Source organism: Mixophyes fleayi, chromosome 11 (genome assembly GCF_038048845.1).
Source record: "Mixophyes fleayi isolate aMixFle1 chromosome 11, aMixFle1.hap1, whole genome shotgun sequence".
Taxonomy (NCBI): Eukaryota; Metazoa; Chordata; class Amphibia; order Anura; family Limnodynastidae; genus Mixophyes; species Mixophyes fleayi.
Window position 1 is genome coordinate 13287774 of NC_134412.1, and position 128677 is coordinate 13416450.

At 40.4% G+C, this 128677-nt stretch overlaps 5 protein-coding genes across 12 annotated transcripts; 2 read left to right on the forward strand and 3 right to left on the reverse strand.

Annotated features, from left to right (window-relative positions):
* Positions 1–8035: 8035 nt before the first annotated feature.
* Positions 8036–21991, reverse strand: LOC142107961 (interferon-inducible GTPase 5-like). Its single transcript, XM_075191635.1, has 2 exons — positions 21963–21991; positions 8036–10383 (listed from the first exon to the last, which is right to left on the reverse strand). Exon 2 carries the CDS (start codon positions 10358–10360, stop codon positions 9179–9181), a length of 1182 nt encoding a protein of 393 aa, XP_075047736.1. The 5' UTR covers positions 10361–10383; positions 21963–21991; the 3' UTR covers positions 8036–9178.
* On the forward strand, positions 20449–32356 carry LOC142107960 (interferon-inducible GTPase 5-like). 4 transcript variants are annotated; one of them, XM_075191632.1, is made up of 3 exons: positions 21020–21047; positions 29806–29846; positions 30620–32356. In XM_075191632.1, the coding sequence occupies exon 3, from the start codon at positions 30642–30644 to the stop codon at positions 31842–31844; it is 1203 nt and encodes a 400-aa protein (XP_075047733.1). In that variant the 5' UTR covers positions 21020–21047; positions 29806–29846; positions 30620–30641; the 3' UTR covers positions 31845–32356. The 4 variants fall into 4 exon arrangements, with proteins under 4 accessions (XP_075047731.1, XP_075047732.1, XP_075047733.1 ...); XM_075191630.1 differs by lacking the exons at positions 21020–21047; positions 29806–29846 and adding an exon at positions 20449–20496; XM_075191631.1 differs by lacking the exon at positions 29806–29846 and having other exon boundaries at positions 20966–21047.
* Positions 32357–45175: 12819 nt separating this feature from the next.
* Positions 45176–100150, reverse strand: LOC142107749 (interferon-inducible GTPase 5-like). 4 transcript variants are annotated; one of them, XM_075191344.1, is made up of 2 exons: positions 100064–100150; positions 45176–48462 (listed from the first exon to the last, which is right to left on the reverse strand). In XM_075191344.1, the coding sequence occupies exons 1-2, from the start codon at positions 100089–100091 to the stop codon at positions 47258–47260; spliced, it is 1233 nt and encodes a 410-aa protein (XP_075047445.1). In that variant the 5' UTR covers positions 100092–100150; the 3' UTR covers positions 45176–47257. The 4 variants fall into 4 exon arrangements, with proteins under 4 accessions (XP_075047445.1, XP_075047447.1, XP_075047444.1 ...); XM_075191346.1 differs by lacking the exon at positions 100064–100150 and adding an exon at positions 58400–58428; XM_075191343.1 differs by lacking the exon at positions 100064–100150 and adding an exon at positions 57909–58180.
* On the forward strand, positions 61767–63173 carry LOC142108011 (interferon-inducible GTPase 5-like). The gene has a single exon (XM_075191704.1). It carries the CDS (start codon positions 61780–61782, stop codon positions 62980–62982), a length of 1203 nt encoding a protein of 400 aa, XP_075047805.1. The 5' UTR covers positions 61767–61779; the 3' UTR covers positions 62983–63173.
* An 11521-nt stretch (positions 100151–111671) lies between the features above and the next one.
* LOC142106761 (interferon-inducible GTPase 5-like) lies at positions 111672–119614 on the reverse strand. 2 transcript variants are annotated; one of them, XR_012679781.1, is made up of 3 exons: positions 119529–119614; positions 112591–115311; positions 111672–111840 (listed from the first exon to the last, which is right to left on the reverse strand). XR_012679781.1 is itself a non-coding variant. In XM_075189762.1 (2 exons), exon 2 carries the CDS (start codon positions 115284–115286, stop codon positions 114084–114086), a length of 1203 nt encoding a protein of 400 aa, XP_075045863.1. In that variant the 5' UTR covers positions 115287–115311; positions 119529–119614; the 3' UTR covers positions 111672–114083. The 2 variants fall into 2 exon arrangements, 1 of the variants encoding a protein (XP_075045863.1); XM_075189762.1 differs by having other exon boundaries at positions 111672–115311.
* Between the last annotated feature and the right edge of the window lie 9063 nt (positions 119615–128677).

Below are 128677 nucleotides of genomic sequence, written 5' to 3' on the forward strand. Positions count from 1 at the left end.
ATTTGTGAGAATAAGGAAAAGTGGGAGCTTGAGCAAAGAGCTGAGCCTGTGTACAGCTTACTCCAACTGGAGTCCTCCATACAATACAGTGAGTATTTGTGTGACTACAATACAATACAGAGCAACCTAGTGGCCACCATATAATACAAAGACATTTTTGTGACAGCTACACAATATCATCCTCCTCATCATTAATTAACACCTCCTCAAAATCATTAACTCCTTCACTAGCATCATAACAATCCCATTATCCCCTTTATAATAATGAACCCCTCATACCCATATTAAACCCCACATCATCATTTATTTTTATTCATAGTCACTAGCCACCTCAGCCCTCATCAAAGAATTCCATCTTAATTAACTCCATTGAGATCAGTAACCCCATTGACTCTCATAATCATTTAACTAACCACCTTATTCTCAAGAGTAATTTCCCTCAGTTACAATCATTACTCCTTGTACTGACATGTTACTTATCCATTTAAATCCTGGATAAAAACACTACTCTGGGTTGCCGTTACACTTTGCGGCCATAGGGGGAAGGAAGAAGCCCCACCTCGGAGAGAAAGGGAGTGGCCACCAAGGAGGAGGTAGGGGCTGAGCATTGCAGCAATAGGCTGCATGGCCCCTATTTTGAAAATGAGACAAGAGGAGGGATTAATTTGGCTCAAGCCAGACCCTGAAGATTCTGGGCAGCCGCACCTCTGGGCAACAAACAAATAAATCCTTTTATTACAAGAAAATGAAAAGGAAAAAAATAGACATTAGGCAGCTTCTAGATAGCCCCATGATGCCACTGGTAAACTGGAAAAGTCCTGTTAATATCTATGGCCAATCCGCCGCTGAAAACATTAAAAATACATGCTAAAATAAAAAATTTCACCTTGCTGAGCCTCATTTCTGTCTTTAATATTTCTTTGTGCATGCGCTGCCACAGTGGCAGTGCATGTGCAATAGTCACAAAGGGTTCAGCTCCTCCTCAGAGGTGATGTGAAATCCCAGAACTTTTGCAGATGGAAATAACTGTGCACCTCTCCACATAATAACAAATGCTCCTAAAATTGTACTCTCCACTTCTTTTTGTCATTTCAATATGATGAAATTTTATTTCTGCATTGCTCTGAAATACAAAATGCCTATTCTCTTTTTCTAAGAACACCTGTGCTCCACCCAGCCCTTTCTGAATGTGCAAACTACTGCTCCATCACATCTTGCACCTCACCCATAAGTGCTTGGGTAGAAAACGCCAGCGCAATCCGAGCCGCAAGATGAATTCAAATACCATTTTACACTTCATAAAATACGTCCTATGAATAAAGAAAACCTGTCACCAGGTCCTTTGATGTTATTGTGTTGCTTTACAGCATGGAGCCTCCTGCAGTATAGATAACTGAGGGCAGGTAATTGGCTCAAAGGCATATATGTGCCCAGGATGTTTTAGAATGTGCAGTTTGGTGCACTGCAAGGGTTAATATAATGCAAGTTTGTAAGTTGTAGTTTGTTAGCCAAACAGAGAGGAGTTGCCTGAGCTGGGGAGGTTTAATAAGCGTAAGCATAGACTGGTTTCTCTCTCTTGGTACTGGAAATCTTTAGATGGTAGGCTTTTGTGGTTTGTTTCCTTCAAAGTAATTTTGATTGTATTTTAGTTTTGTACTTGCTGTCTGATTTTATTTTGCTTTTTCATTGGTCTAGTTTCCTTCTCCTCTCCCACTCTGTCCTTCCCTTTATCTATATTTCTCCCTTTTACCCTGTTTTCTTCATCTCGTCTCTATATCCACTACATTTTTCTCCCACTATGCTCTGTTATAAACGCAGTCATGCCCCCCCTCATTGAGGCACCTGCCAGTCCCCTGTCTATATTCCTGGCTCATCCCCCATCCTACTTCCCCCTTCCCTCTGCTAGTAAGTGGGTGGTGGGCATCCAGCATGTCCATCGGTTTCTCCACGCGCTAATTGTGTTGCGACCACTCTCAGGTGGGGTACGCATACCCGATGACTAGCAGACCGACAACAATGTGAGTGACATGAAGATAACGATGAGGAGGATTACGACGGTGACTATATATCTACATATCTTAATGTAGATGTGCAGCATTTGCGACAAGTCTTGTAGCCGTCACGTGACAATTTCGATGGAAGACAAGTCGGCCTCTGGTAAGCACTTCATCCCAACTGCTGACTTCGCAATTGGCGCTTTTAAGGCGGGAGTGGCTGGACCCCACACCTGTATAAGGTTTTGTGGCGCCGGGTACAGTCAATGCCACCTTAAAATCAGCAATTGCACTGTCAGCAGTGGGAATGAAGTGCTTACCAGACGCCGACTTGTCTTCCATTGGAATTGTCATGTGACGGCTATAATACCTGTCTTAAATGCTGCACATCTACAATGAGGTATGTAGATGTATAGTTACCGTCGTAATCGTCGTCATCGTTATCTTCATGTCGCTCACATTGTTGTCGTTGTGGTAGTCATTGTGAAAATACCTATCACCGCCCCACTCACCCTGATAGCTTCCAAGCTTCCAGCCTAAGACCCCCCCCCCGTGATGCCTGCTTTCCACAGCATCTCCATCGCACATGTTATGATGCCTCCCTCCCTCCCTCACTTTAAGCTCCTACTCCTGCAGCTCTGCACCAGCCAGTCACTTCCTGCTGGTGCCTGTCAGTGTGGCTGCTGCTGCTGCCTCCATTCATCAACCACACATCACTGTAGCTCATCCTTGGATAGTGAGGTATTTGTGGGTTCTAGGGATGAAGCTCAGTGGTCACAATAGTGGTGCAAGAAGTATGAGATTGGGCAAGAAGGTGTTTGCTGGAGAGGAGGTGGTGCACTGTGCTAATAAAATAGTTCTCCGGACATTAGGAAGAGAGTAAGGGACAGGATCCACGTTGGGAAGTTTGTGGACTTATTTTCTACAAGTTAACCCGTGCATGATACTCATGCATTCTAGTCAAATCAAGCTACTTAAGGTGTTAAAAAGGTTCTTGTCATGCATTTGGGCCTAGCCCAGGCCTCCTCAGGGGAAGCGCCCTTTTTTAACGTGGTTTTGTCCACATGTCACCACCTCATCATTATTCTCCATCACCTCATCCTTCATCTTCATCACCACATCCTTCATCAAGCTACTTAAGGTGTTAAAAACTCCCCACTGTCACCCCCGGCAACCACCAACCACTCCCAACTGTCACTTCTCCTTCAAGAAATATATAGGTCAGTGTATAACTGTGCCCAGCAGGTGGCGCTGCAGCTTGGTTTTTTTCCCCACACACGCCACTAGGCATTTATATAGTAGATTGCTAGTATTGCCAAAGACGAACTGTTGGAAGTTAAAGTGAGAAGGGGATTATGTGAGGAGGCCTACAGAAATGAGGTTAATTGGCTGGATGGTATGTTAGTCTCTGATGCATGTTACTTGGAGACCTGGCTTGTACATTAAGGCATTCTTGTGCCAGGTGTTGAGGGATCTGTTGGTCCCCCTTGCTAAAGATGTTTCAACCTTGTTATTTGGGGTGGGCACCAAGTGGCTGGGAACAGCTGGATAACGGATTTGATTGGTCTACTCTGTAGGTAACAGGAATTACAAAAGGTATGTTGGCTTTTAAGCAGAATCTTGAAACAGTGATATTTATTAGAAATTCTTATAAGGAAAGTTACATGCTAGTTTAAGGTACTAGTGATCATCCAGAAGTTACAGATGAAATTATAAACAACATGGTCAAACATCGCTCTTTGTAAACAGTTTTGCAGCGCTAACCTGGCAGGAACTAATCCAGCCCCCTGATCCCAGATGGCACCACAGCATCTAAGATATTAAATCCGATGTTTACTATCAAGATGTAATATCCTCTAGACTTGAGATAACGCAATTTTAAAATTTAACAAAATTTACGTCAATCTGTGATCTCCTAAATTACTTGCATCCTGTGTCTTAAAGAGATAGGCAACCTAACAGTAAGTTGATCCCCTCCTGTGCATTCAGGCTAAAGGATGTGTTGGTAATTCACAAATGAAAAGGCCTAATTAGCATGAGATTAACATGGTATTGCCTGCCTTAAGCAGTTGTAAAAACAATTTTTTTCCAACATGGCTTATTTTTTTATACAGCACATTATCAAAAATCAGTACATTTGCAATGATATACAGTGACGAGCTGCACTACTATATTAATTAAATTTATACAATAAGTTATCTATAAGTAATCCAGCCACATATTCCTTTCTTTCTTTTACTTTTTGATGTTGCAACCAAAAGATAAATCGGGTAATTCTGAAGGGTAAGCTGCAGATCAATAGGGATTTTAGTACACTGGACACAATTAAACTGACCTTTTGGACATTACTTCTTAGGCTATTAAATGTGCCAATATGAATATATACAAATACTTCCTACATAACCATGACAAATGCTCCAGGAATGTTTTCAATGCCTGGATGTTTAAGTTATAATAAATAAAAGAGGAATTTTTCTTGGTTCTGGTGGATGGGTGGAATGCATTCCTTATCCCTCTCCACACTTAACTCCTGCAAGGACAGGAGGAATGAGAGATAGAGAGATGTTACAATTGTATATGATGCAGAACTTTCTCACAACATAGAATTAAAGCCTCAAAAACAAATTAAAGTGAATTATACTTACATGAAAGGTGTTTGATGTATTTTAAGAGATCTTCTAGATTCTATCAAAATTTATGTTACTATACTTTATATATATATATATATATATATATATATATATATATATATATATATATATATATAAATGCACTCTGTGGAGTGTTGCTGAATGTTTGTCAGGTGAGTTTGCATTTTCTTGTACCTAACACAAATGACACAGAGGACACACACATAGGCTCTCAGATTTATATAAAAGAACCCTGGGTATATTTATTAAAGGTTTATGGGTAGTTGTAAAGGCATAAAAGGGGTATAGCAACAATAGAACATTTGACATAAATAGTAGAGTCCAGCTACAATAATAAACCACTTTAAAGGCAACAGTGTTGTATTTAGAAAATAGAGTAGAACAATATCAATTGTAGATAACAGAAGACAACAGATAAACTGACAGTCAAATTAAATCTCAATTGAATCAACACAGTGGATTTATACACCTACAATCCTAGTCACAACCATTCCACTTACAGCTGGGTGTGATTGGATGGAGTATGTTGAACAATATAATCATGGTTACTGTTTTACTACTCTACACACTGGAGCGCCCACTTGTCGGACAATAGCGCACAGATGTACAGCTTGATGCCGGCAAGCACTTATACCACGCATGCACGAAGAGGAGATGGGACTCGGATAGACAATTCTGCTGGAAGATCCCTGGCTCAAGCCACCCCCTTCCTAGGGGAGTTAAGGACCAGTTTCATCTTCGTGAAGCAAGCCGCTAAAGACCTCCCAAATACTGGGGTATGTGCACCCACAGACCTGTAAGAGTTTTCCTACTATAAATTAGGCACACAGGTGCTGTTTTCTACATACTTTATGTTTGGAATTATTCTAATATTATTGACATCATTTTGGAACCATTGTCGATTTGAACTGGATTGCTGACTGCATTATTTCACCGCTTATTAAAGCAACTGATCCAAACCACTATGCCATACTAAGAACCTAATATCTTTGGTTTTGGCTTCTTGTGAACTAAGACCATAGCTTGCTGGACCTATATTGAGAGTCATGTCTGTGGGACCTGTAAGAGTCTATCTACAACAGTCTTCATAACTTTATGGGGCATATTCAATTAGCTTTCCGAAAAATGCGCGTTCTTGCCGGTATTACGGTACCGCATTAATGCGGATTTTCGTACGCAACCCTATGGGCTGCGAACGAAAATCCACGTTATTGCGGTAACGTGTATTAAGTTTCGCGGCTGTTCCGGCGCGTTACCGCGAATCGGAAAGTTAATTGAATACCCCCATATGTGTTTTACTTTCTAAAGTTAAGGGACCCACCTCTCCAATCAGGTTATCCCTTTAGGCTGCGTATACCTTCAGTAGGGAATGGAAGTTTATCCCATCTATTTACTTTACATAACACGGAGATCTTACTTTTCTTGATATGTGAGTCAGGTGCAGAAATTCCTTATATGACCAGAGTGACATGTGAGAGAAATGTGACAATTGATGGAAATGATAGTGGACAGGAAAGGGCATATAATAGAGGAGCTGGTGGGCCAAGAGTGGATTGATGGAGAAAATCTGGTGGGCAGGGAGGCACGTGGGACAAAAGATGGTGGGCATGGGGTGACATGTGAGAGACAAACTGATGGGGAGTGTAGCATGTGTAAGATAAGCTGGGGGACAAAGGGTGGTATGCAAGAGAAAAAGCCAGTGGGCCGGGGGTGATGTGAGAAAACAAAAATGGTTTTAAGGGGGTGGCATGTGAAAGAAATTTGGTGTGCAGGGGCAATGTGAGAGAAAAGCTTGTATGCAGGGGGGTGACATGTGAGAAAATTGGAGGGCAAGGGTAGCATATGATAGAAAAACTGGTGGTCAAAGGGGCATGTAATAGAAAATCCAGTGGGCATGGGATATGTGAGAAAAGAGTTGGTGGACAGGAGTTTCATGTCAAATTCTATATTTATATATTTGAAGTCATAAATATTTTAATTTTGCAAAAAAACCTGAAATTCCATTTACAAAAAAACCCAAAACAAAACAGTGAATCCTTAATGGACGTGTTCCTTGCTCAATACAGTCATGCTAGGCCATTATATCCTGTGGAGATCAAATTGTGTGTTACCACTTCCGCAAGGTGCCAAAAATGTTGTCTCTTCCATTTAAAGATCTGTGTGTGGAATAAAATATGACATTGTACAATTTTCAGCTTCTTGTGTTTTATTCCCTTGCAAACCAAAAGAAATACATATGTGGATATATTGCTTTCAATTTTAACAATTCCGGCAAAATGTTGCGTTATTAGAAAAAAACTGCCAGGGTGCCATTATTTTTGGCCAATTTACTTGAATACATTTTGATTGGAATAATCTATATTTCAACTTACTTGATATATAGAGACTGTTGTCCAACTCCAATATATTACAGCACTAACTGAATGTTCATGCCAACAGAACCAAGAACATTAAAATGATATAAAAGGTTTTATTTACAAAAAAATAGACACTTGCGCATAACATAGGTCATCAAGTTTCAACAGTCTGAACGCCCTCTAAAAAGTTTTTCTATGAACAAAGCTTTACCAGAGTACTGAGAAAGGATTGGTTTAAAATAATGACAAGTCAATCTCTCTTAAATCTGTGTATCTCATTCGTCCATGGTCTCATCTGGGCTGGTATGGTTTACTGCTGAGCACTCTGGGAGATTCTTCTTGAGCTGGAATTCTTTGTCTCTTCATTAGAGAAGTAGATAAAACCAGTTATCCTTATAACACATGGCAGCTAATTCTCAAATCTATATATATATATGTATAAGGACATCTAGTGCCCTCTAGTTTCCTCTTAAAAAAGACATACATTAAACATTTACAGAGGATAATAATTTTATTATTAAATGTACACCTAATTAACTTCTGTCAAATACAATTATCTTTAACAAATATTAGCCAAGTATTAAAATAACAGATCTGCAGGAGGTAATGGTTGAAGAAATTCAGCATCTCGCCATTCAAAGACTTGTGAAATACACTGTTTAGCCACAACATTAAAATCACCTGCCTAATATTGTATAGGTCCCACTCGTGTCACTAAAACAGCTCTGACCCCTCGTGGCATGGACTCCACAAGACCTCTGAAGGTGTAAGTAACAAGGTGGGGCCTCCATGGCTCTGACCTGTTTTTCCAGCTTGATCAGATTGAGATCTGGGGAAGTCAACACCTTGAACAGTTTGTCATGTTCCTCAAACCATTCCTGAACAAATTTTGCAGTGTGACAGGGCACATTATCCTGCTGGAAGAGGCCACTGTCATCAGGGAATAATGTGGCCATGAATGGGCATACTTGGTCTGTAATAATGTTTTAGGTAGGTGGTGCGTGTCAAAATGATATCTACATGAATGTCTGGATCCAAGGTTTCCAAGCTGGACATTGCCCAGAGCATCACACTGCCTCCGCCTCCTTCCCATAATGCCACTAGTGCCATCTCTTCCCCAGGCAAACAACACACATACACCCGGCCGTCCACATGATGTAAAAGAAAACGTGATTCATCAGACCAGACTACTTTCCATTGCTCCATGGTCCAGTTCTGGTGCTCACAAGCCCATTGCAGGTGTTTTTTCAGCGGTGGACAGGAGTTAAAATGAGAACTCTGACCAGTCTGCAGCTACACAGCCCCATACGCTGTGATGCAGTGTGTTCTGACACCCTTCTTTCAAAGCCAGAATTAACTTTTTTAGCAATTTGTGCAACAGTAGATCTTCTGTGGGACTGGACCAGATGGGCTTGCCTTTGCGCATCAATGAGCCTTGGGCGCCCATGACCCTGGCACCAGTTCACCGGTTGTCCTTCCTTGCACCACTTTTGGTAGGTACTAATCACGGCATATTGGGACCACCCCACAAGACCTGCCATTTTGGGAGATGCTCTGACCCAGTGGTCTAGCCACCACAATTTGGCCCTTGTCAAAGTCTCTCAGATCCTTACGCTTGACCATTTTTCCTGCTTCCAATACATCAACTTCCAGAACTGACTGTTCACCTGCTGCCTAAAATATCTCCCCCCTGACACGTGCCATTGTAACAAGATAATCAATGTTATTCACTTCTCTTCGCAATGGTATTAATGTTGTGGCTGATCAGTGCATAACCTAATCATATCGACATATATCAATGCTTCTAATCTGTACTTTAAGGCTTTCTGAAGATAGTTTTGTCTGGACAGATGTGGCCAAGTACTGATAAAAATTCACTTAGAAGGAACAAAAAAAAAAAAAAGGACGTACATTTAAAAAAAGATGGTTTACAATGTTTCATGTGTTTGCAAATTTAATTAGTAAAATATGGAGACATGGATTTGGGAATGGTGGCAGCTATGATATTAAGGGGGCACGAATAAATGTAGATTATGCATTGGTAACATTAGAAAAGTTTCTCTATCATGCATTAGTTTTCTCCATGCTTAAAAATTTCAAATAAAGATATCATAATTGTGATTAAAGTGTAATAAGTGACAATAGGATACAAGTCAAACATTTCTTTATATTGCTTCTAAACAGCAATTTCCAAAACCTTTCTGAGAACTCTCACTACATCCTCTGCCATCTCTTCCAGAAAATCCTGTAACATCTTGTAAATGGCATTAAAGGAGATGCCACCAGCAGCTACAGTACCAATCACTGGAATCCAGCTCAATACAATTGAAGCCAACATAAATGTTCCTGCACTTTTGGCTACAAGTGATGTAACAATGTCTTTGTTTATCTCTTGTAAAACAAAAGGGGATTTGATTACAGATTTTAACACTGCATCATCTATACCAAATGTATTGGCTAAGTTTTGGAGAGACTCTTGATCCAGACCAAAAGCCTTTCGATATTTTTTCATAACTGTCACTAAGATGTTGATATCACAAGCGACAGATAGACCAGGATTAGGGACTGCAGCTGCTACTGCACCCGAGAGTGTGGCCAGTTTCCAGATCTGACTCTTCAGTTCTTCTGTTTTCCTCTCAAGTATCGGCATACAAACGTTGTGCAGATTGAGTAGGAAAACATGTTTCTTATTACTTGAAAGTTCCTTTATTAGAGTTTCTTTCATGAGATTGAAGTCATACTTGTCCAGTTCCAGGCAAGACAACAGAAACACACGTGGCTCTTTGATTCCTGACTCACAAAGATTTTGGATGCAGTTTTCCCGAATCGCTTTCAATATTCTCTCTTTGTTGTATGTCATTTTGTTACGTTTTTGGCTGGCATACAAGTCAGCATCAATTTTTGATCTCACAAAGTAGAACTTCTTCCCCATTGCTTGAATTTCCTTTGCAAGTTCTGCATTATTGAGCCTGAAACGTTCAGATGCCACGATAATGAAAAAGTCATATTGATGGAAATTGACTTTTTGAAGATAAGTCTTTGGCTGGAACTTAGAAGTGCCCACCCCTGGTAGATCCCAAAAGGTCACATTTTTATAATTTGGATGAGTATAAGGCATTGGCTTCTCGGTACATTCCACAACTCCTGTTTCAGCAGCACCATCATCATCATCCTCTAGCCCACGGATGGCATTGATGAAAGTTGACTTTCCAGCTCCTGTCTCACCTGTTACTGCAATAGTCAGGTGGGTATTTTCTACATTCTCCAAGGATTTACGAATTGCTTCAATGGCTTTGCACAGGTCACCTTGCTCTAAACCAGCTTTTATTTCTTCCTGCAGGTTTTTATCAGAAGCCATCTTCTCTGTTGCATTTAATTTTTCTTAAAAAGAAGAATGAAAACATTAATAAGGCTATTCAAAAAGAGATTGTAAGATTCCACTACTGGCATTTCTGACTTTGGCTCAGCTGGAGCAAAGTAAAGTGTAATTCACTCATTTAACTTCCATTACCACCCCTAAGCTGACGACAACCACATCTATATCTCTTCACCTTACCCCTCTCCTTCTGTAGCATCTCGTGTAAGCAAGTGTCTTTCTGCTATCTCTGCATGGATGTTCCAATGCTATCTAAAGCTAAACATGTCCAAAACAAAACTAATCTTCCCTCCTCCCAGAGTCACCACCTCAATTCTCCCTCATCATCAATAGCACCACAAATTCCGCAGTAAGCCAAGCCAGCTGCCTTGGTGTCACACTTGACTCCACTCTTTGCTTTATTCCTCACATCTAGACTCTCTCCAAGTTCCGTCTACTACACTTTAACACATTACCAGAATATGTCATTTTCTTACTCAACATGCTACCAAAACCCTTATCCATTCTCATCTCCCGTCTAGACTACTGCAACCTACTGCTATCTGGCATTCCTGACACCCATATAGCCACACTTCAATCCATCCTAAATGCTGCTGCAAGACTGATCTTCCTCTTTCACCACTCCATAGCTGCTGCACCACTTTTCAGAGCCCACATTGGCTCCCTGTGTCCTCTAGAATCTAAGTCAAATTACTCACCATTACTTACAAAGCCCTTAACACCACCACCCCTTCATACATCTCAAACCTCATATCAAAATACTCTCCCTCTTAGATCCAACCTGCACCTTGTCTCATCTCTGGTAACCACCTCTCACTCTCGCCTACAAGACTTCTCTTGTGCTGCTCCTCACTTATGCAATTCCTTACCATTCCCATTTAGGCTTTCCCATAGCCTTCAAATCTTTAGACTCTCTCTGAAATCTCATCTATTTTTAGAGTTTACCTCACAACTGTTCCAATCTCCACTCTGAGCCACACTCGCTCCTCTTGTTTCAGCTGTACCCCCAAGGTCCTCCATACCCTTTACTTTCATGCCTGTATTTATTTTGTCTACCTTGTATGACCCTGTTTTATGTATGTCCTGTCTTCCCTACTGAATGGTGCTGTGGAGCACTGTGGCACCTTTCAAATCTACAATATTTTTTATAATATATATATATATATATATATATATATATATATACATACACACACACACACACACACACACACACATTAACCCGTGCATGATACTCATGCCTTCTAGTCAAATCAAGCTACTTAAGGTGTTAAAAAGGTTCTTGTCATGCATTTGGGCCATAGCCCAGGCCTCCTCAGGGGAAGAGCGTTACTTCCCGACGCAAGCACCCTTTTTTTAACGTGGTTTTGTCCACATGTCACCACCTCATCATTTTTCTCCATCACCTCATCCTTCATCTTCATCGCCACATCCTTCATCAAGCTACTTAAGGTGTTAAAAACTCCCCACTGTCACCCCCGGCAACCACCAACCACTCCCAACTGTCACTTCTCCTTCAAGAAATATATAGGTCAGTGTATAACTCTGCCCAGCAGGTGGCGCTGCAGCTTGTTTTTTTTTTTTCACACACACACCACTAGGCATTTATATATTCTAGATATATCAGCGAGGGGACAACAGGACTGTATATAATGTGTGGCAAAAGGAGGGGCTCATGTTAACCAGCCTGCACCTCATTTCTCACATATTGGGGACTGTATCAACAAATACATTTCTAGCGATCTAGTGTCTCCCAGAACCCCAGGGCACTAGGGGAGAGGGGTAGTGTCCCATTACTTGGGGGTAACTACCCAGTGTTTATATGCAATGGTGGTGTGCTATGTTAATGTCTATAGTAGTGCCATAACATTGCTACCATATTGATATTTGTTAATTTTAACCCAATACGTGCTTCTGTTCTCTGCGCGCAATTGCACAATTTTACAATAAATAATAGGGGCCTGTTACATATCTGTGTCGGGAAGCGTTTTTGATAATGTTTTTGAATATTTGTGTCAGGTTTGTATTTAAAGTACAGCCATTTTCCCCTTCACTCCTCCCTGGCAGCCTTTACTATGATTCCATTTTGTTTCACTAGAGACAAGTAAAACAAAATCGCCTCCCCCCAGAGTATATAAGCCAGCTTCTCTGCTTCCTCTACATATTTTTCTGTTGCTAGCTAGACAGCTCAACTCGGAGTTTGTCGTTTTCCCACACTAGGCGTACCTGACTTTCATATTACATCGATGTACCACTTGTGGGGTTAACTGAAGTCAGGTTGGCAACCTGAGGACTACCGAGCTGCTAGCTCTGGGAGCAGCTTTGGTAACTACATATTATTCTGAAAAATTGCACCTTAGACTGCTGGTGGCAATGGGACTCGGAACAGCTACAAGCAGCAATCCCTGTTCAAATGGAGAGCACAGAGTAAGAGTTTAATGAAAGTCTGTCAGAGAATGGTATTCTACTGGTACATTAAAACATCCTCAGGAGTCAGGAGAAAAGTAAAGAAATACCTAGTTTTTTAATCTGGGTATTGTGAGAGTCCTTTAAGGGATGAGAGTCCTTTAAGGGATCCTATGGACATGAAAGCAGAAAGTCTGTTGAAAGATTCATGTTTTATCTCGAACCACATTAAAGTCAGAAATGGCAATAACCTCAATAGTCAGGGTCTTAATTTTGTGGGGTGAAAACCTCAATACAGACACCCAGGGGAAAGAAAAAAAAAAAAAAGGTTGCGATTATGCAAAAAGACAGTTCCTATGTGAAGCATCTTTGGAAACTATTGTTTTATCTGCAAGAGCTATGGAATCAGCAGCAGTAGCAAAGAAGGCACTATGTGTATGCCATTGGATAGCAGATGACGAGTCAATGAAAAGTCTGGCTACCTTCCATTTGAAGGAGTTCTTCTTTGGAGAGAAATTAGATATTATGATACATACATTATCTGATGGGAAACCAAACAGATTACAGTAAGATCACAGAACTAGATATTTTCCATCTTCATTGTCTCATCAGCAGTTCAAGGAAACAAAGAGTTATAAGGCTGGGTACACACTACTGGCTTCTCAGACAATTATCGTGCCAATCACACGATAAACTACTGTTTGGCCCGATATTACTTAAGTGTGTACACAAACTATGAACGATCATTCCGAAGCTCATCGTATCGTTTCATTTGATTTTTAAAACGTACTAAAAGTCTCGCTCAGCGATGTAATGATGTCCATCCAGTTAAGTGGTGTGTACTCACGAGTAGGATCTCCATAGGGTTTAGAGTCATGATCTTTTTAGCTGATGGTTACGACAGACGAAGAGCACTTAAGATAAATCTTTCAAAATGTGTATCGTGTGCGCACATGAATCGGCAGGCTGATTGGGACCTTTTCAGTCATTGGTAAAATCGTTACGGATATGGTATCGAGAGAAATTTAGTATGTACCCACCCTAAACCGGGCATTCAATATTCTAGACAAAATTTATATGCTGCACCAAGACATTTCTTTCGGCAAGAATATGGCAAAGCAAATCACAACAATGACTATGGTCAGTAGCAGCACCCAATAGCATCAATAGGGTGCAGAATTTTCATTTTTCAGGAGTGTTGACCCACTCCATCTCAGATCAGTGAGTTTTGGACATTACAATGAGGGGTAACAGAATAGATCGCAAAGGAAGTTTCTTTATTCATTCAGATAAAAAAAGATGAGAACTAAAGGAAACTACATTCTCTATATCTGGTCACAGCCATTTCTATATTCTTGTCTAGAACACAGGAGTTCTAGAAAAAACCCCCAGAAGAGTTTGATATACCTGCAGACTATTAAAAAGTATTTCTAAACAAGCTAGGTCCAAATGGATCAGAGATGTGATTGTACAGGCATACAAGAGGAGTGGGAAGACAGTACAAGAAATATTGAAAGGCCATTTAACAAGATCAGTATCTATATCTTGGGCAAAAGAGGCCTCGGCTTAAGTAACAGTTGTGCAAAGCAGCAAGATGGGCACCTTTCCATACCTTTTCCAGTCAATCACCTTGATCATACCTTTCAACCGTCGTGATTTAGGGGGGATAGTCCTGATTTGAGGGGTCTGTCCCACCATCTCGATCGGACAGCTTTGAACCGAGAAAGGCATGGTAGAGCACCTGTGAACAGGAGCCAATGGAGGTGTTTGGAGGGAAGGAGAGTGTGGCCATTGGGACATGGCCATGTCCCCTGTTTCAATGTTGGAAACCCAAATGTTGGGAGGTATGCCTTGATGTATTGTCACTGGCTAATCATCATCATCATCATCATCATCATTTATTTATATAGCGCCAACATATTCCGTAGCGCTTTACAATTGGGGACAAACGTAAAACTAATAAACAAACTGGGTAAAACAGCCAAAGAGGTGAGAAGGCCCTGCTCGCAAGCTTACAATCTATGGGACAATGGGAGATTGACACATGAGGTTAAGTATACATTTTGCATCATGGCCCAGCCAGACTGCAAAGGTAAGGTGACTCATAAGCTAAATGATCCTGTCACACAACAATGTTGGTCCGGGGGTAGTTGTCTTCTGTGAAATTGTGTAACAGGCTAAAGGTAGTGAGGTTAAGAGGGTGGTTGAGGAATATTATAAGCTTGTCTGAATAGGTAGGTTTTCAGAGAACGCTTGAAAGTTTGTAGACCAGAGGAGAGTCTTATTGTGGGAGGGAGAGAGTTCCATAGAGTGGGTGCAGCCCGAAAAAAGTCCTGTAACCGGGAATGGGAGGATAATTAGTTCATTACTACCCCCCCCCCCCCCCCTCTATGTATTGTTTGTGTTCTATCCTATAGTAAAGGCAGCCATTGAGGAGTGAAGGGGAAAAAAGGTGAATTATCTTCTCATTACTTCCTTTTCCCAAAAGTACTCCATGGCAGCCAAAGATATTCCCACCTGTCTCTAGCTAAACAAAACTGAACCACTGCATAGTAAAGGCTTTTTTGGAGGAAATTAAATTAACAATAAGATAATTCCATTTTCTTTTTATCAGGAATAAAAAAATATTCTGCAACACTGGTTAACCTGGTCTAATTGCTGATTAACCCATTAAAAGTTCCAATGTGTCTGACTATCCATCAACATGTAAGTGCAATTCTTATTCTTCATCTACTGAAGTATATCCTAGAAACATTGAACCAGCCATATTACCTTTAAGATGACTGACAGTAATATTTGATCTGTGAATTAACTGCTTGGGAATTGCAGATGACAATTATGTTCCCTTTCTCCAGCAGTCCAAAGCAGAAAAAAAAAATATGTTTTACAATAGTAATTTTGTCAAATAGGCACTTGGTTCTCTGGGCAGAGAAGGCAAGAATAAGGATGAGAATAACCAGTTTTATTACAACAAGAGTTTCGTACAGCGCACAGAAATCTTCAAAAGTTACAGAAAGTAACCTTTTTAGACATATTGGGCCTTTCGTAACATTGGACAAATTTGTGTACAAAACATACACTTAAAATATGCAGCACAAAAATGGCACATTTACGTGTTTATTCAGAGTATCCTGTATGGGCCACTCAGCTTAGTAGGATAAAGGCATATGCTCCAGACAATGCTTTTTACCAGTATGATACACTATAAGGGTATCACAATGTGGCTGCACATTACATACACCAGACATCATCAGCAGTTGAGCTTTGTCCACATGGGTTTTTTTTTTCCGCTTTGGATTAAAAGCCTAAAGAAAGAGTATTCCTGTGGATTTGGATGATTAAATATTGGTTATTGAGGGATTGTAATTTTACTGCATGCACTGGCAGCCATGGGTATCCTGACACTTGTAGAACACAAGCGCCAGCATACCCATGCAGTTTATGGCTACCAGGGCTTGCTGGGACCAGTAGCGAGACATAACAAAATGCCTTTTTTTTTTTACCATTTTTGAAATTATTATCCCAGCATCCACTGCCTAGGGGTGTTGGGAGGAGCCCCAGTGCTATCAGTACCCGCTACAAAATTCTCTACTATGTGTGACCAGCACTGCCTGTCATAGCCTGGTGCTGGTTGTGGTTATCAGGGAGGTCCCATGCTGCTCGTTCCCCCCGTACTAACAGCATCCAGCCCAAGGTAGGAGTACAGGTGCTTGATTCACTTTGGGGGGAGGGCACGCATTTTTATATATTTATATTAATCTTAACACTGCAAAGGTCTGTGCTGATAATCATCATCAGCATAGATCTTTGCACCAGGGGTCAATACGCCTCCTAACAGGGATGTCTGCAATGGCATCCACCTATGTTGTATATTGCAATTCCATGAATAAGCATACCCTGAACTGTCCTCTGGGTGGTCATGTGATAGGGGTAGGAGGGGGTGTGGTGACACCATTGAGTCACCGTAGCCCCGCCCCCTGCTAGGAAATGCCAAAATTCACAGCATTTCCTGGCATGGGGCGACGCTTAATGACACAAAATTGCATCATTAAGCCCTGCCTACATCACCTCCAGGAGGAGGCCCTACTCTTCCGGGGGAGCTCCTCAAAATTAAGGAGCCTTCCAGAAATTCTGGGACAGCAGGGATGTATGGAATACACCTTTAATACACTTGGCTAAAGTTTGCCCAGGCCTTCCCTCCCCTGTCTGGCCACTCTAAGCAAAAAAAAGTCACAAGTGTTTAATTCGTTCAAATCAAAATATGGACGTATGGGTATGCATTGGTTGTGCGTATGCGCAGTATGTAAATGACCATTCTACACTTAAAAAAAAAACGACATGGGTCCACCTCTGCATGAGGCCCAGTATGTAGAATTTAAACATAACATTTTAAACTATGTAAGGTAACATGCTCTGTATAATGACATACATAAAGTGACTTGTGCTTCCTGATTATACAGATAACTATAAGTGTGAGGCATGAGATTTTGCCAAATAAATGTTAAACATTTATAATAAAACTCGCAGCGAGTGCGATGTTCCTTAGTGTACATTTGGAAGCCATATTATTCATAGTTGCCTACTCTCTCGGAATGTCCGGGAGACTTCTGAATTTTTGTGAGTTCTCCCGGACTCCCGAGAGAGCAGGCAAAAATCCCGGATCCACCTTTCTCCGTCGTTGAAGATGGGTGGGAGCGGGGCTAAACATGTCATTGTGACCCCGACCAATGCTGCGATTGGCCGAAATTGCATAGGATTGACATGGGCAGAGCCTAACGGCACACTACGCGTGGTCACGTCCCTTCGAAGGACCCCCTCCCGGACAACTGCCTTCAAAAGTAGGTAAGTATGATATTATTTCACCAGTAAACAAGGCAAAAATGCATCATAAGCACTATAGACATTGTTTTATAACATTTGGGAAATCTTTTGATTTTACTCACTTACAAAAACTCTAAATATTAGTCATGATCCAACTAATTTTTTTTGCACAGTGACTTTAAAAAATGCAATCAAGTACAACAGTGATTAATGTTAAAGATGTAAATATATATTTACTCATGTGCGATTATTGCATTTTGCCATATGAAATGTTAGAAGACATGTTTTCTTTTTGTCTCTCCAAAGTCAGAAAAGATAATTGGAGAAATGTTTTTACCCTGCAGATGAACCACTTGTTGTCTTGGAACATTGAACAGACTGTAGCTCTGCGTTATCCATTCTACTTAAAGTCTACAGAGTTCTTATTAAGCTGCAATAATTGGGATAACCACTGCATTGCAGCAAAGCACCAACCTCTATTGAGTTAATATTCACCATTCTGTGTTCTGAAATAGATTTCCTGTTCTCTATAATTTCCTATTGAAATATGGAAACCAATACAATTGTAGCGCTATGATGGGTACTGATGGTAGTCTGCAGTACTTTCGCTAACGCAGGAGATGTCTGTGATATCTCCTGTGTTAACACATTGATCAATGCCAACGATATTAATTTTTGCCATAATCATGCAGACACAGACATGGGAACAAACTGCTTGACAAATAGACCCGATGCGTCATGACCTGTGTAGGAGGACAGCAAACTAATAGTTATGGTAAAATGTAATTATGGACATATAATAACTTTGCATTTCCCTACTTTTCTTCCTCATCCAATCTGTGTTCAGTGCTTTATAATCTTCACAAGTTAACTGAAGAAAAGTAACTGAAGTGATCCCCATAGAATTTACTGAGACATCAGGTTTTGGCCGAGTGCCTGGCCCAGTGTAATGTCAGTGTATATTAAAGACAATTTCCAGGAAGAGAGTGTAGTGTAGGGGAAATTGCTGCTGCCTATCCCAAGTGTAGCAGTGTTTATGTACAACAAGAGTAGAGGAAAACCATGCAGAGCTGTTATAGTCTAACTTATCCTGTGTTTTGACAACGGAAACCAAAACTTTCAACTGTTTACTAGTATGTTAAAAGGATACTCCATCATATTCATTTTTTAAGCAGTTGCAGATGATTTTTGTTTACAAGTGTTTCATATAAAACATTGGAATTTGTAAAACAGACAGATGCTGAAACTAACAGGAGCTGTTCATGTGCTATCAGTACTTTCAATTTGAGCTGTTTTCACGGCTTACAAAACTCAGCATAGCCACTGAAATGGATCTCTGAACCCCCCCCTGCAGGACATGCTGAGAGCAGACATCAGTATTCAAAGCGAATGTCAGACGGCCCATGGATGTAAGACAATTGGACAAGCTGCGTTCATTGTCTGACTACTGTTTACTCTGAACACTTATGTCCTCTGTCTGCAGTATTTTCAGGAGGTTCAAGGATTCTATTTGCAGCTCTGGTTAGACCAACAACAGATTCACTCATGGTGGGCTGAGAATTACATAACATGAATTATGCATTTATTAAATGCTCATAGAATGATGGTTGGTATGTTTTAAGACAGTGTTTCCCAAACCCAGTCCTAGTGCATGTTTTCCAGGTCACAAGTGACATAATTAGGACCACCTGTGGATTTGTTAGATTGTATCAGCCAGTAATGATTACACCTGTGCTCCAGCAAAGAGATATGGAAAACATGCACTGTTAGGCAGGGCCATCTTAACAACATTATGGGCCCCCGGGCAAAGCAGTGCACCGGGACCCCTAGATATAGATATATAGAGATAGAGATAGATAGATGTACTTGCTCAGTGACCCTTGAAGGTTTTTTTTGCAGGTTTTTTCTTTTGCAGGATTATTTATTCTCATTAAGAGCTGTGCCTATGGGGCCCCCTTGCCCGTAGGGCCCCCGGGCAGCTGCCCATCGTGCCCAATGAAAAATATGGCCCTGCTGTTAGGGCTCCCTGAGGACTGGGTTTGACAAACTCTGTTCTAGGGTACACAGGAATAACCCAGGGGCTGCGCTGTTCTATCCAGCAGGCTATGGGTGGATATTCCTCTAGCATTTCTTAGTGGTGGAGCATTTCCAAAGCAGATGGGTGGGTTATTTTGTTATAACCTCAGACAAGTATAACTCTAATTGGGGCTGAAAAAAAATGCTCTCCAGATAGAGGGTATTTTATTGAAATTCAACCCCTCACTGGGGAGCTAATTTATTACCTGGATTGCATAAGAAGACTCAGGTTAGATCCCCTAACCCTACACTGGAAGCTATTTTGCCAATAAAATCCCCACCCCCATATTTTGCCAGGAAGCAGGTGATTCTTATGAAAGTATTGGACCACTACTGCATTGGTTTCAGCACTGATACTAGAAGTATCAGGTTTCTTTCATTGGATTCCAAATGCAATGTCCATCACTGAGCCCCACAGCCTAATAAACGGGAAATATTTTTAAAGAGACACAGGGGTATATTTACTAAACTGCGGGTTTGAAAAACTGGAGATGTTGCCTATAGCAACCAATCATATTCTAACTGTCATTTTGTAGAATGTACTACATACATTCTAACTAGAATCTGATTGGTTGCTATAGGCAACATCTCCACTTTTTCAAACCTGCAGTTTAGTAAATCTACCCCACAGAGTGGTGTTTGTTAGCTCAATGGAAGTTGTGTTTTGCAGCAATAGAGTGGTTGTCTGTATTGCACCTTAGTAAGAACTAGTTAGTCTATAATTAGAAAGTGAAACCTAACCTGCCTATATAAAGCTTGACTGACATTGCAAAGCTACAGTGTGATCAAGAGTCTGAGACTGGTCCTCCTGACAGGTAAATGATGGTTTTTAATAACGATTCTTTCTGGGATATAAGAGAAGAAAGTCTATTTTATAACATTTCAAATGGGTAAATATAATAGTTGCACAAAAACAAATCTAACTTGACATATATAGAAAGAACACAAGCAAACGCATACAGGTTACAGGGGCTGATATTAAAGTTACTCTGCAAGGAAAATAGTTCACTTTTTTTCCCTGCATCTTATTAAATAAATAATTTTCCTGAATTTACAAAACATTGCATGTAGGGTGTTTTGCTGGTAAAATAAACAATGAAATTGCTGCAAAAAAGTGTACTAAAAACATTGCACTCAATCCTGGCTTTATTGTAAATATTTATAATTTATCTGGTAAAATCTCAATATTCTGAAGGGAAATAAATTAACAGTGTGTTCTCTGGTCAAAAAGACATACCGCATATAATATGGGACCTATCGAGCACAGGCCTATTTCCACACAGCTGTCCATCAAGCCTATTTAAGGCTCATTTGGGTATAGCTCACAAGCCAGTCTTTGTTAGCTGTGAGCTCCTATACCTGGGAGGTGAGTGAATTTGATTTTAACTGCATTTTAATGGTTTTTAAAGCATATAATGAGGTGTCCTTGAAGCTGTGATGCAGGCTTAAATGTGTTGATCAAAATATGCACTAAAATCTCATGTTTTTATTTTGCTAGATACACACAGATATGCAGTATTAAGGATAAGTGCTGACAGCAACTGGCTTTTTGTTTTGTATACATATATGGGCATTTATATTGCTACGCAGCTGCTACCATATATGACGTTGGATATATTGAGTGCAGGCTTTTTCTATGGTTTGGTCTCTTCTAGCAACATCTGTTAAGTGAGTGGACACAGGTAATATAACTTGGTGCAATGCAATACGTTGGGCCCCAGCATCACTATTACAATATAAAACTTTTTATTTATACTCCTTCACTCCAGCACAATATTTGAGTTGCAGATAACACTAAAAGAAATACCTACGTCTGCTTCTTCCAGCACATATCTTAGTCGGAAAGCAATATGGTTGCATCACGTACGTTTCCACATACTCCTCCTGCCCAAAGCTTACACATGTCTCAGGATGTTGTTAGGACTGTTCACATTTCTTCTTACTCCTCCTGTGCAAAACTTAGACTGTGGATGTAATCACACTATTCTGTTGCAGAGTTTACATTTTAGCAAATGCACCCGCTTCCGCACGTAATATAACTGCATTAGTGTACAGAACCGCTTACATACCACGTCATCCTGGGTATTGTGGTTTCACACATCCACTTGTATGTCAGTCTCTCCCTGCTCTGTCTGCAGGCATGCTTTAACCCCTGTAACACTGTTAACCATTTTCCACATCTGGGACATCTGCTCAATCCACTTATAAACACTTCCCTTGTCTTAGTGCAGCTCTCACATATTCTGTTCTATTTCTTTCCCCCAAGTAATCAGTTACTCACCCTCCGCTGCTGTGCGCTCTCTGCACTTTCTGGGATCCTTCCACTGAATGGAATTTGACCCCCTCTCCACCCAGTGCACTCTCAGCCTTGCTTTGTAAATCTGACACTCTCACTAGTATCTTCTTGCAGCCTCATCACCTCTTGTGCTATAATTCCCTCTCTGCCCCTCTGGGTCACATTACATACTGCAGCAACCCTCCCCATAGGGTCTCTTACATGCTCTCCCCTCCCTAGACATGGGGACTCTATGGGGCATATTCAATTAGCCACGTTACTCGCAAAAGTAACGCGGTGCAAAAAGTATTACCGTCATTACGGTAATTCTAACCTGGATTTCAGCTCTCAGCTCCCTGAGCTGCGAGCAGAAAGCCGGCATTAAAGGTACCGTAATAATGGTAATTATGCACAGTATTACCGTAATAGCATTAATAGTGCACAAGCTGCGTTACTTTTGACAGTAACGTGGCCAATTGAATATGCCCCTATATGGCAGATCCTACAGGCTGCCTCTATTAATTGGCTCGCTCATGCTTTGTCAGTGACCCGCCTGCTTTGTTGGGGACCCCTTTTTTTTTCTCTCAGCGGCTCTTTATTATTATGGGGACTTCTTCCCCTTCTTGTGGCTGTCTGGATTTGGACTCCTTCCCCTCTCTATATGCAGACACGCTCTGATGTAATTGCCCCCTCAAATCTGTCCCACTTCACTCATATTCTCTCTGTCATGATGTACTTTGATCCTCACGTTGGCAGCCCATGGACCTTCTACCAAATTTGCAGAGGGATCTCCTCTCCTCCTCATCCTTAAACAAAACTTTTATGTATTACTGAATTGTTTTCTAGTCATCTTAAAGGGGCATTAAACCAAACTTGTGGAAAAAAAAAAATGCTGAAAAACTCCGATTATCTCTAAATATTTCCTACATCTTTCTGAACTTTCAGTAATTATTTTTCCCTTCTCAATAATAAATTTTGATATGGGTCAATCTACCACCTACTAGGGTCCCCACAATGCATATATACAATAGCTTGGAACTCGCATCCGGCACTGCCCTGGTCTTCCTGGAGCAGGAGAGATTATATACAGAGGCTGTAAGACAGCTGTTGATTTAAGGAGTTTCTGCTTCTAATCCAGGTATCAACTTGAGCAGCGCCAGAAGGGCGTAACCAAGGTCTAAGCTATAGGCGAGTGTTGTATATCCTCACCAAAGTAGTAGTATTGGAAAACATGGGGACTTGACCAAAATCAAAGATAAGGTGCAAAACTAAAAAATTTGTCAAGGTCATATAAGATTCACAAAAGAGGTGTACTACAATTAAGTTTCATTTTGCAGAAGTGTATCTAAATGCCCAAGATGCCAGCTTACATTCTGCCCTTTGGTGCAAAGAATTGAGAAAACTTCAGCACTATCAGAAATCAAGGCACATGTAGACTAAAGAATATTTTGCACTACACCTTTGCATTTTTTTCACATGGTAAATGGCACCCTCTGTAAAACTGTTGCACACATAGTTGCTTACTTCATAACATTAAATATATTTTAATATCTCCATGGTAGATATTCACTTAACACATTTCCAAAAATGTATGTATGGAATTTTTTTTTTTTTTTTAAAAAAAAAAAGATTGCAAGCCAGCTTGTGAACTGTTATCATATTGTCCTCTCAAATTAAGAGAACTACCACACAAAGGGCTAGATTTACTAAGCTGCGGGTTTGAAAAAGTGGGGATGTTGCCTATAGCAACCAATCAGATTCTAGCTGTCATTTTGTAGAAAGTACTAAATAAATGAAAGCTAGAATCTGATTGGTTGCTATAGGCAACATCCCCACTTTTTCAAACCCGCAGCTTGGTAAATCTTGCCCAAAGTGTATTGGGTTCAAAAGCATATGCCTCTAAGTATATTAAATGTTTGTAAGATTGCTTAATTAACCCATGAAGAGATTCAAAACACATACTGATCCAGCTTCTGTGTCCAATAATTAGAAGACATGTTGTATGAAAAAACATTTTTATCACAACAGATAATTATTCATAAAACAGGCAACAATTTAAATTCGGGCGGTTAGTGGGTCCCGATGTTAGTAAATATACTAAATAAGTTTGTAGACAACGCGTACATTTTGATTATATTAAAAATGCAACAACTCACATTTCAACTAAAATTACAGCCACAATAGTCATCTGAGAATGTTATTCAAGTATCCTAAATTCACAAAGAGACGACTCATCATGATTGTTCGCTGATTCAGTCCAGTTTGCTAAATACAAATGTTAAATCTCAAAGCAATCCCCAGTTCAAAAGTAAGATGTCGTTGTGTACAAGCATGATGACACTGGATATAAGTCATAAATGACCATTGAAAACCATGTATTAGAATTAGGGATGTGCACCGGCGACTTTTGAGGTCTCGTGTTTTGTGTTTTGGATCCGGATTTTCGTTATTTTTGAGGTTCGGATTTGTCTCGCAAAACACTTGACGAAAGGTCTCGGTTCGGATTTAAGGTATTGGATTCGGATTTTTTTTGAAAAAAACATAAAAAGTTTAAAAATCAAGTTTTTGGGCTTATTTTCACTCCTAGGCTATTATTAACCTCAATAACATTCAATAACAAGCATTTCCACTAATTTACAGTGTATTCTGAACACCTCACAATATAGTTATTAGTCCAAAACGTTGCAAAAAGGTATCTTTCTGGACTGCGTAGAGGAGTGGGTCACCACAATATCTTAAAAACCCTGAACTTTTATGATTCGCACCAATAATTGTACCTGGACTGCGTAGAGGAGTGGGTCACCACAATATATTAAAAACCCTGAACTTTTATGAATCGCACCAATAAATGTACCTGGACTGCGTAGAGGAGTGGGTCACCACAATATATTAAAAACCCAGAACTTTTATGAATCGCACCAATAAATGTACCTGGACTGCGTAGAGGAGTGGGTCACCACAATATATATAATAAGAAAACCATCAACTTGTTTGATTCGCACCAATAAATGTACCTGGACTGCGTAGAGGAGTGGGTCACCACAATATATTAAAAACCCTGAACTTTTATGAATCGCACCAATAAATGTACCTGGACTGCGTAGAGGAGTGGGTCACCACAATATATATAATAAGAAAACCATCAACTTGTTTGATTCGCACCAATAAATGTACCTGGACTGCGTAGAGGAGTGGGTCACCACAATATATTAAAAACCCTGAACTTTTATGAATCGCACCAATAAATGTACCTGGACTGCGTAGAGGAGTGGGTCACCACAATATATATATAATAAGAAAACCATCAACTTGTTTGATTCGCACCAATAAATGTACCTGGACTGCGTAGAGGAGTGGGTCACCACAATATATTAAAAACCCTGAACTTTTATGAATCGCACCAATAAATGTACCTGGACTGCGTAGAGGAGTGGGTCACCACAATATATATAATAAGAAAACCATCAACTTGTTTGATTCGCACCAATAAATGTACCTGGACTGCGTAGAGGAGTGGGTCACCACAATATATTAAAAACCCTGAACTTTTATGAATCGCACCAATAATTGTACCTGGACTGCGTAGAGGAGTGGGTCACCACAATATCTTAAAAACCCTGAACTTTTATGAATCGCACCAATAAATGTACCTGGACTGCGTAGAGGAGTGGGTCACCACAATATATATAATAAGAAAACCATCAACTTGTTTGATTCGCACCAATAAATGTACCTGGACTGCGTAGAGGAGTGGGTCACCACAATATATTAAAAACCCTGAACTTTTATGAATCGCACCAATAAATGTACCTGGACTGCGTAGAGGAGTGGGTCACCACAATATATTAAAAACCCTGAACTTTTATGATTCGCACCAATAATTGTACCTGGACTGCGTAGAGGAGTGGGTCACCACAATATATTAAAAACCCTGAACTTTTATGAATCGCACCAATAAATGTACCTGGACTGCGTAGAGGAGTGGGCACTGGGCACCACAATAAAATATATAAAAAACCTTCAACAGGTCTGCATTACACTACACATACGGCTGCTCCTCCATCCTCTCCATCATATACATGTTGGAGTTTTAGCGTGTGACAACCTCTTGTTTTTGATAATGTCAGTGCATTTTGAATATTTTTCAATTTGCCCCACACCACTGAATGTACTTTATCTATGATACGCATCTATCTATCTTGACTGCGTAGTGTGGTGGCCCCGGTACACAATTTGGTACCGAGGCCACAATATAATTAAAAAACCCTCCACGTGTCAGAATTCCACCAAACAAGTATCTGGACTGCGTAGTGGGGTGGCCCCGGTACCCAACTTGATACCGGGGCCACAATAAAATAAATACACCCTCCACGTGTCAGAATTCCACCAAACAAGTATCTGGACTGCGTAGTGGGGTGGCCCCGGTACCCAACTTGATACCGGGGCCACAATACCTCCTCCAAACATGCTACAGACAATTCGTCATTGAGATCCCATTAAGTATGTTAAAGACAGACAGGGTCCAAGTGTTATTAGTTGACTTTGTAAAGAAAAAAACTGTCCCTGTTGCACATAGTCGTGCAATGAAGACTTACTTTTTCATTTAAAGGCACGATCTTTCAAGTGTAGTGTTTGTAAGTCTAAGTCATATTATACTTTTGGTAAAATTGGTTTTTTTTTGTTCCTCTTTATGTTAATTAATTAGTAATAGAATTAAAGTAGGAAATAGAATTAAATAGAATTAAAGTAGGAAATAGAGTGGTATAGAGTTGTAGTGTGGTATAGATAGAGTGGTCCACACAATATAATAATAAAACCCTCAACTGGTCTGAATTCCACCAAACAAGTATCTTGACTGCGTAGTGTGGTGGCCCCGGTACACAATTTGGTACCGAGGCCACAATATAATTAAAAAACCCTCCACGTGTCGGAATTCCACCAAACAAGTATCTGGACTGCATAGTGGGGTGGCCCCGGTACCCAATTTGATACCGGGGCCACATTACCTCCTCCAATTTCCAAGTGTAGTGTTTATAACATCTTAACACTACACTAATTCTAGCATGTCAAAACCTCTTGTTTTAAATAATGACAGGGCATTTAACTTTTGATTTAATTTATTGAATTTGTTGGCATTTTCTTTTACTTTTTGAACATGGCAAACGACTGTTGAATGGTCACATAATGCCAAAAAAAAAGGTGCAAGATGGAATTGTCCTTGGGCCCTCCCACCCACCCTTATGTTGTTGAAATAGGACATGCACACTTTAACAAACCAATCATTTCAGCGACAGGGCCTACCAAACAACTGTGGCTGAAATGATTGGTTTGTTTGGGCCCCCACACCAATAAAACAATTCATCTCTCCCTGTACAAACTAAACAGGCTCTACTGAGGAAAGATGTCGTCCTTATCCTCAACCTCTGATTCCTCTCCCCCTACAGTGTGTACTTCCTCCTCCTCACACATTATCAATTCGTCCCCGCTGGACTCCACAACCACAGTCCCTCTGTACTGTCTGGAGGGCAGTGCTGTACTTCATTGAGGAATTGATTATTCATTTTTATAAACATCATTTTTTCAACGTTGTGAGGAAGCAACCTCCTTCGCCGCTCACTGACCAGGTTCCCCGCTGCACTAAAAACTCTTTCCGAGTACACACTGGAGGGGGGACAACTCAGTTAAAAAATAGAGCCAGTTTGTACAGGGGCTTCCAAACTGCCTTTTGGAGTTCTACCACGTCACTACCTCTAGTTAATTTAGATTGCAAGGCTTGTAAATATAAATACTTTGAAGATAAAAAAAAGCAGGCTGCACAGACTGTGGAGCTAGAAAGTGAAATTAAATGGACCACGTTACTTTGGTGGCTATCTATGCCCCCCCCCCGCCCTACACTTGTAGTTGAATATAAATAAAGCAGCCTGCATAGACTGTAGAACTAGCAATTCAAATATACAAAGAAATGGACAAAGGCAGTTTGGTATCTGTCTGCATCAGATCCCCTCTCCACTAGGAGTAAAACAGAAAACTTTTCAGCCGTTATATAATCTAGAATATAAATAGAAATTGAGAAATGCAATTTGGTATCTGTCTGCATCATAATCATCAACATCCTCCTCAGCGCCAGCTACATCAATATCCTCCTCCCAGTGCACAACATTCACACCTTCATTAGCCAAATCTGTAACTGGACTGTGGGTGATCCTTCCAGCATATGCAGAGGGCGTGCTGCAAATGCTGGATGGAGTCACCTCTTCCCGTACAGTGATGGGAAGGTCAGGGTTCACAACCAACAACACCCTTGGACTCGCCTTGGGGATTTGAGATGTCATCTGTTTAGAAGGCAGAGTTCTTTGCTGTTTTGTTGTTGTTGCTGACAGCATAACTCTCTTAAATTTTTTGTAGGGGGGGGGAGGAGGGCTTTGATCCTTGGGTGAAGTTGGACCACTAGTCATGAACACGGGACAGGGCCTAAGCCGTTCCTTGCCACTACTTGTCGTAATTGGCATATTGCCAACTTTACGTTTCTCCTCAGATGATTTTAAGTTTCTTTTTTTGCTGTTTTTTGAGAACTTGGGCTTTTTGGATTTTACATGCCCTGTACTAGGAGATTGGGCATCGTGCTTGCCAGACGACGTTGATGGCATTTCATCGTCTATGTCATGACTAGTGGCAGCAGCTTCAGCATTAGGAGGAAGTGGGTCTTGATCTTTCCCTACTTTATCCTCCAAATTTTTGCTCTCCATTATATGTAGCACAAGATACTGCAGAATGTGTGAACTTGGTAATATTGCAGTACCAATGGACTTATAATGCTGGATTGGTTTTGCAAATTTGGTTATTATTATTATATATTTTTTTTTTTTTAAATTTTTTATTATTTTTTACTTTTTTTTTATTTTTTAAAAACTTGGGAATAATGGGGAAATAACTATGCCCTTAGAAGCACAGAGCACAGGACACAGCACCACTGGACTGAACAGGACACGGCACAGGACCCAGCAGCACTACGGAACTCAGCAGGACAGAGCACAGGACACAGCACCACTGGACTGATACTGCAGAATGTGTAAACTTTGTAATATTGCAGTACCACTGGACTTTTACTGCTGAATGTGTGAACTTGGTAATATTGCAGTACCAATGGGCTTATACTGCAGGATTGGTTGTGAAAATTTTGTGGTAATTAAAAAATATTAAAGTAGTTTTTGGTATTTTTTAAAAAAACTTTTTTTTATTTTTTTAAACACAGGGGAATATTGGGGAAATAACTATGCCCTTAGAAGCACAGAGCACAGGACACAGCACCACTGGACTGAACAGGACACAGCACAGGACCCAGCAGCACCACTGACCTCAGAAGGACAGAACACAGCACCACTGGACTGATACTGCAGAACACAGCACAGCACAGCACAGCACAGCACTAAACAGCACAGAACTAAACAGCACAGAGGACCACCTAACACACCCTCCCTCTACCCTGATCAATGCCCGAGTGAAGATGGCGGCGACTAGCGGGGAATTTATAGGATCTGAGTATCGCGAGATCCGACAACGGGATTATGAGTCAGAGCCTCAGTTTCACTTTTGAATTTGGCGCCAATACCCGGATCTGTCTCGGATCCGACTCGGATCCGCAACGTTCGGGTGGGCTCGGATTTCAGAAATCCGAGCGCGCTCATCCCTAATTAGAATTTTGCAAACTTGTGCTTTTATAGTTGTTAAAAAAATTAAATATTTTACCTTCGCTGAGACATCCAAACACTAATATTTTTTTTGCACCCATTTCCTAATTTATGCATTTGTATTACCAGAATTCTAACTGCAATTGTCTTTATTTCCACAGCTGTCCGTCAGATTCACAACCTGAAGAACGATTCCTTAAGTGTGAGGTTTATTTATTCATAAAATGTGGCGGTTGTTTTAATGATTCATTGGTGGATGACCGTTGTAAGGCACCTGTGTCCTTGTTTAGCAATTCTTTTTATTTTGAAACTTGGATCTTCCACAACACAGGGAACCAATACTTATGAATACAGTATATGTCAGGTTTTTTTTTCTTAAGAAGATTTTGAAATCTAAACAATACAATGTTTCTCTATGTATGCTCCCTTCTTCCTATATACTAAAAATATTGTGTGTGTACACCGCGATAGATTGTGAATAAATGTTGTCCCGGAATGGGATTGTGTGATGCCCCATCTCCCTGACATTCGGATGAGAAATGCTATACATTACACCAGCCTAACGTGCCAGGTGTTGTAGCATTGGTACATAACAGCCTTGGTAAAAACTGCTTCACTATGCAGTTCCTCTAGCTGAGACCATAGAACAAGTACCCACCCGGACATACCTATGCCCTATCTCACTATGACAATAGCCACTGCTGAATACACGTACAATCTGATAGAGGTGGATAGTATACTATTCACATGTTTTTGGTGGTAATATAATATACATCTTGAGAGATATAGATATATTATAATGTATGGAACATATAGCTTACATAAACTTCAATGGGAAGACAGACTTTCAGTGACCACAATTGCTGGACACATTACATTGTATTTCTGATTTTGGCTCAGCTGAAACAGATTGTGAAATCTTACAAACTTATTTGAATAGCCTTACTAATTAATATTTTCATCTCTCTCCATAAGAAAAATAAATGCAGCTGAGAAAATGGCTTCCACTGACAAATTTGACATCATCGCTGATAACGATCTGCAAGAAATGAAAACTAGTCTAGAACAAGGTGACCTGTGCAAAGCCACTGAAGCGATTCGTAAATCATTAGATGATATAGACAATACCCACCTGACTATTGCAGTAACAGGTGAGACAGGAGCTGGAAAGTCAACTTTCATCAATGCCATCCGTGGTCTAGATGATGATGATGAAGGCGCTGCTGAAACAGGAGTTGTGGAATGTACTGCGAAGCCAACTCCTTATACTCATCCAAATTATAAAAAGGTGACATTTTGGGATCTACCAGGGGTGGGTACTCCTAACTTCCAGCCAAAAGAGTATCTTGCAAAAGTCAACTTCCGTCAATATGACTTTTTCATTATCATGGCATCGGAACGCTTCAGGCTCAATAATGCAGAATTGGCAAAGGAAATTCAAGCAATGGGGAAGAAGTTCTACTTTGTGAGATCAAAAATTGACGCCGACTTGTATGCCAGCCAAAAACGTAAAAAAAAGACCTACAATGAAGAGAGTATATTGAAAGAGATTCGGGATAACTGCGTCCAAAATCTTTGTAAGTCAGGAATCAAAGACCCACGTGTGTTTCTGTTGTCTTGCCTGGAACTGGACAAGTATGACTTCAATCTCATGCAAGAAACTCTAGAAAAAGAACTTTCAAGCAATAAGAGGCATGTTTTTCTGCTCTCTCTGCCCACCATTTCTATGCCGATACTGAAAAAGAAAAAAGATGCACTGCAGAGTCAGATCTGGAAACTGGCCACTCTCTCATGTGCAGTAGCTACAGTCCCTATTCCTGGTCTATCTGTCATGTGTGATATCACTATCTTAGTGACAGCTATGAATGGATACCGAAAGACTTTTGGTCTGGATCCAGATTCTCTCCGTAAGTTAGCCGATAAATTTGGTAAGGATTATAAAGAGTTGAAATCTGTAATCAAATCCCCTTTAGTTTTACAAGAGATAAACAAAGAGCTTGTTAAGACACTTCTAGCCAGAGGTGCAGCAGGAGCACTTATGATCGCTGAATATGCACTAAGCATAATTCCAATAATAGGTACTTTTGCCGCTGGTGCCATTTCTTTTGTCACCACCTACAAGATGTTACAGAATTTTCTGGAAGAGATTGCAGAGGATGCAGTGAGAGTTCTCAGAAAGGCTTTAGAACTGGCTGTTTAGCAGTGGTAAAAATAAATCAGTGTAATGATTTGTTTCCTATCTCACTTATCACATTTGCGTGACAATTACCCTGCTTAGGTGATACAATATCTGCTGTCTGAAAATATTAAACACAAACAAAAGCAATGCATGATAGATAGACTTTGAAAATGCTACTAATACATAATATTATACATTTAATATACTTCAATCATAATATCATAGCTGCCAATAGCACCAAATTACCAGAGACAGTGCTGATTGTCAGAGGCTGAAAAGGGCATTGCCTGCTGGATAAGGGGTGTGGTCTTATTTAAAATGGAAGGTGGTTTGGTCCGATCAGGAAGTGGTTTCTGTGGATTGGGTGTGTGGTCAATATTGTCCCAATTTTCCAGTTGAGAATGTTCTGTAGTATGTAATATCCCTTATTATTATGTTTCTAACTAATGTTACTATACCTTGCAAGATGAAAATGTATGTTTCTCTTTCACCAATTATATTTGCAAATAAATAAAGCTTTGTAATTCATATTTTCTAATGTGCATCTATGTCTATTTCATACTAACTGACTGTATCCGAGAACTTGGCCACATCCGTGAAATGCGCACAAAGCTGTTTTCACAAAATATGTTTAAGAAATATCCATTAGGAGTAAGAATACCATATCTGTTCATATACTATGTATTATTATATACATACCACTCAAGTCATTTAAGGGTATGATGCTGTCTGTCTTCTGCGTCTGATCTTCTATTTCAACACTTGACTGATGTCGGAGTCACACAACATCCTAAATATATAGAATATTATGAAAACCTACAGGCGCTTATAAATATTCTCTATAAAGTTGGGTAGTGTAGAATAGGGGAATACTTAAATTGTATGATGGTAATCCTCCAATTCTTACTTCTCACAGGATGTTCATGTGGTCATAGAACAAAGAGAAAAGAGCAACATAGTGTAATACAATCAAAAATGTACACAGAACAATTTAACAATGTTCTTATAGGTTGAAAAAGAAGATCTTCTTTTAAATGTAGACGCCCCTTTTGGTGGGGTACTCACAAGAGTTAGAAGAAATACAGGCCCATCAAATTGTGGTTTTCCTTTTCTTTTCATAGTATCTTTATCCGTGGGTCAATTCCATTAACATACATAATGTATATTTCACCAGCAGAGAAAACAATATATAAAAAAATTTCTAGTGTGATATTGCTTTGATAAAATTTATTTGTATAATCACAAAAATATAAAATCAAACAATATTAAAACAAAGTTTATCTACTCCTACCAGATAAACGGAGTATTCAGGCAGTTGGTATAATTCCACAGGGCTTCCAAATTGGTCACAGTGTAGAACAGCCAGAAATTAAACATCCATTAAATGGAGGAGAAGAAATAAAATCATCAGGTAACATGCTCCAACATGTTTCGACCTTAACTGGTCTTTCTCAAGGTGCATAGTGAACTGAACCCTCCTGTGGGCAATTTATATTCAAACCCTCCATTAAGGGCATTCTCTTAATTAAGCTGATGAAACATATTAATATTCATATAGTTAAACTTCTTCATACAAGGAAAATCGCAATAAGAAGCACAGAATAAATACAAAAAACAATTCTTTTAGAAAGAAACAAACCAAAAACAAAAACAGTCCCCAATGGAATGCATAGATCGCGCGACGTCCCTTCCGATTTCTGGACATAGTGACGTCATATCCGGTTCGGCGATATTTTACATAAAGTTTTTTGCAATAGAAATCACTAAGAGGATGGATTTCAATCAGTAAAACGTCATACAAACATAATGGAAACATATACAAATCCTTTAGAAACATACAAATATCAGTGGGACACATGAAATAGCTCTACATCACTTCCGGTTTTCGGATCCACTGACATCATTTCCGGTTTTGTAACACAGTGGGAGACATCATAAAGGCATAGGGCCTGAGTCATTAAGGAGAGCAAAGCATAAAAAAGGAGTAACATTTGCACCTGGGCAAAACCATGTTGCATTGGAGGGGGAGGTAAATTTAAAATGTGGAGCAGATTTATAGTTGGGGTAGGGCATGTCTTAGATCAACTTTAAATTTCAGTGTAATAATATAGCTAGCAAATATTTGTGTGATAGATGAAAAAACAGCCAGTATTTATCTTATGTGCAAAATAATAAACTAATTTGCACCCCTTGTATTGTAACATGGTTTATCCCAGAGAACATTTACTCCTTTGTCTACCTTAATGACTCAGGCCCATAATGTTTACATCGGTTACCATGGGAACAGAAAAAAAAAGAGAGAGAAATACAAGATCAGAAGCAAGAGTGATGGTCTAACATCAAATGGTGAAAGTTAGACATCTTGAATAAATGGAAACTTAAGTCAAAAAACACTTTCATTCAAAATCCCTGTTTAACCCTTTAGGAATTAGGCTATCAAGTTTATAAATCCAGAACATTTCTGCTCTTGCCAATAGATTATCTGTGTCTCTAATTTTCCAGTTACTCTGTATAGAGTCTATGGCCATAAAAAAAGTTAATTCAGAAGGCGAACAATTATGTCTATTTTTAAAATGTTGAGAAACAGAGTGTGTGATTAAACCTTTTCTGATATTTCTTACATGTTCACTTATACGAGTTTTTAGCGGTCTTGATGTTCTTCCTACATATATGAGACCACATTTGCATCCCAATACGTATATTACGTTTTTCGAATTACAGGTAAGAAAATGATTAATAGGGTATTCTTGTTTATTTATAACCAGTTTATCAATTTTACTTGTCTTAGAGTTTACTACCCTACAACCTTGACACATTCCACATCTATAAACGCCTTTACTGACAATTTTGCCATTGGTTTTTTATTTTCACAGGTACCCCTTACTAATTTGTCTCTAATATTAGGAGCCCTTCTGTATATGAAAAACAGTTGTTTTGGGAGTAACTTATGAAGAATTTCATCTTTTTGTAATACATGCCAATGTTTCCGGACTAGTTTTTCTATGCCTTTAAATTGACTATTATATCTTGTAATAAATGCAGTTTCATGGTCCTTCTGATTCCCTTGATGGTTCAATACCTTATCCTTTTCTTTTTTATACAAGAGGTCATGTCTAGTGAGCACCATACAATACAGAGAGTATTCAAGGGAACTATATACAAAACAGAGAGCATTCTATTGAGCACCATACAATACAGAAAACATCACAGCGACTGACATACAATACAGAGAGCATACTATTGACTACCATACAATAAAGAGAGCATTCTAGTGAGCACCACACAACGCAGAGAGCATTGAAGGGCCCTATAGATAACATCCTAGTGACCTCCATGCCTTACAGAGTGCATCCTTGTGACTGCCATACAATAAAGAGAGCATTCTAGTGAGCATCAAACAATGCAGAGTGCATTGAAAGGTCCTATAGACAATAGAGACAACATCCTAATGACCACCTTACAATACACAGAGCATTCGAGTAAACACTGTTATGTTCGTCTAGTCGCCATTCAATGAAAATTGTCCACGTCGAATAGTGTGGTTCCAACTCACAATGCGTTTTAATAGCAAAAAGTAAAAGAGTAACAATTCAATAAAATAAATACAGCGGATTACATTCGCAAGCGCTCTGGATCCAGCTTCAAAATGAGATGGGTTTTCAAAGACCATTTAAAGATTTGAAAGCTGGGACGAGACAAGGCGCAAGTGAAAGGTAGATCTAATAGGGCGGGAGGGAGAGTATTTTGATATGAGATTTGATATGTATGCAGGGGTAGTGTTGTTGAAGGCTTTGTAGGTAAGGGTGAGTAATTAGAATTGAATTCTGGAGGAGACAGGGAGCCAGTGTTGGGATTTGCAAAGTGGTACAGCAGATGTGGAGTGGTGAGAGAGGAAGATCAGTCTTGCAGCATAATTCAGGATGGATTGAAGTGTGGATATATGGGTGTCAGGGATATCAGATAGCAGGAGGTTGCAATAGTCAAGATGGGAGATGATGAGAGAATGGCTAAGAGTTTTGATAGCATTTTGAGTAAGAAAAGGGTGTAATCTGACAATGTTTTTAAGGTTGAGTCGACAGGACTGGGAAGAGTCTGGATGTGAGGAATAAAGCAGAGGGTGGAGTCAAGTGTGATACCAAGGCAGCGGGCTTGTGAGACTAAGAAAATTGTGGTGTTATTGACAGTGAGGGAGATTTGAGGGCAGGTGGTGACTCTGGCAGAAGGGAAGATAATAAGTGTCTATTTTGGACATGTTGAACTTTCAGTAGTGTTGGGACATGCATGTGGAGATAGCAGAAAGACAGTTGGTTACACAAGATAGTACAGAAGGAGAGAGGTCAGGTAAAGAGATATAGATTTGGGTGTCATCAGCGTAGAGGTGGTGTTAGAGGCCGAATGAGCGAATTAGTGAACCAAGAGAAGAGGTGTACAATGAAAAAGTAAAGGGCCAAAACAAAATCTTGTGGGACCCCAGCAGATAGTGGGAGGTGGAGGGGAGGATGTGCCAGAGGTAGAAAAACTAAAAGAGCAGTTTGATAGGTAGGAAGTGAACCAGGAAAGAACTGTGTCATGAAGGCCAATAGAATGAAGGGTGTGTAGGAGAAAAGGGGAATCAACAGTGTCAAAATCAGCAGAGAGGTCCATGAGAATGAGTTTGGAGAATGACCCTTTGACTTTTCAGTAAATAGATCATTGATAACTTTTGTCAGAGCAGTTTCAGTGCAATGTTAGGGGCAGAAGCCTGATTACAGAAAGTCGAGAGGAGATGAGAAAGTGAGACAGGTCGCTTGTACACTAATCGCTCAAGGAGTTTGGTGGCAAAGGGGAGGAGAGATATAGAGCGGTAGTTGGAGAGAAAGGCTGGATCGAGAGATGGTTTCTATAGAATTGGGGAGATTGGTGCATGTTTTAAGGAGGATGGAAATGTGTCAGAGGAGAGAGACAGGTTGAAGAGGTGAGCTAGAGTTGGGCATGTAATGGAGGTGGTGGAGCGGAGAAGTTGGGAGGGAATAGGATCGAGGGGATAGGTTGTACAGCGAGATGATGAGATGAGTGCACAGATTTCTTCTTCAGTTCCTGGAAAGAATGAATTGGATTGAGGAGTATAGGTAAAGGTGGTTAAAGTGGATGGAGTGAGTGGAATTTGGCATGAGGAAATATCTTGTCGAATGGTGTCAATTTTGTCTTTGAAATAAGTGTCAAAATTATGTGTTGTGAGGGAGGAAGTGAGTTTAAGGTGTAAAGTGGCGACGTGGGTTAGCAGACTGGATGGACATAGGAGAGAGCTACGGGGATCTAGTGTCAGAGGAGGTGAGCCAAGTTTCTGTAATGGCAAGGAGGTTGAGGGATTTAGAAATGAAGGAATCATGGATGGAAGAAAGTTTGTTACAAGCGGGTCTGGCACTCCATAGTGCACAGGAGAAGGAAAAAGACATTAGAAGAGATATGTGGATAAGGTTGGCTGGATTGCAAATATGGGTTGGATGGAAATGTTTTAGGTGGAGCGAGGAGCATGAACAGATAATGGGGATTATACGGGGCCCTGGGTTAGGTGACTTATCACCAGCAGCCATGAGAAGGGGCATGATGAGGAAGAGGACATGCATCAAGGATTTGTGGGTGTGAGGTTTATTTCTGTTTATATAGGCTGGTGAGTGTGGTGGGTCCAGGAGACATAACAGTCCATGTGCATAGCCTAGAAGAGAAGTAGTGAAGGGCAAATCAATATTGGGGAGAGAGAAATAGGATGCTGGAGAAAGAAGATGAGTTTGGAGAGAAGTATGGTGACAATAAATAGGAGATACTGTAAATTGAATACCTACAAGATGGAGAGATGTGAATTAATGTGTATTAGCTAGAGTATGTAATGAAAGAGTGGAAACCCCTGAATGGGGTCAATGGAGTAGGCAGTTTCTGCTGCTCTGACACAACGAGATCCAGAAGGATGCTGAGAGCTAGGTGTAGAAGGTCCAGCAGCCAAACAGAAATGGTAACAGCAATCACAATTGAGCTCAATAGGTAGCTGAACAGATGTTGAAACATCAATGACAGCTGAGATCTTTGGGTCCCACAGCTTAACAGAGATAGTTGTTCAGTAGATCCTTAAACAGCCTTATTTTTCAGTATGAACTTGATCCTCAGCGCTGCTGTGATGTTTGCCAACGGTATTCAGAAAAAGCCAAATGTTTATATTTGTGAGAATAAGGAAAAGTGGGAGCTTGAGCAAAGAGCTGAGCCTGTGTACAGCTTACTCCAACTGGTGTCCTCCATACAATACAGTGAGTATTTGTGTGACTACAATACAATACAGAGCAACCTAGTGGCCACCATATAATACAAAGACATTTTTGTGACAGCTACACAATATCATCCTCCTCATCATTAATTAACACCTCCTCAAAATCATTAACTCCTTCACTAGCATCATAACAATCCCATTATCCCCTTTATAATAATGAACCCCTCATACCCATATTAAACCCCACATCATCATTTATTTTTATTCATAGTCACTAGCCATCTCAGCCCTCATCAAAGAATTCCATCTTAATTAACTCCATTGAGATCAGTAACCCCATTCGCTCTCATAATCATTTAACTAACCACCTTATTCTCAAGAGTAATTTCCCTCAGTTACAATCATTACTCCTTGCACTGACATGTTACTTATCCATTTAAATCCTGGATAAAAACGCTACTCTGGGTTGCCGTTACACTTTGCGGCCATAGGGGGAAGGAAGAAGCCCCACCTCGGAGAGAAAGGGAGTGGCCACCAAGGAGGAGGTAGGGGCTGAGCATTGCAGCAATAGGCTGCATGGCCCCTATTTTGAAAATGAGACAAGAGGAGGGATTAATTTGGCTCAAGCCAGACCCTGAAGATTCTGGGCAGCCGCACCTCTGGGCAACAAACAAATAAATCCTTTTATTAAAAGAAAATGAAAAGGAAAAAAATAGACATTAGGCAGCTTCTAGATAGCCCCATGATGCCACTGGTAAACTGGAAAAGTCCTGTTAATATCTATGGCCAATCCGCCGCTGAAAACATTAAAAATACATGCTAAAATAAAAAATTTCACCTTGCTGAGCCTCATTTCTGTCCTTAATATTTCTTTGTGCATGCGCTGCCACAGTGGCAGTGCATGTGCAATAGTCACAAAGGGTTCAGCTCCTCCTCAGAGGTGATGTGAAATCCCAGAACTTTTGCAGATGGAAATAACTGTGCACCTCTCCACATAATAACAAATGCTCCTAAAATTGTACTCTCCACTTCTTTTTGTCATTTCAATATGATGAAATTTTATTTCTGCATTGCTCTGAAATACAAAATGCCTATTCTCTTTTTCTAAGAACACCTGTGCTCCACCCAGCCCTTTCTGAATGTGCAAACTACTGCTCCATCACATCTTGCACCTCACCCATAAGTGCTTGGGTAGAAAACGCCAGCGCAATCCGAGCCGCAAGATGAATTCAAATACCATTTTACACTTCATAAAATACGTCCTATGAATAAAGAAAACCTGTCACCGGGTCCTTTGATGTTATTGTGTTGCTTTACAGCATGGAGCCTCCTGCAGTATAGATAACTGAGGGCAGGTAATTGGCTCGAAGGCATATATGTGCCCAGGATGTGGTAGAATGTGCAGTTTGGTGCACTGCAAGGGTTAATATAATGCAAGTTTGTAAGTTGTAGTTTGTTAGCCAAACAGAGAGGAGTTGCCTGAGCTGGGGAGGTTTAATAAGCGTAATCATAGACTGGTTTCTCTCTCTTGGTACTGGAAATCTTTAGATGGTAGGCTTTTGTGGTTTGTTTCCTTCAAAGTAATTTTGATTGTATTTTAGTTTTGTACTTGCTGTCTGATTTTATTTTGCTTTTTCATTGGTCTAGTTTCCTTCTCCTCTCCCACTCTGTCCTTCCCTTTATCTATATTTCTCCCTTTTACCCTGTTTTCTTCATCTTGTCTCTATATCCACTGCATTTTTCTCCCACTATGCTCTGTTATAAACGCAGTCATGCCCCCCCTCATTGAGGCACCTGCCAGTCCCCTGTCTATATTCCTGGCTCATCCCCCATCCTACTTCCCCCTTCCCTCTGCTAGTATGTGGGTGGTGGGCATCCAGCATCTCCATCGGTTTCTCCACGCGCTAATTGTGTTGCGACCACTCTCAGGTGGGGTACGCATACCCGATGACTAGCAGACCGACAACAATGTGAGTGACATGAAGATAACGATGAGGAGGATTACGATGGTGACTATATATCTACATATCTTAATGTAGATGTGCAGCATTTGCGACCAGTCTTGTAGCCGTCACGTAACAATTTCGATGGAAGACAAGTCGGCGTCTGGTAAGCACTTCATCCCAACTGCTGACTTTGCGATTGGCGCTTTTAAGGCGGGAGTGGCTGGACCCCACGCCTGTATAAGGTTTTGTGGCGCCGGGTACAGTCAATGCCACCTTAAAATCAGCAATTGCACTGTCAGCAGTGGGAATGAAGTGCTTACCAGACGCCGACTTGTCTTCCATTGGAATGGTCACGTGACGGCTATAATACCTGTCTTAAATGCTGCACATCTACAATGAGGTATGTAGATGTATAGTTACCGTCGTAATCGTCGTCATCGTTATCTTCATGTCGCTCACATTGTTGTCGTTGTGGTAGTCATTGTGAAAATAACTATCACCGCCCCACTCACCCTGATAGCTTCCAAGCTTCCAGCCTAAGACCCCCCCCCTGTGATGCCTGCTTTCCACAGCATCTCCATCGCACATGTTATGATGCCTCCCTCCCTCCCTCACTTTAAGCTCCTACTCCTGCAGCTCTGCACCAGCCAGTCACTTCCTGCTGGTGCCTGTCAGTGTGGCTGCTGCTGCCTCCATTCATCAACCACACATCAGTGTAGCTCATCCTTGGATAGTGAGGTATTTGTGGGTTCTAGGGGAAAAAAATTAGAAGCTGATCTGATTTCTTAGGATGAAGCTCAGTGGTCACAATAGTGGTGCAAGAAGTATGAGATTGGGCAAGAAGGTGTTTTCTGGAGAGGAGGTGGTGCACTGTGCTAATAAAATGGTTCTCCGGACATTAGGAAGAGAGTAAGGGACAGGATCCACGTTGGGAAGTTTGTGGACTTATTTTCTACAAGTTAACCCGTGCATGATACTCATGCATTCTAGTCAAATCAAGCTACTTAAGGTGTTAAAAAGGTTCTTGTCATGCATTTGGGCCTAGCCCAGGCATCCTCAGGGGAAGCGCCCTTTTTTAACGTGGTTTTGTCCACATGTCACCACCTCATCATTATTCTCCATCACCTCATCCTTCATCTTCATCACCACATCCTTCATCAAGCTACTTAAGGTGTTAAAAACTCCCCACTGTCACCCCCGGCAACCACCAACCACTCCCAACTGTCACTTCTCCTTCAAGAAATATATAGGTCAGTGTATAACTCTGCCTAGCAGGTGGCGCTGCAGCTTGGTTTTTTCCCCACACACGCCACTAAGCATTTATATAGTAGATTGCTAGTATTGCCAAAGACGAACTGTTGGAAGTTAAAGTGAGAAGGGGATTATGTGAGGAGGCCTACAGAAATGAGGTTAATTGGCTGGACGGTATGTTAGTCTCTGATGCATGTTACTTGGAGACCTGGCTTGTACATTAAGGCATTCTTGTGCCAGGTGTTGAGGGATCTGTTGGTCCCCCTTGCTAAAGATGTTTCAACCTTGTTATTTGGGGTGGGCACCAAGTGGCTGGGAACAGCTGGATAACGGATTCGATTGGTCTACTCTGTAGGTAACAGGAATTACAAAAGGTATGTTGGCGTTTAAGCAGAATCTTGAAACAGTGATATTTATTAGAAATTCTTATAAGGAAAGTTACATGCTAGTTTAAGGTACTAGTGATCATCCAGAAGTTACAGATGAAATTATACACAACATGGTCAAACATCGCTCTTTGTAAACAGTTTTGCAGCGCTAACCTGGCAGGAACTAATCCAGCCCCCTGATCCCAGATGGCACCACAGCATCTAAGATATTAAATCCGATGTTTACTATCAAGATCTAATATCCTCTAGACTTGAGATAACGCAATTTTAAAATTTAACAAAATTTACGTCAATCTGTGATCTCCTAAATTACTTGCATCCTGTGTCTTAAAGAGATAGGCAACCTAACAGTAAGTTGATCCCCTCCTGTGCATTCAGGCTAAAGGATGTGTTGGTAATTTACAAATGAAAAGGCCTAATTAGCATGAGATTAACATGGTATTGCCTGCCTTAAGCAGTTGTAAAAACAATTTTTTTCCAACATGGCTTATTTTTTTATACAGCACATTATCAAAAATCAGTACATTTGCAATGATATACAGTGACGAAGTGCACTACTATATTAATTAAATTTATACAATAAGTTATCTATAAGTAATCCAGCCACATATTCCTTTCTTTCTTTTACTTTTTGATGTTGCAACCAAAAGATAAATCGAGTAATTCTGAAGGGGAAGCTGCAGATCAATAGGGATTTTAGTACACTGGACACAATTAAACTGACCTTTTGGACATTACTTCTTAGGCTATTAAATGTGCCAATATGAATATATACGAATACTTCCTACATAACCATGACAAATGCTCCAGGAATGTTTTCAATGCCTGGATGTTTAAGTTATAAAAAATAAAAGAGGAATTTTTCTTGGTTCTGGTGGATGGGTGGAATGCAGTTGCTTCTTTCCTTATCCCTCTCCACACTTAACTCCTGCAAGGACAGGAGGAATGAGAGATAGAGAGATGTTACAATTGTATATGATGCAGAACTTTCTCACAACATAGAATTAAAGCCTCAAAAACAAATTAAAGTGAATTATACTTACATGAAAGGTGTTTGATGTATTTTAAGAGATCTTCTAGATTCTATCAAAAGTTATGTTACTATACTTATATATATATATATATATATATATGCACTCTGTGGAGTGTTGCTGAATGTTTGTCAGGTGAGTTTGCATTTTCTTGTACCTAACACAAATGACACAGAGGACACACACATAGGCTCTCAGATTTATTTAAAAGAACCCTGGGTATATTTATTAAAGGTTTATGGGTAGTTGTAAAGGCATAAAAGGGGTATAGCAACAATAGAACATTTGACATAAATAGTAGAGTCCAGCTACAATAATAAACCACTTTAAAGGCAACAGTGTTGTATTTAGAAAATAGAGTAGAACAATATCAATTGTAGATAACAGAAGACAACAGATAAACTGACAGTCAAATTAAATCTCAATTGAATCAACACAGTGGATTTATACACCTACAGTCCTAGTCACAACCATTCCACTTACAGCTGGTTGTGATTGGATGGAGTATGTTGAACAATATAATCATGGTTACTGTTTTACTACTCTACACACTGGAGCGCCCGCTTGTCGGGCAATAGCGCACAGATGTACAGCTTGATGCCGGCAAGCACTTATACCACGCATGCACGAAGAGGAGATGGGACTCGGATAGACAATTCTGCTGGAAGATCCCTGGCTCAAGCCACCCCCTTCCTAGGGGAGTTAAGGACCAGTTTCATCTTCGTGAAGCAAGCCGCTAAAGACCTCCCAAATACTGGGGTATGTGCACCCACAGACCTGTAAGAGTTTTCCTACTATAAATTAGGCACACAGGCGCTGTTTTCTACATACTTTATGTTTGGAATTATTCTAATATTATTGACATCATTTTGGAACCATTGTCGATTTGAACTGGATTGCTGACTGCATTATTTCACCGCTTATTAAAGCAACTGATCCAAACCACTATGCCATACTAAGAACCTAATATCTTTGGTTTTGGCTTCTTGTGAACTAAGACCATAGCTTGCTGGACCTATATTGAGAGTCATGTCTGTGGGACCTGTAAGAGTCTATCTACAACAGTCTTCATAACTTTATGGGGCATATTCAATTAGCTTTCCGATTCGCGGTAACACGCGTTACCGTGAAAAATGCGCGTTCTTGCCGGTATTACGGTACCGCATTAACGCGGATTTTCGTACGCAACCCTATGGGCTGCGAACGAAAATCCACGTTATTGCGGTAACATGTATTACGTTTCGCGGCTGTTCCGGCGCGTTACCGCGAATCGGAAAGCTAATTGAATACCCCCATATGTGTTTTACTTTCTGAGGTTAAGGGACCCACCTCTCCAATCAGGTTATCCCTTTAGGCTGCGTATACCTTCAGTAGGGAATGGAAGTTTATCCCATCTATTTACTTTACATAACACGGAGATCTTACTTTTCTTGATATGTGAGTCAGGTGCAGAAATTCCTTATATGACCAGAGTGACATGTGAGAGAAATGTGACAATTGATGGAAATGATAGTGGACAGGAAAGGGCATATAATAGAGGAGCTGGTGGGCCAAGAGTGGATTGATGGAGAAAATCTGGTGGGCAGGGAGGCACGTGGGACAAAAGATGGTGGGCATGGGGTGACATGTGAGAGACAAACTGATGGGGAGTGTAGCATGTGTAAGATAAGCTGGGGGACAAAGGGTGGTATGCAAGAGAAAAAGCCAGTGGGCCGGGGGTGATGTGAGAAAAAAAATGTGGTGATTAAGGGGTGATGTGAGAAAACAAAAATGGTTTTAAGGGGGTGGCATGTGAAAGAAATTTGGTGTGCAGGGGCAATGTGAGAGAAAGGCTTGTATGCAGGGGGGGGTGACATGTGAGAAAATTGGAGTGCAAGGGTAGCATATGATGGAAAAACTGGTGGTCAAAGGGGCATGTAATAGAAAATCCAGTGGGCATGGGATATGTGAGAAAAGAGTTGGTGGACAGGAGTTTCATGTCAAATTCTATATTTATATATTTGAAGTCATAAATATTTTAATTTTGCAAAAAAACCTGAAATTCCATTTACAAAAAAACCCAAAACAAAACAGTGAATCCTTAATGGACGTGTTCCTTGCTCAATACAGTCATGCTATGCCATTATATCCTGTGGAGATCAAATTGTTTGTTATCACTTCCGCAAGGTGCCAAAAATGTTGTCTCTTCCATTTAAAGATCTGTGTGTGGAATAAAATATGACATAGTACAACTTTCAGCTTCTTGTGTTTTATTCCCTTGCAAACCAAAAGAAATACATATGTGGATATATTGCTTTCAATTTTAACAATTCCGGCAAAATGTTGCGTTATTAGAAAAAAACTGCCAGGGTGTCAATATTTTTGGCCAATTTACTTGAATACATTTTGATTGGAATAATCTATATTTCAACTTACTTGATATATAGAGACTGTTGTCCAACTCCAACATATTACAGCACTTACTGAATGTTCATGCCAACAGAACCAAGAACATTAAAATGATATAAAAGGTTTTATTTACAAAAAAATAGACACTTGCGCATAACATAGGTCATCAAGTTTCAACAGTCTGAACGCCCTCTAAAAAGTTTTTCTATGAACAAAGCTTTACCAGAGTACTGAGAAAGGATTGGTTTAAAATAATGACAAGTCAATCACTCTTAAATCTGTGTATCTCATTCGTCCATGGTCTCATCTGGGCTGGTATGGTTTACTGCTGGGCACTCTGGGAGATTCTTCTTGAGCTGGAATTCTTTGTCTCTTCGTTAGAGAAGTAGATAAAACCAGTTATCCTTATAACACATGGCAGCTAATTCTCAAATCTATATATATATATATATGTATAAGGACATCTAGTGCCCTCTAGTTTCCTCTTAAAAAAGACATACATTAAACATTTACAGAGGATAATAATTTTATTATTAAATGTACACCTGATTAACTTCTGTCAAATACAATTATCTTTAACAAATATTAGCCAAGTATTAAAATAACAGATCTGCAGGAGGTAATGGTTGAAGAAATACAGCATCTCTCCATTCAAAGACTTGTGAAATACACCGTTTAGCCACAACATTAAAATCACCTGCCTAATATTGTATAGGTCCCCCTAGTGTCACTAAAACAGCTCTGACCCCTCATGGCATGGACTCCACAAGACCTCTGAAGGTGTAAGTAACAAGGTGGGGCCTCCATGGCTCTGACCTGTTTTTCCAGCTTGATCAGATTGAGATCTGGGGAAGTCAACACCTTGAACAGTTTGTCATGTTCCTCAAACCATTCCTGAACAAATTTTGCAGTGTGACAGGGCACATTATCCTGCTGGAAGAGGCCACTGTCATCAGGGAATAATGTGGCCATGAATGGGCATACTTGGTCTGTAATAATGTTTTAGGTAGGTGGTGCGTGTCAAAATGATATCTACATGAATGTCTGGATCCAAGGTTTCCAAGCTGGACATTGCCCAGAGCATCACACTGCCTCCGCCTCCTTCCCATAATGCCACTAGTGCCATCTCTTCCCCAGGCAAACAACACACATACACCCGGCCGTCCACATGATGTAAAAGAAAACGTGATTCATCAGACCAGACTACTTTCCATTGCTCCATGGTCCAGTTCTGGTGCTCACAAGCCCATTGCAGGCGTTTTTTCAGCGGTGGACAGGAGTTAAAATGAGAACTCTGACCAGTCTGCAGCTACACAGCCCCATACGCTGTGATGCAGTGTGTTCTGACACCCTTCTTTCAAAGCCAGAATTAACTTTTTTAGCAATTTGTGCAACAGTAGATCTTCTGTGGGACTGGACCAGATGGGCTTGCCTTTGCGCATCAATGAGCCTTGGGCGCCCATGACCCTGGCACCAGTTCACCGGTTGTCCTTCCTTGCACCACTTTTGGTAGGTACTAATCACGGCATATTGGGACCACCCCACAAGACCTGCCATTTTGGGAGATGCTCTGACCCAGTGGTCTAGCCACCACAATTTGGCCCTTGTCAAAGTCTCTCAGATCCTTACGCTTGACCATTTTTCCTGCTTCCAATACATCAACTTCCAGAACTGACTGTTCACCTGCTGCCTAAAATATCTCCCCCCTGACACGTGCCATTGTAACAAGATAATCAATGTTATTCACTTCTCTTCGCAATGGTATTAATGTTGTGGCTGATCAGTGCATAACCTAATCATATCGACATATATCAATGCTTCTAATCTGTACTTTAAGGCTTTCTGAAGATAGTTTTGTCTGGACAGATGTGGCCAAGTACTGATAAAAATTCACTTAGAAGGAAAAAAAAAAAAAAAAGGACGTACATTTAAAAAAAGATGGTTTACAATGTTTCATGTGTTTGCAAATTTAATTAGTAAAATATGGAGACATGGATTTGGGAATGGTGGCAGCTATGATATTAAGGTGGCACGAATAAATGTAGATTATGCATTGGTAACATTAGAAAAGTTTCTCTATCATGCATTAGTTTTCTCCATGCTTAAAAATTTCAAATAAAGATATCATAATTGTGATTAAAGTGTAATAAGTGACAATAGGATACAAGTCAAACATTTCTTTATATTGCTTCTAAACAGCAATTTCCAAAACCTTTCTGAGAACTCTCACTACATCCTCTGCCATCTCTTCCAGAAAATCCTGTAACATCTTGTAAATGGCATTAAAGGAGATGCCACCAGCAGCTACAGTACCAATCACTGGAATCCAGCTCAATACAATTGAAGCCAACATAAATGTTCCTGCACTTTTGGCTACAAGTGATGTAACAATGTCTTTGTTTATCTCTTGTAAAACAAAAGGGGATTTGATTACAGATTTTAACACTGCATCATCTATACCAAATGTATTGGCTAAGTTTTGGAGAGACTCTTGATCCAGACCAAAAGCCTTTCGATATTTTTTCATAACTGTCACTAAGATGTTGATATCACAAGCGACAGATAGACCAGGATTAGGGACTGCAGCTTCTACTGCACCCGAGAGTGTGGCCAGTTTCCAGATCGGACTCTTCAGTTCTTCTGTTTTCCTCTCAAGTATCGGCATACAAACGTTGTGCAGATTGAGTAGGAAAACATGTTTCTTATTACTTGAAAGTTCCTTTATTAGAGTTTCTTTCATGAGATTGAAGTCATACTTGTCCAGTTCCAGGCAACACAACAGAAACACACGTGGCTCTTTGATTCCTGACTCACAAAGATTTTGGATGCAGTTTTCCCGAATCGCTTTCAATATTCTCTCTTTGTTGTATGTCATTTTGTTACGTTTTTGGCTGGCATACAAGTCAGCATCAATTTTTGATCTCACAAAGTACAACTTCTTCCCCATTGCTTGAATTTCCTTTGCAAGTTCTGCATTATTGAGCCTGAAACGTTCAGATGCCACGATAATGAAAAAGTCATATTGATGGAAATTGACTTTTTGAAGATATGTCTTTGGCTGGAACTTAGAAGTGCCCACCCCTGGTAGATCCCAAAAGGTCACATTTTTATAATTTGGATGAGTATAAGGCATTGGCTTCTCGGTACATTTCACAACTCCTGTTTCAGCAGCGCCTTCATCATCATCCTCTAGCCCACGGATGGCATTGATGAAAGTTGACTTTCCAGCTCCTGTCTCACCTGTTACTGCAATAGTCAGGTGGGTATTTTCTACATTCTCCAAGGATTTACGAATTGCTTCAATGGCTTTGCACAGGTCACCTTGCTCTAAACCAGCTTTTATTTCTTCCTGCAGGTTTTTATCAGAAGCCATCTTCTCTGTTGCATTTAATTTTTCTTAAAAAGAAGAATGAAAACATTAATAAGGCTATTCAAAAAGAGATTGTAAGATTCCACTACTGGCATTTCTGACTTTGGCTCAGCTGGAGCAAAGTAAAGTGTAATTCACTCATTTAACTTCTATTACCACCCCTAAGCTGACGACAACCACATCTATATCTCTTCACCTTACCCCTCTCCTTCTGTAGCATCTCGTGTAAGCAAGTGTCTTTCTGCTATCTCTGCATGGATGTTCCAATGCTATCTAAAGCTAAACATGTCCAAAACAAAACTAATCTTCCCTCCTCCCAGAGTCACCACCTCAATTCTCCCTCATCATCAATAGCACCACAAATTCCGCAGTAAGCCAAGCAAGCTGCCTTGGTGTCACACTTGACTCCACTCTTTGCTTTATTCCTCACATCTAGACTCTCTCCAAGTTCCGTCTACTACACTTTAACACATTACCAGAATATGCCATTTTCTTACTCAACATGCTACCAAAACCCTTATCCATTCTCATCTCCCGTCTAGACTACTGCAACCTACTGCTATCTGGCATTCCTGACACCCATATAGCCACACTTCAATCCATTCTAAATGCTGCTGCAAGACTGATCTTCCTCTTTCACCACTCCATAGCTGCTGCACCACTTTTCAGAGCCCACATTGGCTCCCTGTGTCCTCTAGAATCTAAGTCAAATTGCTCACCATTACTTACAAAGCCCTTAACACCACCACCCCTTCATACATCTCAAACCTCATATCAAAATACTCTCCCTCTTAGATCCAACCTGCACCTTGTCTCATCTCTGGTAACCACCTCTCACTCTCGCCTACAAGACTTCTCTTGTGCTGCTCCTCACTTATGCAATTCCTTACCATTCCCAGTTAGGCTTTCCCATAGCCTTCAAATCTTTAGACTCTCTCTGAAATCTCATCTATTTTTAGAGTTTACCTCACAACTGTTCCAATCTCCACTCTGAGCCACACTCGCTCCTCTTGTTTCAGCTGTACCCCCAAGGTCCTCCATACCCTTTACTTGCATGCCTGTATTTATTTTGTCTACCTTGTATGACCCTGTTTTATGTATGTCCTGTCTTCCCTACTGTATGGTGCTGTGGAGCACTGTGGCACCTTTCAAATCTACAATATTTTTTATAAAATATATATATATATATATATATATATATATATATATATATATATATATATATATATACACACACACACACACACACACACACGTTAACCCGTGCATGATACTCATGCATTCCCGACGCAAGCACCCTTTTTTTAACGTGGTTTTGTCCACATGTCACCACCTCATCATTTTTCTCCATCACCTCATCCTTCATCTTCATCGCCACATCCTTCATCAAGCTACTTAAGGTGTTAAAAACTCCCCACTGTCACCCCCGGCAACCACCAACCACTCCCAACTGTCACTTCTCCTTCAAGAAATATATAGGTCAGTGTATAACTCTGCCCAGCAGGTGGCGCTGCAGCTTGTTTTTTTTTTTTTCACACACACACCACTAGGCATTTATATATTCTAGATATATCAGCGAGGGGACAACAGGACTGTATATAATGTGTGGCAAAAGGAGGGGCTCATGTTAACCAGCCTGCACCTCATTTCTCACATATTGGGGACTGTATCAACAAATACATTTCTAGCGATCTAGTGTCTCCCAGAACCCCAGGGCACTAGGTGAGAGGGGTAGTGTCCCATTACTTGGGGGTAACTACCCAGTGTTTATATGCAATGGTGGTGTGCTATGTTAATGTCTATAGTAGTGCCATAACATTGCTACCATATTGATATTTGTTAATTTTAACCCAATACGTGCTTCTGTTCTCTGCGCGCAATTGCACAATTTTACAATAAATAATAGGGGCCTGTTACATATCTGTGTCGGGAAGCGTTTTTGATAATGTTTTTGAATATTTGTGTCAGGTTTGTATTTAAAGTACAGCCATTTTCCCCTTCACTCCTCCCTGGCAGCCTTTACTATGATTCCATTTTGTTTCACTAGAGACAAGTAAAACAAAATCGCCTCCCCCCAGAGTATATAAGCCAGCTTCTCTGCTTCCTCTACATATTTTTCTGTTGCTAGCTAGACAGCTCAACTCAGAGTTTGTCGTTTTCCCACACTAGGCGTACCTGACTTTCATATTACATCGATGTACCACTTGTGGGGTTAACTGAAGTCAGGTTGGCAACCTGAGGACTACCGAGCTGCTAGCTCTGGGAGCAGCTTTGGTAACTACATATTATTCTGAAAAATTGCACCTTAGACTGCTGGTGGCAATGGGACTCGGAACAGCTACAAGCAGCAATCCCTGTTCAAATGGAGAGCACAGAGTAAGAGTTTAATGAAAGTCTGTCAGAGAATGGTATTCTACTGGTACATTAAAACATCCTTAGGAGTCAGGAGAAAAGTAAAGAAATACCTAGTTTTTTAATCTGGGTATTGTGAGAGTCCTTTAAGGGATGAGAGTCCTTTAAGGGATCCTATGGACATGAAAGCAGAAAGTCTGTTGAAAGATTCATGTTTTATCTCGAACCACATTAAAGTCAGAAATGGCAATAACCTCAATAGTCAGGGTCTTAATTTTGTGGGGTGAAAACCTCAATACAGACACCCAGGGGAAAGAAAAAAAAAAAAAGGTTGCGATTATGCAAAAAGACAGTTCCTATGTGAAGCATCTTTGGAAACTATTGTTTTATCTGCAAGAGCTATGGAATCAGCAGCAGTAGCAAAGAAGGCACTATGTGTATGCCATTGGATAGCAGATGACGAGTCAATGAAAAGTCTGGCTACCTTCCATTTGAAGGAGTTCTTCTTTGGAGAGAAATTAGATATTATGATACATACATTATCTGATGGGAAACCAAACAGATTACAGTAAGATCACAGAACTAGATATTTTCCATCTTCATTGTCTCATCAGCAGTTCAAGGAAACAAAGAGTTATAAGGCTGGGTACACACTACTGGCTTCTCAGACAATTATCGTGCCAATCACACGATAAACTACTGTTTGGCCTGATATTACTTAAGTGTGTACACAAACTATGAACGATCATTCCGAAGCTCATCGTATCGTTTCATTTGATTTTTAAAACGTACTAAAAGTCTCGCTCAGCGATGTAATGATGTCCATCCAGTTAAGTGGTGTGTACTCACGAGTAGGATCTCCATAGGGTTTAGAGTCATGATCTTTTTAGCTGATGGTTACGACAGATGAAGAGCACTTAAGATAAATCTTTCAAAATGTGTATCGTGTGCACACATAAATCGGCAGGCTGATTGGGACCTTTTCAGTCATTGCTAAAATCGTTACGGATATGGTATAGAGAGAAATTTAGTATGTACCCACCCTAAACCAGGAAGGCAATATTCTAGACAAAATTTATATGCTGCACCAAGACATTTCTTTCGGCAAGAATATGGCAAAGCAAATCACAACAATGACTATGGTCAGTAGCAGCCCCCAATAGCATCAATAGGGTGCAGAATTTTCATTTTTCAGGAGTGTTGACCCACTCCATCTCAGATCAGTGAGTTTTGGACATTACAATGAGGGGTAACAGAATAGATCTCAAAGGAAGTTTCTTTATTCATTCAGATAAAAAAAGATGAGAACTAAAGGAAACTACATTCTCTATATCTGGTCACAGCCATTTCTATATTCTTGTCTAGAACACAGGAGTTCTAGAAAAAACCCCCAGAAGAGTTTGTTATACCTGCAGACTATTAGAAAGTATTTTTAAACAAGCTAGGTCCAAATGGATCAGAGATGTGATTGTACAGGCATACAAGAGGAGTGGGAAGACAGTACAAGAAATATTGAAAGACCATTTAACAAGATCAGTATCTATATCTTGGGCAAAAGAGGCCTTGGCTTAAGTAACAGTTGTGCAAAGCAGCAAGATGGGCACCTTTCCATACCTTTTCCAGTCAATCACCTTGATCATACCTTTCAACCGTCGTGATTTAGGGGGGATAGTCCTGATACTGAAGTATATCCTAGAAACATTGAACCAGCCATATTACCTTTAAGATGACTGACAGTAATATTTGATCTGTGAATTAACTGCTTGGGAATTGCAGATGACAATTATGTTCCCTTTCTCCAGCAGTCCAAAGCAGAAAAAAAAAATATGTTTTACAATAGTAATTTTGTCAAATAGGCACTTGGTTCTCTGGGCAGAGAAGGCAAGAATAAGGATGAGAATAAACAGTTTTATTACAACAAGAGTTTCGTACAGAGCACAGCAATCTTCAAAAGTTACAGAAAGTAACCTTTTTAGACATATTGGGCCTTTCGTAACATTGGACAAATTTGTGTACAAAACATACACTTAAAATATGCAGCACAAAAATGGCACATTTACGTGTTTATTCAGAGTATCCTGTATGGGCCACTCAGCTTAGTAGGATAAAGGCATATGCTCCAGACAATGCTTTTTACCAGTATGATACACTATAAGGGTATCACAATGTGGCTGCACATTACATACACCAGACATCATCAGCAGTTGAGCTTTGTCCACATGGGGTTTTTTTTCCGCTTTGGATTAAAAGCCTAAAGAAAGAGTATTCCTGTGGATTTGGATGATTAAATATTGGTTATTGAGGGATTGTAATTTTACTGCATGCACTGGCAGCCATGGTTATCCTGACACTTGTAGAACACAAGCGCCAGCATACCCATGCAGTTTATGGCTACCAGGGCTTGCTGGGACCAGTAGCGAGACATAACAAAATGCCTTTTTTTTTTTACCATTTTTGAAATTATTATCCCAGCATCCACTGCCTAGGGGTGTTGGGAGGAGCCCCAGTGCTATCAGTACCCGCTACAAAATTCTCTACTATGTGTGACCAGCACTGCCTGTCATAGCCTGGTGCTGGTTGTGGTTATCAGGGAGGTCCCATGCTGCTCGTTCCCCCCGTACTAACAGCATCCAGCCCAAGGTAGGAGTACAGGTGCTTGATTCACTTTGGGGGGAGGGCACGCATTTTTATATATTTATATTAATCTTAACACTGCAAAGGTCTGTGCTGATAATCATCATCAGCATAGATCTTTGCACCAGGGGTCAATACGCCTCCTAACAGGGATGTCTGCAATGGCATCCACCTATGTTGTATATTGCAATTCCATGAATAAGCATACCCTGAACTGTCCTCTGGGTGGTCATGTGATAGGGGTAGGAGGGGGTGTGGTGACACCATTGAGTCACCGTAGCCCCGCCCCCTGCTAGGAAATGCCAAAATTCACAGCATTTCCTTAGTGTACATTTGGAAGCCATATTATTCATAGTTGCCTACTCTCTCGGAATGTCCGGGAGACTCCTGAATTTTTGTGAGTTCTCCCGGACTCCCGAGAGAGCAGGCAAAAATCCCGGACCCACCTTTCTCCGTCGTTGAAGATGGGTGGGAGCGGGGCTAAACATGTCATTGTGACCCCGACCAATGCTGCGATTGGCCAAAATTGCATAGGATTGACATGGGCAGAGCCAAACGGCACACTACGCGTGGTCACGTCGCTTCGAAGGACCCCCTCCCGGACAGCTGCCTTCAAAAGTAGGTAAGTATGATATTATTTCACCAGTAAACAAGGCAAAAATGCATCATAAGCACTATAGACATTGTTTTATAACGTTTGGGAAATCTTTTGATTTTACTCACTTACAAAAACTCTAAATATTAGTCATGATCCAACTAATTTTTTTTGCACAGTGACTTTAAAAAATGCAATCAAGTACAACAGTGATTAATGTTAAAGATGTAAATATATATTTACTCATGTGCGATTATTGCATTTTGCCATATGAAATGTTAGAAGACATGTTTTCTTTTTGTCTCTCCAAAGTCAGAAAAGATAATTGGAGAAATGTTTTTACCCTGCAGATGAACCACTTGTTGTCTTGGAACATTGAACAGACTGTAGCTCTGCGTTATCCATTCTACTTAAAGTCTACAGAGTTCTTATTAAGCTGCAATAATTGGGATAACCACTGCATTGCAGCAAAGCACCAACCTCTATTGAGTTAATATTCACCATTCTGTGTTCTGAAATAGATTTCCTGTTCTCTATAATTTCCTATTGAAATATGGAAACCAATACAATTGTAGCGCTATGATGGGTACTGATGGTAGTCTGCAGTACTTTCGCTAACGCAGGAGATGTCTGTGATATCTCCTGTGTTAACACATTGATCAATGCCAACGATATTAATTTTTGCCATAATCATGCAGACACAGACATGGGAACAAACTGCTTGACAAATAGACCCGATGCGTCATGACCTGTGTAGGAGGACAGCAAACTAATAGTTATGGTAAAATGTAATTATGGACATATAATAACTTTGCATTTCCCTACTTTTCTTCCTCATCCAATCTGTGTTCAGTGCTTTATAATCTTCACAAGTTAACTGAAGAAAAGTAACTGAAGTGATCCCCATAGAATTTACTGAGACATCAGGTTTTGGCCGAGTGCCTGGCCCAGTGTAATGTCAGTGTATATTAAAGACAATTTCCAGGAAGAGAGTGTAGTGTAGGGGAAATTGCTGCTGCCTATCCCAAGTATAGCAGTGTTTATGTACAACAAGAGTAGAGGAAAACCATGCAGAGCTGTTATAGTCTAACTTATCCTGTGTTTTGACAACGGAAACCAAAACTTTCAACTGTTTACTAGTATGTTAAAAGGATACTCCATCATATTCATTTTTTAAGCAGTTGCAGATGATTTTTGTTTACAAGTGTTTCATATAAAACATTGGAATTTGTAAAACAGACAGATGCTGAAACTAACAGGAGCTGTTCATGTGCTATCAGTACTTTCAATTTGAGCTGTTTTCACGGCTTACAAAACTCAGCATAGCCACTGAAATGGATCTCTGAACCCCCCCCTGCAGGACATGCTGAGAGCAGACATCAGTATTCAAAGCGAATGTCAGACGGCCCATGGATGTAAGACAATTGGACAAGCTGCGTTCATTGTCTGACTACTGTTTACTCTGAACACTTATGTCCTCTGTCTGCAGTATTTTCAGGAGGTTCAAGGATTCTATTTGCAGCTCTGGTTAGACCAACAACAGATTCACTCATGGTGGGCTGAGAATTACATAACATGAATTATGCATTTATTAAATGCTCATAGAATGATGGTTGGTATGTTTTAAGACAGTGTTTCCCAAACCCAGTCCTAGTGCATGTTTTCCAGGTCACAAGTGACATAATTAGGACCACCTGTGGATTTGTTAGATTGTATCAGCCAGTAATGATTACACCTGTGCTCCAGCAAAGAGATATGGAAAACATGCACTGTTAGGCAGGGCCATCTTAACAACATTATGGGCCCCCGGGCAAAGCAGTGCACCGGGACCCCTAGATATAGATATATAGAGATAGAGATAGATAGATGTACTTGCTCAGTGACCCTTGAAGGTTTTTTTTGCAGGTTTTTTTCTTTTGCAGGATTATTTATTCTCATTAAGAGCTGTGCCTATGGGGCCCCCTTGCCCGTAGGGCCCCCGGGCAGCTGCCCATCGTGCCCAATGAAAAATATGGCCCTGCTGTTAGGGCTCCCTGAGGACTGGGTTTGACAAACTCTGTTCTAGGGTACACAGGAATAACCCAGGGGCTGCGCTGTTCTATCCAGCAGGCTATGGGTGGATATTCCTCTAGCATTTCTTAGTGGTGGAGCATTTCCAAAGCAGATGGGTGGGTTATTTTGTTATAACCTCAGACAAGTATAACTCTAATTGGGGCTGAAAAAAAATGCTCTCCAGATAGAGGGTATTTTATTGAAATTCAACCCCTCACTGGGGAGCTAATTTATTACCTGGATTGCATAAGAAGACTCAGGTTAGATCCCCTAACCCTACACTGGAAGCTATTTTGCCAATAAAATCCCCACCCCCATATTTTGCCAGGAAGCAGGTGATTCTTATGAAAGTATTGGACCACTACTGCATTGGTTTCAGCACTGATGCTAAAAAGTGGCAGGTTTCTTTCATTGGATTCCAAATGCAATGTCCATCACTGAGCCCCACAGCCTAATAAACGGGAAATATTTTTAAAGAGACACAGGGGTATATTTACTAAACTGCGGGTTTGAAAAACTGGAGATGTTGCCTATAGCAACCAATCATATTCTAGCTGTCATTTTGTAGAATGTACTACATATATTCTAACTAGAATCTGATTGGTTGCTATAGGCAACATCTCCACTTTTTCAAACCTGCAGTTTAGTAAATCTACCCCACAGAGTGGTGTATGTTAGCTCAATGGAAGTTGTGTTTTGCAGCAATAGAGTGGTTGTCTGTATTGCACCTTAGTAAGAACTAGTTAGTCTCTAATTAGAAAGTGAAACCTAACCTGCCTATATAAAGCTTGACTGACATTGCAAAGCTACAGTGTGATCAAGAGTCTGAGACTGGTCCTCCTGACAGGTAAATGATGGTTTTTATAACGATTCTTTCTGGGATATAAGAGAAGAAAGTCTATTTTATAACATTTAAAATGGGTAAATATAATAGTTGCACAAAAACAAATCTAACTTGACATATATAGAAAGAACACAAGCAAACGCATACAGGTTACAGGGGCTGATATTAAAGTTACTCTGCAAGGAAAATAGTTCTTTTTTTTCCTGCATATTATTAAATAAATAATTTTCCTGAATTTACAAAACATTGCATGTAGGGTGTTTTGCTGGTAAAATAAACAATGAAATTGCTGCAAAAAAGTGTACTAAAAACATTGCACTCAATCCTGGCTTTATTGTAAATATTTATAATTTATCTGGTAAAATCTCAATATTCTGAAGGGAAATAAATTAACAGTGTGTTCTCTGGTCAAAAAGACATACCGCATATAATATGGGACGTATCGAGCACAGGCCTATTTCCACACAGCTGTCCATCAAGCCTATTTAAGGCTCATTTGGGTATAGCTCACAAGCCAGTCTTTGTTAGCTGTGAGCTCCTATACCTGGGAGGTGAGTGAATTTGATTTTAACTGCATTTTAATGGTTTTTAAAGCATATAATGAGGTGTCCTTGAAGCTGTGAACAGGCTTAAATGTGTTGATCAAAATATGCACTAAAATCTCATGTTTTTATTTTGCTAGATACACACAGATATGCAGTATTAAGGATAAGTGCTGACAGCAACTGGCTTTTTGTTTTGTATACATATATGGGCATTTATATTGCTACGCAGCTGCTACCATATATGACATTGGATATATTGAGTGCAGGCTTTTTCTCTGGTTTGGTCTCTTCTAGCAACATCTGTTAAGTGAGTGGACACAGGTAATATAACTTGGTGCAATGCAATACGTTGGGCCCCAGCATCACTATTACAATATAAAACTTTTTATTTATACTCCTTCACTCCAGCACAATATTTGAGTTGCAGATAACACTAAAAGAAATACCTACGTCTGCTTCTTCCAGCACATATCTTAGTCGGAAAGCAATATGGTTGCATCACGCACGTTTCCACATACTCCTCCTGCACAAAGCTTACACATGTCTCAGGATGTTGTTAGGACTGTTCACATTTCTTCTTACTCCTCCTGTGCAAAACTTAGACTGTGGATGTAATCACACTATTCTGTTGCAGAGTTTACATTTTAGCAAATGCACCCGCTTCCGCACGTAATATAACTGCATTAGTGTACAGAACCGCTTACATACCACGTCATCCTGGGTATTGTGGTTTCACACATCCACTTGTATGTCAGTCTCTCCCTGCTCTGTCTGCAGGCATGCTTTAACCCCTGTAACACTGTTAACCATTTTCCACATCTGGGACATCTGCTCAATCTACTTATAAACACTTCCCTTGTCTTAGTGCAGCTCTCACATATTCTGTTCTATTTCTTTCAACACAAGTCAAATTTCTTTCCCCCAAGTAATCAGTTACTCACCCTCCGCTGCTGTGCGCTCTCTGCACTTTCTGGGATCCTCCCACTTAATGGAATTTGACCCCCTCTCCACCCAGTGCACTCTCAGCCTTGCTTTGTAAATCTGACACTCTCACTAGTATCTTCTTGCAGCCTCATCACCTCTTGTGCTAGAATTCCCTCTCTGCCCCTCTGTGTCACATTACATACTGCAGCAACCCTCCCCATAGGGTCTCTTACATGCTCTCCCCTCCCTAGACATGGGGACTCTATGGGGCATATTCAATTAGCCACGTTACTCGCAAAAGTAACGCAGTGTAAAAAGTATTACCGTCATTACGGTAATTCTAACCTGGATTTCAGCTCTCAGCTCCCTGAGCTGCGAGCAGAAAGCCGGCATTAAAGGTACCGTAATAATGGTAATTATGCGCAGTATTACCGTAATAGCATTAATAGTGCACAAGCTGCGTTACTTTTGACAGTAACGTGGCCAATTGAATATGCCTCTATATGGCAGATCCTCCAGGCTGCCTCTATTAATTGGCTCGCTCATGCTTTGGCAGTGACCCTCCTGCTTTGTTGTGGACCCCTTTTTTTTTTTTTTTTCTCTCAGGGGCTCTTTATTATTATGGGGACTTCTTCCCCTTCTTGTGGCTGTCTGGACTTGGACTCCTTCCCCTCTCTATATGCAGACACGCTCTGATGTAATTGCCCCCTCAAATCTGTCCCACTTCACTCATATTCTCTCTGTCATGATGTACTTTGGTCCTCATGTTGGCAGCCCATGGACCTGCTACCAAATTTGCAGAGGGATCTCCTCTCCTCCTCATCCTTAAACAAAACTTTTATGCATTACAGAATTGTTTTCTAGTCATCTTAAAGGGGCATTAAACCAAACTTGTGGAAAAAAAAATGCTGAAAAACTCTGATTATCTCTAAATATTTCCTACATCTTTCTGAACTTTCAGTAATTATTTTTCCCTTCTCAATAATAAATGTTGCTATGGGTCAATCTACCACCTACTAGGGACCCCACAATGCAGATATACAATAGCTGGGAACTCGCATCCGGCACTGCCCTGGTCTTCCTGGAGCAGGAGAGATTATATACATAGGCTGTAAGACAGCTGTTGATTTAAGGAGTTTCTGCTTCTAATCCAGGTATCAACTTGAGCAGCGCCAGAAGGGCGTAACCAAGGTCTAAGCTATAGGCGAGTGTTGTATATCCTCACCAAAGTAGTAGTATTGGAAAACATGGGGACTTGACCAAAATCAAAGATAAGGTGCAAAACTAAAAAATTTGTCAAGGTCATATAAGATTCACAAAAGAGGTGTACTACAATTAAGTTTCATTTTGCAGAAGTGTATCTAAATGCCCAAGATGCCAGCTTACATTCTGCCCTTTGGTGCAAAGAATTGAGAAAACTTCAGCACTATCAGAAATCAAGGCACATGTAGACTAAAGAATATTTTGCACTACACCTTTGCATTTTTTTCACATGGTAAATGGCACCCTCTGTAAAACTGTTGCACACATAGTTGCTTACTTCATAACATTAAATATATTTTAATATCTCCATGGTAAATATTTACTTAACACATTTCCAAAAATGTATGTATGCAATTTAAAAAAAAAAAAAAAAAAAAAAAAAGATTGCAAGCCAGCTTGTGAACTGTTATCATATTGTCCTCTCAAATTAAGAGAACTACCACACAAAGGGCTAGATTTACTAAGCTGCGGGTTTGAAAAAGTGGGGATGTTGCCTATAGCAACCAATCAGATTCTAGCTGTCATTTTGTAGAAAGTACTAAATAAATGAAAGCTAGAATCTGATTGGTTGCTATAGGCAACATCGCCACTTTTTCAAACCCGCAGCTTGGTAAATCTAGCCCAAAGTGTATTCGGTTCTAAAGCATATGCCTCTAAGTATATTAAATGTTTGTAAGATTGCTTAATTAACCCATGAAGAGATTCAAAACACATACTGATCCAGCTTCTGTGTCCAATAATTAGAAGACATGTTGTATGAAAAAACATTTTTATCACAACAGATAATTATTCATAAAACAGGCAACAATTTAAATTCGGGCGGTTAGTGGGTCCCGAGGTTAGTAAATATACTAAATAAGTTTGTAGACAACGCGTACGTTTTGATTATATTAAAAATGCAACAACTCACATTTCAACTAAAATTACAGCCACAATAGTCATCAAAGAATGTTATTCAAGTATCCTAAATTCACAAAGAGACGACTCATCATGATTGTCCGCTGATTCAGTCCAGTTTGCTAAATACAAATGTTAAATCTCAAAGCAATCCCCAGTTCAAAAGTAAGACGTCTGTGTGTACAAGCATGATGACACTGGATATAAGTCATAAATGACCATTGAAAACCATGTATTAGAATTTTGCAAACTTGTGCTTTTATAGTTGTTAAAAAAATCAAAATTAAATATTTTACCTTCGCTGAGACATCCAAACACTAATATTTTTTTTTTGCACCCATTTCCTAATTTATGTATTTGTATTACCAGAATTCTAACTGCAATAGTCTTTATTTCCACAGCTGTCCGTCAGATTCACAACCTGAAGAACGATTCCTTAAGTGTGAGGTTTATTTATTCATAAAATGTGGCGGTTGTTTTAATGATTCATTGGTGGATGACCGTTGTAAGGCGCCTGTGTCCTTGTTTAGCAATTCTTTTTATTTTGAAACTTGGATCTTCCACAACACAGGGAACCAGTACTTATGAATACAGTATATTTCAGGGTTTTTTTTCTTAAGAAGATTTTGAAATCTAAACAATACAATGTTTCTCTATGTATGCTCCCTTCTTCCTATATACTAAAAATATTGTGTGTGTACACCGCGATAGATTGTGAATAAATGTTGTCCCGGAATGGGATTGTGTGATGCCCCATCTCCCTGACATTCGGATGAGAAATGCTATACATTACACCAGCCTAACGTGCCAGGTGTTGTAGCATTGGTACATAACAGCCTTGGTAAAAACTGCTTCACTATGCAGTTCCTCTAGCTGAGACCATAGAACAAGTACCCACCCGGACATACCTATGCCCTATCTCACTATGACAATAGCCACTGCTGAATACACGTACAATCTGATAGAGGTGGATAGTATACTATTCACATGTTTTTGGTGGTAATATAATATACATCTTGAGAGATATAGATATATTATAATGTATGGAACATATAGCTTACATAAACTTCAATGGGAAGACAGACTTTCAGTGACCACAATTGCTGGACACATTACATTGTATTTCTGATTTTGGCTCAGCTGAAACAGATTGTGAAATCTTACAAACTTATTTGAACAGCCTTACTAATTAATATTTTCATCTCTCTCCATAAGAAAAATAAATGCAGCTGAGAAAATGACTTCCACTGACAAATTTGACATCATCGCTGATAACGATCTGCAAGAAATGAAAACTAGTCTAGAACAAGGTGACCTGTGCAAAGCCACTGAAGCGATTCGTAAATCATTAGATGATATAGACAATACCCACCTGACTATTGCAGTAACAGGTGAGACAGGAGCTGGAAAGTCAACTTTCATCAATGCCATCCGTGGTCTAGATGATGATGATGAAGGCGCTGCTAAAACAGGAGTTGTGGAGTGTACTGCGAAGCCAACTCCTTATACTCATCCAAATTATAAAAAGGTGACATTTTGGGATCTACCAGGGGTGGGTACTGCTAACTTCCAGCCAAAAGAGTATCTTGAAAAAGTCAACTTCCGTCAATATGACTTTTTCATTATCATGGCATCGGAACGCTTCAGGCTCAATAATGCAGAATTGGCAAAGGAAATTCAAGCAATGGGGAAGAAGTTCTACTTTGTGAGATCAAAAATTGACGCCGACTTGTATGCCAGCCAAAAACGTAAAAAAAAGACCTACAATGAAGAGAGTATATTGAAAGAGATTCGGGATAACTGCGTCCAAAATCTTTGTGAGTTAGGAATCAAAGAGCCACGTGTGTTTCTGTTGTCTTGCCTGGAACTGGACAAGTATGACTTCAATCTCATGCAAGAAACTCTAGAAAAAGAACTTTCAAGCAATAAGAGGCATGTTTTTCTGCTCTCTCTGCCCACCATTTCTATGCCGATACTGATGAAGAAAAAAGATGCACTGCAGAGTCAGATCTGGAAACTGGCCACTCTCTCATGTGCAGTAGCTGCAGTCCCTATTCCTGGTCTATCAGTCATGTGTGATATCACCATCTTAGTGACAGCTATGAATGAATACCGAAAGACTTTTGGTCTGGATCCAGATTCTCTCCGTACCTTAGCCAATAAACTTGGTATGGATTATGGAGAGTTAAAATCTGTAATCAAATCCCCTTTAGTTTTACAAGAGCTAAACAAAGAGGTTCTTAAGACACTTCTAGCCAGAGGTGCAGCAGGAGCACTTATGTTCACTGAATATGCACTAAGCACAATTCCGATAGTTGGTACTTTTGCCGCTGGTGCCATCTCTTTTGGTATCACCTACAAGATGTTACAGAATTTTCTGAAAGAGATTGCAGAGGATGCAGTGAGAGTTCTCAGAAAGGCTTTAGAACTGGCTGTTTAGCAGTGGTAAAAATACCTCTGTGTAATGATTTGTTTCCTATTTCACTTGTCACACTTGCATTTTTCAGTTGGGAATGTTGTGTAGTACGTAAAAAACCCTTATTGCTATTTCTCTAGCTAATGTTAATATACCTTGCAAAGTGAAAACTTATATCTCTTTCACCAAATATATTTGCAAATAAATCATTGTAAAGCATTTCTTCTATTGTGCATTTTTGTCTTTTTCATAGTAAATGACTGTATCCAAGAACTTGGCCACATTTATGAAGGTGCCCGGGTAATTAGTACCCGCCTGCTGGCTTCTTTTTTTTTTTTTTTTTTTTTTAAAAACATCTGGGGGTAAATGTATCATAGTCCGGTTTCTTCAAGTGGTCGGAAATCGGCGAGATGACAGCTAAAATTTAAAGCAGCGCTGCCTTGTAAAGGGAAACTTGCCTTTACAAGGCAGCGCCGCTTTAAATTTTAGCTGTCATCTCGCCGATTTCCGGCCACTTGAAGAAACCGGAGTATGATACATTTACCCCCTGGTATCTATTCGAAACATCCTGTATACATATTGCACACTGGACCAGCTAGAATGCAAAGGTTAAAGTACTGAGTGGGCTGTGTGGGTACCAATGTTGGTCAGAGGGTTGTTGTCTTGTGTTAGCTGTGTAGAGTGTGGTAATAGGGTAATCTAGGGAAATTAAGATGGTGGTTGAGTAATATCATAAGCTTGTCTGAAGAGGTGGGTTTTCAGTGAACGCTTGAAGGTTTGAAGACTAGAGGAAAGTCTTACTGTGCGAGGGAGGGAATTCAACAAAGTGTATGCAGCCCGAAAAAAGTCCTGTAACCGAGAATGGGAGGATGTGATGAGAGTCGAAGAGAGACGCAGAACGAGGTGTCGAGTAGGGAGATATTGAGACAATTGAGGAAATGTAGGTTGGTGCAATATTGTTGACAGCCTTGTATGCTAGTAGAAGAATTTTATATTGGATTCATTGAAATACAGGCAACCAATGTAGACACTGTCAGAGTGGCACAGCAGAGGAAGAATGGTTTGCAAGGAAAATCAATCTAGGTGCTGCGTGCAGAATAGATTGTAGGGGTTCAAGTCTGACTTTGGGAAGACCAGTAAGGAGGGAATTGCAATAGATGATGTGGGAGATGATGAGTGCATGATTTAAGGTTTTTACGGTGTCTTGTGTGATATGTGCGTATTCTGGAAATGTTCTATAAATGTATGTAACATGATTTAGATATGGAGTTTATGTGGGAAATAAATGATAGTTGTGAGTCAAGGATCACACCTAGGCAGCGAGCTTGCGGGGTGGAATTTATGGTCATGTAATCAACAGAAATAGAAATGTCAGGCAGGAAGCTTCTGTTTTTGGGTGGGAATATTATTAATTCAGTTTTTGAAAGATTGAGTTTGAGTTGGCGAGAAGACATCCAAGATGAAATGGCAGAAAGACGGTTACTAATGCGAGACAACACAGATGGTGAGAGAGGAGAGGATAGATAAATTTGTATCATCCGCATAGAGATGATACTGAAATCCAAAGGAGCTTATTAGTTTTCCAAGAGAAGTGGTGTAGATCGAGAATAGCAGAGGACCTAGGACTGAGCCTTGTGGTACTCCAACTGATAAAGGAAGCGGAGCAGAGCTGGATCCAGAGAAATGAACACAAAGAGTGATTAGATAGGTAGGATGAGAACCAGGATAGGACAGTGCCTTCAAGACCTAGGGATTTTAGCATTTGTATGAGGGAAATGTGGTCAACAGTGTCAAATGCAGCAGAGAGATCCAGGAGAATTAGAAGAGCGTAATGGTTTTTACTTTTTGCTGTGATCAAGTCATTGGCAACCTTGGTCAGTGCAGTCTCTGTGGAGTGTTGAGAGTGAAAGCCTGACTGAAGAGGATCCAACAGGTTGTTTGCTGTAAGAAAGTGTGTGAGGCGAGTGTATGCAATTCTATCGAGAAGCTTGGAGGGGCACAGGAGCTGGGAGATGGGGCAGTAATTTGTGAGAGAGTTTGGGTCGGAATTTTGTTTTTTTAAAATAGGAGTAATCACTGCATGCTTGAATAGTGCCATTTACATGCTCATCTTCCACATATGAAATACTAATTTAATCCCTTGGTGATAGCCATTCACTCCCTGTTGTAACCCGTTCTAGTCATTTGTGAGGCCATAGGCACTCTAGCTGCTCTTAGCTTCCTGTCCTTAGTGCCTTTATAGGAAGTGACTTGCCCAGAATAAAACATCACACCTGGTCCTGATTAAGAACAATAGCTGACCATTCAGTCCTATACTTTGGTTGACTGCTGGGCTGGGCAATAACAATCATGTTTAGGTCCATTCCGTCAGCCCCCCCCCCCTCCCCCAAACAGAGTAACCCTAATGTTGCTAGCCTAGACTGGTACTCTCAAAATCAGGGGGACAACTAGCGTGGGGTCCCCCCGATATTACAAAACCAGCACTAGGCTTTGCCAGCCTGGGCTGGTGTCACTATAGCAGGGTTACCCGCAGCATCATGGCAACCAGCCCCAGGCTGGTCTGGGGCTGGATTACCCAGGGACATGGGGTCCGGGGAAAAAAAAAAGCAACCCCTGCCCCCGAAAGCACTTGGGCTCTACCCACACCACTGGGGTGGTGGCTTTGAGGTAATTTAAAAATTATTTTATAACAAACATACCATTTTGCCTTTGTGCACTACAGGTCCCAGCAAGCCCAGGCATTAACAGTTTGGTCATGCTGGTGCTTAGAGTATTGACCAGCCTGAGCGGCTTGTCATTATTGTAAGGGGACACCACACTGAGGGGTTGCCTGCTATATTGCCACCAACCCTGGCTTGTGGCATCCCCGCAGAGGAGGGGTGTGAGATAATACACCCGCAGAGGAGGTGTGAGAGATGGTACCCTCTGCAGAGGAGGAGTGAGAGATGATACCCTCTGCAGAGGAGGAGTGAGAGATGATACCCTCTGCAGAGGAGGAGTGAGAGATGATACCCTCTGCAGAGGAGGAGTGAGAGATGATACCCTCTGCAGAGGAGGAGTGAGAGATGATACCCTCTGCAGAGGAGGAGTGAGAGATGATACCCTCTGCAGAGGAGGAGTGAGAGATGATACCCTCTGGAGAGGAGGAGTGAGAGATGATACCCTCTGCAGAGGAGGAGTGAGAGATGATACCCTCTGCAGAGGAGGAGTGAGAGATGATACCCTCTGCAGAGGAGGAGTGAGAGATGATACCCTCTGCAGAGGAGGAGTGAGAGGTATCACCCCTGCAGAGGAGGGGTAAGAGATATTTCCATTTGCAGAGGATTGATGAGAGATAACACTCCCAGAGGTGGGGTGTGAGATAATACCCCCACAGAGGAGGGGGGTGATTGAACACTGTTCTGAGAGAGGAGTGTAAACTAAAAAGCCACCATTTTATATGTGACTGACCATTAATATTCTGTCCATATAGTTGTTAAGAACTGTGCAGGAGGAGACAGGAGATGTATATATGACATGTACATACTTTATCAATGCAACAGTTTAAGAATGTGCTGGAGAGAAGGAATGTAAATAAAGATTTTATTTTGCAATATAGAGATGGTCTGGCATCATAATTATTGAGACATCTGGGGGTAAATGTATCAATGCCCGGATTCTTCAACTCCGGCGAGATCAGAGTCTTCAGCGCTTAAATTTAAAGCAGCGCTGCCTTGTAAAGGGAAGTTTCCCTTTACAAGGCAGGGCCGCTTTAAATTTAAGCGCTGAAGACGCCAATCTCGCCGGAGTTGAAGAATCCGGGCATTGATACAATTACCCCCTGATTGCACTGCACCACCAAGTTACATTACCTGTTTCCCAACATCTTCACAGAGACTCTCCATGTGTGGGGACACCCTGGTCACCAGGGCCGCCGAGAGGGGGGGGGAGCGGGTACTAATTACCCGGGCCCGGCATGTCAGGGGGCCCGGCCCGGGCCCTTGCGCTGCTGATTTTTTTTAATGTTTTAATTTTTTTTTAAAACGTTTTTTTTCCTTTCCTTTTTTTTTTTTTTTTTTTTTTGGCGGGGGGGGGGGGGGGGCTCGGTCGTTGGTGGGGGGAGCAGGCTAGTTTAAAAAAAAAAAAAAACATACTCACCTGATCGCGGAGCCGGCATCCCTCCTCTCTGCTGCTCTGTGCTCTATTCAGACTGTCTGAATGCTGGGTGTGATGTCATCATGTCATGCCCAGCATTCAGTCAGTCTGGAACAATGGAGCACAGAGCAGCAGAGAAGACCAAGAGAGGAGAAAAGGTAAGTGAAGGGAGGAAAACGAGGGGGGCACAGAGGGGTTAAAAAACGGGGGGGGGGGCAGCATGACAGAGGGGTTAAAAAATGAGGGGGAGCACAAAGGGGTTAAAAAACGGGGGGGCAGCATGACAGAGGGGTTAAAAAATGAGGGGGCACAAAGGGGTTAAAAAACGGGGGGGCAGCATGACAGAGGGGTTAAAAAATAAGGGGGGGCACAGAGGGGTTAAAAAACGGGGAAGCAGCATGTCAGAGGGGTTAAAAAATTAGGGGGAGCACAGAGGGGTTAAAAAACGGGAAAGCAGCATGTCAAAGGGGTTAAAAACGGGGAAGCAGCATGTCAGAGGGGTTAAAAAATGAGGGGGAGCACAGAGGGGTTAAAAAATGGGAAAGCAGCATGTCAGAGGGGTTAAAAAATGAGTGGGGGCACAGAGGGGTTAAAAAATGGGAAAGCAGCATGTCAGAGGGGTTAAAAATTGAGGGGGGAGCACAGAGGGGTTAAAAAACGGGAAAGCAGCATGTCAGAGGGGTTAAAAAATGAGAGGGGCACAGATGGGTTAAAAAATGGGAAAGCAGCATGTCAGAGGGGTTAAAAATTGAGGGGGGAGCACAGAGGGGTTAAAAAATGGGAAAGCAGCATGACAGAGGGGGTGAAAAAATGAGAGGGGCACAGATGGGTTAAAAAACGGGGCAGTATGGCACAGTGGGGTTAATAAACAGGGGTCAGCATGGCACAGTGGGGTTAAAAAATGGTGGGCAGCATGACACAGTGGGGTTACAAAGGGGGGGGGGGAGGCATGGCACAGTGGGATTGAAAAAGGGGGGGAGCAGCATAGTATAGTCTGATGAAGGGGAGCCAGATGAAGGGGGCAAAAACAGCATGGAGGGCACAGTGTGATCATAAGGCATGGCGATGATGAAGGGGCACATTATTGTAATATTGGAGCTGGAGGAAGGCCTAATTATTAATCGTGGGTGCTATTGATTTAACGCTGGGGCTGGCTGTAATTTTCTAAATGTAGCCATTTTTTTTTCAAAATAGGTCCTTCAACATTTCTGGATCCGGACAAGCCACAACTAAAGAAAGCAGCAGCCACAGGTGGAGAAAGTGGAGAAGAACAGGTAGGAGAGAGCAGCACAGTGTGTGAAATGTTGTGATTCTAGTAGGGACAATACCAATTTTTGGTGAATGTTGTGTCCAATGTAAGGTGTAGGCCAAGACTGAACTGTTTGTGTACACACTGCATTGTTTGTATACTACCCTGTGGTGGTAGATGTCCTGAAAGTCAGGAGTGCTTAAACATATGTGACGCTCCGGCGAATTGAGAGCCTAGTGGTTTTTATGTTAGCCACGCCCCAATGGCACGTTTGCCACGCCCCCAAATGCATGACCATATACCTAATCTTTTTTGCGCCGCCGTAAGGCGGCGCAAAAAAATTTTGGGGCTTACTTCACTATGAGGGGGGCCCCATGAATTTGTTGTACCCGGGCCCTGAATTCTTCTTGGCAGCCCTGCTGGTCACCTACATCTACACCAGGAGCTAGCGAGAGCCGAGAAGGAGGCACACTGCCTAAACTGTGCTCCTCAACACTACACACAGTGACAGGGATTTACGTGAAGAAAGATCTAGTATTTTACTTATTTGCAAAGAAATAAATTAATTTGCACCCTTTGCATTGTAACATGTTTAGTCCAGGTGCAAATGTACTCATTTTCTTTGCTGTGCTTCCATTAATGAATCAGGCCATATAATCTAACTAAGAATATTGGATTACTGTCAGATTGCCACTTGTGTCATGCTGCCATTGTTTATGTATGTAAAATGCATACTATCTTTGTTTTTTACACCTCAATAGAAGCATTCGCACCAAGCCCTAACCTTCCGTCTCATAAATATACCAGCAGCACCCAAGACCAAGACATTTCCATCCAAATTAAATCACACCTTGCACCCTCTGCAGTTGCTTCTTTCCTTATCCCCCTACACACTTTTAGCTCCTGGAATGACAGAACCAATAAGGGCTAGAGAGATGTTACAACCGTATGTGATGCAGAACTTTCTCACAACATAGCATTCAAGTTTCACAAAATACAAATTAAGGTGAATTATACTTCTAAGAAAGTTGTTTGATGTATTTTATGAGAGTTTTTCTTGATTCTAACAACATTTATGTTACTATAATAAATATATATATCCTGCAGATTATATATATATATATATATATATATATATACATATATCCCTGACTCCTGCACTCTGAGGAGTATTGCAGACTGTTTGTCGCGTGAGTGGTGAGTGTGTATTTTCTTACATCTCCGAAACACAATGTCCAAACCAGAGTCTTCTCCAAAGCTTTCAAGGGTGTGGATAGTAACTTTGTCCACCAGGGGACACCAGAGGAGACCTCTTGTACATAACACAAATGATACAGAGGGCACAACACACAGTCTCACAGATTTGAATCCAGGCATATCAAAGCACTGAAAAGGCTATCTATAATATATATATATATATATATAACAATTAAGATGATACAAAATGGCGCATAACTCAATGTTTCGAATAAATTAAAAGTTCATACACCTTTTTTAACACTGCCAAAAGGCCAGATGGTGTCTCTGGAAATAATCTAAAAATGAGAAGAGAGGGATAGGGCACCCAGATGGTGTAGTATTCAGGAATATATTTCAGAATCTTGGGTGATATATATATGTGTACCAAACTGTCACATTATTCAAGCATGTCAGAACCTCATTCCAGAGCTTTCAAAGACCTCATAATAGACTCCGTGATAGATAGAATGCAATTTTGAGTCTATCTGTATATAATCCGATGATCTTTATATCTGTACAGTAGTTGTGTACCTTATACAGAGATATCAATAATAGCCCACATGGTGTAGTACACCCAAACACACATGATAATCTCATATATATATATATATATATATATATATATATATATATATATATATAATCAAATAGAAGATATATCTGGCGCTAATCACCACAGCGTGACAACTTTGAATCAGAATAATATAATATCAGTCCCACATATACAATCCATAAAAAAATCATTTGACTCTTTTGAGAGTGGCAGCCTCAGTAGCCTGAAACCAGATGGTTGGTCCGGACGGATGCAATGCTGTAATACAAGAACAGGCGGAGCGCCTCTAAGTGGAATATCAAATATACAAAGTGGAAATGCGTAATAATAGGCGTACCGTGAGGTAAGCAGCAATGGGTCTCCAGGAAAAAATGGAGCAGTCTCTGCTGTACTTGTAGTCCTCCAAATCTCCACCAATCAGTCACACAATATGGAAAGAGCAAACATAGTGTAACACTGACATGTAATTGGTAAGGGCCGTTCACCAAATACCCCACAATCCTATGGAGTGTCTGAGATTGTAGTCTCAGATTATCATGTACAGGACACCCAAATGAGTGCAGCAAATATGTAATAAAAATCTGCGTACCAGAAATCATGTAGATCTCACGTCTAGGTACTTAAGGCATATGCAGCATCAATAGCTTCACAATCCCAGCCTGATTCGTAGTGATCCGTCAAAAGAGCTGTTCATACGGCTTGTAGATAATACTTCTCCCTCCGGAGATGCTAGACCTGCACAGAACAAACTCCGCTGTGTCTTTTGGGTCCAGTTAGTGCAATGACTCTCTCCAGGCTGTATCGTGAACCAAGCGGCTGTTCAGGCAGTTAAGAGCCAGCAATAGTACACGCTTCTCACGTGAACCATCAGTTGTAGATGGAGCGTACAGGATCATATCTTATGCTCCTGATGAAGTCTTGAGTGGTGCAAGACGAAACGCGTTGAGCTGTATCCAGTGTGTTTTTCAATTCCTCATGTGAGTGCTTTTATTATATTTTATTAAATCTTTTATATGCATACCAAAATATCTTCCTTTTTTTCAATCTTATGCATTCTCGCCATCTGGATGAGGTTGTGACTGTGAAGTCATTGGTGTTGCACATGTTTTAATATTCTCCAGAAGTGGGATACTCCATGCTATCTGGTACGCAGATTTTGATGTTTTTTCTGCACTTATATGGGTGTCATTTAATTGGTAATCTTGGGATACCAATCCCACACACCCCATAGGATTGTGGGGAATTTGGTGATATTGCCCTCATTAAGAATACTACAGAGTTATACTATGTTTGCTTTTTCCGCATTTTGGTACTGATCGGTGGAGATCTGGAGGACTACAAGTACAGCAAAGACTACTCCACTATCTCCTAAAGACCCATCGTTGTCTACCTCACGGTACGCATGTTATTGCTCCATTCCACGTTGTATATTTGATATATCACTTAGAGGCGCCCTGCTTGTTCTTCTGTTGCAGCAATATATATATATATATATATATATATATATATATATATATATATATATATATTACACTCTATATGGACAAAAGTATTCGGACGCTTGACCATTACACCAACAGGGAGTGTAATGACATTGTATTCAAATGCATCTACTTTAATATGGAGTCGGTCCCCCTTTTGTAGCAAAAACAGCTTCCACTCTTCTTGGAAGGCTTTCCACACAATTTGTGGCCATTCATTCTGAGGAGCATTTATGAGGTCAGGCACTGATGTTGGACGAGAAGGCCTGGCTCACAATCTCCGTTCCAGTTCATCCCAAAGGTGTTTGATGGGGTTGAGGTCAGGGCACTCTTGAAGTCACTGAGCTCTTCAGAACTACCTATTTTGTATCACAAATGTTCACAAATGGAGACTGCATGGCTAGGTGCTTGATTTTTCTGATTGAAACACCTCTCTTCAATGATTACCAAATACTTTTGTCCATATAGCGTGTATGCATATATATGACTGACAGACCAGGTTGAACAGATGTTGCCCTGATGTGCTGACAGTGGTTAGTACCTACCAAAAGTGGTCCAAGAATGGACATATGGTGTTCCGGCAGGGCCGTAACTAGGGCTGTGCGACAGGGGCGACCGCCCAGGGCGCAATGCTGAAGGGGGGCGCAATTTAGGAATATTTTAGGTTACTTTGGTTAAAATTGAGGACTAGGGGGCGGCATTTGTCTTTCTCGCCCAGGGCGCTAGAATTCTAAGTTACGGTTCTGTGTTCCGGTGACTGGGTCAAAGGCGCCCAAGGCTCATTGGTGTGCATGGGGAGTGAAGGCTAGCCCATCTGGTCCAATCCCAAAGAAGAGCTACCGTAGCACAAATTACTGAAAGTTAATACTGGCTATGATACAAAGGTGTCAGAACACACAGTGCATCGCAACTTGTGTCTATGTATATATAGTTATTTCTTACTATAGCAAAAAAATAATACAAATGCTGTATTAAAACTTTTGCTTTCTCTGCTCCTATATAACATTGGCAAATTCACCTGAAATGTTTTCAGTGCCTGGATGTGTAAGTTACAATAAATAAAAGAGGAATTTGTCTGGGTTCGGGTAGACGGGTGGAAAGCAGTTGCTTTTTTCCTTATCATTATCATCCTCCACACTTTTAACTCCTGCAATTACAAGAGGAATGAGACACATAGCACTAGAGTCTCACAAACATGCAGACAAACTAGAGTGATTTAATCTGGCTTCCCCAGAGCAATAACATGAAATTGGGTCTTAAATGTGTTAGAATGTGAGACCTACGCTCTGTCTCCCTGTTTGATTGACAGCCCATTTCCCCAGTGGTCTAGTGGACCGGAAGTGGGGCAGGACATCTGTGTCCTGAAGGCGCTACAGAGCATGTGCAAACCAGAAGCTCGGCTTTCGCGACATTACTTCCATCCATACTAAAACAGAGACAAGTTGTAGCATTAGGAGCTGTCTGCCTATATAGTATAAGACCCCCAAAAGACTTAATATAGTGACCGTTGTTTCCCCTAACCATAATAGGAGAGTTTGTCTGCGCACAGTATAAATCTGCACGGACGTGCAGTGTTTCAAACCTTCCTGCATCTGTATATGTGCATAAGAGTGTATATTACATACAATACTGTTACTACCTGATTAATCATCATCATCATCATCATCATTTACTTATATAGCGCTACTAATTCCACAGCGCTGTACAGAGAACTCGTTCACATCAGTCCCTGACCCATTGGAGCTTACAGTCTAAATTTCCTTATATAGACACACACTCACACACAGACAGATTGGGAGAGACTAGGGTCAATTTTGATTGCAGCCAATTAACCTACCAGTATGTTTTTGGAGTGTGGGAGGATACCGCAGCACCCGGAGGAAACCCACGCAAACACAGGGAGGACATACAAACTCCACACAGATAAGGCCATGGTCGGGAATCAAACCCATGACCCCAGTGCTGTGAGGCAGAAGTGCTAACCACTAGGCCACTGTGCTGATTGCCTGCTGTACTATTACAAGCTGCCAACTGTAAGTACCTGCATATATCATCTGTTGTTAAGTTCAATAAACAGCAACCTGTTTAAGTTAAAAGCGTTTGTGGCTTCATATCCACCAAACACAGCTGACACCTTTAATAACACCCAAAGGTGTAATCAATAATTTGAGGGCTATCACGGTGGCTTTGAGAAAGAGAGAATAAGAGAAAATGTGTTTGCCGTGTTTTGAGAGATCCTCTAGGATTCCAGATTCTAACACTGGTACTTTTATTATAATAAAAATCTGTCTTACAGAAATTTCATAGGGGTTGATGAGGCCTTGGCCTTTCGGGAATTTTATCGGTAGTATCATGGGACTGCATGGAGGTCTTTTTTTTACTATCCGATTTAAAAACAAAAAGAAGATTAAATTTTTACATGATGTGGGACTGCTCGGAATCATCAGAGCCACCCTTGTCTTGTTTTCAAGGTAGTGGCCATGCGAGTCCTATTGCTACAACGGTCGGCCCCTACCTCCTCCTTGGTGGCCACTTCCTCTCACCCTTTCTAGGATGCTTTGTATTCTGTTATGGTCACAAGAATGCTCTCAGTATTGTATGTCGGTCACAAGAATGCACTTTGAATTATATGGTGGTCTCTGTATGGTATGGTGGTCACTAGGATGCACTCTGTATTGTATGACAGTCACTAGGATGCTCACTGTATAGTGTATAGGCCCTTGAATGCTCTCTGCATTGTATGGTGGTCACTAGAATGCTATCTGTATTGTATTGCAGTCATTTGGATGTTTGCTGTGTCCCTAGAATACTGTGTCTTTTGTATGACTGTCACAAGAATGCACTCTGTATTGTATGGCGTTCACTGGGTGCTTTCCAGCGTTGGACTGTGTGATACCCCACTCAGGATCTAGTGACTCAATACAAAAGGACTATATATAATCTGGAATGGGGCTATCACTTAAGTAAGATGGGGAAATCTATAACTAAGAGTTCATGGAAAACTGTGTGTGTGGGATGTACCCATGGGACCTGCTGAGAGAGGAGGAGAGTACTGTGAGCAGGGTTGCCAACTCTGAAATGAAAAACAAGCAACCGCTAAGTGAAAAACAAGCCCAAACCAGTCTTAAAAAGCCCAACTTACAGGGGGCCGTCCTTTTCTATAACATCTAATTTCTACACTGAATCTCCATTTAGAAAACCTTTATAAACACAAGAGGACACATTTATACACTGATATGGCAAATGAAAAAGCAAATGCTGTAATTTAGGACACGGGTATGGCTATACCACACAGCCCCATGATATAACAGTATAAGCAGTCTTCTGACATGATCAGCTTACTGAATAGGAGGGGAGGGTGTTATATATCAGTGTTACCTGCTATAAGTGCAGCGATCCTGTGTCTGTCATAGCACTTATTTCAGTAGGTTGCTGTAGATCCGTCTTCCTGTGTTTTATTCCATGTCCTCCTCTGACTCCGCCCACCCACAAAGCACCACTTCATTGGAGGATGTCGCTGCACAACCCGCCCACAATAAAAAAAAACCTGAATGCACCAATCACAAAATAGTAACAGGAAAAACCCCCCCAAAAAACGATTATGCAGCCTGTAGACTTGGAGAACGTCTCCAAGCCCAAAAACAAGCTACCCGCGGCAGTGAAAAAAACCCTGCAACTTCACAAAAAAGAAGCCCAATTCCGCTTGTTATAAGTAACTATGGGGGGTATTCAATTGTTAGCGAGTTCCGCTAAATACTCGCGCTCTAAAAATATTACTGTTAATACGGTAATAGGCGCGTAAATACCGTTAATACGGTAATTTACTCGCTGGATTTTAGCTCGCAGCTCAGGGAGCTGCGAGATGAAATCCAGCGAGATATTACCGTATTAACGGTAATATTTTTAGAGCGCGAGTATTTAGCGGAACTCGCTAACAATTGAATACCCCCCTATGTGTGAGAGCCACCTGAGAGAAACAAACTGTCACTGTTGCCCTGGCGACAGCCATTTGACTGTGTTTGTGGGATGTAACCATGTGACCTGCAGAGAGAGGAGGAGAGTACTGTGAGAGCCACCTGAGAGAAACAAACTGTCACTGTTGCCATGGTGACAACCCGCTGACTGTGTTTGTGGGATGTAACCACGTGACCTGCAGAGAGAGGAGGAGAGTACTGTGAGAGCCACCTGAGAAAAAAAAACCCCATCACCGTTGCCATGGTGACAGTCAGCTGACTGCCAGTGAGAGGGAGAAGGTCCCGGAAGCTGGGTAATGGAGCCTGTACGCTGAGGAGTGTGATATAGCTATTCTACTGGACTGGGTGAATATTCCCTGTGACCAGGATTCAGGGGCGCACAGAGGATTTTTCAGGGGGGGTTTCCTCCGCCCCCGAAAAAAAAAAAATAAATCATAGAGACCTGCTGCGCTGTAGTATACAGCAGCCGCGGCGCTGTCAAAGAAACGTCCGCGGCGGTGCTGTATACAATACAGCACCGCCGCGGCCGCATCTTAGACAGCGCCGCGGCTGCTGTATACTACAGTGCCGATATGTAGGGCACTTTTTAGCGGATGGGGGGGGTTTCTGGAGACCCAGAAACCCCCCCCCCCCCTGCGTGCGCCACTGGGAGTCATGAGCATACAGTAAAAGAAGGCAACCACCATAGTTTGTGTGTATCTGTGAGGTAATTTCTGCTGCAGCAATGACAAGTTAGTTTGGCAGAGTTAAACTTATATAGAATTAATTATCCCACCCAGAAAGGAGGTTGTCACAAAACAGTGACAGAAACTGCAGAATATGTATATATTAAGAGCTATAAGGAAGAAGAGTTAGAGACCGTCCAGCATTAGTGACCTATGGAGTCGGCAATTTTGTTCTGTCATCCAGCGAAATACTTTAAGATAAATACAAGAGTCGGTGAGTCATGTATTCCCAAGTCCGGCTACGAAACAGTAGCTGTGCCTAATAGGAATATCCGCTCTGGCTGCCCCTGTAATGCATCAGTAAAACTGTGTCCCATCATATCTAACAGCGTATTAATGGCGTCAAGCAAAAGTAGTGCTCAGGACCGGCCGGTTATACAGTGTTTCCAGTTCAGGATTTAGAAAGCTTGCAAGCAGTTTTAATTAACATTTATGAGCACCATCAAAGCCCTACCAGGCAAGAAACAACTATAATACAAATATAATACAACTATATATACAACTATAACTATAATACATATAATATATTTGTGAAGTAACAACAGTTTGGATTGCCTTTTAAAAGTTGCATTTACCTTCTTTAGACGCTGACTGTTAAATTGGAAACTATATATTCCATGTTGCATTTTGCTGTTTAATGTGATACTGTGTTTGCCACAATGATCTTGCTATTTATGCAGGGTGACATTAACCTTTCACTTGAAGGATGCTGTACTGCATGAAAGGGTTCCCGTAAAATAACTGTACAGTGATTTTATTTTATTTGTGTCATCATTGTGTATTGGGGTTTTGGAACTTCCTGTCTCTCTACTGTAGCATGGAAGAAGAAGTTGTTGCTGGAAACGTCCATCAAGGTGAAGAAAACCCATGTAACGTAAATTCTCACAAACAACACACAAACAGTTGTATACCCCTTAAAGGGGTTACAACTGGCCCACCAGGGCCCCCACAATATTCCAATGGTGCAGTGCACCATGGAGGAAGAATTATAGGAGCAGCCCATGTTGATCTGTAATGCAGAGGAATTTCTTGCTTATGGAGGAACTCCTCATTGTCTATGCTGTGTTCTGATTGGCTAACACAGTCACTCAGCCAATCAGAGCACAGACACATCCCCTACCCATACTGTCATGGAGAAAGCTGGAGGCAGCACACCAGGAAGAGGTCAGTGTATGGCAGTTTATGTATCAGTGTATATCAAAGTGTGAGTCAGTTTGTGTGCCTGAGAGTGTGTGTCAATATGTATGAGTAATATGTCAGTGTGTAAGAAAAAGTGTCTTTGAGAGATGGGGTGTGTTTTTGTGTCAAAATGTATGATAAATATCTAATACATTATGTTTTCAAAAGTTGAATTATTGTTTACTTCATATAATTTTATTTATTTTCAAACAAAAAAAACAAACAAAACACAGACTATAACATATAACTGTTCAATACTGTAATAAAGCAATGAGGAAGGCGAGTCAGATGCTTATTTGCATAGGGAGAGTAATCGGTAGCAGAAAGAAAGAAGTAATAATACCACTGTATAGGTCATTGGTACGGCCTCATCTAGAATACTGTGTTCAGTTCTGGAGGCCATATCTCCAGAAGGATATACATACATTAGAGACTGTACAAAGAAGGGCAACTAAAATGGTGCACAGCATAGAGCACAAAACTTGCCCAGAAAGATTAAAAGATCTTAATATGTATGGAGTTTGGAGTTGAGAAGGGAACGGGGAGAAATTATAGAAACTTTCAAATATATCAAGGGTTTTAACACTGTAGGAGGGAAACATTCTACAAAGGAAAATAAATATTAGAACACAAGGACATGTACTGACACTGGGGAAGAGAAGTACTAGAACACGAGGACATGTACTGACACTGGGGAGAAGAGAAGTATTAGAACATGAGGACATGTACTGACACTGGAGGGAAGAGAAGTATTAGAACACGAGGACATGTACTGACACTGGAGGGAAGAGAAGTATTAGAACACGAGGACATGTACTGACACTGGAGGGACGAGAAGTATTAGAACACGAGGACATGTACTGACACTGGAGGGAAGAGAAGTATTAGAACACGAGGACATGTACTGACACTGGGGGGGAGAGAAGTATTAGAACACGAGGACATGCACTGACACTGGGGGGGGGAAGAGAAGTATTAGAACAGGAGGACATGTACTGACATTGGGGGGGAAGAGAAGTATTAGAACACAAGGACATGTACTGACACTGGGGGGAAGAGAAGTATTAGAACACGAGGACATGTACTGACACTGGAGGGACGAGAAGTATTAGAACACGAGGACATGTACTGACACTGGAGGGAAGAGAAGTATTAGAACAGGAGGACATGTACTGACATTGGGGGGAAGAGAAGTATTAGAACACGAGGACATGTACTGACACTGGGGGGAAGAGAAGTATTAGAACACGAGGACATGTACTGACACTGGGGGGAAGAGAAGTATTAGAACACGAGGACATGCACTGACACTGGGGGGAAGAGAAGTATTAGAACACGAGGACATGTACTGACACTGGGGGGAAGCAAGTTCAGAGTAAGGAAAAACGACTTCACAGAAAGGGTAGTGGATAAGTGGAATAGCCTCCAATTAGAGGTGGTAGAGGCTAATACAGTAGAGCAATTTAAACATGCTTGTGATAGACATACGAATATCCTAAAAAAAGATTAAAGGACCAAGGTGAAGAAAACCCATGCAATGTAAATTCGCATAAACAACACACAAACAGTTATATACCCCTTAAAGGGGTTAGAACTGGCCCATTAGGGCCCCCACAATATTTCAATGGTGCAGTGCACCATGGAGGAAGAATTATAGGAGCAGCCCGTGTTGATCTGTAATGATTTGAGGTTACCATAGGTTAATAAAAAAAATGGGCAGACTAGATGGGCCAAGAAGTTCTTATCTGCTGTCAAATTCTATGTTTCTATGTTTCTACAACAATGACAAATGCTCCTGGAATGTTTTCAGTGCCTGGATGTGTAAGTTACAATAAATATAACAGGAATTTGTCTTGGTTCTGGTGGATGGGTGGAAAGCAGTTTCTTCTTTCCTTATCATCCTCCACACTTTTAACTCCTGCAATTACAGTAAAACTGAGAAACATAGCACTAAAATCTCACAAACATGGAGACAAACTAGAATGAATTAATCTGGCTTCCCCAGAGCAATAACACGAAATTGGGACTAATTTGAGGGCTATCCCAGTGGCTTTGAGAAAGAGAGAATGAGAGAAAATGTGTTTGCATGTTTTGAGAGATCCTCCAGGATTCTAGATTCTAACACTAGGGGGTAAATGTATTAATGTCCGGATTCTTCAACTCCGGCGTGTTCAGCGTCTTCGGCGATTAAATTTAAAGCGGCGCTGCATTATAATGGGAAGTTTCCCTTTACAAGGCAGTGCCGCTTTAAATTTAATCGCCGAAGGATACTTCGTGTTGTATTATGGTCACAAGAATGCTCTCAGTATTGTACATCGGTTTTAAGAATGTACTTTGTATCATATGGTGGTCACTAGGATTCTCTCCTTATTGCTGGTCATTAGGATGCACTCTGTATTGTGTATAGGCCCTTGAATGCTCTCTGAATTGCATGGTGGTCACTAGGATGCTGTCTGTATTGTATTGCAGTCATTAGGATGTTTACTGTGTCCCTAGAATTCTCTGTTTTTTGTATAACATTCACAAGAATGCACTCTGTATATTATTATTATTATTATTATTATTATTATCCTTTTTTTGTTAGGCACCACAAGGTATCCGCAGCGCCGTACATAGTACAAACAGTAAACATTACAGGGTGAAACAGTATAGAACAGTAAACGCAAAGTACCAATGCTTCAGAAGCTCCAGGCAGACAAATGGAGTAAATACGGAGCAGAAGAATGGGTATGAAGCCAGGAGGGGAGAGGGGCCCTGCTCATTCGAGCTTACATCCTAAGGGAGGGTGGACGAAACAGGCACGAAAGGGAGGCAGTGATGCCAGGGGGAGAGAAAAGGCGACCAGGGGAGAGAGGGGAGAACGGGCGGAGGAGATGAGGGGGCTAGGTGGAAGGTTGGTAGGCTTTGAGGAACAGGTAGGTTTTGAGTGCTCGTTTGAAGGAGCACAGACTGGGAGCGAGACAGATGGAGCAAGGGAGGTAATTCCAGTGTAGGGGGGCAGCGCGGGAGAAGTCTTGGATTCTGGAGTGGGAAGAGGTAGAGTGGAGGAGAGGCGACAGTCATTTGCCGAGCGTAGGGAGCAGGCGGGAGTGTGAATGGTGAGGAGGTTAGAGATATAGGGGGCAGTAGACTGGGAGAGAGCTTTGTAGGTGGTGGTAAGAAGTTTAAAGAGGATTCTGTAGGGGAAAGGGAGCCAGTGCAAGGAATGGCAGAGAAGGGAGGCAGAGGAGGAGCGGCGTGAGAGAAAGTTGAGTCTACCAGCCGCATTGAGTACAGAGCGGAGGGGGGCGAGATGGGAGAGGGGGAGGCCAGTGAGGAGAAGGTTGTGGTAGTCAAGGCGGGAGATGATGAGTGCATGGATGATGGTTTTGGTGGCATCTTATGAGAGGAAGGGTCGGATGCGGTATGGCGGATGTATAGTATGGCGTTCACTAGGGTGCTTTCCAGTGTTGTACTGGTCCACCGGGTTACCAGGGTTTTCCACAGGGGGTCCAACTGCCTGATGGCTTTTCCACCTTTCCCTAGGTGGCAGGGCAAGAATGCGGTCACCAGTGCACCATGGAGGAAGAAGTATAGGAGCAGCCTGTGTGTATCTGTAATGCAGAGGAGTTTCCTGCTTTTGCAGGAACTCCTCGTTGCCTATGCTGTGCTCTGTTTGGCTAACACAGTCACTCAGCCAATCAGAGCACAGACATATCCCCTACTCATACTGCCATGGAGGAAGCTGGAAGCAGTACACCAGGAAGAGGTCAGTGTATGGCAGTTTATGTGTCGGTGTGTATGAAAGTGTGAGTCAGTTTGTGTGCATATGAGTGTGTGTGTCAGTATGTAAGAGAAATGTGTGTTTGAGAGATGGGGTGTGTTTTTGTGTGACAATGTATGAGAAATATCTAGTGCGTTATCCTTTTAAAAGTTTATTTTTTTTTACTTAATATCATTTTATTAATTTTCCAACAAAAATAAAAAACAAACAAGACAAAGATTATCGCAAATAACAGTTCAATACCTCAACAATATATCATATTCAATGAACAAACCAAAAAATGTTTTTATACAAAATTCTTTAGTACAGTAATTTTAACGCATATTTCTGCTTGCGGCTCTAAGAGCTGGGCACCTGCGGGCTCAGTCATTCATAGTGTTCCCCCAGCAAAGGCCTCTATCACATTGCCTAGATAGATGTGTATGCATATTGATCCATATGGATGACAGGGCAATATATACCAGGCATAAATCTCATCTGATCAGCATGTAGCAATTCCAGTATAACTCTATTTAACTTCAATGCCAGTAATTAAGAGATTTTAACGTCTGTTAAATTTAGATATTTTAATGTCTGTTGTTAATAAGAAAATAGGGCGTTAAAATTCACGATATAATAAATATTTACCTGATTTTGGCAATGCAACCACTATCGCCTCTGCCATAGATAATGATAGAGTACCAGCCTCACAAAGCTCACTGAACAGTCTAGGGCCATAAAAAGAGCGATACTTTTTATACAAATCGACTGGTATCCCATCTACTCCAGAAGCCTTTTCATTAGGAAACGACGTGCGAGCTGCATCAACTTCCTCAAAGGTAAATGGGAGTCTAAATATTCCCTGAAATCTCCAGGATCTGCCTCGCTTCCTTTGCAGCATCGCCTCAGGATGCTGCTTCATCTCGGCAGCTTCTTCCTCTGGGACTGGATTGGAATTTATTATTGTGTTTCATTGCATATATTATGGCAGTACCTCTAATTCACCAGAGGTGCTGCTATTGTGCTTTTATCCTTCTCACTACTAGGGGTTAACCTGTTGGACTAGTCACCTCTTGCAACTGGTGGTTCCCTATTTATACATGTCTCTCTCTATTTCCTGCACTGGTAATTGTTGTTTTAATTTGCCTTTTCTTATGGTTTAGTTCTCCTGCTGCTCCTGTGCTCTCGGACTTTCACATACTGCTGCTGACAACACTACTCCAATCTCTCTCGACTTAACATTCTACCTGCATCCGCAGTATTCCTTTAAACCATTATTCAGCCTTTTCAGAAATCCCTGTGCAGTATCAGCAATATTTGGTTTGTACTATTTTCCTGTATTTTCTGATCAATAAACACCTTTATTTTTTCTTCACATCCTGGGCTTCATAGCTGTGATTAACATTGAAGCGTGATACTATCAATTGAAAGCAGAAGAAGAGAAACCATATATAAATAATTATGCAAAGTACTTGAATTATAGTGAATCCGAGACTTATACACCGTTGTGAAGTATTCATAAAATACCCCAACAATATTTTGCATCAAATACTGCTTTTCCTCTCTACCACCCATTATAAATGTACCTGCTGCATCAATTTTTTCAATCCGCTCCAAATATGCCACAAAACCGCCATTTATATCACCCTGTGCGTATTATGCATGTTTGGAGAAAAGGAGTTTATGTTTAGATTTATCAGTTACATAATCAATCCATTCCTTCTGGGCCACCTGCCATAACCGTCAACTACATTCAGATCTAGTATTAACATATTTCAACTCTAAAAGTTTACAGTTACTCTTCAACTCCTTGTTACGGTGCTGGTATTTACAGGTCTGATAGTCAGAGCAGGCCTGTACACGACCTGATGCTGAGTCTACTAGGTTCAGAATAAGGAGGCAAGACACAGTGTAGTTCTTCAGTACTTCAATGATTGATAAAACATATATATATATATATATATATATATATATATATATATATATATATATATATAAATATGCAGATGATGATATGCAGATGTCAATTAGCCACGGCAGAGCATGACAAGGTGATAAACACAATAGCAGTCTTGTTATATGCACATGAACAGACTTGCAGCAGGCTGTGAATCAGTAGAGGCACAATAGAGGGAAAACAAAGTCTTGGTAATATGCACAAGATGATACTTGCAGCAGGGGAGACCCAGTGGAAGTGCTCCAGCACAGGTAGAGAAATGAAACTCAAACACAGGAAAGACACAGGGTCAGGATACACAGGAGTCCAAGGAATCAGGTTAGCAACAAGTTGCACTGACAGTGAGCAGATGTCAGTGCTGAGTTTAAATAGAGCAGGTAGAGTGACCCGCACTGAGGGTGAGTCATGTGATGCACAGAAAAACAGAGCAGACAGGGAAAGTAACAAAACCTGGTCAGGATTGTTACACTCCCGCTCCCTATGCTTCGAAGTCTGTTTAATATCAGCCACTCTAGCTATCAATGTCCCCTGTAAAAAGGCCTTGAATGCATCCCAAACTACTGGGGAATGTGCCGATTGCACATTGTCCGCAAAAAAACCCTTACCATTGGGTCACCAAATGTACTCCTGTTTGAGTTATAAAAAAGAATTGTCACAACGGCGCTCTACTCGGTGTGCAGCCTAGTATGTGAATACAAGCATCCACCTTTGCTTGTGAAACATATGTACATATAGAAATATTACATACTTTTGTGGCGCTCACTTCTTATGCATTACAGGGACCTTGTGGACGGTCTAACCGGAAATGTAAAACAAGGATGACCTGTAATAGAAAGCTTCTAATGATGTAGCAAGTTTGATACAAATTGGTGCCACTAACATTTAAAGTGAAAACATAAATTTTCCAATCCCGTTTTTCACAAAGAGTGGTCACACAATAAAACACCCGTGTCTCCTTATTTTTCCGGCACCCCTTTCGGATGTATGCTTACTATAATTCAAATGACATCACGCATGTAGAAATCTGATGAGTGTTGCTCTTCTACTGGACTCCTTAATCTCCTGATTGCTCATCCACACTCAAAAGAAAAAACAAAGGAAGCGATCTAGCACATTACCTTTTAATACTTATGTATGTGGTGAATTTATGGATATATGAATTTATAATCCATTCTGTTTATGTTCATGTCAGAGACATACTTATTACCTATGTCTTTTGTTGATGTATATTTTGTATGTTTGGTGGAGATATATGTGTGCACACTTATACATATATACAAAACTATATTGTATTTTTTAAACAAATTGGTCCTTGATTGGACAATTTTTAATTATATTTTCTCATTTATATTGTATTAAATTGTTTCGTATTGTGACACCATCTTTATTATTAATATTTATTTTAGTTTTGGAGGTGGAGAACTCAAGAGAAACATTGTAACTGAAGATCTCTCAAACTTTATACGGGAAGTCTACAAAGCTGGCGCAGTTTTTAACAATACAATAAGTAGCAATTCTGTAAAACTTTTCTTTATTTACACAATGATCCACAAAACCAAGGCTTTGAGTCACAGATGGTCTCCTTTATTTAATCAGTAAAATGCGTGCACATTAGTCCTTTAAGATTTCAATAATCATTAGAAAAATAGTTACATGAACAACAGTCCAACGGCACATATATATAAGCTTTAATAAGTACAAGTAAGTAGAAATATATTTATTTCTAGCTAGAATACAAAACAAACACTGCAAATCACCTGACAACAGCATTGAAATACACGACACATAATGGTCGATTTTAATAACATGCTGCAATAATCAGATAAGAGCTCTGATCAAAAATGCATTGGTCAGTCCAGTGTTAGTTAGTTAGTCTGGCTAATCAGTGATACACAGCCCCCAGCCCGAAGAAAAGCCATTTTTTAAAAATAATTTAGGACAGATACAGGAAGACCCACGATTATGGACAGAAATGATTCTGTAGTGTTTCTGTCCCAGTGTCCTGGGTCTCCTTGTATCTGTACCGAAATTGTAATGGATCTCACACTGGCAGTGGGGGTGTGCAGTGCCGCCCAGCATTCTTCAGTGCAATCAGTATGGTAGCGAATCAGAATGAAATACCATCACTTTGACTTGCTGCGTGACTGTCCCTGTATTGCTGGTGAGGTTTTTTTTTTTACGTAAGTGAATTAGCCTCATACCAATGTGCACAAGAAATGGTGAATACTGCAGATCCAAATATACCGTTTCAAAATAGAAAAAGAGGACACAAGTAGTGTAATACGTTGCAAACACTTTAAACATAAAATACAAGAATCATACGTACAAGAATTGCCAACATGTCTTTTATCTGATGGTATACTGGATCCAATACACAATCTTTTTCACAGAAAGCGCTCCAATCCTAGACGGAAAAAGCCTTTTTCTGGTACGAGGCACCAGAGAAAGAGTATAAATAACCCCCCATATAAGTCACAGAGGAATTTTATGACAAAGTAAAAGGAAAAGGCTAAAGGATATGTGCATATATACAGGTCAACCAAGTTAATTTTCAATTTCCGTGTAATTTATACAGTATGTCATGAAATATATTTGTTATAATAAGGGGTAATTTTGTCAGGACAAAGGGTTGTCATGAAGTTTTGACTTTATGTAGAAAATTTTAAGTCAGGTTTCAATCATACTTTTACATATTTATCAAGTCATCCAGTTTTATTAATACCAGAAATGTGCCCCTGGTTATGGCTGTGACTGAACAAATTAGAGAGAGTTACAGTATGTGAGATGAAGAAAGAAATACAATTGGGTAATATAATTTGTTTATGATCTCATCATTTGCTGATTTTCCTGTTTCAAAGATTAAAAGCAACTTCTGCATTTCACTGATTCTGTCAGTTCATCATCATCATCACCATTTATATAGCGCCACTGATTCCGCAGCGCCGTACAGAGAACTCATTCACATGAGTCCCTGCCCCATTGGAGCTTACAGTCTAAATTCCCTAACATACATACACACACAGACAGAGAGAGAGAGAGATTAGGGTAAATTTTGATAGCAGCCAATTAACCTACCAGTATGTTTTTGGAGTGTGGGAGGAAACCGGAGCACCCGGAGGAAACCCACGCAAACACGGGGAGAACATACAAACTCCACACAGATAAGGCCATGGTCGGGAATTGAACTCATGACCCCAGCGCTGTGAGGCAGAAGTGCTAACCACTAGGCCACTGTGCTGCCCTGTCAGTTTGTAGCTACTAAGAAAATCTTTCCCATTTTTAAATAATGTTTCAATGATTTATATTGCACTATTGGTAAAATTGTTTGCTGTTATTATGTAATTGAGCCTGTTATTGTTTTGGTAGTAGAACACTGCCAGTAAGAAATGATATAGCTGCCGATAATACATGTATTATTGAACAGCTTTTAAAATAGTTATTATATGCAAAATATACCCCCAGAAGGAGTCATTCTTTTAGGAAATATGGAGTGGTTCGACGTTCCCCAAAATACAGAATATGTGCCTAATTGTACCATGTGCTTTGTTTAAAAAGGGGTGTCTGGTGTGGTTAATTTTGTCAGGAACATAATCTTGCTGTTTGTCACCTATAGCTATGAGCAGCATATCCAGGCCCGGCGCTCCCATTTGGCAAGGTTAGGCACTTGCCTAGGGCGCCGGGCTCTGGAGGGCGCCTGGAGGGCGCCACAGAATGTAAATGACTTTAAAACTGTGCGGCGACCACTGACCATACCTGTCACGGCCGCCGCACATCATTCAGATGCACAGGGGAGGGGGGAAGAGGCTATTGCTCACCACCGCCGCCTCTCTGCTCCGTCTCCTCCCCTCCACTCACTAGTGTCAGTGAGTGGAGGGGAGGAGACGGAGCAGAGAGGCGGTGGTGGTGAGACAAGGTAAGGAAAGACGGGTTGAGGGGGGGGGGGGGCGGCGCCGATTTTTGCGGGGGGGGGGGGGCGCCGATTTTGTCAAAATGCCTAGAGCGCCATGGACCCTAGCACCGGCCCTGAGCATATCAGCAACTGTGCAGTGATCTGGTTAGGGCACAAAATGACTTTATAATCTGTAAATTCTGAAGCCTGACTTCAATGATTATGAATAGACTTTACAAAGAAAGTTTTATACATATTGGACCTGATTCATTAAGGCACGCTAAACGGACGTAAATTGTATATTGAATTGAAATGCACGTAATTCGGGCACACGCACGTCCTCATCCAGGTACAAGCAGACCTGAACATACCACTCCTGTTGAATTCGGGTATAGGCGCGCTCTGCTTTGACAGACACAATACTTTGCAGGATACGTCCAATACATATGTGTAATATAAAGTTGAAGCAGAAAGCACAGAAGAAAAAAAAAGTATTCAATGATTTTCACCTGTTAATATTATAATCATTAATGAAAATACATAAAAAAAGTTTTTCCTTCTGTTATGTCCCCCATGTAATACATCCATCATGATGTTCTTAATGTCTACTGTGCATAAAGTGCATTTTTACACTTGCTCCTTATTGCAAATGCATGTTCTAACAAATGCAATTGTCACCACTATCATTTGGCAATTATACCTGACCTGTAGCTGGTGCAATTGCTACGACAGAAAAACATGTACCTTTGAGATGCCCAAAACATGAATTGGATGTTGCTACGTGCACTTGAGCTTGGCACGCCATTACTGTACATTAACTGTGTACATACGCCCATTCCCCTCCCCGTTCCGTCTCTGAAATTCGGAAATCATAAGATGTCATAAGGGTCCTTTGCGCTCGAAGATGAATGGGATGTTGTTGCGTTCACTGGCATATGGTGCGGTCCTGGACATGCGCAGAGCAATTTTACACTAAATACGGCACATATCGCATTTACATTCCTTGTTGAATCAGGTCCATAATGTTTTGTAATATGTATTATTTGTCCCTAAACATAATCCTCTAAAACTTTGTTAAGAACTCTAACTGCATCATCTCCAATATCTTTCAGTAATTTATTCAATAACCAGTAGGTAGTAGCAAATGACATGCCTCCTGCAACCAGACTGCCAATCGCTGGTACTAAACTGATTGAATACTCAACTAACGATGCTGCTACAAGCAATGTTGCAGCTGAACCTAGAAGTTTAAGGACAAATGCCTTATTTATTGTAGTATTGTAACATGGGGTTTTAATTACAGATTTCAAATCATTAACATCCTTTTTATAGATTATGGCCATTTTTTGTAGATCACGCTCGGTAAGACCAAAATCTTTCAGAAATACTTGAATAGCTCCTATAAGGACAGTGAGATCATAAGCAAATGAAAGACCTGGAACTGGAACGGCTGCAATTCCACCTGAAATTAGTGATACCTGCCAAATCCGAGCTTTAAGAGCTTTCCGTTTCTTTTCCAGCACCTGGACAGATATATTGGGCAGGCAACGTATAAACATGTCTCTTTTGATAGTAGGAAGATCATTTTCTAGAGTCTCCTGGAGGCAATGAAAGTCATACTTTAGAGGATAAAAGGAAGAGATGATGAATATATGATTTTCTAGAACTCCTTTTCCACTGAGGCCTTTATTGCAGTCTTCCCGAATTTGTTTCAATATATTCTCTTCATTATATGATTTTGGCCTTCTTTTTTGAGATGCTTCCAAATCACTATCAATTTTTGATCGGGCAAAATAACATCTTTTCTTCAGGTCATGAATGGCTTTTTCCAGTAGAATGTCATTTTCTGTAAATCGTCCATTAGCAATAATAATAAAGAAATCATATTTTTGAAAGTCAACTTTCTTCAGATAATCATTTGCCTTGAAATTAGAAGTTCCAATTCCAGGAAGATCCCAGTAAACAACATTGTTATGCTGTGGATGTGGATAAGCCGTTGGCTCTCTGGTGGTTTCCACACATCCTGTTTCAGCAGCACCTTCATCTTCATCATCAACAATACCACGCATAACATTGATAAATGTGGACTTTCCAGATCCAGTTGGTCCAGTTATTCCAATATTCACTGGGACATTATCTGCTTTCTCCAGAGCTTCCTTTATCCTGGAAACAGCTTCTGTAATATTACCATCCTTTAAAACATCTTTCATTTTCTGCATATCCTCTTCAGAAATCATCTCAGATATTTTTTCAGATTCCATCTTCTAAGGTAAGACTCTGTTATTTGAAAGTGCTGAAGAACATAACATTTTTATTAATGACCTTAATATCCTCTCATAGTAAAGGCAACAATTACAATATTATATTACACATAGCATGGTTGATTTTTGTTATACATATGGAGATAGCAAAGATCAAGTCTTGTCCTGTACTTTTAATGAAATATGCAGATCCCAGAAACAGTGCCTTGTGTAAAATAATAATAAATAAATAAGCAAAAAACAGCTTTGTTGCCCCCCTCCCCAACCTTAACCAGTTCCAGTGCTACACAGTATCGGCCAGTTTCCACTGTTACAGGGAAACCAAAAGAGTGGGTCCCACCTGACATAGTAGAAACCAGGCTGGTCAATTTAAGAGGTTATGCCTCTATATGAGGACACACACAAAAAAATGCCTACACTTTCAGAGACTACCAATCCCATGTTGAACAGCTCTGGACAGTGTCAAACAAGCCAATCAGGATACTGGGTTATTCCCCATTGTGCCTCACTGAGAGAGAGACCTGCCCAATATTTCCCAGCTCCCCCTGACCTGAGGTGGTTGGAGGGTGGACTAGTGAAACACCAGTTATGAATTATGTGGGCTGGCGATGTGCCCGATGTGGGCTGGTTAAGCTCTCTACAGTGGCATGATATTTTACTTTCCTTGGGGAGGGGCCTTCATGTCAAGTCTGATACTGGCCCTGGGACTCTTCCAAAACTCCTGGGCTGTGGGAGCCACTGTAGTTAACAAGATTGTGAACCCTAAAGTGGCACCTTTGCTCCCCCAGCGTGTTATTGTAAAATGGGTGAAAAGAGTGACAATGGAGTGACAAAAGAGTGACAATGGCAGTAGGATTGCCAAGAGGGTAGAAACATAAACTGTTTTAATATTAAATGTAATGTTTTCATTAGATGTTTTTGCTGGTTTGCTTAAAACTGGGGCGGTATGCTCCAGTGCATTCTGTTACATTATTTTTACTTGAGATAAAATACATTTTCTGTAAATGGTCTGACTACAGAACGCTTGAATGAAAACCTGTTGACATCCAAAGAGATGTAGATTGATGCCTTAATCAGTGGCGTGATGATTTATAAACCAATTATATTCATTTTGCTGATCCATTTTTTGAGATGTAAAACGAGGTATGGGTACACGTTTTGCACCCAGTTACGCTAACCTATTCGTATCCAAGTGGGAAGATGATTATATCTGGGAGAACAATCCATACCAGCAACATCTCATCATTTGGAAAAGGTATATAGATGACCTGTTCTTCATTTGGGAGGGTGACCTATCCCTTCTGGAAGAATTTATTCATTATATGAATAGGAATCAATTGAACATGGAATTTACGGTAGAAACTAGCAGACAACAAATATCCTTTTTAGACTTGACCATATATATAGAAAATGAAGAAATCAAAACCAAAACTTTTCATAAAGTAATGGATTGTGATCAATTTGTACCTCCATCAAGTAATCATCTAGGGAGATGGATCTATAACATTCCAGGCAGCCAATTCAGACGTATAAAACGGAATTGTTCAGATATGGATACATTCAATGTACAAAGTGAGACACTCAAAACGAAATTCCTTGAACAGAACTATGATGTAAACAGAGTCAATAGAGCTTTAGATGAAGTAAAAGCTATTGACAGGTGCAGTCTACTGGAATATAAAGAAAAAATTCCCTCTGATGTTGAAGAAGTTAGATTTATTTCGCAATGTAACAGCAATATAGGTGTCTTCAGATCTATCATTCAAAAACATTGGCACATATTAAAAATGGATGAAGAGTGTAGTAAAATCGTTTCAGCAAGACCGAATATAATATACAAGAGAGCAAGTACCCTCAAATCCATCCTTACGGCAAGTTGCATTCCACCACAAATGGGAAGTAGTGGCAATAACACGTCAAAGGAATTTTCTTTTGCCTAGGCTGTAATGTATGTAAACAACTTGACATCAATACCACAAGAAGTATAAAAGAAGTAAAGTCCATCAGTAACTCACAATGCTTTCCAATTAAGACTCACATATCGTGCAATACCGAAGGAGTCATATACGTGCTGGAGTGCCCTTGTGGCCTCCAGTATGTAGGGATGACAAAAAGAAAGCTTAAACAAAGGATATCAGAACACATCTATAATATCAAAAGGGGACTTAAAACCCATAGTGTCTCTGATCATTTTTTTAGAGTGCACAATCAAGACCCGAAGGGTCTAAAATTTGTAGGAGTAGAACACATAAGACCAGATTGGAGAGGGGGAAACCATGTGCAGAAAATTGCCAGGTCCGAATCCAGATGGATTTTCCATATGAGAACACGAGCCCCATATGGTCTGAATTTGGATTTTGAGTTGAGTCATTTTTTATGATCATTAAATTTTTATGATTAATAATTTGTTTTTTTCTCTTGAATGCTTGGAACAGGAATTTACTATAGAAAATGGCGACCTTCCAATTATATGGTCAGTTTTATGTTCAGTTTACATTGATCCTTTTAAACCAATCATCGATATCTATATAGGTGTGTGTGTATACATATGTATGTATGTGTATGTATACAAGTATATGTGTATATATGTGTATATATGTATGTGTATATATACACACACAGTATATTATTTTATATATTTTTTATATTTTTAAACTTGGTGCCTTATAATCCTGGATGTACAAAATGAAAGTCTGTACATCTAAAAGGTAGAATGAGATTGTAAAAGGACACATAGTATGTGTGCCTGTGGAAATAATCCCAGCTTTTAATTAGTGATATCTAACACTTTTAACCAATAAAGGAATAAAGATGCATGGATAAAAAGCCTTGCAGTATAGTGCAGCAGTATCTTGAGAAAGTCCATATCGGACGAAACGCGTTGATCAGTCTGCTTTTTGACACATCCAGCTTACTGTAGTGACAGGAACCGCCGCCAGAGGGAGTCTACACAGCGCTCACCGGAACAAACAGGGGACGTGTGTGGACAGTATCCCAGGAGTATTCGCCTGGTTCCTTTACCTCCGTACCCACGAGATTACCAAGGAGTAGGGTAAGACACAGGGAAAGTGAGGGAAGCAATCTTGGAACTATCACTGCAAAAAAGAGTATAAACATTTGTGTATATGTCTGTCAACATCATTTGCGCTCCCTGTCTTTGTTGAGGTATAAAGATCATGGGGTAAGTTTTGCCTGAAAAGACATTGCTGTTTTAAATTTTCCTGCAACGTCACCAAATATTCGCTGGTTAATAGATTTACCTCCATGTCTTTTTTATTTTTGGTGTGGTTGCTCATTTTCAGTCATCCTATTATGCATAATAGAAACAAAAAGAAACTCGTTATCTTCTAATCCTGTTTCATAGAGTTTGATAAGTCTGCGATGACACAGTGGTCTCAGTATAATGAACAGGAGCCCTGTCCATTATAAAAAAAAGAGTGCCATTTTTTTAAAATAAACTTTATTTCAATAAAAGGCTCCCTAAACCCTTTGTTCACATTTTTTGAAATTACTCTTATTTTCTTTTTCTTTATTGATCTGGGGGTAAATGTATCAAGCTGAGAGTTTTCCGGCGGGTTTGAAAAACCAATAAGATTCTAGCTATCATTTATTTAGTACATTCTACAAAATGAAAGCTAGAATCTGATTGGTTGCTATAGGCAACATCTCCACTTTTCAAACCCGCTGGAAAACTCTCAGCTTGATACATTTACCCCCTGGTGTAGTCCAACTGGAAAAGAAAAAATCCCAGAAAAATCCTCATAAGAACATGGCACTGGCACATTAATGCCAACCAAAACAAATTGACTATAGTCGAGTAACAGAACAGTGAAGAGGAGTAAGTTGTGGATCATTCTTTGATTTGGAAAAAAATAAAGAAAAATAGCAAAATAAAGTGATACATTTATGATTTGGTAATTCTTTTATTGAGTTCAATTCTGTGTCTTTTTTTTTTAGTCTATTGGTCGAATGGACAGGAATGTTAAAGACACCTGTCCATTTTAAAGGGACCACTGGGTTGGCAAAGTTGCTACTACAGGGGTTCCTACCTTATTATTAGCCCAGGTCCCACAACCCAGAAAGTCAGGAAGATCTTGAGAGCTATTCCGCATGGGGCTAGTAGCCTCAGGGAGGGGGGCACTCTTTTGTCAGCCACATACACACAGTGGCACCAGCATTGCTGGACCCCCTCTACTGGGCTGTAAAACTGCCACATGGGCTTCTTTGTGGTAGTTTTGTCAATGATTACTTGGAATGTGCCTGCAAGCGAACGTCTTTACCAAATGGGTCCCTTGATTAGCGCAGTACTAGAATGAATCTCTGTCAGCCTTCTGCTGAGTACTGCAATTCTAGCCATACTCCAAGCAATGTAATAAGTAGCTTCACACCCAAATGCAGGGCCCTCTTGACAACATTTTGGGCCCCTGGGCAAAGCAGTGCACCGGGGCCCATATATAGATATGAAAAAAAAATAAAAAAATTATTGTATATATATGGGCCCTGGAGCCCAGGGGGGCCCATCGGAGGCAGCTAAAAAAAAAAAACTGAAAAAAAAAAGAAGAAGAAAATACTTACCTTGCGGTCAGCTGGCGATCCGGCTCCCTCATTGGTCTCCTTTTTTTGAGCTGCCTCCGACGAGCCCCCCTGGGCTGCAGGGCCCCCGGGCACCTGCCCATTGTGCCCAATGGGCAAGACGGCCCTGCCCAAATGTGACACGTAATAAAGTATCTGGGGCTGATGCAGAGTTTGAGGCAATATGTGAGTAAATTACTATTTTGAAAACAGCACAGAAAACCATATTTCCACCAATATGCAGAGCCGAATTCGTGTAGACACACCTTACTGTACTCGGCCAGCATTGGAACGGGCCAACCTCCCCCGTCCTGCCGCTACAGGCACAGGCAAGTGTAAGTGCCGGATATTCACAAGTCTGCATAGGTTCAAATGCGTGTGCCCACTTTCTGAACATGCACAAAGCGAATTTATGCAAGATACACTACATAAATAGGTGTACATCCCATTCACCATTAGCAATGGATAGGAGGTTTGTGGTTAATGTGATGTTTACACATTTGCAGAGTGCACCTTTTTTCCACCTCCCCATTTATAGAGATGCCATTTGAGCTAGAGGAGGCTCCCAAGTACAAAGGAGACACATGCAGCTTCTTGTGGGCTGAGAGACCCAATGAGATGCATGGGAGCATTGTATCTTGAGTGCGCTTTTCAATTGACCCCAAATATGTTTTACCTTCATGGTTCATATCTGAAAAAAATTAAGTTTTGTAATTTTGGATTTTAGGTGCCATTAAAGCTTATGTCTGCTAATTATTTTCTGTCACATTTACAAAAATCCTTCAATACATTTTTTTTTAGGTTGTGCTCCTGACCTCAGAATTAATGAGCAGCCCTTGTCTCTAGGTCCCCTGTTATCTAGTTATTCTTTTCATGTCTATTTTGCAGTGTCTGTATATTGGGAGTTTCCTCACTCTTGTGAAGAAAAATGCAAGTGAAGCTCAGCCCATTTATATAGCATTATGTATACTGATTACATCTAGTTTCTTGTAGGGTTTAAATAAGAGATCACTTTGATGCAATTGGCAGGTTTAATGTATATTGTTTAATTTGGAACCAATCATTCCTGTTTAGACAGATGTTGGTATTTTAAAAGTCCTTAAACATGTTTATTGTTATGGGAGAATCCTAAAGGTTTAAACATATAAAATAACAGGTGATCAAATAACATTTGTACAAATTACAGGTGATCACACACACCTCGTGCACCCTTGTTTCCTATAGATGCTTCTATGCTGAGTGCAGAATTTATTTTATATGTTTTATGCAGTGACGAGTAGGGATGTGCACCGGCCACTTTTCGCGTTTTGGGTTTTGGGTTCTGATTACCTTCAGGTTTTGGGTTCTAATGGGTTTTGCCAAAACACCCCCCTCAAGGTTTTGGGTTCTGTTTTTTTTTTTAAAAAGCATAAAAACTGCTAAAATCCAGATTTTTGGCTTTTTTTCACTCCTACGCTATTATTAACCTCAATAACATTCATTTCCACTCATTTCCAGTCTATTCTGAACACCTCACACCTCACAATATTGTTTTTAGGCCAAAAGGTTGCACCGAGGTAGCTGGATGACTAAGCTAAGCGACACAAGTGGGCGGCACAAACAGGACAGAGCACCAGACAGCACCACTGGACTGAGCAGGACAGAGGACACCACCACACACCCTCCCTCTTCCCTCTCCAATGCCCGAGTGAAGATGGCGGCGGGAAGCGGGGAATAATATGAATCCAGATCTCGCGAGATCCGACGGCGGGATGATGATGTTTTGCCTCGTTCTGAGTTTTGCGTCGGGCGGGAATCCCCGAACAGTGCTCGGATCCGGGCTCGGATCGGCACTGTTCGGGGGTGTTCGGATTTCAAAAATCCGAACCCGCTCACCCCTAGTGAAGAGTGTATATTTGTTACATTTCTATTTAGCTATTCCATCTATTTTTACATACACTGAAATATAGTAGCATTTTATTAAATAACAAAGGCACAGAATAAATGGTAATGTTATCAATTTAATGTTGGGCGGGTTGGGGAGAAATTGGTTGGTTTATTAAATGTAAAAGCTATTACGTTAATGTTGGGGCTAGTTGGAGGTAAGGAGGTCAAATTATTAAGTGCAGGTGCTATTTATTTTAATGTTGGAGTTATATGGGTGGAAAATGAGCATGTTGTTAAATGTGAATGCTATTAATTAAATTCTGGGGCTGATTGGGTGCATGGAGGCCTATTTATTAAACAAGAAAAGCGAATGATTTAATGTCGGGCTGGTTCGGGTTAGGGTGAAAAATAATGATCTCTTTTTCAAACAGGGACCCAACATTCCAGGACCCAGCTAAGCTGCAACTGAGCTTAAGACACCGGCAGCAGCACCAGGTAAGAATGTCCTCGTTGGCGGTGCATTCACGTTAGTGTGCAGGAAGGAAAGGGGTGTGGGAGGGTCACCAGTGTTCTGTCTTTCCCAGGATGCTAAAATGTTTAGCTATGTCTCTGCATCTCTGTTTCCCTCTCCTATGTGTACCTTTGTCTCCAATTTGGAATGTGTACCAATTTCTCACCATCTGTCTATATCTCACAATGCGTTTTTCTCTGTACCAAATCCAACTAGTTGTTGTCTGTCTATAATTTATGGGTGTCTGTCCCTTCATTTCTCCCCGTTTGTGCGTATGTCTCCCTTTGTTCCCCCCTATCTTCCACTTCTCCCCCCATTCATGCCCTTCCTTCCTCCTTTTCTAGCAGGCAGAACCAGTGTTGGTGAGTGCCGATCGAAGGTGACATGGACGAAAAGTTCCACAACCGTGTCGAACGCCGCATAGTTCAACCTAAGGATAGCAGGTAAGAACAATTTTTGGATTTTTATCATTTGTGTTTAATATCTCAATAGTAAACTTTTTTGGTACGGTATAGGTCTTATTCATCATGCCCAAAACCCTAATAGTGTATGCGCTAATGGGGTTTTGAGACACTGCTGGCCAGGTATTCTTTATTGCAGATTTTGCATACACTGAGGGACAAGCCCTTTAATACGTCAATACGGCTTTTTCTTGTTTCTAAGGGTTACTGCTGGCGATAATGCTGCTATTACCGGTGGTAAGCCCTGCTGGTGGAAAGATTACCTTTACATAAAGAAGACTACTTGTGAGAGGCACACACTCACTATCAGTTTGGTTTAATAGATTTTGTCATGTGAGTGAAAAAGGAACAGAAAAAGGTTTAATCTTATAACACACAGATAGTAAATAATAATAATAAAAAAAAACCTCACTCAAATAAAATGTAACTTTTATTTTTAATATATGAAACTAAGAACGAAAAGCAAAATATAAAATATGTAAGAATAGTAGGGGAAGCACAGTAGGTGATCTCCTATATTAATATATTATTGTCTCCTATATACATATCTCTATAACAAAAAATATGAATTTAAAAATGATAAGTTTTCAACTTATGGATCTTGATATTGATAATTTAACGTTATATTAACACGTAGATCTCATAACCATTCAAAAATGTGAGTGATCTGAACATCCCATGTCACTCTATCTATGTGGTGTGTGCCTATTTACATGAGAACTGTCTATCAGTTGCTATTATTGTTTGGCAACATACTGAGTAATACCCCATTCATACTGCACCAAAATCCCGGGCTTTTGCCGGGGCGAGCTCAAACGACCTGGGTCTTGGTGCAGTATGAATGGTACAAGTCAAAAATCCCGGGTCTAAAAACCCGGGTCTTCAACCCGGGATTTATCGAGGGGTAATTCCCGGGTCGGACCCGTGTTGCCTGCACTATGAATGGTGCAACCCAGGTTTTTCAACCCGGGTTGCACAGAAAACAAGCTGATTGGCTGCAGGGCCCTCTTAACAACATTTTGGGCCCCCGGGCAAAGCAGTGCACCGGGGCCCCTATATATACATATATATATATATATATATATATATATATATATATATATTAAAAAAAAAAAAGATTATATATATGGGCCCTGCAGCCCAGGGGGGCCCATCGGAGGCAGCAAAAAAAAAAAAAAACCCTGAAAAAAAAAGAAGACAATACTTACCTTGCGGTCAGCGGGCGATCCGGTTCCCTCCCTGGTCTTCTCCTCAGTCGCGCTCCGCAATGGATGTCGGGCGGCGTTATGACATCACGCCCGACATGCACTGCGAGTGCAGCACGGAGGAGGAGACCAGGGAGGGAGCCGGATCGCCAGCTGACCGCAAGGTAAGTATTGTATTCTTTTTTTTTCAGTTTTTTTTTTTTTTTTTTTGCTGCCTCCGATGGGCCCCCCTGGGCTGCAGGGCCCCCGGGCACCTGCCCATTGTGCCCAATGGGAAAGACGGCCCTGATTGGCTGTCTGCCTGTCTCTGGAGGATGAAGTCATCGGTGGGAGCCCGTGGAAGATTCGAGAACTGCTCTGGTGATGACTCCCACAAATTGCCAGGGCACAGACTTGTGCAGTATGAATGGGGTCAACCCGGGAAATTCCCGGGTCCGAGGTGCAGTATGAATGGTGTTTCTGAGCTGGGACGCTCCGAGCCCCGGCAAAAACCCGGCTTGAAAAACCCGGGATATTGCCGGGGCGGCAGTATGAAAGCGGTATTAGTAATAGGACTCAGCCTCCAGTAATCAGCAATGTATTATACCACTGTGTCTCGTCATAGTGACTTTCAATCAGATCAGCTGGTATAACTTCACATAAATATATGTATAATATAGATCTTGTGACAGCTCAATAATGTGAGTGATCTACTCTATCTCTTTGATGCTATTGGTATTTTGGCAGCATACTGTGACAAATTAGATTCAGCGCTGTGAGTACATAGGCAATGTGCTGGATCAGTATTTAAGCTCAGATAAATGCTGTAATATCACAATATATATTGAGCGAGCTTATAAGTGTATTATTTCTGCTGTTCTGTAGCTTCTAGGATCACTGTTTTAAATGGATATTTATAATTATAGTTTTCTAATATGAGTATCTGCTACCTTGTGTTCTAATACATCTATTTCATGCCACATTGTGTTCTCAACACACAGGATCAAATAGCACAGATTACATATACTGCAGCGGTCAAGAGAATATGTTCACAAATTTGCAGCTTCTTACATCCAATGATAAACCACAACTACATAGTATCAATTCACAGAGAAGCATGAATTTCATTTTGTTGCTATGAAACGAAAACAAGGAAAGGAATATCGTGTATAATATGAGTGGTCTCGTCTATTCAGTGTTATTAGTACCAATAACATGCTAAATCAATGAGTAATTCAGCTCAATCACATATATAGTCCCTTAAGTGCTGCTAATGTACAACAGCTACTAGATCAGTTATAGAGCGCAGCTGAGTGCCATAATTGCTGAGCTCGTATATGTAATATGTCTGTTCTTATATTACCTACTTTAATTATTGTACTAAATAAATGTGAGTTATTATAAGTATCTAATGCAGGCACACACTACCTCATATCTAAATGTAAGTTGAGTCACATAACTTTATTCTCACACGAGATCTGACAGATTAGTAAGTGTATACCTTAGTTGTCAGTGAAATATATCCACAAGTTTGCATCGTGTCAGTTCTAATAAGAAGCGACTCGGCTGTTTAAATCTAAATCATATCACATTAGTTTATTCTCCCAGGAGATCTGACAGTTTAGTTTGTGTGAATCGTAACTGTCAGTGATATATATTCACAAGTTTGCAGCGTGTCACATCTAATAAGAGCACATCATTTTGCAGAACTATCTGGTAGCAGACGCAAAGGAGTAGACTAGACTGGCCCTATATAAGGTTTTAGTTCCAATGAGGACCTTGCTTGTTATTTTTTTGCAAATTCAAAATTTCATTTTGTAGCATGAATGTATTTAAATTATATAAAGAAATGGTGAGGGTGCATTATTAGGGGTGTTTCTACCATGCTTTGCTGGTAGAAATATCTTCCTATAATTACAATTTGATGCATTTTGTACCTTCCAATTTCACTTCACTGGAGAAGGTGCAGAGTATCTTAATTTTATCACGTGCCACTAAATTGGTGTTTCTCTGAAAATTCAATAAAAGTTTATGTTTGTGAGATATTAATCTGAACCTCCCCATAACTCTTCCTCACTCACTGCACAAGGTTCTCCCACTTATAACAAATAAAATAGAAAGACTTTACCTTTCAGGACTTTACTCTCTGGCTGCATTCATCTGTCTGGATCTTTTTGAAGCTTTCTTAGTTAACATACTCTAAAATAAGTTTCGTTTTCACAGGAAGAGAGAGGGAAGCATTTGTGTTACTGATAGCATCCATGTTTGAAGTGCAGCATTGGACTAGTTCCAGCTATTTTTCCAGTAAAAAAAAAAAAGTTGAATTTTACTGAAAAAATGTTACTTATCTAGGTTTAAATGTCACATAAGGATTTGTTCATTAAAAACATGACTGCAACAACAACAACATACATTGCATCCTGGCAGGATAAGTTTAGTGACCCACCTTTCCTGACACTGCTGTCGTTATTCACTGAGAAGCCGTTTGTAGGAGCTATAGAAGAGCCTATAAGCTGGGATCTGAGATGGTTACACCAAGCAGTCATATAGAAAAATCTTTAGAAGTATTTGCAGTCATTTACAAGCTAGAAAGTTTCAAATTAATTAAAGGATAATTATACCTACAATGGAAAATTCAGTTTTGGGCAGAATATCTTTAGTGAAACTCATTTACAAAAGGTTACTTGCCTTATATCTGGCTGAAGTCAGGCCCCTGAAAAGAAAAAGACTAGGGACCTGATTCATTAAGGTACTTAATACCGCTTTCATACTGCCGCCCCGGCAATATCCCGGGTTTTTCAAGCCGGGTTTTTGCCGGGGCTCGGAGCGTCCCAGCTCAGAAACACCATTCATACTGCACCTCGGACCCGGGAATTTCCCGGGTTGACCCCATTCATACTGCACAAGTCTGTGCCCTGGCAATTTGTGGGAGTCATCACCAGAGCAGTTTTCATTGGCTGAAAAATGGTGATGTCATTGAAAGGTGACTGGTTTTTTGACGCATAAAGATGATGCAAAAGTGGGTGGAGATTGTTTGATCTGCTTGATCTGCACTCCACTATCTCTCCTAAACTCCTTCTCGAATCTTCCACGGGCTCCCACCGATGACATCATCCTCCAGAGACAGGCAGACAGCCAATCAGCTTGTTTTCTGTGCATACCCCTCGATAAATCCCGGGTTGAAGACCCGGGTTTTTAGACCCGGGATTTTTGACTTGTATCATTCATATTGCACCAAGACCCGGGTCGTTTGAGCTCGCCCCGGCAAAAACCCGGAATTTTGGTGCAGTATGAATGGGGTATTAATTAAGAAATTTCTTATTTAAGTCTCCTGGACAAAACCATGTTACAATGCAAGGGGTGAAAATTAGTTTTCTGTTTTTCACACAAGTTAAATACTGACTCTTTTTTCATGTAGCACACAAATAGAATCTCTTAATGCTGCTTGGATAATAGCCTGCCTAAGATCTATTGCAAACCAATATATATGGAAAAAACATGCAACTGTTAATCTGGGAGTACATGCGGCGCTGCCTCTTGCTGGCCCCAATTTCGGGTTGTGACTGCAGAACTGTCTGAGTTCAAATCAAGAAGAACAGGCTGGAGAAATGTGAGAACATGTCTGTACTGTGTAATATATACTGAGAACTGAATATGGCTGCCAGGTATTTCCTGTCAGCCAGCAGTTCCAGATTAACAAGTGGATGGCAGTGATGTCACTTCCACCAACCACACATAGCATACATCTACATCCTCCTTTTTTTTTTAGAACAAAGCAACAATCAACAGGTGTGTTGGTGCAATACAATGTGACAGGTGTTGGATGTGGGAACAGTGTGCAAGTGAAAATACACATGAACTGGCAGTACCGAAAGTTACATAAGAAAGTCCTGGAATTTAGTATTAGGCCTGGAGATTCTACCAGACCTCGTGATGAAGAAAGGGGTAGTGATGAGTCCTGTGTTGAACAGGATTGACTTGCATTGCAATAGATATTTCTTCAAAGAACCCATTTCTACATTGATAGGTGTTCTGACACCCATAGGCGGTACTCTGTGGGATGTCACCTCTTAGGGGATGGTGACTCACACACCCCTAAGATGTGACGCCTGTTGCGCTCATACAAAGCACTGTCGGACTGCACCACGTAGCTGTTGGGCCTGTTGCAGGATCCTTGCACAGTCCAGACTCTGTCACACCTGACTGGGGTCTGGATGCGGACGTCTGCCCCAGGGACAACGGTCCAGCTGATGAGAGGTTTTGTCGTGATTGGCTTTGAGCTGTAACCTAGACTTCTCCAGAGCACTCTGTACATTGGTCTCAATAGTTGGTGTAATCTTAGCTTTGGTGGTAGGAGTGATAGTGTGAGTGCGTCTGGACAGAAGGCATTGAGAAGGAGAAGGGAGCTCATCCCTTGGTGTATTTCTCAAATTAAGGCGCACCATGAATATATCTGAACCATCTCTGTAGCATTTGTATAACAGGTGCTTGCAGAACGTACTTCCCTTTCTGCTAGTCCATTTGATTGTGGATAGCACGGACTGCTAGAGACATGTGAGATGTCCCATTAATTTGTGAAGGACTGGAACTCACCACTGATGAACTGCATGGCATTGTCAGTGAGCAGCTTGCATGATATGCCATGGGTAGAGAAGTGTCTTTTCATCTTGTTAATGACTGTGGCACTCTTCAGTTTAGTCTATCTCGAACCAACTGGAATATGAGTCCACTAACAAAAGGTGCTCTTTCCCCCTCCACACAAAAAGATCTGCAACAACGATAGACCATGGGAGGTCAGGTACCTCTTGGAGACTGAGCGGTACTTTTGCATGATGGGGCCATAGAGCATTACAGGGGGCACAAGCAGAAACTACCTGCTCAATGTCAGCAGCCATAGAGGGCCAATACAAAGCATCCTTAGCTCGTCGCAAAGGGGCCTCCCGCCCGGGGTGCCCTTAATGGGTCTGCTGGGCATAAAATCCTTGGAGAGCATATGACATTACACACTGCTGACCATGCAAAAGGATGCCTTCTGAGATCATTAACTCGTCCCAAAAAGCAAAGATAGACTTGAGGTAAATTCCCTTGAAGAAGACATCCAACCATACAGGACGACATGCGACAACCATTAGCAAATGTCATCCCTGAGTGTAACATCACGTAGCTCTTCTATGTGCCAGGTGGAGAGAACATCAAACTCCATAACATCCATGTCATTGTCAGCATCAGGGACAGCTGAGTCTGGAAGGTGAGCACGTGATAAAGCGTCAGCTACGTGGAGGTCCTTCCCACGCTTTTACACCACATTGGGATGGAACCTTTGGAGCTGGAGCATGAACCGTTGGAAACGTCTGAAGAATTACACATAGGTTTGTGGAGAATAGTGCAATGGTTGGTGATCTGTTTAAACCAACACTAGGAGCCTGATTCATTAAGGATCTTAACTTGAGAAACTTCTTATTTCAGTCTCCTGGACAGAACCATGTTACAATGCAAGGGGTGCAAATTATTATTCTGTTTTGCACATAAGTTAAATACTGACTGTTTTTTCACAAATACTTGATAGCTTATTTGTACACTGAAATATAAAGTTGATATTTGTGTGCTACATGAAAAACAGTCAGTATTTAACTTATGTGCAAAACAGAATACTAATTTTCTCCCATTGCATTGTAACGTTGTTTTGTCCAGGAGACTGAAATAAGAAGTTTCTCAAGTTAAGATCCTTAATGAATCAGGCCCTAGATGTCCATATATGAACTCATGGAACATTTGACAGGCAAAGACAAGGGCAAGCAGTTCCTTTTCAATCTGAGTGTATCGTGACTCAGTGTCTGTAAGGGCTCAGGATGCATAACTGATGGGTTTGCTGTGCTGCAAACAGACAGCACCAATTCCATGCTGGGAAGCATCAGCAGAGATGACAACAGGAACATGTATATCAAAGAACTGGAGCACTGGGCTAGAAGTGATAATAACCTTGAGGCAAGCAATAGCATCAGCATGACGGTCCAACCAACACCATTCAATGTCATTGTGTAAAAGCTGGCAGAGCGGAGCTGTGACATCACTGTAGTGAGGCAGAATTTTTTAAAAGTAATTTGTCATTCCTAGAAATTGCTGCAAACCCAGCTTGTCTTTAGGGTTGGGCATTTGAAGAATGGCCTATGTCTTGGCTTGACACCCTCTGAGGTTAGAAGGTGGCCAACATATTGGACATCAGTAACTCTGAAACGACACTTGTCAGAATTTAACCGCATGTTGATTTCACCAATCCTGTGGAGGACTTTGCGGAGGAGCATGTCATGCTCCTCCATGGTACAACCCCACATGAGGATGTCATCAATGATGATTTCACAAGTGTATCCCTCAAAGAGGTGCTCCATGCTGCAGTGGAACACTTCACTGCCAGTACAGATCCCATAAGAAGGCATGAGAGAGTCATCCTTCTGGGAGCACACACTGTAGGAGGACCAGACTCATCAAGACGCATGTGATATGTGACAGGGAGTTTTCCAATAGTCTTGCAATCGAACAGATCAGCAAAGTCTCTTAACTCTGGAATATCCTGTTGCATCACGTGCAAGTCTGCTCTAAACGCTATTAACCCCAGTTTTATACTGTCCGGCAGACCAAGGAAAGGTTTGACATTATTATCCACAATATGAAACTGCAGCGAGACACCCATGGACAGAAACGTGGCCATACCCACAGTCTTAATTATCTGGCCATTAAGCAATTAGATTCACTGTGTGAGAACAGTCAATAAGTGTCTTGGGGTTTGTACACTGGAGGAGTTCACGTGACATGACATTGCATTTGGCGTCAGTGTCAATTTTAATTTTGATGGCATTATTTGTCTCCTTATCAATTATGGTGGTAAATATTTCACCATTTTCAGCCCTGAGGTCAACACTTTTACAGTGAAGACCGGTGTCAGGATTGTTTTCTGACGGTGTATCTAATGTATGGACTTAGTGCGGTGGGCTGCTGGAATGCGCACTGTAGTGTTGTCTGTCCTCAGCTTTGGGCTTGGATCTGCACCAGCGAGCAAAGTGATTTTGGCTGCCACAGGCATTACAGTGCTTATTGAAATAGAAATGGCGACCGCCGCAATTCACACAGCGTGTTTATTGCTGCTCGCATTGCCGGAGGTCACTAATATCATACTCTTTTTTCAACTTGATTGCACTTTTGCGGGACTGCTCATGTAACATGCATATGTGTATAGCAGTGCCCAGTGTCAGTGTCTTCTCCCACAGGAGATGTGTACAAGTGACATCATCATAAGTCCCACACACAATTCTGTCCCTGATAACCTCACTTGATAAATGACCATATTCATATTTCTTTGCTAATAGTTTCAATCTGACATAATATGACTGGATGATTTCAGAGGGGCTCTGCACAGCAGTGTTAAATTCATGTGTATCCATTATGACATTTTTCACTGGTAAGCATATCTCAACAATTTATTATTAGCGTGTCTGGAATTTCCTGATCCTAAACCTCTGAAAAGACAAATGTGTCAGCTTTATCTACAGATTCAGCACCAGCTAAATTGAGCAGGGTGTATGCCTGTGCCTTTTTCGATTTGTCTGAGAGTCCAGCACAGCAGTATACACGCCATTCCTACTTGAATTCGAGCCATGCGTCCGCAATGGCGTCATTAAAAACAAGTGGATCTATGCGTCGGAGACCTTGTGGCATCACAACCAACCTTCTGACACCATGTACATCTGTCTAAGTTCAAATCAAGAAGAACAGGCTGGAGAAATGTGAGAACATGTCTTTACTGTTTGGTATATACTGAGCCAGGAATTTCCTGTCAGCCAGTACTTCCTGATTAGCAGGTGGATGGCAGTGATGTCACTTCCACCAACCACACATGGCATATATCTACAGTGACGTCACCAATGACGTCAGTTACCCAATGTATGTTTCACATGTTACAGCTTGTCAAGGGAACGAAGTAAGGCCCCCCTATGCTTCATTTTTCCCGCCTCAAACCTGTCAACATAGACTGTTTGTAGACAGGCAGCATTTTGTCCACCAAAAACTTGCTGCCAGCTGGAGTGTGCGGGAGTAAGAGGAAGAGCAGAAGGCACAGTCTGGAATCTGGAATGCAGGATCTGAAGTAAATAAGCCTATTGGACCAGAGTGGAACTTTCAGTTTTTGGTAGAATTACCCTTTAATTTGAACTTGGAACATCACAAATATGCACAAGTTCCATTCATTGCAGTTTATATTATTCTATCACACAAAATAAAAAATAAATTGTGCTTCCTTTTCTGACATTAGCGCAGTAATGTGGACATCCTGCATTCTAAATGGAATGCTGTGAAGATACCGGGTGTATCTGGCCCAATGCTACCCACTTCACGCTAGCTGGCCACTCACGCGTGCCTTCCTATGCCAGAGAAGTCTACCCAGTATCTTCTAAAATTCGTATGGTCACTCAGGCAAAATGCAGTTATAAAAATACAACAGTATATTTATTGTCATACAAACAACACTAGAATATTATGTACACACAGTAAATAAATGCCAGGCAGAGTTACCACATCATCTGTCCCTTACCCCAATAAGTTAAGGAGATATAGTCACCTGCTGTCCAGACTTCACGAACCATGGATTTCTATCAGCTGCATATATAGAGACTAGTTAGAAAACGATAATTCAAAACTAGATGCACCTTCATGAATGAAATCCCACAATGAACCCCCTTCCCCCTCTGGAGTTGTTCCTTATATCACAGGTCTAATTTCCACAGTATTTCCCCTCCCTGGGCAAACCCCTGGGTCTATTCTTCTTAACCATTGGCCAGTGCAGGACTAGCGGATTTGGACAGGGCAGTGAAGATGAACTGTCCTTTCACAGAAGCCCCCTGCTGGGATGCAGACAGAATGTCTGGACTAGTCCTAAGGAGAACAATTGATGCTAAATTGGCTTCCCCTACTTCCAAGGATAAGGTAGCAGTGAGCCCCTCCTAAAATGAACCCCTTACACTACTTTGTGATGTCACAGGGTCCCCAGCTGTTCCATGCTTCCTGTAGAGGAAGGAGGGGGGAGAATGAATGGCGCTCCAGCCCTCTCACCTGTATCCTGGACACCAACTGATCTTTACCCATAACCCTCCTGGCTTCAGTTTAAGGACAATAAATAACATTACTTCAAGTCATCAATATATAATACACAATATATATATTTACATTGAATTACAATGTCCCCTTAACCACATGTAATTGGACAATGCAGCTGTAGTCTGATGAGCTGGGGAAACAAAAGAAGGGCTATAAAAAGTATTTGCTATAATTCACATATCACACTCGTTTTGTCACAAATGCCATGATCCAACCATTTCTAGCAAGTGGAACATCACAGAGTAATGATGGGATTGAGTCTAATTTTCTTGTAAGTCATGCCAAGTCTTGCACATGTACAATCGTGAGCATCTTTGCACACTCATCTTAAAGTGACTTTAAAGGTGAAAACCATCATGTCTGGGATATACATGTTTACTGAATCGAGGGTATTTGAAGGCCACTCCCCCGGGGCTACTTAACTAAGGCCAGTGGAACCGTTCAGTTTAATCAGCAACTTGATGGATTCACTGCACTCGAATCCTCACCTCCTAGAAGTTCGACAATAGTGTCGGGTGGGTTTTGAACCGTTGAGACTACCATGGCCATCGATCCAGCCAGTGAATCCATTTTAACCAGCCAAGTAATTTAACAGGGTGGGGCAAGGATGACTGCATATGTCCCCCCATATCAATTATTCTTATCTGTTGGCCATGAGCATACCTGTAAATCAATTACCATTATGACAATTTTCGTCTGGATGGACAAATAAACAACATACACCAGCAAATAGTCACTGGGAAAGGAGAGGATAGGGATGGAGATGGGGAATTGCGGTATCCAATATGCTGGAAGAAAACTTATAAAACATCAAAGCCACATAGCTAATCATGCCATTGTCCGAGGAAAAATCCCTTCATGCCCTCACTAAAAGTGACAAGCAGCAAAGCCTTGGATTACCGAGGCTAGGGTCCGGACAATCACATTAAAGAATGCATGATATATGTACAGGAGGGAATTGGGCTACCATCCCCTACATGCTTGAACACTGCGACGGGAAACCTGTCGAAAGCCGTGGATGTGCCATAGTGTTTTGAATCACAGCCGCTAATGACGATGAACCATGTAAATTACGCCAAATCGAAATTTAGGCAATGTGCTACTTTCCCCTGAAATAAACCTGTGCTTGCCCCGTGCAGACCGCTTGCTACCCACTGTACAGATGGCTGCCTGACCTATGGTCAGAGCAGCAGGAGAAGGGATGTAATCACAACATTCCTACAAACCTGGTGTGTCAGGAAACTCCAAGTATTACCCACAATATGTTTGCATCCGATTAGCATGTGCCTAGTGAGCGACCTGCGCTAATCAATTTGCATCTGCTGTGGAGCCTTGAAGCAATCGGACTCCCCCTCCCTTAACTGTATTATATCCACAATGGTAGACCCCAAAGCCGCAGCGGTAGCTGCCCCAATCCTATTTGAATGATGCTGAGTTTCTTCGAGCCAGGCCAATACAATTCCTAGATGCGCAAAGGTATCTCCCTCTTGCAGGTTACTTAAAGAAGAAAATCTAATGTGTATCACCCCTACTATCCAAGGGCTATATAAGTAGACAGTGGCTGTAGGTGATCCCCAGATTGTAACATTGCCTTAGCACAAAGTTGGACAGGCCTGTCAAAATGGCCACTGAGCTCCATTTTTTTTCTATTTATACTTTTCTGTGTGTATTGTAAAATGTTTATCTGATCACAGGCTGGGCTGAGATATCTCCACATATTATGCCAGGATGGCGTCTCAGATAATTTCTGCACTTGTGCAAAGAATGTATATTTCTTATCAGTAGTGTACCATAGAGAGTCTGATAATCATGTTCATACCCTTAAGTAAGTAGATTCTAAGACCCTTTGTTTTCTGACTATAAAAGCTGGAATGCAACCAGAGAGGCCCTTAACTCATGACTAGACCTTGACACAGAAAGGTGCCTCTGTTTTTCCAGCTTTCGTGTGAAAGAAAAGAGGCCCTGGAAATTGACTGTTACTTGAACATATTGGAAGCTAAGTAGTTGATTTACTTTCACTTTTATTTTATGTTTATTGTAAAAATAAAGTTAAATTTCACAATAATTCTTACATTCATGAGTCATTAACTCTTCGAAACCGAAAGAACCTCATCAAACCTGGAACACAAAGCAAAATAGAAGACGTGTCCATGTGGCGCACAAAAGACAGTGTTTCAGCAAGAGAATAGAAATGGTGCAAAGTGTAGTCTGTAAAAGATTAGACTCTGAAATACTCCCCTTGTTGCTACCCTCTAAACTATTGTCATAATATGCTATGATTAGAAGGTAGTGTAGGAAGCAAGCTGAATATAATGTTAACTAAATCTATTGAAAGCTCCAGGCCTTCCGCTCAGCAAGACATGGACGCCTTGTATCCCCATGAAGCCAGTGTTACATATAAAATTTTATCAAGTGTCATGTGCAGTGAGTGAAGCCATAAATGTGGACATGACCGCGCTGTTAAAGCTATATTTAAATATTACGGCATAATAAGCCCTCAAACTAGAAATGAGTATCGGGGACTTATAGCTGAGATAAGACCGTATTCCTGAACAACGAGCTGACATAACCAACTCAGAATCGCTAAGCCATTGGGACAGTGAGACCTTAAATTGGGTGACACAAATTTAGCGAAAAGTAGAAGCTGGTAAGGTAGACTAGGCCAACAGGGAAATAGCAATTAGAGAGCCCAAAAAGGGAGCTGAATATGGCACTCCCTGGTTTCTAGAGCAGGGAAACTGACTGTGCAATTAATATAGTGAAAGAGAGCGTCCCAGAAGCTGAGCAGTAAGCTGTTTGCGCTATGGAACAGAGTAGGTGACCAGGCGACCGAGAAGAGATCAACATACCAGGTCCTGGGTAAGTGTAGGGGAAGAGGTGACAAACCCAACCGGGTAGACGGCACTGGGCATGCCGCCGTCCGTGATCAGAAAACATCAACTGGCGTTGGGACTAGCAAGACATGGTATTAAAGATGGCTCTCTGGGAGAAAAGGGGGCTGTCAGGCGGGAAAGAACTAGGTAGGGAGACATGTTTGGGCAGCGGTGGGTTGAGGTGCGATGTAGGTGGTGTCGGCAGGAGTAACACAATAGTGGGGTGGAGGGGGGATATAAGGCAGAATGAAAAACTACCTGCGTCTGCTGAAATGGTTGTGAGAGGGGGTGGGCGTTGCATAAAAAAACGGACAGTATTTAACTTGTGTGCAAAATAGAAAACTAGTTTGCACCCCTTGCATTGCAACATGGTTTTGTCCAGGAGACTATTTACTCAGCTTTTAATTAGCTTCCCTTAATGACTCAGGCCCAAAGTTATTAAATACAAGCATCTGGATTATTTATGTTAGCGCTCAAATGCAAAGCTGAAAAATCTGGCCTGCTGTGCAAATAATATTTTATGACACAAAGTGATTATTTTTGTATATTACAATGTTTTTGGAAACCATATGGATCTGTGTTTCAAGATAAAGGCAACTATGCAGGGAACGCTCCTCCAATTAGCAGTGGGCATTCATTTTCAACCATTGCATTGGATATCTCCTACTAAACAGAGGCCCATTTGTTTCTGAAAATGCCTGGCATAGGTCACAGTTATATGTAAATACTGGTACTTTCACTATAGAAAAATGACGGGGACCCTCACTTAGGAAAGTAATATCATGTGTAGTAATTTGTTATCCACCTACTTCATATAACGGCAATACAAAGCATCTCCCAGAACAGAATCTGCCCAAACTCGTTGAACTATGCTCCAAATCCCTCACACCATGCTCACTTCATCTCTTGTCAAGGTCATACTTAAATCACTAAGTTTGAATGGGACAGTTCTGGGGACCATTACTACCTGGGCTGGGGTTTACTGACCATAACAACTGTGTTATAATATATTATGTCATTGATCAGTTATACCATACATGCCTACTTTCCCAGAATGTCTGGGAGGCTCCTGAATTTCGGGCGTTCCTCCTGAAATTCTAAAAGAGCAGGCATCCTTCCAGATCCCGGATGGAGGCTGAGCATAATGATGAAAGGCGTGTGAGGGGCTATGGTGACGAGATTACATCAACACATCCTCTCCCACCTCCCACTCCTGCCACCTAACATCCCTTTGAAAGCGAAAAGCTGACAAGTATGACTTGTACTGCTATTGTCTAGTGACAAACAAATATGCAGTGTATACAGGATATGTAAGTCATTTTAGATAGAAAAGAAGAAGATTCAAGTGATAAACCAATTTCTTCTGAAATTCTGAGTACATATCCTACAGTATGCGGAGTAACATGATAATATTACTACTTAAAATAAGTAGTGTTTAACCAAAGTGTATCTTACCAGTCTGCAAAGCAGTGACGTTTCCGCTTCTTGTGTGTAGTATATATATGACTTTCATGCCTCCTAAATTTTACCTTTAACCGCAAAAGTAATGGAATGAGATTTTTTGTGTTTAATTGACAAAGCATAAAATCTCCATTATCCTTCTCTAATGGGTGTAAATCAGACCACATATACATCAATATTTCCTGTTTCCAGATGAGAAAAGACCTTTCTGTACAGTCAGGTCATTATGCAATTGAGACACACAGATTAGGATCCAAATGTTCTTAATTGTTTTTTTAATCAAGTTGTTCTTCAAAAGACCTTTATAGAGCCTGTGTAATGTAGGATGGTAGAAGCATGGGACACACATATTGGTATTTGCAAGAATACACTAATAAAATACAAAAAAAACAAAACCAAAACACACACATGCACAAAAAAGGGGAGACTAGATGACATTGTTACAAGAGAGTAGAGACGATATAGTATATATAGTATATATATATAAATTTATATATATATATATATAGTATAGACTAGCGCAATTAAATAGTGACAGTGTGGCACTCGAGCTTGCACTTACCTGAAAGAGTTAACATGCTTTTAAGACCCGACTAATGATGGGGAGGGGAGGTTCCTGTGTTCTTTTATAGTAGGTCCCATTTCCTGGTTGAGTCATTCTGCTTGCAAGATCCCACCCACCCACGCCAGGTATTTAGTCATTAGATGAGGCTGGTGGCTTTTATTAAATCATTTATATTTCTTAAGTAAGGTACAGTGGGGAGAAAGGCACTGCGATCAGCGGCTTATATATACGGCATTATCGTGAATGGCCGCAGGTATCTGTCCCCTTTTGATGCAACGGTAACTCTTGTCCCTTCAGTGGAGAGGGGCCTCGCCCGGCTCAGTGAGGGAGGGTGAGTGAGTAGTGAGGGAGTGCAGATTACTCTGACACCAGGTTAGGGCTGGCCAAGCAGTTGGGGTTATGAGAAGAGTGAGTGGACTTAAGGTGGTACGCCATGTCCACGCTTGGTTTATGGATCAGCTGGAGCGGATCCGCAGTGCTCTTTCTCCGCCACCAAAAAATTAGCTATAATAAAATACTTTAGTTTGCCACTTTTCTCAGGTCTCTGTGTCTTTATTTTATATAAGTTGGTAATTTATGTAAGGTATGGGAAAGGTGATGAAGGACATACACGGTGAACTATTTATAGATTATCGGACCGTATATTTGATCATATTGCATCTACTGTCACACAATCATCCGGGTTTATTCAATTTGATTATATACCCTACAAATATCAGATTGTAATATTATGTGACCAAACTAAAACTATACTAAACTGCCATTACCATTATGTAATCTAAAAATCTCATTGGGTCAATATATTACATGAGATTATTCACAGCACTTCAAAACTAACTGCCTACAGTAGATGATATTTAATGCTCTTGCATGTAAAGCATGAAATCAATATCAAACGTGTCAGACCTTTCTCCACATTTGATGTGACCTTGCAACTCAAAAATTCAAGTGAAAAACAATTAGGCCACGTTTAGGATAAGTGAAAATGCTAGATACCCTTTCATAATGGGGCTGTAGCTATGTTTAAAATGAACTTTACCTCACATTAAAAATTATGTTCAAAGGTAATTAGCATACACCTGCCACCAATGGAAGTGATTGTGCTTAACCACAAATAAAGTTCAGGGGGTAAATGTATCAAGCTGAGAGTTTTCTGGCGGGTTTGAAAAGTGGAGATGTTGCCTATAGCAACCAATCAGATTCTAGCTATCATTTTGTAGATGACAGAAATGATAGCTAGAAACTGATCGGTTTTTCAAACCCCTCGGAAAACTTTCAGCTTGATACATTTACCCCCAGATGTCTCTGTAGGATTTCCTTGCAATTTTTTCCTACCAGATCTCATAGTTGATGGAAACAATCAGGATATGGGTATAAAACAATTTCCAATGTACCATGGAACACTAGGAAAAGTGATCAATAACAGAAGAAAATGTGTTACGACAGGGATGTTACGAAGGTCATGACGTCCCTCCAAAGTTGATGACAAGGAGAAAAGTCATCAGAGATCCTACCAAGTGTCCTACAGCAACATTAAAGGAAATCCTATCAGGAGCTGGTCAATCCCTGCAAGTGACAACAATCTCTGGTATTCTGCACTTCTCTGAGCTACGGGGAAGAGTGGAAAGATGGAAACAATTTATCACCAAAAAGAACACCAAGCCCATCTAAATTGTATAAAAAAACAAACAACCTAAAGAGGTCTGTGCACATGAGATCCCCTCACAATTTGGTGCTTCAACAATGTATTAATTTAGGGATATGCTTTTCATTTTCACTTCTTTCCCTAAAGATAGTCTGTTTGAATTTTGCTGGTTGCAAGGTCACATGAAAGGTCTGACATGATTTACATTGATTAGGATTTTAGGATATGCTTCACCAAGACCTGCAATTTCAATATGGAGATGTAGGCTTTTTATATCTGCTGTGAATATAATATAAACCATTTAGTATAACAATAGAGCTGAATAATAAGGTGATAAATAAAATTAGATGCAGATAATTTACAACAAATATAACAAATATGTGTTGTATATATGGTATGGCCAAGTGAGATTATCATGCAAGATATAAATGAAATTTTTCGCTTCTCAAGATTATCATATCTAAGTGGAATCCTCCATCGCTTTCAGGAGAACATTTTCTGCATCTTCAGTAATTTGTTTCAGAGATTCACCAAGCATTACATATGACACAAAAAAAGAGAAACTTTCTTTTAACAGTTCTCCAAAGATTGGGATGCAGCTAACGCATTTTTTAGTTAATGAGCAAGCTTTTGAAACACTGTTAGTAAGCAGTGTCTTGATAAACCCTTGGTTTATTTCTGTGAAAACAAATGGAGATTTAGTGACAGATTTCAATTCCCCGACATCTTTACCAAATGTGTTTGCTGTTCTGATGAGGGACCTATCATCCAACCCAAATATATGTAATTGCCTCTCAATGGCTACTTGCAAGAGTTTGTTACCCTTTGTGTTGTTGTCTGGGTCAGTGTCATCTGAATATGCACTGAATAAATAGGCCCACTTCCAGTTCAGTTTACTCAGTGTTTTTCTCTTCTTCTGTAGAACCTGTGAGGTAATATTAGGCATAGAGAGAAGTAAGATATGTCTCTTGTGACTTGGAAGTTCTTCTTCTAAGGTATTTTGCATTTTGTTGAAGTCATACTTGTACAGATCCATGAGGGAGAGGACAAAAACATGTGGCTCTCCTACTCCTCCATCACAGAGACTTTTGGTGCAATTTTCCCGGATCTTGTCCAATATGTCCTCTTCAATGAATGACTTCTTTCTACGTCTTCTAGAAGATTCCAGGTCTACATCCACTTTTGAACGTATAAAATAAAACTTCTTGTTCATGGAATGGATGGCTCGAGCTAGGTGGATGTGATTCTCTTTAAAACGCTCTGATGCAATTATAATAAAAAAGTCATACTGACTAATATTTACTTTTTCCAGATAATCAGCTGCTTTAAAATTGGGAGTTCCTATTCCAGGAAGGTCCCAAAACTTCACATTTTTAAACACCAAGTGTGAAAAAGGTGTCGGCTCCATTGTGGTTTCCACCACTCCTGTTTCTGCAGCACCTTCCTCTTCGTCAGTAATCAGACCACGGATGACATTGATAAAAGTGGACTTTCCAGATCCAGATTCACCGGTAACAGCAACATTTAATGAAACATTTTCGATATCTGCAATAATGCGTTTAACTGTTTCAATTGCTTCCGTAAGATTCTTATTCTCTACAGCAGTTTTAATCTCTTGTAGAACTTCTTCAGAAGAAATATCTGGAATTTTTCCATCATCCATGTCTTAGTTGGTTTGTTGAAATGTACTAAACAAGATAAAAACAAAATTTGAATTATAATAATAACACAAATTAAATCTCTCTCTCTCTATCTCTCTAAAAATATATACGATTTCTAAGACACTGCATGGATGACGTGACAGCAACTCCTTGCACAATTTATATTTTCCTTGATTTATTTCATGCAACTTTATTACATGAAATTAATTTGGACAAATAGTTGTTACATTTATTACATGTTTTGGGCACGTTAAGGAATACTTTTTGTTCATTAGTGAGAATAAATTTCAAATAAATCCGTCATGGTTCCATGTTGTTACATAGCAAAATGTGAAAAAGTCCAACAGGGGTGAGTACCTTTTATAGCGTGGAAAAGCACAGTGCAAAATCCACTTTTTTTATATAATGGGCCTGATTCTCCTGGGGGTGTGATCATTAGGTCCCACCCCTCAGCCAAACATTACCATTTTCAGCCTATTACAGCAGGAAGCAGGGCACGATGACGCGACTTTGCTGTTGCTAAACCCTCCCTCCATCCACTTCACGAGAGTTCGCAACTATGCTGTAAGTCCCATATTTTGTGTAAAATTGCTCTGCACATGCTCATAAATATTCATCTTCGAATACAAAGGACACTTTCGACTGCCTACGATTTGAAGGGCAGAACATGGGAGGGAGGGGGCATATGCATTTAGGCAATTTACAGTGCCCAAGTCGCGTGTGTACGCACATTCGTCTGAATCAAGCTCTGGGCATCTCTCAGGTACGTATTTTTTAGCTATACCGCTTGCACTAGCTTCAGGTCAGGAGTAAGTGCTGAGTGATAGTGATGACTGTGTCGTATACATGCCAGAATATGTGGTTACAATAAAAAGCAACTGTAAAAATGCCTATTATGTACAGTAGGCATTAATAACATCCTGATAAATGTTTTTCATATAAGGGAAAAAAAAATTCAATGTATTTTTGCTAATGATTATTTTATTGACAGGTGTTAATGTATGTAATTATTTTTTAAAAAAAATCTGTGCATTCTGTTGGGACTTTGTATTGCACATATGCATTGTGTGTATCCTGTAGTGTGTTGTGTCTGTTTGCATATGACAACAGGCCCAATGTGCCTAGATTTGCACAACTGCCTCCTGTTTTCCACCAAAGCAACAGACCAAGATGGCTGCATTTTTAGGACTGCAGGAGTATGGAGTAAGTACACTAGTGCACCTATTTTGTGGACCCATACAAAACAGAATTTCATTTTATAGATTGTGATCATTTAACTTAGAACAATGGGTGGAGAATGTGCATTTTATGTGCTTACTGCTTTCCAGAGTGGTTGCATAGCCATTACTTATAATGGGTTGCACTTTGCATCTTACATTTCCACTTCTGCGGAGAGGTACATTTTTAGGTGCACTCTGAGAAATATAATAAAAAGCTTCACATGCACAAAAGTGCCACATATAATAAAAGCAATGCTGATTACCCCTATTCTGATTACTATAAAACATCAGTAAAGCTAAAGCCAGCAGACATTTAGGAGAAAAACAATGGGGTTAGCAGGAGAGAGGAGAGCAAGAGTGACTGCTCCGTCCAAGCAGCACAAACCCTGTCCTGACATAATGCACACATGAGCTCATTCTCCTACATAACAATTAGTTTTCGGTACAATATATATTTATCAAGAGGCTATTTTAGTGTTGCTAAATCCACCTATACTTCATTATTATAAACAATAAATCTGAAATAATAAAAATAAATAATGCAACAAAAAACAAACTTCACTTAATATTGCATTTTATTTTATATGTTCCTTCTCCCTATAGCACTTTTTTTCTGTACATACCTGTCTGATTATAATGGGATTTATCAAAATGCAAAAAGCCTGTTTGCTTTAAAAATCTGATGTTTTTACTAGCAAAGGGATTGTTTTTGCTGGTAAATTGTACGCAACCATGTGTATGAACAAACTCATTGCTAAATAATGGAATTGAACTTATCTGTCCGAACAATGTCTTTTAAATGGTGAATATTGTCACTGCCCAATGCCCACACTGCTAAACAAATACCTTTTCCCTGTATTTTAATAATAAATTGAGAAGTAAAAATGTTTACATATATCTATGTATTGTTTGGTCTAAAATGTTAACATATATTTAAATGCTAAGTACATTTACAGCATGTTCAATAAAAATCAAACAAAAAAAAATAATATGTTCAGAAAATGTGATAAAGAAATGTCGCCAGGTCATATTTTCTTATTTTCTAATTAGTTATTATGAGAATCTGATTTTAAAAAAAATCCTAAACCACCCTCATACCTTGTGTACTTCATTTACCTCTGGCATTGTATTACTGTTCTGTGTTTCGCTGAATCTATAATCCAGAATAAGGCTGGATTGATGATGGTCAATGTATTTTGTTGTGTGGTTCGGCTACCACTGGGAACACTAAAGGCCAAATTTTGCTGGCGAAATGTCCAAAAATTTGAGTTGAAAAACAGTTTTAAATATTTTGCTGATCTCTGATAGATACATATTACATAGCTGAAAAAAAGTCTCAAGTTTTTCAAATCCAATCTATTCTTACTGTATGTGGGCTAGTTCTGTTGATCCAGAAGAAGGCACTACATATCCGCAGCTAGGCAGCTGCCAATATCTCCTCACAGTGGAGTGAAAAATTCCTTTGTGACCCCATAAATGGCAATCAGATCAATTTCCTGGATTAGCCACCCCAATAATGCAATCTAATAATTATAGCTGTAGATATAATTTATTGCAAAAAGGTATTACATCTACATTTAAATCCTTGTAATGAATTAACCATCAACATTTTCCTTGATAGAGAGTTCCAAATCTTGATTTCCCGGAAGTTTATTTTTTTTACCTTATTAACTGATAATTGTATATAATCGAAATACATCCTATACAGCATAGACTAACTGTGAACCCACATGTTTAATTTCCCTGACAATGAATGTTACATCTTTCTTTTTACACTCTCCTATTTTGGAATAAAAGTATACTTTTAAATAAAAAAAACGTGTTTTTAAAATTATATCTGTTGAACACATTTAATAATTTACCAAACACATAGCCATAGATTAAACCAGTGATGGAAAGTAGCAGAATACTTAGGCATATAAGCATGTATATATATTGTGGTCCTAACAATTACTCTCTCTGCATTCTGGAGCTGTTGCCGTCACTACTGGAAGGATGTCATACAAACATTGATTGATCTGTATTATTTGGATGTAACGCCCAATCAGCAGCGAGTGGGTTATGTAGGTGAGAATGACAGGTTCCAGGGTTGGTGTTTAACAGGTATTAATAAAATTATGAAAACAATTGTGTGTACATGAGATATCAAATAATATATATATTAATATTACTTGTCACAGTTTCTATAGTTTTCTATAAAGAACAACTGATTTTCAACATTATTTTTACATTTGAATTTATATGTTGCATAATTGGCACAGATATTAGACCTGGTTCATTAAGGAAAGTAAAGCCAAGCAATGAGTAAATTTGCACCCTGGCAAAACCTTGCTGCATTAGAGGGGGAGATACATTTAAAATGTGGGGACAGATTTATAGTTGGGGTAGGGCATGTCCTAGATCAGCTTTCAATTTCAGTGTAAAGAATAAAGCTATCAAGTATTTATGCGCTACATGAAAAAGCTGCCAGTATTTTCCTTATGTGCAAAATAAACTAATTTGCACCCCTTGCATTGCAAATGTACTTCTTTTATTTGCTTTGTGTGTCTTAATGAAGCAGTCACATTTGTGTGATTTTATTGTTTATGTTTTATATTGGGATATATTAATATTCAACATTTATTATTTTATTTATCTATTTTATTTTAAGTTATTGGTATGCCACATACATAACATTTCTGTCATTAACTTAGTAATACCTATTAACCACCAAACTACAATTCCCACCTCATGCTCCTTAAATTCTTACTATTAGTAATGTATTCTTGTGGTCTATAACTTTCATGACTAAGGTGACATGCAGACTAAGCTATATGTTGAATTCCACACATAACAGCACACTCAGAACAAAAAACAAACCTGTTTATATGCTGCTAAATAAATATTCAGATTAAATAATATACATGCTGCAGTTTGTCTAGTCTCTCTTTTGAACAGTATCGCTATAACAGATGCATATCAGGCAAATAAGAAAATTTAAAATGTAAATAAATAAGTATAATACCCAGGAACAAATATATTCACCTTTCCGTAATGATCTGTTGTACTTCTGATGTTTTCGTTATGCACCGAGCTAAGTTTTGTTTCAGATGAAAGGAAATGGGGAGTGAATTTTCAAATTGCAAACAAGGAAATTCCGCACTGTGAACACTCTACAGAAAACTAACCCCTTCAGCATCTGCTGCCTGATTACATTCTGCAGTCTATGAATTGTGTGAACATTTATTTTCAAGATCGAAAAATTTAATTATACTGTATCTTGCAATAATTATTATTTTCTATTCTTTCTTGAAAAAAGCATCAGTTTATTGGTACAACATACTCCATTGTGTGATTTCTGATATTTGCTAACCATATCTCCCAACTATCTCGATTAAGGAATGACAGTGTCAGGTCATGTTAGTATTCCTCAACCTCTGTCAGCTGGTTGAATAACAATACCTGTGCTTTTTTTAATACTTTACTTGCTTTGGTTAAATTCCGATGTGGGGTTGGATAGTTTTTTAATCATCTGTTCTAGTTCTGTGCCTGGGGATACCATTTTAATTTTGAAAGTATGTTCATTTCTAAGTAGGCTTAATTTGTGTGTGTTGAGTGTTCTGCTACTAAGGTTAAAGATACCCAATTTATTTTTGCTATGTCTAATTTCTTCTCGAGTTTTTTCTTTTTGCCTGCCTTTGTTTCCCCTCGGCATCCTGATGTTCTTTTTTATTATTACTGCTAGAATGTGGTGTTCTAATCCTATTCTATCTGCCGGTAATATGTCCAGATCTAACAAAATTAATTTATGATCAGTTATCTGTGGATGGTGGTTTTGCTTGGAACTGTATTATGTGTGCATGCTATAGTGGTGTCAATGGGATGTTGGCTTTTATGGATGGTCTCTTTGTGTTGATTGCCTTTTTGTTGTGGTTTTGGGGATTGTTGTTTGTGGGTAGATCGTGGTGGACTTGCTGTCTTGGTGATGTGTTTATGTGCAATGATGCCCGAGCTCAGGTAGATATTGTTGTTAGAAGTGAATGTTTTGTTTCAATGAAACTGAGGTTTGACTGTATGATGATGAAATATTGACACAGAAAAGGAATAATAACAGACTTAGAGGTATAATGATTAAAGAGCTAAATTGTTTACTTAGAGTCAATTGCAGGTTTTCAAACAGGAACAATCATCAAGATTCAGTGCAGGAATTCCCAACAGATACACTTAAAAAGTTCCAAGACCTTTAGAGGAAGAGTATCTAGGGCTTTTTATCTAGACCATTGGAAAGATTTCAAACTACTCCTGTACAGTCCGGCTTTTATTCTTATAATCAGAGGCCATAAGCAAAGATATTCGGTGAGAATATTATTCTATCCAAACATACAATATGTGATCACTATATATGACAGTAGATGACAGCAGTGTTACACCTTGGTACATAGTAAACGTAATAAGCAAGATTCTCAGATCCCAAACTCTCAAATTTTATCCCCCAAATAAGACAATACATTATCACATGTGATTCCCCCAATCAGATATTAGGTCTTACCGCATTCATCCTTCAATGTAAGGTTTTATTATAGTTGATTCTTATAGCACCAACCTCATTATGCAGCGCTGTACAAAGCATGCAGTACGTAATAATTTACCATAAAACATGTAGCAAAGCATGATCCATGGACTAAATCTGAAATGTTTTCAATTATGTCTGATTTCCCTGATCCTAGAAAAGATTTGGCCAAATGTCAGAAGTTTATTAGATATTTTGGTAATGTGTATGAGCCAACTAATAACGATTGGCGAGTGGTGTTGAAGGACTGTCTTCCCCTAAATACTGATATACAAACGTTTATTAAGGATTGTTTGTTGGAGGAGGATAGATCCTCAACAGAGGAGGATAACCATGAAAATATTAAACGCATAATCTCTCAGATGGCCTTATACTTTGCTGTGGTAGTGGACTGGAGTAAAATTTTTATTATCAAACAAAAGGATAGTGAAAATGCAGCAGACTATTTTTCCAGAGCTTTGATAGTGATGGCCAAATACACTGGGGTATTAGACATAAAGGATGATGTACACTACAGGGAGGTTGCTGTTGTAGTATTAATGGATGGTCTCAGGGAGGATCTAAAGACCAGGGTACAAACCTCTTTTCCTAATTGGAGAGGTCTCACGGTAAATGAAATCTCAGAGTCTGACAAGGAACATGATGAAAACATATGTAAAAGGGAAAAGGCGCAGAGTGATAGGATAATGATGGTGAGATTGAACTGGCCTATGACCTGCATTACACTGGACCCTTCTGAAGCCTGTACCTATAGAAGCAAGCCACATCATCTGTATTGTTTTCTCTGTAACACTGAGTGTATATAATACAGCTTTGCTGAGACCAGCTGCAGTCATCTCTGACCACAGTCTTATGGACTGAAGTACTGTAGCTGGTACCAGCCAAGCGGAGCGGGCGCGGTGGTATGTATGTATCTTTGGCATCGGCTGTACTGTATTATAATTATTTACTGAACTGCTAAAACTTTTGCTTCTGTTAAATAAATTGTTTGTGCTTTGGAAACACAAGAAATCACTTAGACAATGCTTATTGGAAAACGATAAAATTACTTTAATAACATTTTTTGCCAATGGAGAGGCAGAGAAGAAGCAATATCTGTGGACTGGTCAACAGCTATTTGTTTTGTAACAAAAGCAAAAATGTTAAAATCTGGGTATTCTAGTGCCACACCTGTTGATTAATTTAGCTGTGATTTGGGTGTGGTCCAAAAAAGTTGCTATTTGCCTGTGTAGGATTCTAATGCACATGCTTGTTTTGCAAAGAAAGCAAAAGTTTTAAAAACTGCTGTTTGTTGTAGTGTCACAGCTAATGATTCACTAAGTTGTGAGTTGGGTGTAGTCCAAAAATAAAACCATGTGCAAGAAAAGTTTTGATTGTCTGCCTGTACAAAGTGCTGGATGTATGTAAAGATCACCCTTGTTGGTTTAAAGGCTTCAACAAAACAAAGAGTAACTGTTGCCAGTTCAAATTGTCTTTACCACAGCAAAAAATGGGCAGGAAACAGAATAAAGGGTGACAAAAAGAAAGTTTGCAAACAGGTATGTCTGAAGTTCAGTCCCAGCAGGAAGATTTGGAAACCATGCACTGGAGTTTTCAAGTAGGAGATAAAATTGAAGAACCTCTTGCAATCCCTGAAAACCTGTTATTACCTGGAGCAGATTATGTGGCCAGGGAAGCGTTTGATTGCATTGAGAAAACTTATAGAGAAGAAAACTCCTGGCTTGAAAAAGAGGTGTGGAATTTAAAGCAACAGTTTTATGAATTGCAAAACTTGTATGAGGAAAGAGGAAAAGAAGTGGAAGCTCTTAAAGAAACTACTAAAGAGATTGCAGCAGAGAAAGACAAAAAAATTGCTGTGTTGAAACAAAAACTTGCCATCGTTCAGCAAGAAATGCACACCTTAAAAAAATTGGTAAAGGAACTTCTAGAGTTAGAGAGTCTTATTCTGGCTGAAAAGCATGCAAATCCTGAATATTTGCTCCATGAAGAAAATACTCTTTCTAATAACTATGCCCCCTATCCTGATGAAGCTATGGCCTTGGCAGCCTCTCTCAGGGACTTAGTAAACACTAATATAAATACAAATGGTTAAACCCCCTCAGCGCTTCACTTAATATGCTGCCTAGTAGGTCTCAAGTAAACATATACCAGTCTACCAATAAACATAAAATACATAGAAAAAGATGGAAACCTCTATAAGCGCAATTATATCTCCTAAATATGGTATACTTATATTTTAGCGTGATGGTCTCCTAAACATCTGAAGTGAATACGTCTGCCATGGGGAAGTTTTTCCATTAATTCATTAAAGGGAAATGAAAATGTACAATAGTGTGATATTGTAAAAATCAAATTAAATACAGTCTATAAACAAAATCAAGAAAAATTCACATAAGGTGCAATACGTGATAGTCCCATATTAATTGGCCCCCAAAGGGAAGCTACTCACAAGACTGTAATAAAATGTAGGTCTTGAAAATCTTTCTTTCAGGGTTTCTTATATATACACCATGTTGTTATATCATCAAATGGAATCGCCAAAGGACATGATACATATAAAAAAACAAAAACAGGAAGGATCTAGTGTGCATAAAATGCACTCACATGATAATAATTAAAAGAGGCATATAATCTTATGCTGAGAATAAACACTTCTACCAGAGATGATAATGATGCACAGCAGTGTATAAGGACGTATTCGCAAGGGCCCTGAGATAAGTCCAAATCACTTGAACCTCCTGACATCAAAAGATGGTGTAAAGGCAGGGTGTCTCTCGCAAAAAGAAATGAGTCAAATGGTGTTCTCCTGCTACAACATGAGTCTCCTGCTACAACATGTTTCGATTCATCTGAGTCTCATCAAGAAGAGGAGGAGGAGAAGAGGCAGATCTCAAAGAATTTTGTACTTATTTAAATGATAACATTTGGAACATTAACTTTACCTTTAACATCAATAAAGTCACTGTGAACTTCTTAGATTTGGAAATTAACACACACACAATTAGACAGTGCTGCATGTCTAAATGGCTGTTTGCTGTGTCTGTAAAGCAACAGACAGTGTGCGGTGCAGCCTACCAAGATCTGGCCCAAATGATTGCCCTTGGAACTGGACCAGCCTAGCCTGCCTTCCACATTCATGCTCTTCCTTTCTCCTTTTCTGCTGGAGTCTGGCAGACTGAACCAGTGCTTTTTATGGCCGATGGCGGAATAGGGCCACAACCATGTCCAACGCCACATAGTTCAACCTAAGGATGGCAGGTAAGAACAATTTTCTGATTTGAATAATATTTGCTTAGTGCCTCAATATTAAACTTTTTTGTTAAGTTATAGGTCTTATTCATGATGCGCCAATGGGATTTTGAGACACTGTTGGCCAGGGATTCTTTATTGTAGATTTTGTATGTACAAGGGACTCCTTTATTAAAGGGTAAAAAGTCCTTTAATAAATCAATACAGCAACGGGACGGACTTCTGGGTTTTCGCTGCGCACGCATGCGCAGTGAACCCACGTCCCGTTGCTAGGCAAGGGGACATTTATTCACTCTGTTTATCGGTGGTCAGGTGCATCTGACCGACAAAATCTACTGCTACCAATCAAGGGCCATCATTAGGTATTTTTGGCACCTCCCTCCATAAGTCTGGTGCCTGAGTATTGGTTTCACCAGCTCCAGCGTTCTGTTCGCTGGTTCCTCCTGTAAATTGTTATTCGGTTCCTGACTCCTTGGCGATTTGGCTCTGTTGTTACCTGGAATTTGACCCTCAGCTTGCCACTGACTTCTCTTTTTGGATCACCCTTTTGTACTGCTCCAATGTTTGGCTTTTTGACCCGGAACGCAAAACCATTCCTGTCTCTCCCGCTGCCCTAATTACTAACTGAGAGAACCGTGACCTGCGCACCTCATGCAGCCAAGCCCATACCTCCTTGTGGTGGTCCCTGGTGAATACCGGGGGTGTGTTAGACTCTGCGCCTCCCAGATTAGTTGTATCAATATCAGGCAACGGCATCTTCTAAAGGTCTTTATTGTGACACTTTTATTCAAGGAATCGAAGCTTTATACTCTAACCCCTCTGCAATCTTGATCCCTAATAGCACTCGTCAAGGATGTACTCTTTCCCCTCTGATTTTTTTCCCTTGTGATTGAGCACTTAGTGGCTAAAATTCGATCTTCCCTGGATATTACAGGTGTCTCAATTAGCTCTGAAGACTATAAACTTAGCTTATTTGCAGATGACATCCTCCTCACATTAACTTCTCTCCACACCTCCCTCCCAAATCTGTTTACCATCCTTACAGCTTACAGATCCATTTCACGTTATAAAATAAACCTCTCCAAAACTGAATCCCTTGCTCTCAATGTGCCACCTGCAACCCCGAGTCTCTTTAACAGTAATTTTCAATTCTCCTGGTGACAGTCTATTTAAAATATATGGGAATCTTTATAACCTCTTTATTACCTCTCATTATGACTCTCTATATATGGAAAATTTACCTCTCATAATAAAAAAAAATTAAGTTACATCTGCTTCGATGGCAAAAAGTAATCATCCCCAAGCTTGGTAGGATAGTTGCCCTCAAGATGATTATCCTGCCCTGCCTGCTTTATCTCTTTTAGATTCTCTCGATGCAGGTACCCAGACCCACGCTAATCCAACTTCACACCTGGTTTTCTCAATTTGTATGGCAACATAAACTCCAACGCACTCATTTTTCCAATCTGCACAAAACAATGGTTAATGGTGGTAGGGGCTTTCCGGTCATCAGCTTATATTACATTGTTACTCACCTAAGTCAAGTCATGATATGGTTTGCAAAAAAGTCAGGGCCCTCGGTGGATTGACGTGTTGCCACACACCGTCCTTAGCTTCAGCATTAGTGCTTTCAATGGGCAATAGAGCTCTCTCACTGAAATCACACCCAATAGCCTTCTTCACCTTTCAGAAATGGGACTACTGCAAGTTGATTTTGGAGACCACCTCAACCCATTCCCCTATAACACCTCTCTGGGACAATCCCGCCTTTAGCCCGGGGCAATGTCTTTCTTGGTTCAAGGTCTGGAAGGAGAAGGGTATCAGGAAGGTGAAGGACATCTTGAACGTGGACCAATGTATTTCACTACCACTGCTGTGGGACAAATTTGACTTCCTTACTGTTAGTCTGTTTGCTTATCTTCAAGTAAGACACTATGTCAATTCCTTTCCTAAATCGAATATAACAAGATCTCTAACTCCCCTAGAGTCTTTATGTGTGCATTCACCCCAACAAAGAAGAAACATCTCCACTTTATATAATTTTCTCATTTCCTCCAAACAACCTACCACCACTATCCATGAACTCAAGAGGGAGGCTGACTAGGGCAGAAGACCAGAAATACATGGGCAACAATATGTTAAAGCATCTCTAAGAGTTCTATATAATCCCTGATCAAAGAAAACTCCTACAAAATATACTACAGATGGTATTTGGTTCCTACCTGGCTGAAAAAAATCTTGGGCAGCACAGTGGCTAAGTGGTTAGCACTGGGGTCATGAGTTCAATTCCCGACCATGGCCTTATCTGTGTGGAGTTTGTATGTTCTCCCTGTCTTTGTGTGGGTTTCCTCCGAGTCCTCCGATTTCCTCCCACACTCCAAAAACATACTAGTAGGTTAATTGGCTGCTATCAAAAATTGACCCTAATCTCTCTCTCTCTCTTCCTCCCTTTCTGTCTGTTTGTATGTTAGGGAATCTAGACTGTAAGCTCCAATGGGGCAGGGACTGATGTGAATGAGTTCTCTGTATAGCACTGCAGAATCAGTGGCGCTATATAAATAAATGGTGATGATGCTGATGATATGGATCTACTTCCGACTTGTGCTGAAGGGGCTGTGGAGAACAGGGGTCCTTCCTCCACATCTGGTGGTCTTGCTCGTGGAAAGCTTCTTTCTGGGATGATATTGACACCTTGATCAGTGACATTACTATGTCCATATCTCTAAATGTCCATGGTCCTTTCTTCTTGGCTCCCCTATCGATATCCTAGACAAGTACTCTGAGAAATTATCTGTTTAGATCCTCAATGCAGCCAGATGTCTGTTTTCAAAACACTGGAAAAAACCAGACCCCCCTTTTAGACAGCAACTTCTGAATAAAATGTGATATTTGGCATCTATGGAAAAAACTTTCAGCGTATTTAAATAAGAAAACTCATAAATGCTCCCAAATTTGGTGTGATTGGTTCATTTACACTGGCCCCTCTCGTCCCAATCCATCGCCTGACCAAATTTAAAATATTTCATCCCTTTTCCTATATATAATATTGAATATGGCTGAACACACAATCATACTCCAAGATATATGTCCACTGGGAGTCTCAGATTAGGTCTCAATCCCCCCCCTCCTTCTTCCTGCTTACCTCCGCTTTAAATACCTTATTTACAGTCACACTCGCCTTACATCACTTTTCGATTTCTCGCTAGATTCCAGTTATTGTATTTTATATATCTATTTGTATTATGTTAACACCCCATTTGGGATTGTTTTTTTATTTCTCTTTACATTACAAGATGTTATATGTTTAAGTCCTCTTTTGACCATATGAGATTTCTATAACATGTGCGATAAATTTTTTTTTGCAAATAAAGTGATACAAAACATAAAAAAATAAAAATAAGCACAGTGTATGAACATACATAAAGTATTTTATCTTTGACACTCCCTGGCATGGATGAAGTGTGTGCTTACATGGACAGATATTAATATATTGTCTAACGAGCTTATACACACCAGTCATTAATAAAATGGTAAAGAATAGGTTGAAAAGGTTTTAAGATTATTTTTTTTAACTAAGAAGGGATGTTGTTGCTTCTACATCTCCCTTCCTTTCAGTACAGTTAGTACTTAACATTTACATAGCTGCATTGTCTCTTCCTTTTTATCAGATAACTGCGCACTTCCTAACATAGTTGCCAATTCCACTTATAAAATGGGAAAACGAGCTTTGAATTGGAAACTTTTTTTTTGCACTACTGCTATCAAACAACAAGTAAAATAGAGATGGTTTGTTTTTCCTGCACAAATATACAGTCATAGCCAAAAGTTTTGGGAATGACACAAATATTGGTTTTCACAAAGTTTGCTGCTTCATTGTTTTAGACTTTTTTTGTCAGATGTTGCTATGGTATACTTAAGTAAAATTACAAGCTTTTCATAAGTGTCAAAGGCTTTTATTGACAATTACATTAAGTTTATGCAAAGAGTCAATATTTGCAGTGTTGACCCTTCTTTTTGAAGACCTCTGCAATTCACCCTGGCATGCTGTCAATCAACTTCTGGGTCACATACTGACTGATGGCCGCCCATTCTTACCTAATCAATGCTTGGAGTTTGTCAGAATTTGTGGGCTTTTGTTTGTCCACCCGTCTCTTGAGGATTGACCGCAAGTTCTCAATGGGTTTACTTTCTGAGGAGTTTCCTGGCCATGGACCCAAATTTCGACATTTTGATCCCCGAGCCACTTAGTTATCACTTTTGCCTTATGGCAAGGTGCTTCATCTGGAAAAGGCATTGTTCATCACCAAACTGTTCTTGCATGGTTGGGACAAGTTGCTCTTTGAGGATGTTTTGGTACCATTCTTTATTCATAGCT

Excerpts from the sequence above, each read along its gene's own strand:
- LOC142108011 (XM_075191704.1), top strand. The coding sequence starts at position 61,780 with ATGACTTCCACTGACAAATTTGACATCATCGCTGATAACGATCTGCAA.
- LOC142106761 (XM_075189762.1), bottom strand. The coding sequence starts at position 115,286 with ATGGATGATGGAAAAATTCCAGATATTTCTTCTGAAGAAGTTCTACAA.
- LOC142107960 (XM_075191630.1), top strand. The coding sequence starts at position 30,642 with ATGGCTTCCACTGACAAATTTGACATCATCGCTGATAACGATCTGCAA.
- LOC142107961 (XM_075191635.1), bottom strand. The coding sequence starts at position 10,360 with ATGGCTTCTGATAAAAACCTGCAGGAAGAAATAAAAGCTGGTTTAGAG.
- LOC142107749 (XM_075191343.1), bottom strand. The coding sequence starts at position 57,957 with ATGCAACCATATTGCTTTCCGACTAAGATATGTGCTGGAAGAAGCAGA. Across the intron at positions 48,463-57,908 it reads ATGTGCTGGAAGAAGCAGAC|AAAAATTAAATGCAACAGAG; the intron begins GTAGGTATTTCT and ends CTTCTTTTTAAG.